The 120,639-nt window shown below is 32.6% G+C and overlaps 9 protein-coding genes and 4 long non-coding RNA genes across 17 annotated transcripts; 7 read left to right on the plus strand and 6 right to left on the minus strand.

Annotated features, from left to right (window-relative positions):
• Nucleotides 1-7,282: 7,282 nt before the first annotated feature.
• On the plus strand, nucleotides 7,283-11,750 carry LOC115716605 (myrcene synthase, chloroplastic). Of its 2 annotated transcripts, XM_030645439.2 has the most exons (7): nucleotides 7,283-7,595; nucleotides 7,851-8,106; nucleotides 8,965-9,373; nucleotides 9,462-9,680; nucleotides 9,818-9,959; nucleotides 10,586-10,855; nucleotides 11,261-11,750. In XM_030645439.2, the coding sequence occupies exons 1-7, from the start codon at nucleotides 7,323-7,325 to the stop codon at nucleotides 11,549-11,551; spliced, it is 1,860 nt and encodes a 619-aa protein (XP_030501299.2). In that variant the 5' UTR covers nucleotides 7,283-7,322; the 3' UTR covers nucleotides 11,552-11,750. The 2 variants fall into 2 exon arrangements, with proteins under 2 accessions (XP_030501299.2, XP_060971198.1); XM_061115215.1 differs by lacking the exon at nucleotides 10,586-10,855 and having other exon boundaries at nucleotides 7,289-7,595.
• Nucleotides 9,993-10,318, plus strand: LOC115716608 (uncharacterized). The gene is made up of 2 exons (XR_004011590.2): nucleotides 9,993-10,221; nucleotides 10,269-10,318. It is a non-coding gene; the product is annotated as an uncharacterized LOC115716608 (long non-coding RNA).
• Nucleotides 11,751-23,347: 11,597 nt separating the features above from the next.
• On the plus strand, nucleotides 23,348-28,609 carry LOC133037751 (uncharacterized). Of its 3 annotated transcripts, none has more exons than XM_061115216.1 (4): nucleotides 23,348-23,814; nucleotides 24,013-24,474; nucleotides 24,565-24,662; nucleotides 25,346-25,649. In XM_061115216.1, the coding sequence occupies exons 2-4, from the start codon at nucleotides 24,286-24,288 to the stop codon at nucleotides 25,515-25,517; spliced, it is 459 nt and encodes a 152-aa protein (XP_060971199.1). In that variant the 5' UTR covers nucleotides 23,348-23,814; nucleotides 24,013-24,285; the 3' UTR covers nucleotides 25,518-25,649. The 3 variants fall into 3 exon arrangements, with proteins under 3 accessions (XP_060971199.1, XP_060971200.1, XP_060971201.1); XM_061115217.1 differs by lacking the exon at nucleotides 25,346-25,649 and adding an exon at nucleotides 28,489-28,609 and having other exon boundaries at nucleotides 23,351-23,814; XM_061115218.1 differs by lacking the exon at nucleotides 25,346-25,649 and adding an exon at nucleotides 24,937-25,197 and having other exon boundaries at nucleotides 23,355-23,814.
• A 2,420-nt stretch (nucleotides 28,610-31,029) lies between these two features.
• On the minus strand, nucleotides 31,030-32,455 carry LOC133038052 (pentatricopeptide repeat-containing protein At5g64320, mitochondrial-like). The gene is made up of 2 exons (XM_061116036.1): nucleotides 32,419-32,455; nucleotides 31,030-31,850 (listed from the first exon to the last, which is right to left on the minus strand). The coding sequence occupies exons 1-2, from the start codon at nucleotides 32,453-32,455 to the stop codon at nucleotides 31,045-31,047; spliced, it is 843 nt and encodes a 280-aa protein (XP_060972019.1). The 3' UTR covers nucleotides 31,030-31,044.
• Nucleotides 32,456-33,244: 789 nt separating this feature from the next.
• Nucleotides 33,245-35,663, plus strand: LOC115717296 (protein VASCULATURE COMPLEXITY AND CONNECTIVITY). Its single transcript, XM_030646267.2, has 3 exons — nucleotides 33,245-33,496; nucleotides 34,916-35,118; nucleotides 35,184-35,663. Exons 1-3 carry the CDS (start codon nucleotides 33,401-33,403, stop codon nucleotides 35,524-35,526), a joined length of 642 nt encoding a protein of 213 aa, XP_030502127.2. The 5' UTR covers nucleotides 33,245-33,400; the 3' UTR covers nucleotides 35,527-35,663.
• Nucleotides 35,664-37,198: 1,535 nt separating this feature from the next.
• Nucleotides 37,199-38,276, minus strand: LOC115716572 (uncharacterized). The gene is made up of 2 exons (XM_061116037.1): nucleotides 38,106-38,276; nucleotides 37,199-38,024 (listed from the first exon to the last, which is right to left on the minus strand). The coding sequence occupies exons 1-2, from the start codon at nucleotides 38,274-38,276 to the stop codon at nucleotides 37,212-37,214; spliced, it is 984 nt and encodes a 327-aa protein (XP_060972020.1). The 3' UTR covers nucleotides 37,199-37,211.
• A 7,599-nt stretch (nucleotides 38,277-45,875) lies between these two features.
• On the minus strand, nucleotides 45,876-46,673 carry LOC115716577 (uncharacterized). The gene is made up of 2 exons (XR_009687763.1): nucleotides 46,544-46,673; nucleotides 45,876-46,416 (listed from the first exon to the last, which is right to left on the minus strand). It is a non-coding gene; the product is annotated as an uncharacterized LOC115716577 (long non-coding RNA).
• A 6,341-nt stretch (nucleotides 46,674-53,014) lies between these two features.
• On the minus strand, nucleotides 53,015-80,775 carry LOC115715996 (bifunctional pinoresinol-lariciresinol reductase 2-like). 2 transcript variants are annotated; one of them, XM_030644684.2, is made up of 4 exons: nucleotides 80,409-80,775; nucleotides 72,692-72,935; nucleotides 72,004-72,207; nucleotides 71,266-71,878 (listed from the first exon to the last, which is right to left on the minus strand). In XM_030644684.2, exons 1-4 carry the CDS (start codon nucleotides 80,736-80,738, stop codon nucleotides 71,715-71,717), a joined length of 942 nt encoding a protein of 313 aa, XP_030500544.2. In that variant the 5' UTR covers nucleotides 80,739-80,775; the 3' UTR covers nucleotides 71,266-71,714. The 2 variants fall into 2 exon arrangements, with proteins under 2 accessions (XP_060971202.1, XP_030500544.2); XM_061115219.1 differs by lacking the exons at nucleotides 71,266-71,878; nucleotides 72,004-72,207 and adding an exon at nucleotides 53,015-53,190 and having other exon boundaries at nucleotides 80,409-80,762.
• Nucleotides 53,357-57,209, plus strand: LOC115715997 (uncharacterized). The gene is made up of 2 exons (XR_004011504.2): nucleotides 53,357-56,287; nucleotides 56,667-57,209. It is a non-coding gene; the product is annotated as an uncharacterized LOC115715997 (long non-coding RNA).
• Nucleotides 59,940-60,559, minus strand: LOC133037752 (bifunctional pinoresinol-lariciresinol reductase 2-like). Its single transcript, XM_061115220.1, has one exon. The coding sequence runs from the start codon at nucleotides 60,413-60,415 to the stop codon at nucleotides 60,074-60,076; it is 342 nt and encodes a 113-aa protein (XP_060971203.1). The 5' UTR covers nucleotides 60,416-60,559; the 3' UTR covers nucleotides 59,940-60,073.
• On the plus strand, nucleotides 73,044-80,380 carry LOC133037753 (uncharacterized). Its single transcript, XR_009687764.1, has 2 exons — nucleotides 73,044-74,530; nucleotides 79,264-80,380. It is a non-coding gene; the product is annotated as an uncharacterized LOC133037753 (long non-coding RNA).
• An 11,971-nt stretch (nucleotides 80,776-92,746) lies between the features above and the next one.
• LOC115715995 (bifunctional pinoresinol-lariciresinol reductase 2) lies at nucleotides 92,747-97,121 on the minus strand. Its single transcript, XM_030644683.2, has 4 exons — nucleotides 96,699-97,121; nucleotides 94,022-94,265; nucleotides 93,270-93,473; nucleotides 92,747-93,149 (listed from the first exon to the last, which is right to left on the minus strand). Exons 1-4 carry the CDS (start codon nucleotides 97,026-97,028, stop codon nucleotides 92,986-92,988), a joined length of 942 nt encoding a protein of 313 aa, XP_030500543.2. The 5' UTR covers nucleotides 97,029-97,121; the 3' UTR covers nucleotides 92,747-92,985.
• Nucleotides 97,122-109,240: 12,119 nt separating this feature from the next.
• Nucleotides 109,241-111,257, plus strand: LOC133038053 (G-type lectin S-receptor-like serine/threonine-protein kinase At1g11280). The gene is made up of 2 exons (XM_061116038.1): nucleotides 109,241-109,415; nucleotides 110,806-111,257. Exons 1-2 carry the CDS (start codon nucleotides 109,241-109,243, stop codon nucleotides 111,255-111,257), a joined length of 627 nt encoding a protein of 208 aa, XP_060972021.1.
• The last annotated feature ends 9,382 nt before the right edge of the window (nucleotides 111,258-120,639 follow it).

Raw genomic sequence — 120,639 nt, forward strand, 5'->3', positions numbered from 1 at the left:
CCCGTTAAGAGTATACTCACATATATATGGGTGCACTCTTAATGGGTATTACCGGGTAAAATTAGAAAATATTGAGTTTTTATACTTAATTTTTTTGTCTAATTAATTTATTTTTTTTTTTATATATCATATAGGCTGAGATTGTTCCATCAGTAAAAAAAAAATTCAAAAAAAAGTTTTTTAGCAAGAAAAATAAGAAAAGAAAAAGTTAAGTTTGAGTTAAATATTTTTGTATGAACATATTTTTGATATAATGTAAAAAGAGATATTTTTTGATATTTTTTTTAATTAAGTAGTTAAATTGTTGCGAAAATTATTAATTACTACGCAAGTGCACGCAATCAAGTAGTATACTCACGCAAGTGAGGTCGAACCACAGGGAATTAGATTAATTACTACTAAACTATACTTATAATTCTATTTGGCAAATCAAAAGTATTTATGATTGAAAAAGGAAGAAAGAAATTCAAGAAACTTAAAGGAACAAGTGAATATTAATCAAGATGATAGAATAGGGAGACGAATCCTGTTGTTAAGTTACCAATGTTAATGTCTAATTGCTATCCTTCTCTTGAAGTGAATGACAGATTATAAATTAACCTAGCTCTTTTCAGATCTTCTAGGTTCTAAATCTCATGCTCTCTAATTAATCTCTTAATTAAACTAACATGAAATCAGCATTAAGCAATAATCTAAATGTCACAAAGGCTATGTAAATACTTTCGTTTCACATCAAAACCTAGACTATCCAATTTTAGCATTCTCAATTCTCACTTTTCAGATTTCGAATTGAGATCATAAAACATGTAAAAGGTGATCAATCTTGCACATGGAAATTAAACACAAATATGAATAGTGTTCACAATCAAGATGGAGGAATGACAATTATTCATTAACTAGGAAAAACTTAAACAACATTCATCATTCTCCCTAAATAGGAGTTTAGTTCAAAACATCCATAATCAAATCCATAATTAACATTGAAACAGAAAATAACATAGAAAAATTAAAGAGAAGAGAAAGAACTAGTTGAAGCAATTGATTCGGGTCGCCACAAGCCGCTCTTCTAGCCTCCTTCTTTGTTTCTAGGGTTCTAATTCTGAATAATCCCTAATTTTCACGAACTCTCACTATTTAAACCAAGTCTCAACTTAAAAATTCGTGAAATTACGAAACTGCCCAAAAATCCCGTCACTGGGGTCCCCGTCGCGACTGGCAAAGCCCCCGTCGCGACGGGGTTAAGCAGCGAATTATTGAAATTTCTCTGCCAGTTCCCGTCGCGACTGGCATGTTCCCAGTCGCGACTGGAACAGGCAGCGACACAATCTTTGGTTTTTCTTCTCGATTCTTTCACCGCTTGTCCTCAATTCTTGTAAATACTTTCTTTAAACACCTGGGGACCTGAAACAAAAGAATCAAGCGTAAAATAGCCCTAAAACTAAAAACAAAGAGTGAAAACTAACCGAAATATGACCAGAAACTTAGACTAATTTTAGCCTAACAAATTCCCCCAAACTAGATTCTTACTCGCCCCCGAGTAAGGTAAAAGAAAACTAACTACGCTATCAGATAATCACTACACTGCTGACTCATGCTCTGCTTTCTTCCTTGCATAAACTAGAATTTCGATCCTACTAACTCTAACAATTAACTCAGATGCTCAATTTATAACACTATGTACAACTGCAAGAATTTATTCAAATGTGAAACATTGTTATAAAAGTTTTACTCTTTCCAACAGTTCCACAGCCTGATAACTCATAAGTTTGCATGCTTACCTTTCTCCACTAATGTTGACAGTATTCTTTGGAATCGTTAGGTCTTTTCAAGGCTTTAGGTAATATGACTCAGATATTCAGGGATAGGCAAAAGACAATTTTGGCTAAAGATATCATAAGCACACAAACAGAACCCACAAGCTTCTTACTTTTCTTTTTCTAAAACCCCATAATGTTCCCAAATTTACCAAGATTGATAGAAGACATCTCTATTATTTTCCAACATCACTGAAATCATATTTATTTATTTATTTTTTTTGAACACATATTTTTACTTTTTTTTTTTTATATATATTTCATTTTTTTTAGTGACATTGAATTACACAATTTTTTTCTCTTCTCATTCTCACAAGTTTTTCTCCCTCTCACTATTTCCTCACACTCAATGTTTCTCCTCCCCCAAACTAATCATGTAGCTTATGATATCATGGATAACATGGTGAAGAAAAATTAATTGTGTGGTTACAATTTTTTTAAATCAATGGGTGAAAAACATAACGGCTTTAGGCTCAAAAGGTTAACTAGGGATACACATTATTACGGTAGGCTTGAAAGGCTCAAACTATCCAACAAATGCCTAAGTCATATTCCAATTGAACACTATCAAGGATTTCGTCTCAAAAGAATAAACATGCAAGTTCTAAGCTATCCTGTCAATCTTACCACAAACTATAGTAAAACAATTATAACAATTTTCACAGATTGAGTATTTGTAGATAAACACAGGTTTCTAAGCATCCAAACTAATCCAAAGAGTTAACAGAATCAAGCACACAGTTATTTTATAATTTCAGATCACGTCACACTAATCAGCAGCACACAATTATCTTTTAGCTTATTGTCATCCTTAACTAACACAGAAAATTAAAGTGCAGAAAATAAAATTTTTAAATCTCTCCCCCCAAACTAAATATGACATTGTCCTCAATGTGTTAAAATAAAATTTTGGTTGAGAGATACTTACCTGCGCGCCACATCAACAAGCGGTTGACGCCCGTAATAAGCGTCATGCAAGAGAACTTGAAAAGTATTGTTATACTTGCCTTCAAGCTTGGCAAGCGATGAGTTTGAACAAAAGTCAGCACCAACAACATAAGACTTTGGATGATGTGCTTGGGGAGAAGCCTTTGGTAACTCGAAGAGAATACAATATGGAGAATGCGACATTAATGGAAAATAAGGGTCCATTGGTGGTTCATAATATAGTGGTGTTGACAACCTCAAATCAACAACTACAAGTGATTCTTCTACCACCAATGGCACCTCTTTCTTGCTTTTCTCAAATAACCTCTCAATTGGTTGTTCAGTTTCCTCATGACCATCCACATCCTTGACTGTGATTTGATCTTCAATAATTTCATCATTGAGGATGGATGTTTCTTCATTCACCAAATTGAGTTCATCATTTGTTGAGCAAGCTTCCAATGTATCCAAATTTTCAACCACTTTAAAGGATTCTTTCTCTTCAATTCTAGGCTCAGTCTCTTCTATGTATTCATCTGATGGTGCTTCTATTATATTCAAACAACTCTCATAACTTTCGTTATTTGAGTTATTATCCTTAAAACTCTCTGAATCCTGCGCCATTAAATTATCACATAGAGCTTTTACCATGTCCGCCAATCGATTAATCTCTTTTGGAAGTGATAGTATATCCTCCTCTTCTTCAATTGGTTGGGGTGAGTTTGGAAAATAAGGAGGGTATTGATGACTCCAACCTTGAAGTGATGGATTCCAATGCCAATCATAATCAAAATCTGCCATATCATTCAACAGATTTATTGCTTCATGGCCTCTCCTTAACAAAGGCTCTCCAGTAACCTCTGCTCCATAATCCACCCAACTTCTTGTTTCATCATCAAGTCTATTATAAAAGAGCCACGTAAAACATCCACTTGAGAAAGTGGGATAACATCTCTCTCCAAGCTCTTTAAATCTCCTCCAAGCAGAATAGAATGATTCATTGTGTTGTTGGGCAAAATCCTCAAGATATAGCATTGGGATTTATCTTGCAGGTCAAACTCATAAGTACAACATTAGTAAAGTTAAAAAAAAAACTAAATTAGTAATTAAAAGATAAAAATTTGAAACAACAAAATTAATACTAAAACTAAAAAGAAAAACTAAATAGAACAAAATTTAATTTTTAATAATATTACAAAATTTAATCTAAAAGAAACAGATTAGAAATAAGCAAAAAAAAAAAAAATAAATAAAGAATTAACCAAAGTAGAAGTTAGTATAATTTTATGTGATATCAATCTTTATACAATTCCCCGGCAACGGCGCCAAAAACTTGTTGTGAAAATTATTAATTACTACGCAAGTGCACGCAATCAAGTAGTATACTCACGCAAGTGAGGTCGAACCACAAGAAATTAGATTAATTACTACTAAACTATACTTATAATTCTATTTGGCAAATCAAAAGTATTTATGATTGAAAAAGGAAGAAAGAAATTCAAGAAACTTAAAGGAACAAGTGAATATTAATCAAGATGAGAGAATAGGGAGACGAATCCTGTTGTTAAGTTACCAATGTTAATGTCTAATTGCTATCCTTCTCTTGAAGTGAATGACAGATTATAAATTAACCTAGCTCTTTTCAGATCTTCTAGGTTCTAAATCTCATGCTCTCTAATTAATCTCTTAATTAAACTAACATGAAATCAGCATTAAGCAATAATCTAAATGTCACAAAGGCTATGTAAATACTTTCGTTTCACATCAAAACCTAGACTATCCAATTTTAGCATTCTCAATTCTCATTTTTCAGATTTCGAATTGAGATCATAAAACATGTAAAAGGTGATCAATCTTGCACATGGAAATTAAACACAAATATGAATAGTGTTCACAATCAAGATGGAGGAATGACAATTATTCATTAACTAGGAAAAACTTAAACAACATTCATCATTCTCCCTAAATAGGAGTTTAGTTCAAAACATCCATAATCAAATCCATAATTAACATTGAAACAGAAAATAACATAGAAAAATTAAAGAGAAGAGAAAGAACTAGTTGAAGCAATTGATTCGGGTCGCCACAAGCCGCTCTTCTAGCCTCCTTCTTTGTTTCTAGGGTTCTAATTCTGAATAATCCCTAATTTTCACGAACTCTCACTATTTAAACCAAGTCTCAACTTAAAAATTCGTGAAATTACGAAACTGCCCAAAAATCCCGTCACTGGGGTCCCCGTCGCGACTGGCAAAGCCCCCGTCGCGACGGGGTTAAGCAGCGAATTATTGAAATTTCTCTGCCAGTTCCCGTCGCGACTGGCATGTTCCCAGTTGCGACTGGATCAGGCAGTGACACAATCTTTAGTTTTTCTTCTCGATTCTTTCACCGCTTGTCCTCAATTCTTGTAAATACTTTCTTTAAACACCTGGGGACCTGAAACAAAAGAATCAAGCGTAAAATAGCCCTAAAACTAAAAACAAAAAGTGAAAACTAACCGAAATATGACCGAAAACTTAGACTAATTTTAGCCTAACATAAATTAAGCATAAAAATTTAAATTTGTGATTTAATTATTCGTTATTAGATCAAAATTCGAAGGTTTGATATTTTTAAAATTAATATTTATAGTTAAATTTGTTTAGTAACCATTCATGGTAATATCCATTAAGAAGTGTTCCATATATATATATATACTAGGTGAATGTACGTGCCGAGCCACGTATTGCTAGTTTTATTTAAGATTTTGGTCTTTTTAAGATTTTGAATGTATTTTATTTTTAAAGATTGCAAATTTTTTGTTTGAAAAAATTAAATATTTATATTTGAAATATTATTTAATAATGTATTAAAAATAATATTAGTGTAATTATAAAATTGTAAATAAATTTATTATTGGAGTAGTAGATTATTCTATTTAGTTCTTTTTTTTAACATAGCATTGTAATGTAAGTTTATGTTTATAAATATTATGTAAAGTGTTAATATTATATGAACATCTCCATTTATAAAACTAAAAAGTGGGTCAATGACAGAAGTGGTATATCTGCAATCACACAAAGATAGAAGTGGTATTTCTGCTTCCTATGCTTATCCAGAGAAAACATTAGATAACGTGAGGTTAACTTTAATATATAAAGATTTTTCTTTTTTAAAAAATAAATAAAAAAAATTATTAATATTCTATAGGTTTGTTAGAGAGATATGTGGCTAAGATGATTTTTTTTTTAATTTAAAAAGAGATTATTAATATTTAAAAGATTGTTTAATTTTTTGGTTTAATTATTGGGTTTATTTGTTAACGGGAGATCAAACCTAATCGTTAAATTTAACAGAATATTCTTTTATTTTTAAGTATATTCTGTTAAACCAAGAAATGCCGTTAGATAGGCACTTTTAATATATAAAGATATAGATATGATTTTGTCCTGTTATTGTACTTTCACGAATTGTAATCCGTGATGTACGTCAGCCGTCAGATGAGGGAGTTATTTGATCTGGCGACTGAGATTGATCTAGGGGTAGTTAGGGTTAAAAAGTAGAATCGTACTCTGACACTCATTTAATGTACCCTGAGACTCATTTAATGTACGTACCACGGAATATATTCCGTGAAAGTACATTACGGGACAAAATCATATCTCAATATATATATATATATATATTTATATAGATTCAAGCCAATAAAATGTAAAAGATTTTGAGCAATACATTCATCAAAAAAAAATTGTAAAAGGATGGTGTAGCTAAGAGTGCTACACTTGCTAGCCAACCAGCTGGTTTATGTCAAGGGAACCCTCTCGAGTTGTTCTTTCAAAAAAGAAAAAATTATTTGACAACCTTCTTTTCGTACTTCATACAAAAGTGCATTGCACATTTTTTAATACCACTAACTTCCAAAATACAAATCACTTTTTTTTTTGTGGTTGAAAATAATCGTTTCATAGATGGAGATAATTAGATCATTACCTAAAATATTTTTTATATAAATTTTGTATGATTAAATCCTTTCAATTATCATTTTATTTGCACTTAACTCTTAAAGTTCAAATTTTAGTGGTAAAAAAACCCTCCAAACTATTCAACTATTAACAAATTTAAGATTTCATCTATTTTTCACAATAAATTACTAACATAAACTACTTACGTACATTCTTATACATGTGTCACATTTATATTGGTACACTTAATACAATTATTTAAAAATTATAAAAAAAATATTTCAAAATTTATAATATTTCTTATTTTATAATTTTATTTAATTTTAAAATAATAATATTAGGTGTATCAGTATAAATATGTTATGTGTATAAGAGTGTATATAAGCAATCTATGGTGAAAGTTAACAGGATGATACTTTAAATTTATTAACACTTCAACAGTTTAGAGAATTTTACCACCAAAATTTGAACTTAAAAAGTTAAGTGCAAGTAAAAAGACAGTTGAAAGAGTTTAGCCGCCAAAAACTCTTTTGATATTTATCACACTTCAATCATAGGAGGTAGGTTGTTGGAAACACTAACCATATATAAATACAAGGTCGAGCAAACCTAACATTCTCATCCCAAAAAAACACAAACAAAAATGCATTGCATAACCCTTAAACACCAAATTTCTCCATTACTCCCTAATATTTGCAGTACTACTAATTTTGGTGTATTTTTTAGACCAAAATTATATACTAATTATAATATTATTAATAATAATGCTACAAAATCAAGATTATCACGTGCATGCTACCCCATCCAATGTGCTGTGGTCAATAGTTCTAATGCAATTATTGATCGACGATCAGCCAACTTTGAGCCATCCATTTGGTCTTTCGATTATATTCAATCTCTTACAAGTCAATATAAGGTAATTAATTAATATTTCTTATTAATTAATATTATTGTTTTTTAAAATTAAATTAAGTTTTACAAAAATATTAGTAATTATTTGTATATCTAATAAAATAATCTTTTTTAAAGTGACATGTAGTAATGAAAAATCAATATTTTCACCAAAGAATTTTTTTTTTTTAATGTGTCATAAATAAAAATTTTCTTGAACTCCATGATGCTTTAGTTATTTATGTGTTAAACTTAATTATTTATTTATTTATATATGCAGGGAGAACCTTATACAAGTCGAGTGAAAAAACTTGAGAGAGATGTGAAAAAAATATTAGTTGAGATGGAAAACTCTTTAGCTCAACTTGAACTCATTGATACATTGCAAAGACTTGGAATATCTTACCGTTTTGAGAATGAAATAAATTCTATTTTGAACAAAAAATATGTCAATATTAATAATCCTAATTATAATTTATATGCCATTGCTCTTCAATTTAGGCTTCTACGTCAACATGGCTATGCAGTACCTCAAGGTATATATATACTTATTACATACATTATATAAACCAAATACATGATATTATATATATATATATATATTTTAGAATCTTTATTTAAGAATATTCAATATAAAAAGTTGATGGAAAGAAAAAAGAAAAAATTAAAGAATAAAAAAAGAAATAATTGTTTTTTGAAAGCCATAAATAAAGTTATTAATAAAATTTGCAAAATAAAAATTTGATAATGTAAAATAAAATAAAAATATTTATTTATTTATTTATTATTTTTAAATTATTTATAATATTAAAATTATTAAATTGATTTAAGCCAATAAAATTATATCATGAGTACACAGTGGCAGTTTTAGTTGATATTTAACAACCAAATTTAATAAGTGTATTAGATTTGCAAACAAAATAATACTAAAGAGAATTTTGTCATCAAAAACAAAAATTAAGAGATTAAGTCTGTAACAATCAAAACATGCTAGAGTTTGGCTGTAAATTTTTTTATTATAATAATATATATGTATATAAATAATAGGTATTAATTTTTTTTATTATTATTATTATTGTGTACATTTGATATTTGATACATTAATTTGGTATTTTATTAATTTCTTTCTCTTTTTTGTGTACTAATACCTCTATTTAGTTTAATTAGTATATAATTGACAAAAAGAAAAAAATGCAATGTACTTCAAATAATGAATTGGAATTTTCAAAGATTTGGGAATTAATCATTCATAGCTTTTATTGAGACTTATACATTTTTTCCAAAATAATTAAAAAATTATTTAATTAATCTAACTAATTAACCAAATTATTCCAAGCCGAGAATTAAACTTTTATAAAATAATTAATAATTGCTCAATCGTATGTTCTTTGCAGAGATTTTTAATCAGTTGAAGGACGAGATAGAAAACATCAAAAAACACATAAATGGTAATGATATCATGGGAGTATTAGCCTTATACGAAGCTTCTTTTTATGAGAAAAAAGGCGAAAGTATTTTAAAGGAAGCTAGAATTTTCACAACTAAATGTCTCAAAAACTACACTATCATGATATCAGAGCAAAAAAAGTTACTGATTGATAATGATTATGATTATGATATCGAAGTAGTGAATCATGCTTTAGAGCTCCCACTTCATCGGAGGACCACAAGAACAGAAGCAAAGTGGTTCATTGACGCATATGCGAAAAAACAAGACATGAATCCTATGTTGCTTGAGTTAGCCAAACTCGATTTCAACATAGTACAATCAACACATCATGAAGATCTAAAACATATATTCAGGTGATGATGATGATATCATAAGTTTTTTTTAATTAAATTTATTTATACTGATTAAATAATTTATATGTAAAAATATATAATTAATTAGGTGGTGGAGACATACTAAACTTGGAGAGAAATTGAATTTTGCAAGAGATCGATTGATGGAATGTTTCTTATGGAATATTGGAATAAGATTTGAGTCAAAATTCAGCTATTTTAGAACAAAAACTGCCAAATTATTTGAGCTAGTAACATTTATAGATGATATATATGATGTTTATGGAACATTGGATGAATTAGAGCTTTTCACCAAAGCTGTTGAGAGGTTAGTATATATATACATAATTTTGTTAATAAAATATTAAATATAAATGATTATATTTACATACACATAACTATGTAATATAATAAGTGTGTACAATTTGAGCTTGTATAATTTTAATTATTGGGACATACATGCAGATGGGATGTGAAAATGATAAATGAGTTACCAGAATACATGAAGATGCCTTATCTTGTTTTACACAATACCATAAATGATATGGTATTTGAGGTGTTAAGAGACCAAGAAATCTCCATCAACATTCAATATCTTAAGAAAACGGTACCGTTTATTATTTATATCTTATTATTATAAACGACACATAGAAAAACATTTTAATTAGGTACCATCCTATAATTAATCTAGCTATAATGTATGAGTGTTGTTGTTCAGCACCAGACATGCTGGATCGATCGACTCCTCAATAATGAGGTGCTCGATACTCATATCTTTAGTGTGATAGTTAGTAATCTCATGATCCGTAAGGAGAAATATTAAGTAAGTTGCATGTGCAATTAATTCCACATTGTTTGGGAAATGTCAAGTGTGATGATTCTGAGATTGTGTAGATATGGAACTACACAGTTGAAGATGACTTAAATATATTGATTGGTGTTACCTATATCAGCAAGGTACATGCATCTTGTTTTCTGACCTTCTGATAAGTTTTTCTAAAAAATATGCGAATGAAGACAAAACACATCGCTAGAAATACTTCAAGCGGGGATGTTACATTTAGTGTCGACCAACAACACTCATACAAAATATTACTAAATTATAATAATAACGATAGAACAACTTCAAATAATACGTACTATAATTATATTAATTAAATATATATGTACTAAAAAATTATAATACTAATTATGGATCGAATCTAATTACATATAATGATATTCATTGTGTAGTGGGTCGATATGTGTAAAAGTTTCTTGCAAGAGGCAAAATGGTACTATAGTGGATACACACCAACATTGGAAGAATATATTGAAAATGGTTGGATTTCAGTAGGAGCACCAGTTATTCTTGTGCATGCTTATTTTTTTCACGCAAATAATAATCGCACAATTACAAATACTAAAGAGATTTTCGAATGCTTGGAATATGGTTATTATCCTGCCATTATTCGTCACAGTGCCATAATATTACGATTTACAAATGACCTAACAACATTATCGGTAAGCTAATAATAACCAACTACGCATATGAATTTATATTTTATTTAGAGCATATATAATATATTATTACTTTAATATTTTATTACAATATTTATACTTTTTTGCACCTTGTATTTTACATATTATTACATGTTTGAACTCGTATGTAATTTTAATTAATTAGGCCGGTCTCTCTAGATTCTTAAACTTCTTTTTAAAGCGCTAATAGTAAAATTTTTAAAATTTATTTGTATTCAAATATGTTAATCGGGATCAAATAATCCTTTTTCAACTACAAGAGTTATGAAAAGAGTAAATTTTTGAAAATTATGGAACCTATTTTTCAATGATCGATGCAAAAACACAATCCTTCTTTAAACAAACAACTAAGTAATTCATTTTTTATGTATTGTTATACATGTATAGGAGGAATTGAAAAGAGGTGATGCTCCGACATCAATTCAATGTTACATGCAAGAAAAAAATGTATCTGAAGAGGAAGCTCGTGAACATATTAAGTTTTTAATAAATGAAGCATGGAAGGAGATGAATAATGATGTTGGATTATATCCAATCTCATTGACTGAAGATGCTACAAACTTTGCTAAGATGGGATTTTTCATATATCAACATGGTGATGGTCATAGTTCTCAAGATAATCAATCCAAACAAAAAATTTCATCCTTGATTATTGAACCTATTCCCCTATATACATAATAATAATAATTATTAGTTAATTAAAATTATCTTGTCTCCAAGAAAAAAAAACATATGATCTGAGATATATTATAGAAGTAATTATAAATATATATTTGTTGTAAGTTTACTTTTATTGAATAAGTATTTATTTTGAAATATCTTAAGTTTTTTATTTTCTCTCAATTCAATAAAAAATTTAAATTTGGTATTTCGATCACCAATTCTTCAATTCTTTGCTTTTTTTAGTTGTCGTGATATTAAGTATGGGGAACTGCATCAAATAAAAAGTGCAAATTAATTCGTTAACTTAATTAGCCATATACTTTGATAAACAAAATAATTAAGCTAATTAATGCTATATATTTAGATTGAAGATTTTCCCACTTGTATTCATCAAACCTTATATAATAGGCCTTTTTTGTGTAAATGAAAATTTTTGCATTTCAAAAATACATAAATAAATGTTAGATGTATGGTCGGTTATTCTGTTAAGTCTGACACTTGACAGTTAAGTTTGTTAACTGTCTGTTTTGACACCAAATGACAAAGCTATAAATAGCTTTGTCCAACTCAGTTGTAACCAGTTAATTGTTAGACACACATTGTAAATACAATAGAATTGATTCAATAAAAGGAGCATTACTGCTCACGGTTTTTTTTTCTAAGTGTTCAAACTGGTTTATGATTGTTCTTGGATCAGTGTGTTGGATTGCATAGGAATCGACTCATTCCTTACAAACTGGTATCAGAGCTGGACGGGTTCTTGAGTCTTGAAGAGACAAGCTCAGCGTGAAGAACATCCAGGGCAACAATGGGGAATGCAAAGTTCGATTTGGAGAAGTTTATAGCCAAGAATGATTTCGGATTATGGAGGGTGAAGATGAAAGCTTTGTTAGTGCAGCAAGGGATTCAGGAGGCTTTACTTGGTGAAGAAAATATCAAGGAAAGAACAGAGAAGGAGAAGACTGAGATTCTTGATAAGGCACACAGTGCCATTATACTCTGTTTGGGTGATAAAGTCCTGAGAGAAGTGTCGAAGGAGACAACCGCTGCTGGCCTATGGAACAAGCTGGAAAGTCTGTATATGACAAAGTCCCTAGCCAATCGACTGTTCTTGAAACAAAAGCTGTATGCATTTAAGATGCAATCTGGAAAATCAGTTGAAGATCATATGGATGATTTCAACAAGATAATCCTTGATCTTGAAAACATAGGCATCAAGATTGAAAATGAAGATCAGGCCATAATTGTCTTGAATTCTTTACCTTCAGATAATTATGAACATTTCGTTGATACGATGATGTTTGGGAGGGACTCTCTGACATTTGAAGAAGTGCAGAGTGCTTTAATGTCCAAGGAGTTGAAAAAGAAACAAGAACTGAAGGAAGAGAATTCTGCAGATGGCTTACTGGTATCTCGAGGAAGATTTGATCAAAGAGAGAACGAGAACCATGGGAACATGAACAAAGGAAAGACTCAGTCAAAATTCAAGAAAATATGTTACATATGCCACAAAACTTCTCATCTAAAGAAAGACTGCCCAGAATTGAAAAAGGGAGATCAAAGAAGGTATGGAAATGCAGATGTGGCTTCAGATGAAGGATATGAAAGTGCTGATGTAATGGTAGTAAGTAATGGCTTTGTGAAGTCAAATTGGGTGATCGATTATGGATGCTCTTTTCATATATGTCCAGATAAAGAACACTTCCTTAATTATAAGGAAATTGATGGTGGAACTGTAAGGCTTGGGGATAATAGATCATGCTCAATAGTTGGGATTGGATCTGTACAATTGCAATTATCAGGGGGAGCCACTATGAAAATTCATCAAGTTAGACATGTGCCAGACATTAAGAGAAATCTGATTTCTGTGGCAATGTTAGACAAAGAAGGGTGTTCTATAAGGGTTGAAGGTGGAATTCTCAAGGTACTAAGAGGATCAATGGTAATGATGAAGGGTTCAATGATCAATGGAGTTTATGTACTACAAGGAATCACCTCAAGCAACCTGGCTTCAGTTGCTTCAAAAGAAATAACCAATTCAATGTCTCTATGGCATAAAAGACTAGGACATGTCAGTTTAAAGGGATTGGAAGTGTTGAACAAGAAAGGACTGTTGGGAAAAGATGCCCTACAAGATCTGGATTTCTGTGAGCAGTGCATTTTGGGTAAGTCTACCAAGGTTAAGTTTGGGATAGGGAGACATATAACAAAGGGCACTCTGGACTATGTTCATTCAGATCTCTGGGGAGCTTACAGGATTGTGTCTCGAGGTGGAGCCAGGTACTTCCTAACCATAATTGATGACTATTCTAGATATGTCTGGGTATCAATTTTGAAACATAAGCATGAAGCCTTGAGTACATTTAAGGAATGGAAGACACTGGTAGAGACTCAAACAGAAAAAAAAGTTAAAAAGCTCAGGACTGATAATGGACTTGAATACTGTTCTGAGTTGTTTAACTCATTCTGCAAACAAAATGGGATTGCTATACACAAAACTGTGCCAAGAAATCCACAGCAGAATGGTCTAGCTGAAAGACTAAACAGGACCATCTTGGAAAGAGTAAGATGCATGATAATCTACTCTGGTGTGCCTAAAATTTTTTTGGGGCCGAAGTTTGTAATGACTGTTACTTGATTAACAGATGTCCTTCAGCTGCAATCCAAGCAAACACACCTATAGAATTATGGTCTGGACACCCTGCAAACTATGGGAACCTAAGGACATTTGGTTGCATAGCCTATGCACATGTCAAACAAGGAAAACTAGATCCCAGGGCAAAGAAATGTATCTTTTTGGGTTATCCTGAGGGTGTAAAAGGGTACAAACTGTGGTGTATTGAAGCTGGAAACTTGGATAGATACATCATAAGCAGGGATGTAGTGTTTGAGGAGGACAAGGTGTATAGAGATGTCATGAAAACCCAACCAAAACCTACCAGTGATGAATCTGAGAATGAATTGGAGTTTGAGATGGAGCCTGCTGGGGAAACTCACAGAGAGAATCAAACACCAGTGACTCAAGAGGGCATTTTTAATGAAGAAGATGAAGAAGAACAACAAGAATTGACTGAAGAAATAACTACAGAATCTCAGGGATATCAACTGACAAGAGATAGACAGAAAAGGCAAACTAAACCTCCTGTGAGATTTGGTTTTGCAGACATTATACACTATGCTCTTAACATTGAGCAGTGTAACAATGAACCAAGAACCTATGCTGAAGCAATGAAGTCAGTTGATAGAGAGAAGTGGAATGCTGAAATGGATGATGAGATTTTATCTCTTAAAAAGAATAAGACCTGGATTTTGATTAAGAAACTGCTAGGACAAAGAATAATCGGGTGCAAATGGGTATATAAACACAAAGATGGCAGATACAAGGCTAGGCTAGTGGCAAAGGGGTATACACAGAGAGAAGGGGTTGACTACACTGAAATATTCTCTCCTGTGGTAAAGCATACCTCTATTAGACTGATCTTGGCCATGACAGCAATGCTTGACCTAGAACTTGAACAGATGGATGTCAAGACTGCATTTTTGCATGGAGAATTAGAGGAACAAATTCTGATGCAACAACCAGAGGGATATGTCGAAGAAGGGATGGAAGACAGAGTGTGCTTGCTCAAGAGGTCACTCTATGGCCTCAAGCAATCACCTAGGCAATGGTACAAGCGTTTTGATGATTTCATACACAAAACAGGGTTCAAAAGGAGTGTGTATGATAGTTGTGTCTATGTAAGATCATCAAAAACCAAGGCTACTGCTTATCTACTTTTGTATGTAGATGATATGCTAATTGCTAGTAAAGATATTCAGGAGATTAGTCAGGTCAAGAGAATGCTTAGTGGGGAGTTTGAAATGAAGGATCTTGGACATGCTCGAAAGATTCTTGGCATGGAAATTCTCAGGGACAGGAAATCAAAGACATTGAAGCTATCTCAATCTGAATACATCCACAAAGTATTGAGCAACTTTGGTTTTTCTGATGCAAAACCAGTAAGCACACCCATTGCTCAACATTTTAAATTATCTAGCAATTTGTCTCCATCGAATGAACAAGAAGCCAAAGCAATGGAGAACATTCCCTACACAAACCTGGTTGGAAGCATTATGTACATTATGGTTTGCACCAGACTCGATTTAAGTCATGCAGTTAGTATTGTCAGCAGATACATGGGGAATCCAGGCATGGAGCATAGGAAGGCTGTTAAATGGTTAATGAGGTATCTAAGAGGCACTACTGATGTTGGGTTAATGTATAGCCTTGATGGAAATGAACTTACTGTGAATGGCTTTGTAGACTCTGACTATGCAGGTGACATCGATACAAGGAGATCTCAATCAGGCTGGGTTTTCAGAGTAAACAATTGCACTGTAAGCTGGAAAGCTAATCTCCAAACCATAGTGACACTCTCAACTACAGAAGCAGAGTATATCTCATGTAAAGAAGCTGTAAAAGAAGCCATTTGGCTTAAGGGAATCATTAGAGAACTGGGGATAAATCAAGGAGCCATCACTATACTGTGTGACAGTTAAAGTGCTCTGCACTTGAGCAAAAACCAGATGTATCACGAGAGGACTAAACACATTGACGTAAGATTACATTTCATCAGAGATGTTCTAGCTGAAGGAAAGGTTAAATTGGCAAAAGTGCCAACTGCAGAGAATGCCTCAGACATGTTAACCAAGGCTCTTCCAACTACAAAATTCAGACATTGTCTCAATCTTCTCAGGATTACAAACTAGAACAGTGATCCTTGTTAAGTGTCTGTAATCTAGTTTAGAGTTCTATTTTTGTGTCTATTATTTGTAATTAGAGTTAGTCTTACCAGAATTCCAATCAAGGTGGAGATTGTTAGATGTATGGTCAGTTATTCTGTTAAGTCTGACACTTGACAGATTAAGTTTGTTAACTGTCTGTTTTGACACCAAATGACAAAGCTATAAATAGCTTTGTCTAACTCAGTTGTAACTAGTTAATGGTTAGACACACATTGTAAATACAATAGTATTGATTCAATAAAAGGAGCATTTACTGCTCACGGTTTTTTTCTAAGTGTTCAAACTGGTTTATGATTGTTCTTGGATCAGTGTGTTGGATTGCATAGGAATCGACTCATTCCTTACAATAAATAATAAATAATCATGCCTAGATATACTTTTAATTTTTGTTATGTCTACATTTTGTCAAAGTTAATTAGTAATAATCAATTTATTTTCAAAATATATTATATTAGTAATCAAATTAATATTCAAGCCAATAAAATATAAAAGAATAATTATTGGCATGTTTTTGTTGTTTTTTATTTCAATTTTGAGATGTAAACAATTCAATTATTTTGACAACTTATAACTCTTCACATTTTAAGAATCTTATCATCAAAGACAAGTTATTGTAAATTAGACCTGTGCACGAGTTGGGTTGACCGGATTGAAAGCATTTTAATGAGTCAACCCAATTACGTCGGCCTAAAAATTTTTAACCCATTCAAAACTATTTCTGCACAACCCAACCCAGCAAACTATACATCGGGTTGGTTTGGGTTAGTTTGGGTTGGGTTAAACCCTTTTAAAATCTTGTCCTAAGTTTAATTTTTATATTACCGTTATTTATTCATATAAGAATCATCAGATTAAAATTTAATGCAAAAAAAATCTAAGTTGAGTATTTAAAATGTTAATAAAAAAAATATAAACTTAAAATTATTATACAATCATCCGATTCCAAAAAAAAAATTGTAGCGAATAAAACTTAAAAACAAAACTAAAATAATAGAATTCACCCAATAATCATCTTTTGAGTAGTTCTCCTTTGTTGTAGCCTTGGCTTCTTTGTTAGGTTAATTGTCTACAATTGAAAAGGCAACATATTATTATGAATAATATAGTATTAAATTATAAAAGAATTCTGAATATTCAATCAAATAAAATAATAATTACATATTTTTCATTTTTAATTATTATAGTTTCAAACCAAAACTGTTATACTACATGATTTCCCTAAAAAATGTAAAAACAATTAAACATTCTTATTTCAATAAGACATAACATAATACGTATTTCAATAAGAGATCTCTTTTTCACAATTCAAAGTTTTAAAATACTCAAATTTAATTTTTCTTAAAAAAAATAATCTTGGAGAGTTATATGATTTTCTAATATATATTCTTGCATAACACATATTAATATACATACAAGATATTTAACAGGGAAAAAAATACAAAAAATTATTATAGATTTAAAAGACCAAACTCAAGCAAACAAAATGACATGGAGAATACACTCATTTACGAAATCATAGAAAAGTAAAATCAATAAAATAAAATTAGCATAACGATACAATTAGATTTAAATCTAAAACTATAAAAAAACTAAATAAAATTATATAAAACATGACTGAGAAGAAAAAATAAATATAAAGTGACAAAACTATGAACTAGAAAAATCAAATCAAATAAATAAAATACCACAACTCTTAATGAAATTTTTAGCAAAAAGGAAAAAATCACAAACAAATACCTTTCTTGTCTTGCGAGAGCATGTTAGTGGCTTGTATTGCTCCTGGTGGTGCGACTAACAAAGGATTCGTGGAAAGAGGGAACTCCAGTTGGCGACACAACTTAGATATTTCTAACAAAAAAAAAAAATAGAGAAGAAACAAGTGAGACTGAGATTAAGAATGAGTCTCTTTCTAATAAAAAAAATAATAAAAAAGGTAGAAATGAGGAAAGATGAGTTATTACCTTCTTCACGCCCTTGTGTGAGTTTTCCCAGCCAAGAGGTGGTGACCTGGTTTGTCGTAGTGTGTGTCAATCGAGTCAAGAACGAGAGAGAGAGGCAGAGACTAGCAAAGGGGAGGCAGTATCATGTTAGGGTTAGGGCAACTGTTAGAGAGAGAGAGAGAGTTTATGATGTCATTCTCATTTGTATGTGTATATACTTTGTTGTGTTGGGTGTATTATGTTTGTTAGGGTTAGGGTAAAGGTAAGAGTGATAGTAGCAGCCCAATATTTAAGGCCCATACTATTTTTTTTTTTTGATGTTATAGGGTCGGCCCGGGTTCGGTTTAATATTGGATTGTAATTTGCCCAGGCCGATTCTGACCCATAACTCACAGGTTGTAATTTTTTTAAACCAAATAAACTTCGACCCATTTTCGATTTGGGTTGGTCGGGTTAGTCGGCCCAACAGGTGATCAACCCTATTGTAAATAATTGAATACAATGGATCTCTTTGAAATGAGTGAAGTTTAAAATAATTGAGTGAAGTTTTAAAATCTTAAGAATTATTGGTTTGATAGGATAATTAATATATAGAGAAATTCCTAGTATGGAACTCTTAGAAATGAGTGTTCACCTTTTCATGTTTTCAATATTCAGATTGTTTTAATTTTAATTCTTTTAGTGATATAGTATTGTAAAAAAAATATTAATTCTTTTACATATACATCGTTTATTTAAATTATTTTATAAATTTTTGAAAAATTCAAAATAATCAAAATAAAATTTAAACAATTATATGCACACTTTCATTTTATATATGTATACGATATCCTATTTAAATTTTATTTTTTGTATTGTAAATTATTTTGAATTTTTTAAAATTAAACAAAGTGCATGACGTCTTAATAAATAACTACAACGGATCACAAACGACTTATTAGACTGGTGATAATTTAGGCTCACAACAGATCACAAGTGGCTCTGATACCATGTTAGAATTTAAAAATAAGATGAATGAGGTTCCATCTCAAAATCAATTAGCTATGAGAGGAGTAGCCCATTCATCTTATATATCACAATTTATTTCTACACATTAGCAATGTAGGACAAATTCTAATAGTAACTATATATTTAAATTTTATTTAAAAAACTATTTAAAATTTCAAATCTACAAAACAATTTTTTAAAAATGGTGTACTATAGATTCTTTCCACATATACAATAATGCTAAAGATTTAAAGCTCTTGAATTAAGAATAGAACTAATTACTTCTTTTTTTTACTTTTTTTTAGTAGATAAATGTACTTATTTGATGAAAGTTTGAAATAAAAGATACAATATTATTATTATTATTATTATTATTATTATTATTATTATTATTATTATTATTATTATTAAGTCATATTTTATATCAATGCACACACAGGAATGCTAATTATAATTTTCTATTATAATCTCTATGTTCGAAATCACAATATGTTAAAAAAAAATTTTCAAATTTTTTGTCATATATATAGTAATATTTGTTTTAGGTACATACAATAGCATTCTTATAAATTTTTTAAATTTTTTTTTTGAATAGTTTACAATATTGAAAATAAATTTTTTAATATTTCAGTTTATCATGCTTATTTAAAAAAATTTAAACATATTTTCGGCACGGTAAATTATCTAAAAAATTTTAGAAATTTACTAGAATGATGTTGTAACTATAACTAATAACATAGTCATAATTTTTTTTTTTTTTAAAAAAAAATCATTATGTATTTTCAGGCATAAAAATTAGCTAAAAGATTACAATTGAAAGTTAACAGTAACATATCTCTATTAATAATATATAATAAGTCTCTTAATTAATAACAATGATGGAGATGATAATAAGTATTAAGTTTAGAAAATTTCTCTAGTACATTCTTAAAGGTTCGTTCTCATAGACTCTTTATCTGTTTTGACATTTATTTAAAAAAATTTAATCTAATTCTTTTTTCAGCATACGTTATAGCTATTTAAAATAACTTGTAAGTTTTTAGAAACTTCTGAATAGTTTAGAATGCCAAAAATAAGATTTAAATAATATTACTTAAACAATCAATAAAATATTTAAACTTTATTAATTATTAATTATTATAATGTATAGGATGAATAAAAAGTCTACCACAATACTCATGGTGTATTATAGAGCTACCTATAACTCATTTTCAACAAATAAAGGATTAAAAATGTCTACTAATAATGATAGTTTAAATTGAATATATGACATGATCATGATTCATGAGACAATACTTGAATTGAACTATCATATCATCAATAAATCTTAACTTTGTTTTTTCTTTTATATATAAATATAAATATAAGTATCAAACCTTCTTCAACCTTATAACAAAACCCTCTCTCTCTCTCTCTCTCTCTCTCTCTCTCTCTCTCTCTCTCTCTCTCTCTCTCTCTCTCTCTCTCTCTCTCTCTCTCTCTTTCTCCTACTTAAGTATGGAGCCCAAGCAGAAGAAGAAGAAGTGGGTTTTGCAATTCTCAAACAACACTCTCACCACTTTTTGCCATTGTAGTCAAAGAGCCTCTTCTTCTACAACATAAATTGGTATAGGTTTTTCATTTTTTTAATTAATAAATATTAATCTAGCTGTAATGTGTTCTTTGTATTTTTTTTGGTTGAAATTGTTATTAGAAGATCAAATGCATGTATTTTTTTTCAACTAATAAATATTAATCTAGCTCTAATTTCTCACTTTTTTTCTTTTAAAAAAAAATATATATAGATAATAATCTGTTTTTCATGCATGAAATATTAAAGATTTCATTTTTCTTGTTTTTTTGTTCTTTTTTACTATATTTATTTGATTGCATATTTATAATTATTGGATTATTCAGAAAATCCCAACAAAATGTGGAATAATATTTGTTGAGGAACTTAGTGAGACTTGGGTAATTATAATTTTACAAAATTATAATTTCTGACCTTTTATTTCAACTAATAAATATTAATCTAGCTATAATGTGTTCTATGTATTTTTTTTCTTCTTTTTTTGTTTAATTTGTTATTAGAAGTTGGAATGCATGTAAGCATGTCATTTTAAAGATTTCATTTTTTTTTTTATTATATTGTTATTTGATTATTGCATGTTTATAAATATTGATTTATATATACAGAAAATCCCAACAAAATGTGGAATGATATTTGGAGAGGAGCTTAGTGAATTGGGTACTCTCAAAGTTCCTAATAGCAACAAAGAATGGAAAATCAAAATAGTGAAAAATGAGAACAAAATTTGGTTGAAAAATGGTATTGAAGATTTCATGAATTGTTACTCTATTCACTTTCAATCCATTTTACTATTCACTTACCAAGGTAACTGTTCTTTCTTTGTTCGTATTTGTGATGCTCTTGGTTCTGAAATTGAATATATATCCACCACACGATCAAAATAATGATGATGATAATGATCATAAGGATGAAATTATTGAGCCTAGAAAAATAGGCAAAAGAAAAAGAAGAAGAAGTAATGTTGATTCCTATGAATGTAGAGAGTTTTATTGGTACAAAACAAGGAATGTAACCCGAATTAAAAAGGAAAAAGAAGAAGAAGAAAATGAAAAAGATCGAAATTTAATGAACGAAAAACATGTTGATGTTGATGAATTTCGGTACAAGAAAAGAAGTAATAAGGGTAGCAAAACAGAGAAAACAAAGGAAGAATTTGATCATGATGAACACGAAATGATTGTAACAAGAAGCTTTTTTTATGGTAAAAAAAAGAAGTCTAAACATCTCAAAGGCAACCGAGAAGGCGGTTAAAGTTGCCCTAGCATCGAAACCTCGAAACCCTTCTTTCTTGCTTTTAGTAAAATCGTATGCTCATAACATGGTAAGTAACTCGTAACTATGTGTGGTGTTTTAGTACATATTTTTAGGTCTTGTCTTTTATTATCGTCTAATTTCGGGTTTTTCGCTTGTTGTTATAGAATGTGCCTTCGAAATTTGTGAAAAAGTACATGAAGTTTTGTGGTGAGAAGATTGAAGTGTATGTTGGGAATGAGAAGAGAAAATGGGATGTTAGATGTTATTATGTGAATAAAGATAAAACAATGATGAAGAAACTTGGGTAAGGTTGGAAATCATTCTTATCTAATCAAAAATTGAAGAAAGGAGATGTTTGTGTGTTTGAGATGATTAGAAGAATTAATGGTGCTGTTTTTAGGGTTTGGATTTATCGTTCATCTCATTATAAGTAATTAATGATGATTATGGTAATTTGTGTGTTTTAAGCAACACCCTTTTGGATAAAATGTTTAATGTATTTGTTTTAATGTTTAGTCTTTGCTGTGTTTAGGTCATTTTGTGATTAGTTTAGTAGTTTATGATGACATTGTGAGGAACAATGTAATATGTGTGTTTAAAGTAATTTGCTAAGTCTATTTAAATCTAGCTATTTTTTTAAATTTTTTTTTTTTTTGAGAAATGAGTATTGTCTAATATTTTTATATAATATATTTATATGTAGTGAAAAAATGGTAATTTTGTAAGCTACTTCAACTCAACTTAACAGAAAAATATATCTTGGGCCCATTTATATTCAGGGCCGGCCCATTGTGTAAGCTGAATTTTTGCTTCTCTTGTATGAGGAAATGGAGTTGGGCTTGGGCTTGCTTAGTTCATACCTAGGATGGGCCAGACTTCAGAGAAATATTTGTTTTTAAGATTAATAATCTTTTTTTAATGTAAAATTGGTATCAATCATTGTCTAAAATTATATTATAATTCTATCAAAAATATAATTTTATGTAATATAAAATGTCACTTTACGAAGCTTAGATTGAGTGGTCCCCGTGTCAAGTTATAGATTTATTTTGTATCATAACTATACATATCTTTATATATTAAAAGTGCCTATCTAACGGCAATTCTTGATTTAACGGCAATTCTTAGTTTAACGTTTTTTTTTTAATTTTTTTAATTTTTTGATTCTTAACGTGAGTTTACTTACGTTTTTTTGGGTTTTTTTAATTTTTTGATTCCGTTAAAGTTAACGTGAGTTTACTTATCAACAATCAACAAAATAACAAATAAATATATTTAATCAAATTAAAATAAAGGAAGATTACCTATACAGTTACATATCCTTTAAAATCCCTTAAATCCCTCCTAAAAACTCTCTTCATAGAAACGAACCCCATTGGAAACGAACCCCAAACCCTTCTTATAGCTGAATATTTTCTAAAATTATATTTCCCTTTTAAAAAAAAATCCATCGCCTCCCTCTACCTGACGAACCAACAGATCCTCGGAGTATCCACCTCCAGTCGCAGATCGTTGAAACTAACAGCCCGACGAACCAAAGCTTCGTCTCACTTTCCCTCTCTCTCTCGTGTTATCTTCAGCAAAAATGCTCCGCTGTATGTGCGTGGATCAATCAACCATCTGGATGGCCAGCCTTTCGTGGTCGGTATTCGTTCTCTTCACGATTGTGGTTCCTGGCATTTCCCATTTTGTCCTCGCTTGTTCCACCTGTGATAGCAAGCACGATAGCCATACAGCTCAAGGTGAGTTTTTCTTTTTATCTTCATCTTTTTCTTTTCTTTTCTTTTCTTTTTTATCAAATTGATTTATATTTATTTATTTGTTTGTTTTCAAAACTACAATTGTTCTACCGAATTACCATATGTTTTTCTTTATTAGTACTGTTTTGGTTATAGTAACTAAGAATATTTACAAATTACATCATTCTTTACATTTGCCAGGTGGGAGAGTTGGTCCTACTTTCAATCAAAATATATCAACTTGTTTGATTTAGGCCAATTGCATTGCATCATCAACCATTAAGAGTCATTGCATTGTATTTCGAGCGGTCTCCAATTGATTCATTTTTAATCCGACGGCTGAGAATTGTTTGGTTTGGGGGTCTGTGTGGGCCCATTTGGACTGTTTAATTTTGTCTCTTTCTCCAAACTTACTCACTATTTATATTTGTATATATATCTCTGTTTCTAAGTCTCTCTGTTATATTTGCACATATGAGTGAGAATAATTCATTTCTTTTGTCTCCTAATTTATTAAGCTCAGAAATATTAGAAGAAGATGATGATGTTTTTTCAACTGGTTACTTAGAAGATGCCTTGTTTGAATTCACTAAAAAATCAAAGAGAAGACGTTTATTGGTTTATACTGATCATAATCATCATCATGAAAATCTTCTCTCTAAGGTACTAATTATAATTATACTTCATTTTTATTATTATTATTATATAATTAATCAATTAATCTCAACTTGAGTTTTTATTTATTTTTCACAGAGTTACTTGGACTCATCATCATCATCATCAATATTTAATTGGGAAATTATGTCATCTCATGATCACGAGAATAATTTCAATTTTATGACTAATAATTGGTGAGTTTATTATTTATACAATATGCATTATTATTTGGAGAATTATTTTATATATTATTTTTTTAATTTTTTTTTTCAAATTTAGTTGCTATATAGATCTTGGTATTTTGGTTGCAATTTAAGTTAATCTGTTGATTCTTATATATATTTTCGTAAAAATATATAAAAAAATTACTTTAAATATAAAAATAAAAAAACCTCCTATTATTATATATATATTTAATTTTGTATAATAACATATTAATTATGTTTCTAATTTTGGTAATCATCTCAGGTAAGATAATTTTAAACAGAGAGGAGATGAAAACAATATCATGAATATTAGAAGAAGAAAAATCATCACTTGATTCATCTTCATCTTATTATTCTTATAATAAATTATTAGAGGGTTGTAGAGGGCTGAAATGATCAAATAAAACTGATGCTTCTTTCAATTTGTATTGTCGATTTGATAACTTTATTATCTGTTGTTCTTACTAATTTAAGATCATAATTATAAACTTCAAATTATTATATATATTTATATTTCCTATAATTTTGTTTTTCCCTTTCATTTATTCTTTTGCAATTTACCAAGTAACCCTAATATGATAATAATAAGCACCCTTTTGTCTTAATTTTTTTGTTTATGTTTTGATTGGACATTGTATATTCTAAATTCCTGCATATTTTATAATTTTCAGCATTAAAATAGATATGGATGTTGATATAGATCACTATATTATTCTTGGCCTACCAGCTGAGGATGGTGCTAATAAGCTTACAGAGATATTAAAGGTGTATACCTGTAACCAGATAAATTACCTGATAAGTTTTGTATTAGTCATTGTTCTTATTGTCCATATTCTGATATAAAACTTTCATTACTTGCACTACATTATTAATTTTAATTAAAATTGGACTCTGCATTATGTTATCTTGTACAGTTCTATTCTTTCGTAAAACAGAGACTTCAAAGTCTAAAGGACCACATGAGTTAAATTTGCATTTGGCTTTGATTGTTAATTAAAGTATTAATATATATCTTTTATATTGTTGCATAGCACTTAAAGATTATTAAGAATTACACAAAATGCAAAACTAATGAGTAAAGAAACTAAATTATTCAAACTAATACGCTGAATGATTTTAATCAAAGATTCGACTGCAAAAAAAATATATATCATTAAAACTGTATATATATTTATGTAATAATGAATTTGTGAACCAAATTATCATAAAGTATTTCATGATTTCAATTTTAACATTATTTAATGATATTTATTTTATTTTATAAATAATCTTTTACTTTATTTTGGAATATGAACTGCATATATGACAAGACTCAATACTTTTATTTAAAAATTTTTGCTTAAAGTCTTTGAAATTAATAAGTTTTTCGAAATTTACAATTTTATTCTAATATTCAAAATTCTAAACTCAACCTAAAAGAAAAACTAAGTGTATAACTAGATATATACGTACATTGTACGTAACTTTATGCTAGTATAAATATATGTGCATTAAATTGAGTGGTCCCTCCAAATTATTGCTCCCTTAAATTGAAAAAATTACTAGTTTGCTCACTATATAATATTAATAATTATTTTGAATTTATCTCTTCATTAATATGTAGAGGACTTTCATTTATTTGTTATTTTTCATTGAAGAGATTAAATCTCAATCATACATTTTTTTTTAAAAAAAAGAAGATATATTAGATAAGAGTACTACAGTAGTGTCTAGCACTAGCTAGAAATAGAGGTAATATTTTATGATTAGTTAACGATATTCTCTAAATTATAATTTTAAATTATATGAGACCTAGTACTTAATTATATTTATAGTAATATAATATCGATAATGATACTAAGTATTATTAATATTTTTTAGCATTTTTTTTATTATACAATTTGTAAAAAGGTATTATAAGATATCAGTAGATATGTACATAAATGTGAGTCAAAGGGAAAAAGAGAAGGGAAATTTCAATTTTTGACCCTAATAATACAACCTATATCAAAATTTATACCCCTTTATAATTTGTACAAATTTAGTCCATTAATTACATGAACTTCCCATTTTACCCTTTTTTTTAAAAAAAAAAAAAAAAGCTAAAATCTGAAAGTGTATTTCTCTCTCTCTCTCTCTTCCCTCTTCCCTCTCTCTCTCGTGCACCACTCTCTCTCTCTAGGAAAAAATTGAAAAATTTATGAAAAACCGAAGCTGAAATCCGTCCCACACGTAATTATTTGCTGTTGCATGGTTGTTTTCTCGGTGGGTGTTGGTGGAAAACCGAAGCACAATACAACATCACTCAAGAATCTTACACCATTATAATGGGTAAGTTGCATTTTAAGCATTTTGTTTGACTTTATGTAGTTTAAAATTGTTATACGTGTGTTTATTGTTGGAACTGCTGTTTTTTGGTCTGAAATTGTTGAGATCCGCGGATACGGTTTTCGATCGATTTCGGGTTTTCCAAAGGTTATCGATGATATGTCGATGGTTTGTCGATGATTATAGAGGAAAGGTCAGTGACGACCATTATCGACGTTATGTCGACGTTATGTCGACATGTTGTCGACATCATACAACCAACTTTGGGATTAACTATTTGTCGACATTTTGTCGACATGTTTGTCGACAGAATGTCGACAACAAGCATTTTTGTTGTTTTTTTAGAAGTTGTCGATATTTTGTCGACATCATGTCGACAAAATATCGATGCAATGGAAAAATACCGTGGCTAAAACATAAACATAAACATAACATTGACAGAAAATAAAGTTCATTAAAAATAACAAAAAAAAAACATAAAAAAAAAACAGAAAATTAAAAGTTCATAAAAATTAAAAAAAAAACATTAAATAAAACCCACAAACCATAACATAAGAAATTATTTTTTTTAAATTCTTTGGCTTGTGGGTGAGCCTTGCAATACTTGCATAATGTTACCGGCTTCACGGGTTTACCGTTGAAGATGCCCGGTTGCAACGACGGCATCCTTCGGGGAACCCAGGTGGTGGAGCCGGCCATACACCAGTTTTTGCAAATTCTCTTTCAAGTTGCATGAACCTGAACTCGTTACCGTTTCGCTCTCTTTCGAAAGCTCGAGCGGCGTCCATAACTTTCTGCATTGCAGGAGTAACTATGCCAACATCAGGCTCCTGCTTCAGCTCCTCAGGAGTTAGGATGGGGAATTTGCCGTTCTTTCGTGGGGCCATATTTCAAACTTAAGAGAATAAGAGAAAATTTTTAAGAGTAAGAGATAGGTAGAATACAAGAGCACTTATGAATAAGATTTCCCTTTGCTTTTATAGAGCAGTAAAAATGTTGGGAATGTATGAAAATTTAATGGTCATTAAATGCGTAATCAGACAGTGAAAAACGCATGAAATGGCGTATTTATCGACAGAATGTCGATACTATGTCGACATCTTATCGACCACATGCCAATTTAGTGTCACTGCTAACACATTTGTCGACGACATGTCGACTTCATGTCGATATGTTGTCGATAGGACACGTGTCTGACATGCAACGTTTCAGTTGGGAAGGGTCGTTGGGAACGTATGTAAAATTTATTAACATTTAATGTGCAACCGTTTTTAATTGTCGATTGAATGTCGATGGTATGTCGATAGTATGTCGATGACGAGCATGGTTGTTGTTGTTGTCGATTGTATGTCGATAATATGTCGACGCAATGTCGATAATCAGTGCCCTAATTTCTGGTGTTGTGCTTCTCGACATTATGTCTATAGATATCGATGGGATGTCGATTTTTATTTTTTTTTGGTGTTTTTTCCTTTACTCACCTTGTTTTTTTGGTTTGCAATTGCAGGAGACAAAGTGTTCCTTGTTGTATCGTACGATGGTGTTTGGTTATGTGAGAATTATAATTGGATCTACAAAGCAAATAGCAGCTTGACGTTGACAGTTACAACCGAGACAACCCTACAAGAACTGCGACAAATTTTATATGAAGAGTTGGAAGTTGATCCGGTAGCGTATGATTTAAAGTTGGAGATTTGTTCCTTGTACATGAAGGGAAAAATGGTTGCGCCAGAGGTTATTAAGAGAGAACGCCAACTGAGAACGTTTTTAGAGATGAGGGCAACAATGTCAAATACAGAGTTTATGCCATTATTCGTGACCAAGGTGAGAAAAGTTGGGAATTCGGAGCCTACGCCGCCTACTAATCCTCTCCCTCGGAGTGTGGTAGGGTCTTGCGTTCCCGAAACAGATGTTGGGATTGGTGTGAATGAGGAGGTTCCGGCCAATTTAGAGGTTCCGACCAATTTTGATGTTCCGACCAATGTAGGGCAAGAACAAGAAGCGACAGGATTTCATCAGTTTGAAGAGTTCGATACACCCTTCTACAATAATGATCCTATTGTAGATTTGAATATGGACGATGACCATGATTTAGCAGTCGATGAACCCGTAGCGGGACCATTGTTGAGGTTAGAGTGTGTACCGAGTAACCAAGGTACACAGCGAGAACGACAACCTCGTAGTGAAAATCGCCGTGTTGTTAAGGTTGAACTCCTCAAACCGAGCTTTAATTTTTGCAAAAATTCCAGTGCCCCTATATGTGACGCGACCAGTGAAATGCTCGGGTGCTGGAATAATGAGTCTGGGAGCCATCTGAAAAAACAAAAAACAAATCAATATAACTGCCACAAAAATTAAAAAAATAGTCGACATAACATCGACATCATGTCGATATTCTGTCGACATTATCAAACAGTAAGTATACAAAAATTTGGTCGACAAACAGTCGACATACTGTCGACATGTTGTCGACATTATCACAGAAACAGTATAAAATAACATTGTGGACAACATACATAACAATAGTCGACAAGATATCGACATAAGGTAGATATCCTATCGATATTATAGACCTCCACTATTATTCCAAATAAGGTCGACATCCTATCAACATACCAATGATATCCTATCGACATACACTAACATATATCAACTACATAACAATAGTCGACAAGATATCGACATAAGGTAGATATCCTATCGATATTATAGACCTCCACTTTTATTCCAAATAAGGTCGACATCTTATCGACATACCAATGATATCCTATCGACATACACTAACATATATCAACTACATAACAATAGTCGACAAGATATCGACATAAGGTAGATATCCTATCGATATTATAGACCTCCACTTTTATTCCAAATAAGGTCGACATCCTATCGACATACCAATGATATCCTATCGACATACACTAACAACACAGACTCAAACACTTTCAATCTTGTCGACATTATATCGATAACCTATTGACAAGTCATCGACAACTTGTTTGAACAATAAAACACTACTGATTAACATGCAGAAAAACAAGCACAAGTTCGTATACACATCCTAAAACAATCTAATCAGAATAACATACACAAATTCCCATCCAATTCTATGAAAATTTTATTTTTTAATAAGAAAAAAACTTACCTTTGACTGTTCGTGGTTTTGGGGACGACCTCTGTTCTGGTTCGTGGCTACGACCTCTGAAAATTGGTTGGGTTCCAATGTCGGCCGTGGGTGTGGGTGGGTTGGGTTCCAATGTCGACAGCAATAGGCAGAGAAAGAGAGAAAGAGAGAACGAGAATAGTGTGAACTGCGTGAGGGTTGGGTCAGGGTCAGGGTCGTGGGTGGCCGGACTGGGGTCGTGGTCGTGGACTGCGTTGTTGGGTCGTTGGGTCGTTGGGTCGTCGTCGTGGAGTAACGTTCGAAAGATGTAAACGACAGAGAGGGAAAGAGAGGGAATAGCAAACGACAGAGAGAGAAAGAGAGAGTGAGAGGGAAAGACGGAAAGAGAGAGAAAGAATAGGAAAATTAAATTTGAGGGGTATTTTGGGTACAAATGAGTAATAGTGGAATTAATTTGTATAAATTAGTGGAGGGTATATATTTTGAAATGGGGTATTTTATTAGGGTCAATTAATGAAATTTCCCAAAGAGAATCGTGAAAATGAAAACTTTGAAGTTTGACCAAGACAATGTGCCAATACATATGTCGGCATCTGCATTTACCTTTATGGTTCTATGAAACGTAATATAAGTTTTAGCAAACAAATATTACAATATTCACATTTTATTAATCAACCCAATAAATAATCTAGGGTTATTTGTGCTATAACCTCCTTAAGTAGTCAGGTATTTACAACTAAAAATTTGGTGGTAAAACCTCCTAAACCCAGCTTCTGTTAGTCATTTTCGTTCATTTTTGGGTGTTAAGTGACAGTTTGGAATGTCTACGTGTACAAAAATGTACACGTGGCACAATTTAATTAGTCCACGTAATAAATACTTAAAATTAAAATATAAAAATTAATTATTTTAAAAATAAAAATAAAAAAATATTTCTATTTAAAAATAAAAAAATTTAAAATTAAATTTTTTTTTCTTTTTTTTTCTCTTTTCTTTATTCACGCTTCTTTCTTCTCTCTCTAACCCCAGCCAACTCCCCATCATCATCTTCTTTATCTTTAAAACCCTAGCCCCCAAAATCAGCCCCATCAAACCCCATCTTTCCCTAATCTTCGCTTCCCTCAGCAAACCTCTATAGACAACCTTCCTCAACTCGCCATGCGGACAAATATCAGCAGCCACCATGGCTCTCAAGACCTTCAAAGCCTTAAGAACCATCCCACTCCTGCAAAACCCATCAACCAAAATCCCACAAAACTTTTCCACAAGCTTGAATGGGGAACCCGACCTCACCATCCAATTAAAAACCTTGATGGCCTCTTTGGGCTTGCCCTTTCTGAAGTAGGCAGCGACGAGCGTGTTGTTGATGGGCGCCACATGGTGTTGGGACATTGGGCTGCGTCTACGACGGGTGAGGAGGGACATGGGCATGGTGATGTCCGACTGGGAGGCAAGGGAGTCGAGGAGGGCAGAAAGAGAGATGGCATCGAGAGGTGGATTTGTAAGGAGGGTGGTGATGGCGAGGTGGGTCGCAGTGTTGAGTTGGTTCGAGAGGCAGAGACGAGGGAGGAGGAGGTTGATCTCAGTGACTGGTTTTGAAGAAGAAGATGATGATGATGGGGAGTCGGCTGGGGTTAGAGAGAGAAGAAGAAGGAGGCGTGAGGCGTGAAGAAAGAAAAGAGAAAGAAAAGAAAAAAAAGTTTTAATTTTAAAATTTTTTATTTTTAAATAAAAATATTTTTTTATTTTTTATTTTTAAAATAATTAATTTTTATATTTTAATTTTAAGCATTTATTACGTGGACTAATTAAATTGTGCCACATGTACATTGTGTACACGTAGATATTCCAACCTGTCACTTAACACCCAAAAGTAGACGGAAAGGGCTAACTGCTAACAGAAGCTGGGTTTAGGAGGTTTTACCACCAAAATTTTAGAATTGAGGATTAGTTACAAATACCTGACCACTTAAGGGGGTTATGCCGCAAATAGCCCAATAATCTAATATATTGGGTAATATTAATATTAATACTAATATTATATTATTTATTTAGTTTAACTTGTAAGAATAGGTCTACTTGATTATTGATTATTTTTCAAATGAAGTCAATTTACAATTATTTAGTGTTAAAAAAAATTTATACAACATCATCATCACTAACTTTCTATTTAATTTTCAATTAAGTCTTATCAAGTTAGGTGTACATATATCCACAACTAAGGACCACAACACAATTTTCTTTATTCTAAAAACACATGACTCACTATAAAACATGGCACATTAGTATTTGTTCTATCTATCCTATTTTTGCCTAACTTTTCCTTTTCGGTGAAATCTATTGCTTTCATTACTAGGGCCGTTTTCTCAAGGGCTAAGTTGAAAAATGTCTCTTTTATTAATCAATTAACCAAATTTGCCTCTAATTTTATATTTATTTGAAACATACCTCTTTTTATATGTATTGTACCCAAAATACCCTGACGTAAGAGAGTCACATGAAGAATATCTTGAAGTGACAGGGACAAAATTGGTACAATGATTAAAAAAAGAGGTAAAAATGATAGACTTTAAAAAAGAAGATAAAAGTAAAAGAGGACAATATAAAAAAGGTATAGAGTGTAATTTCCTCTTTTCTCAATCTCTTTTTCTATGAGATTTTTTTTAACATTAGTCTATAAGATTCCAAACAAATATTTGGTACAAAAACATTTAAAAAATTATTTAAATTTAATTTCGGTTATAAATAAATACTTAATTTTAATTTTTATATGTTATATTTTTAGAATTTACCTGATCTATGTTAAGTGGCATGTAGTAATTCCTTATAGGTTCATATTATCTAATTTTTATTTTCTATTTAAAAATTAATTTAAATATATCAATAAAAAAAATAACTAATGTATAATAACACAAATACTTACAAAAACTTCACAAATATAACTTATATATTATTACTCTAAAAAATGAAAATTAAATATTTATTATTAGTTAAGATTTAAATTTAAATATTTATAGGTAAATTATTTTTTAAATTTTATTTATTTCTCAAATAATTTTTTTTTTTTTTAAAAAAAAATTTTGCAAGAGGTACGTGCTTGTTACTTTATCCTTCTCCAATCTTTATCTTTTGATATCATAATAATCACAAAAAAAATTAAAAAAAAAATCAGTAGAGAACAAAACTCACCACACAGAGTATCCCACCAACTTTACACTTCCTCAACAAACAAAAAAAAGTAAAGGTGAGAGCTTTAGGTTGAATCAGAGAGAGAGAGAGAGAGAGAGAGAGAGAGATGGAGAGAAGGGTTTTGGTGGTGAGTTGTGTGGTTGGAGTATTGGGGCTATTATCAGCTGCTACAGGGTTTGCAGCTGAAGCTACAAGGATTAAGGTAAAGTTTAGATCTTTTTTTCTTTCTCTCATATGGGTTTTTCTTTCTTAATCAATCTCTAACTGGGTTTTAATTTTTTTTAATATATATATATTTTTTAAAAAAATCTGATCTTTCTTCTTGGTTTGGTTTCTGGGTAAACTATAAAAACAGCTGAGATATGTTGTAATTTTGTGTTTCCTTTTTCTGTTCAAGCTGACTTTTTTTTTTTCTTATTTTAGTGTTTTTCAATAAATAAAAACATGTTCTTTTTTAATTTGGCTGATGAAGTTTTCTGTTGAAAGTTTGGATTTTTAGCTAGGTTTCTGACATGAACTAATACAGGTAATATGATATGTATAAAGGGTATTTGTATTTATTTGAAAGAAAGACAAAGATTCTTACTTTATGTGAGTTGGGATACAAAATCTATTTGTTTAGTTTCAAATTATTGGGATAATTTGACTTTGATGGTTGACCTTTTTTTGTAATCTTATAATGATTGTTTTTCTCACTAACATTATTGGTCCATTCCATTCCATTACTCTGTTCTGTTATGTTGTTTGTTTTGGTCAATTTTATAGTGTTGTCTGTTGTGTTCTAAGCAATTGATAGAATGTTCTTATCAAAATTATTTGACTTGTTTACTTTTATAGTGTTTGATTTAATAAATCTTTTTGTAGGATTAGATTTGTTCAATCTATTTTTCTATTGTATAAATCAAATGAGCTCAAAAACTGTTTGAGAAACCAAAATAGTCTAAAAAGTAGAAAGAAGAACACAACCGATTTGTTTCGGGTTTCAACCAAAGAGAAGCTTTGGCTTACATCCCCGCGAACTCCCTTTGAGTTCGGCATCTTTTCACTATCAATGGCGACGATTTCACATGTCTTTTATCTTTCAACACTCTCCTTACAACTCAATCAAATGTATTACAATCGAAAATGTGCTCGGGGAACTAAGTTCTTGACTCTTTAGTAATCCATGTGCCAACAATTAGAGCCTCCTATGATTAGTTTTAGATGAATTGGTTTAAATGTGATCTGATTTGCAACTAAAACACAATGCACTAAGAATCAAAATCCCCTTTCCTAGAAACCTTAATGTTCTCTTAGCGCCCTTTGAAACCCGATTATTCCAACTCAGATACAAGTGTTAAGTTAGTTCCTAACAACTTACTCTTAAAACCAACTCTCACACACTCTTTGTCTCTCACAATACTCGAATCTCGCTCTTCCCATTAGACTTCTCAGAGTTCTTTCTCGAAGTAGTCTTTAATGTATGTTATTATGTTATCTGTGTTTGGTAAAAGTGTTCGTGTTAATCATTGCCTTTTCGGGGTTAGAATCACAAAATTACTCTGTATGTACTAAAATCTGTTTTCAACATGGGGCAATGTGTAAAAGGCCTTTTTGTTTTTCCTTCATTAAATCATAACAGGGCTCTCAAGTTCAGTTCATCTCGAATACTCAATGTGCATATCCCCGAAGTCCAGCAATGGCTCTCGGTTTAACTGCAGCCGCAGCACTTATGATAGCTCAAGTGATCATAAACGGTTCAACGGGCTGTATTTGTTGCAAAAGGAGCACACAACCTCTCAACTCCAATTGGAAAATGGCACTCGTCTGCTTTGTCGTTTCATGGTAACTACGAAAAACTCTTAACTTCGAATTCATCATACAAAATTGGCTTACAATCTTTTTGGCAGGTTTACATTTGTGATAGCATTTCTGTTGCTACTCACCGGTGCAGCTCTAAACGATCAACATGGTTTAGAGAGCATGTATTTCGGAAACTATTATTGCTATGTTGTGAAACCCGGTGTGTTTGCTGGTGGAGCTGTTCTGTCTTTTATAAGCGTGACACTCGCTATACTCTATTATCTCACATTCAATTCAGCGAAAAGCGGGGCTAGCCCGTGGGGTAGCGCCTCGGGTCCAAATCAGGGCCCGTCGAGCATTGCTATGGGGCAGCCTCAATTCCCACCGCAGAATCCTCAAGACCCGGTTTTTGTACATGAAGACACATACATGAGAAGACAGTTCACTTGAGTTTTTGATCATGATAGTTTGGTATTTTGTTATTTAATTATCTTTCTTATAACTTAAATTAGTAACTAATTAGTGTATATTTATTTATTTTAAAATATTATTATGTTATTGTAATAATTATTTTATAATTATAACTCTCTCTCTCTCTCTCTTTTTTTTTTTTTTTTTTTTTTTTTAATTATGGTTAGTTCACTAAATTCACTAAATATTTAGTTGAATTGACGTAAACGACATGAAAGAAATTGTCGTTTTTTTCTTGAATTTTATGCGATTAGTATTAGATGACCAACAGTACATGAGAAATGTCGTTTTACTGGAAACGACATCGTACTTACATTAATGATTTAAGGTTTTTTTTTTTTTTTTTTTTTTTTTTTTTTTACCTAGAATTTAGTTGAATTATGGTCAATTAAACTTATATACTGTATATGGATAAATAACATTATAAACATTTAAAGTTTTAAGTTTTTAAGCGGTATGAATTTGATGTTTATTTTTAATGGCATAAATGCTTAATGTTTGTAGAATTGTAATTTTTTTTTTTTTAATTTTGTCAGTATAAAGTCTGTTATTTTTCTTAAACAAGGCACATATTAAACTCAAATTTTAGATTATTGGATCAAGACAGAAACATGTATCAGTGACAATTACTTTTAAACTTTTTTTAATAAATTTAAAATGAAAAACGAAGTATGTACTAAAGAAACTAAAAGAAAATTATAATTTTACAAACATTGAGTATTTATGTCATTAAAAATAAACATTAAATTTATGCCGCTTACAAACATAAGAATTTGGTATTTATATCGCTATATATAATATATAAAAATATGCATGAATTGATAATAGAGATTAAAACCAATCTTGAGAGATTAGTTTTGGCAAAATGGAGTTATATATACCAATCTTTTTTTTTTTTTTGAGAAAATATATATACCAATCTTAATTCTCTTGTTTTTATACTTATACCAATCTTAATTCTCTTGTTTTTATACTTTCTTGGTTTGTTGTGTGGTACTATTTAGTTACAAGTTACAAGTGACTCTTTAGACTTTGTGACTAAGTTAATTAGTTACTATATAAGAGTGACTTCTCTATTGTTAAGTTTCTAGTGTACTGAAAGGGTTTGATCACAATATTCTTGTCTCTATTGTGTGATTCAATCATTTTCTTGATGATCTTGCATTTGACATTGCTGTGATTAATTTGAAATTCTCACTATTGTGTTGAATGAGGACAGTTTGGTTTATAAGTAAAGAGTTACTTAATAATGAAAGTTATTATATTAAAATCAGTTTGTGATTTTTGTAAAATTAATGAGAAAAGTTAAGGGGCACCTTATGGTGCCAAACACCATAACATGTGCCATATTGTTATTATTAGTTTATTAGTATAAATTAATATTGGATCCCACACAATTTAATTTAATAAAAAATATAAAAAACTGCTAATCAATCGCAACGTGCCACATCAATATAGTGTTAGACACTATATGATAACTAATAGCAATGTTCTATCTCAGTTACATGTGACAATTATTAGTTTATCAAAAACATGACTATATCCCTTGTTCTACTACTGATCTTGATGGTGATGATATTGAGAAAGAGAAACACATTGTCTCTTCTTTCAATATCAAATTATTAGTTTATAAAAAAAAATGAAAAAAAAGCTTATTTCAAATTTTACCCTAAACCGCTAATGTTTGGTGGTAGGGGAATGCAAACCCCTTCTTTACGTGAAGAAGTTTCTCTTTTATAATCTCTCTCATTATCATCATCGAAATCTCGAGCATCAAATTTAAGGGGTTCTTGAGAAGTATTAGCTTGTCTAATATCGTTAAAGAATTTCGACACTCTTTCAAGAAGTTCTTCTTGTGTTATACATGATGGAGGTATGGCAGTTGGGATGTCCGAAGGACTCATGGAAGAGTAGGGCACTCCACTACCAATTTGTGTCTTTTTGACCATTCCCGGAATTAGACCAGGTGGGAATGAAGGATATGGTGACACTTTTTTAACGTCATTCATAGCTTGACATGGCAATAAAGGAACTGAATTTGGAAGAAATTGCTTAGATGCAACCGATGATGGCATGTTTTGGCAACTTAATGGTCCAACAAAAGAATTAGTCACCAAAGCTGTTCCTCTTGTCCATAGCCAAAGCTTATAACGATAGTAACCGTGGCCATCCCCACCAAACAAAAACGCGTAATCAAGATTAAATTGTTGCTTTTCTCGTATCATGTCTTCAAATGTAGGCCCATTTTTTACGACATACTCAACCAATTTATCAATTCGCTTGTGAAGCTCGGGGTTTGAAGGTGGATGAGGCGGAGCAACAAGTGGAAGACCTATGTGGGGATGTTGTGATGGTGTGTGGGGATGAACTTGGTAAGGGAATTGTTGCATTGGCCGGTGCGGGGGAATGAAAAGTGGTAGTTGTTGCTGCTGAGGAGGGTATTGAAACCGTTGTTGTTGTTGTTGTTGTTGTATTGGCTGCGGGGGAATGAGAAGTGGTAAATGTTGCTGCTGAGGAGGGTATTGAAACCGTTGTTGTTGTTGTTGTTGTTGTTGTTGTTGTTGTTGTTGTTGTTGTATTGGTGGGTGCGGGGGAATGAGAAGTGGTAAATGTTGCTGCTGAGGAGGGTATTGAAACCGTTGTTGTTGTTGTTGTTGTTGTTGTTGTTGTTGTTGCTGATATGTCATGGCATATGTCGCGGTGTAATAATCATGTGCTCGTTGATCCATCTTCAACGTTAGTGTTACTCAAATAAATTGATCTCCAAAAACTTTGGAGCTTGTTAAGTTCCTATGTCACCCAAATCTAGCTTTTATTAAAAAAAGGAAATCAAAATATAGCTTTTATATATATATTATAAACTGTAAAAATAAATTAAAAACTAAGCTATGGATAAATTTTTTCCAAATAAGAAAAAGAAGCTTAATATCGATGCCAGTTTTGTTTTTTCACTTTCAACTGTGGTATATAATTATATATATTAAGATTTTGATATTACTAAATATATATAGTTGTTGTAATTTTAGATTTATTAGGATTTTATTTATTTATTTTGAAAGGAATTAGGATTTTATTTTTAATCATTTAAAAAAATATATTTTTATTTAGTTTAAAAATTCAATGCAAAAAGATTTAATTGCTACGCAATAGAATTTTAGAAAAAGTCTTACTTGCTAAATTAATTATAATTTTATTAGATTTTTTAATTGATTTATTTTGAAAGGATTTTTTTTAATGTAATTGAATAACTGTTGAATACGTTAATTGATTTTTTTAAGCAGGTTAAATCGAAATTCAAATACCAACTTAAACTTTTTGCCTATATAAGTAAAGATTTTAATTTCTTTTTGAGATAAAAAGATTTTAAATTTGAAAGTTAGAAAATCATTTTCTTTTAATCACATTAATTTAAAATTCCCTAAAAAAAGATTATTTTAAAATATTATTAATAAAATTAATTTCAAAATGATAAAACTTAAAATCTGTTGTGTGAATTAATAAGGCCAATTTCAATTTGAATATTAGTAGGAATAGGAAAAAAAAAATATATCATGATGATATGATCTTGTTCCTCCACATTAGTAGTATTATTTCACAAGATTTCAAATTTGATAATCTTGTGAAATGTAGTATTGTAAAGTTTTTTACCATCATTTTTGGCATAATTTTTGCAGCAATATTGGTGATATGGGGCATTTACATGTTAACGTCGGCACAAAATATGGTATATTTGCCTACCGTCTCAGTCACAACATTAGTCACGACAATCAACGATGACACCGACATATCCATACTAGAGTCGAGACTAAAAACAGTACTACTGTTCTAGAATAAATATATAGTCACTAGGCAAATAATATAACGCTAGCTAGCTTGATGTTTTTACGGGTGATCATATATTGATACGAAGTTTAGAAAGTTAGGGTTTTTGTATGTTGACTTTGCGTTGACTTTGGTACTGAAACTACGTAAATATGAATGGTAACTGGTAACTGGGTTAAAGGAAGTGTAGTGATCATATGAATGGTAACTGGGTTTGCACTAGTACTCATGGCTCGTATATATGGATATTGGTATGAACAAGTTGGGATAGAAACAATCTATTATGGATTCAATTTTCTACTGATTATCATTTTCGTTGTTGTCGTGATTGTGGATCAAATTGCTAAAAGAATTTGTCAAAAATTACTTTATATGATTTTGAGTACTAGTTATTATTTAACACTTTTAAATAATATTAGATTGATAATATGTTTTAATGATGATAATTTTCTTATACAATATAATGTTTAATTTATTTTGAAAACAAGAACTTCTTTGCTAATAAAACAAAGTTGGCCGAAGATATTTTTTTTAATGTTTATTTATTTTTTATTATGTCATATTACCATATTGAAACAAACGTGAAATATAACAATTGTTCAGAGTAAAAATAATTATTAAATAAATTGTTTAAAAACTTATCAAACATATTATATATGATACGAAAATCAAATATATCACCTTAATTTATTATTTCATATTATTTTCGAGTTATGTTGTGTCAAGTTTTATTTTTTGTTAACATAAAATTAGTTTTAAAAGAAAGAAACTGATAGAAAAGCTCGTTCGAAACCTGGTACTGCTCTGCTAGGGCTCTGCGACTCCGATCTCAAATCGGTGGCTATGGCAGGTCGTGGGCGTCCGAGGAAGGTAGCGCAGGGGTCGAGCAAACCTAAAACTGCAATTAAGAAAACCAAGAAGAAAGAATCAAAATCAAAATCGGCTGTGGGTGTATTACGAACGGAACTTGAAGAAACTGAAATTGGGATTGACCCGTTGGAGCTTACAGAGGAGGAGGATGAGAACTTTGATGAATTGCAAGGGAGAAGGAGGCTGAGTTCGAATCATGATTTGCTCCAGCCACCACTGTCTCCCCGGTCGTCTTTGCAAGAGATTAAGCGAATGGAGGAGGTGTGCCAAGATTTCAGAAGCTTCCTACATGCTAATGAGAAATGTAACAGTACAGTTGCTCAAGGTAAGAACTCAATTCCTCCAATCCTTCATTCTGCACCTGTTGTTCGTAACCTGGAAAATGTTTTTAAGTCCCCTGTTAGTTCCAGCAAAGTTAAGATTGACTTTGAGGATATTGAAGATGAAGTTAATTTTTGGAAGTCTTCTATAGTGTGTTATGTGCTGGGTTCTAATCCTCCACTGCAGATTCTAGAGGGTTTTGCTAAAAGAATTTGGGCAGATATGGTTGATAGGGTATGTTTGCTTGCATATGGAATTTTCATAATTCGTTTTCACTCTATTGAAGACAGAGACAAAGTAGTGAATGGTGGGTACATTTTCTTTAATAGACGACCAGTTATCATGAAACCGTGGGATCCTAACACAAATTTTAGGAAGGAAGATGTGAAGAACATTCCCATTTGGATTCAATTAGAAGACTTAGACCTCAAGTACTGGGGCCAGAAATCACTATTCAAAATAGTTGGACAGATGGGAAATCCTATAATGGTTGACGAGGTAACAAAAAGCAGAGATCGATTGAATTATCCTCGTGTTTTAGTTGAAGTTAAGATGGACCAAGAACTCCCCACTATGCTGGAATTTGAGGATGAACATGGTATGAACACTTATGTGGGGGTTAAATATGAATGGAAACCTATAAAGTGCACACATTGCTATGGTATGGGTCATGGAGTGGATGATTGCAAGAAGAATTCGAAGCCTAAGCAAGAGTGGGTTGTGAAAGAAGATAAAAGGAAGAAGGCAGAGAAGAACATCATGGATGAAGAAGGTTTTCAACAAGTTACCAAAGGAAGGAAGCACACAGAGCAACAGAAAACAATTGCTGAAACCAAGAACTCTTTTAGTGTGCTAGCTGATAATACCACTATTAATGCAGAATTGTATTCTCTGCAGGGAAAGGAAGTGGGAAATAGGGAGAGTCATCTCGATGAAATTGGAAACACAAGAGAGGGGGGAGGACCCTCTCTTGTAAATGGATAAGTTCCTATCCTGGAATGTCCGAGGAGCCAACAACCAACAAAAGCAAAGGCTAATAAAGCAATTTATTAGTTCACAAGGGGTCGGTTTTGTTGGTCTCCTCGAGACAAGGGTAAAAGCTTCTAAATTAGGAGCTTTGTACCTAAATGTGTTTTCAGGTTGGTGTTTCTCCACCAACATTGCTTGGCATAGAGGGGGAAGAATAGTCATTGCTTGGAATCCTCTAAGATACAATGTAGACATAATTAAGTGCACCAGCCAACTTATGCACCTACATATTTCTACTACTGATTCACACTTCAGTAGCTTTGTTACTGTGGTATATGCATATAATGATCATGTTGGAAGAATGGAATTATGGCAAGATCTTAGGGGTTTGGCAACCAATGAGAGCTGGTTACTAATGGGGGACTTTAATGATATCATTGCAAAGGATGAGAGAATTGGGCACAAAGTTAAATTCCATGCCTCTACTGATTTCATTGACTGCATCTCGCACTGCCAACTGGAGGATGTTAAGGCAACAAGAAACTTTTTCACATGGACAAACAAACAACAGGGAGATGATCGTATCTACTCCAAGATTGATCGGATTATGGCCAATCAAACTTGGTTAGATAAGTATCCTACGGCTGAAGCTGGCTTTATGAATGAAGGACTCTTTGATCACACCCCAGCTATTCTGACCTTATATCCTCAGTGGCAAGGAGGGAAGAAACCATTCAGATACTTCAGAATGTGGAAGAATCACCCGGAGTATGAGGTGAAGCTTAGGGAAACATGGTCACAAAGTCTTCAGGGTTCAAAAATGTTTCAACTGGTAAGCAAGCTTAGAGCTCTCAAACCGGTTTTTAAAGACATTAACAGGAAGGGGTATAATGATCTGCATGCTGCAACTTTGAAAGCTAAACTGGAATTGGAAAATAGCCAGGAGGAGCTTCATAAAGACCCACTAAATACTGGTTTATTGAATGCTGAACAGAATGCTAGAGCTCATTTTATGCAGGTACAGAGAGATTATACTTCTTTCTTGCAGCAAAAAGCAAAAGTTGCGTGGATTCAAAATGGAGACTCAAATACAGCCCTTTTCCATGCAAGTATAAAGCAACGAATCAGGCAGAATCAAATATTCTCGATAGAACAACAAGATGGAACAAGAGCACATGAACCACAACAAGTGACAAATGCTTTTGTCTCTTATTATAAAGATCTGTTGGGGACACAACTAGAAGGAAGAAGGAAAGTCAGCACCAAAATAATAAACAGAGGAAACATCCTCTCCCAAAACCAGGCAGATATCCTCACACAGAAGTTCTCTATGGAGGAGGTGAAACAAGTTGTTTTTGGGATTCCAGGGAATAAAGCCCCAGGTCCAGATGGGTTCTCCAGTTTCTTTTTTCAGGATAATTGGGAGCTAGTGGGTGAAGAAGTGTATCAAGCAGTTACATCTTTCCTTGAATCGGGTAAGCTTCTTAAGGAGATAAACTCAACTATTCTTACTATAGTTCCTAAAATGAAATGCCCAAATACAGTGAAAGACTTTAGACCGATAGCTTGTTGCAATGTGATTTACAAAATTGCAACCAAGCTATTGTGTTCTAGATTGAAATTGATTCTCCCTGATTTAGTTTCTCAAAATCAGGGCGAATTTATCCAAGGAAGGTATATTGGGCACAACATAATGATATGTCAAGATCTTGTTAGGCACTATAGTAGGAAAACAAACAAGGCTAGTTGTCTCATTAAGCTTGATCTACAAAAAGCTTATGATACTATAGAGTGGAATTTTATTGAGGAAATGTTACATGGACTTGGATTTCCAAAGTCTTTCATTAATCTTGTGATGAATTGTGTTCGCACTCCCAAATTTTCACTCATGTTTAATGGGACTTTGCATGGATTTTTTGAATCCAAAAGAGGCCTTAGACAAGGTGACCCCATGTCCCCATTATTATTTGTTTTAGGTATGGAGTACCTATCTAGAATCATGGGGAAGATCGGAGAAATGCAGGATTTTAAATTCCACCATAGATGTGCAGGAATCAAGTTAAACCATCTTGCTTTTGCTGATGATGTTCTATTGTTTTGTCATGGTGACTCCAAAAGTGTATGTTATATGTTGCAAGGGCTGAAGCTATTCTCCTTAACATCAGGATTACAACCGAATGCTTCAAAATCTGCTATTTATAGCAGTAACATGCCAAAATCAGATCTGGAAAAGATTGTGAAAGCTTCGGGTTTTACTCTCCAACAGCTACCATTCACATACTTGGGAATCCCCATTTGCCCGAAGAGAATATCAGGTAAGGAGTGTGAGATTCTAACTGAAAAAATGACTGCTAGGATTAAAACATGGAGCTCGAGAAACCTATCTTTTGCAGGTAGAGTAACACTTATTAATTCTGTGCTTCTTACTATCCATACTTATTGGAGCCAACTTTTGCTACTGCCGAAGAAGGTGATCCAAAGAATAGAAGCTATATGCAGGAATTATCTATGGAAAGGCCATGCCATGTACCAAGGACCGGGCCTTGTGGCTTGGGAAGCTATTTGCCAACCTAAGTCTGCTGGTGGGTTGGGATTTAGGAATGTTTCAGCATGGAATAAAGCTGCAATGGGGAAGTATCTTTGGGCTATAGCCAATAAGGAGGATAGCCTATGGTTGAGATGGATAAATAGTGTATATTTGCATAATGGAGATTGGTGGGATCACATCCCACCAAGCAGTTCGAGTTGGTACTGGATTAGCTTGATGAGGCTTAAGGAGAAATTCAAGATTGCTCTAAATGGGAATTTAGTACTGCAAAAATACACTGTTGACTATGGTTACAAACTTCTGAACCCAGTTCAAGAGAAGGTGTTTTGGAACAAGCAAATATGGGGTAGGCTAAACACACCAAAACACAGTTTTGTTGCATGGTTAGCTATCCAACACAGACTCAAAACAAGGGATAGATTATGCAAGATGGGGATCTCTACTGATCATGGATGTTTGTTGTGTAAAGAACAGCCTGAAACATCAATGCATTTGTTTTTTGAGTGCGCTGTTTCCCGGAAGTGCCTGCAACAAGTAAAGGAGTGGCTGCAATGGAAGCCACAATCAGTTAGCCTCTCCGGTCTAATTCGATGGCTTGGTAGGTCGAAGTTGAGCAATTTCAGAAAGCTTGTAATAGCTGCTGCTGTTGCAAGCTTGATTTACCACATATGGAAGATGCGAAATTTGTCCTATTGGGATGATGAAACTCAAGATGACATGAGAATGTGTAAAGAGTTAAAGGCTGGTGTGACTCAAAGAGTGGAATTATTTTGGCCTAAAAAAGTTTCGAATGTAGACAAAGAATGGTTCAAGTCATTGTTATAGAACTGATTGTTTTTCGTTGTACAATTTGTATAGATACATAACTTAGGCCTGTTTTTTTTTCAGGTGCTATTAGGATGTAAAAAGTTTGTGAGCTAATACAATTTTCCTGATTCATCAAAAAAAAAAAAAAAAAAATTAAAAAAAAAAAAGATTAAAAAAAATTTATTTATTTTTTTATTAAATAAGTAATTTAAACTTTAGTATCATCCATATTCTCAAAGTTTAGTCCAATTTAATTATACCAAAGTACATTCTTATGATTGAAAATTTGCCTAACAATTATTAATAGGGTGTTTTATCACTTATTCATAGAAAATTTAATATTCTCCACACTTCTTTATACTTTAGAGGTTTATTAATTTTTTAGTTGATAATACTATTATAGTTTATTTTATCAATTTTTACACCATATACTTAAATTTTTAATTTTTGTTCCTTTTTATTGTAGAGTGGATTTTTTTTTTTCAAAAATATTGTGTAAATTTTATACAGAATATTTTTGTAAAAAATTCAAAATTCCGTTTAACAGTAAAATTATAAACTTTTATTCAAAATTCAATATTTTTTTGTAAAAATCTTTTTTTTTACTGTCATTGTAAATGACGTGATTTGTCTATCACTATTACGTTTAATGACAACTTTTTAGTCACAACATAGTTTTTTGTGACGAAATGTAACTTTTAGTCACAACAAAATATTACTTGTGAGTAGTATTTAAATACAAGTTGTTACTAATTATTTTTAGTCACAACAACTATTGATTTGCAATATATAATAATAATACAATATAAATATTACAATTCTTGATAATTTAGGGAACCCTTAAAATTTTATATATTTTTTATTAAGAAATTATATTAATACCAATCAATTAAAATAATAATCTGCAATCCAATCGTGATCTCCTCCGTTGAAAATATGATCAGGGTTATAGAACAAGTCAACCTATCGGCCATCTGATGATCAAATCATATTTTACAAAAGAAACTTAAATAAAATAAACTATTATGCAATACAAGGTACGTAACTGCACTATTAATAACTCATTAAACCGTAAAAAGCTTGTTGTTCTCAACCGCTAACAATGATTTGATAAAGAAAACGAACCAACAATGAAACAAAAATAAAACCATGTTACAGAGATAAGATTTATCACAGTAACCTAAATAAAAGACACACAAAACTATATCACAGTGACAAGACTAATTGCAGTAGTAAAACCACAGACCCTAACCAAGCCACGCCTGAGCTCAGGGAAGGTCTTTCGGAAGTTAAGGATTCAAGAATGAAAAACCCTAACAGACTTTATTATATACTTAAAATTATATTAAGGTCTATATGTGTCATTTATTAGAGATAGCGCTTCATGTAAACGTATACCGAAACATACTTGATTTCTGGATAAAGTTGAGTTGCCTCGACCCCTTCGTCGCCTATTTCAAAATTTGTTAGGCAACCTTCAAAAAACACATTGTAATAATGCCCCATTCCAACTTGCCAAGCATAATCTAAATCTTCATTTCCATACAAATTAAAATCAAACAAGTAATTACGTTAGGCCAACATGTGATTTTGATATAAGAACTAGTAATTAGGAAGAAAATAATCATAATAAATATATATTTTATATTAAGGTCTCACCTTTCAAATTAGCTAGAAACTCTTGCTTTGAGATTGATGACTTGTGCAACTCTTTGCCAATGAGGTTCTCCCAAACTTGAACAACTTCTCTTTGGGACAAAATATTCTTGGGTGGCCTAAGATACACAGTCTTTTTTTTTTTTTTTTTGAAATAAAAAGCGTTTATATCATAGATTAAATGGATTAGACCTCGTGGTCGTTACAAATTATATTGTCAGGTAGATAGGATATCGGGATGGACCCAAACACCTGATGAGCAAACGCCCATCTAGCCACATTATGGGCAGCGAAATTACAATTCCTACTAACATAAGAAAAATTACAACTAATAAAAGAGGGAGAAGACTTAGAACAAAATGAGACATAATTATCAAGGCTCCAACGAGATTCCACCCCATTGAGAGCATTGATAACCACCCTCGAGTCACTCTCCACTATTACAAACTTGGAACCGATTTCAACAGCTACAGAAACAGCTAAACAGCAGGCAGCCGCTTCTCCACAAAGAACCTCCGAGAAGTCTTCCCGAGCCGTCTGAACTCTAACAACTCTTCCTAAGTGATTTCTTGCAACAACAGCAATACACATACTATTAAATCCCACCTTGACATCACAATTCAGCTTAATCCAATCCGGAGGAGGAGGGGACCAAGCTTCCTTTAGATCTGGAGTGGGACTAGGTAGCAAAGTATCATGGCAATCTGCATAAGAAGTACAAATATTATCAATACATTTTTTTAAGTCAGGATTACAGTTATTATGGACCTTTTCATTGCGCACCATCCAAATAGTATCCACAACAATCGAGGCATATAAGAAAACATCATCAGCTCGGATCCCTCTGTTGTGAAGCTCCCATATGAACTTTACCCAATCCCAAACACGGATGCCAGTATCACACACAGGGAAAATGCCCCAAGGAGAGGAGCGCCATAGATGGAAAGCCACATCGCAGGCGAGAAACAGATGTTCAATGGATTCCTCACCCACACCACATAAGGGGCAACTAGTGTCCTCTATATGGAATCTCTTTCCAATCAACGCTCTCACAGGCAGAGCACTGGAAAGGATACACCACCACATTACCTTGTGTCGCTCCAAAATTTTGCTGTTCCAAAGCTTATTCCAGAGTTTCGGAGCAACCTCACAGTGAGGAGCTCTTTCCTTTGCTTGAACCAGATAAGCCGATTTAGACGAAAAGCAACCCTTGCTTTCTAACGTCCAAATCCATCTATCGGAGCCAATCCCGGAAGGATGGCCACCTTTTAGAATATCCGAGACCGTTTCACGATCAAAAGAATCTCGGAGTTTTTGGATGTCCCATTGCCCGTTACATGACATGAGGTCAGCCACATAGTTAAAATTGGAGGAGGCATCCCCCCTCGGTCTCGGACAAAAGCCTTTGCGATGAGGAATCCAGGGGTCCTCCCAAATCTTAGTATTCGAACCATTTGCCACCAATTTGCAGGCCCCTTTTTTCAAGATGTAATTCGCTTTCACGACATTCTTCCAGAACCAAGAGTCAGAATCTTTGTACCTGCAACTAAGAAAGTCCTTTCCTTTGAGATATTTGGCCATTAGAACTCTACAGCATAAAGATTGGCTTCCATTGAGGATATTCCATCCCCATTTAGCCAGAAAGGCCTGATTCATCTCTTTTGTTTTTCGAAAACCAAGCCCCCCCAGAGATTTAGGAAGACAAAGTTTGTCCCAAGCCTTTAAATGAATCCCATGGTTTCCTTTCTCAAACCCCCACCAGAAATCTCTTACCAAGCCATCAATCTTATTTACCATTCGGGTAGAGAGTTTCGTGGTTTGCATAGCATACATAGGCATAGCCAAACCTACAGATTTGATGAGAGTAGCTCGGCCCGCTTTAGATAAGGTTTTTGCTTTCCAACCCTGAAGTTTTGTCATGAGATTATCAAGAATGAAGTTAAAATCAGCATCTTTCTGCCTCGATCTAAAGAGGGGCAGCCCCAGATATTTAATGCATCCTTCAGGATAATCAATTCCCAACACTTCCTTGATTTCACCCCGTAAGCTTAACGGTGTGTTTTTACTAAAAAATATAGACGTTTTGAGCTTATTCACCTGTTGGCCAGACCACGAACAAAAACTCTCTAGACATCTCCAGAATCCATTCACCTCTGCTAAATTTGCTCGACCTACCAGAATAAGGTCGTCCGCAAAGAAAATATGAGAAAGCACCGGCCCACCCCTACTGAGTTGAATTCCTTTAATAGCCCCCTGGTCAAGGGCTTCATGAAATAATCTTGAAAGCACTTCTGCAGCCCAAATAAAAAGATAAGGGGAGAGAGGGTCGCCTTGCCGAAGCCCACAAGAAGGGTTAATTCTCCCAACCTGCCCCCCATTGAGACAGATGTTTAGGGTGGTGGTTGAGATACACTGCAAGATCCAAAGGCGGAATTTCTGGGGGGCTCCGGAGCATTCCAAAACATGATCAATGAACCTCCAGCTTAGCTTATCATAAGCTTTAACCAGGTCAATTTTTATCGCGAAAAAACCTTCCTTGCCTCTCTTTCTATTGAAGGAGTGGATAATTTCTTGAACAATAACATTATTATCATGGATATTCCTTCCAGGAACAAAGGCAGCTTGAGTTGGACATATGAGAGAAGGAAGTAAAGGCTTTATCCTGTTCGCGATAATCTTGGAAATCACTTTGTACACCACATTACACAGAGAGATGGGTCTAAAATGGTTGGTTCGAGTAGGATTTTGGACCTTAGGGATAAGAACAACATTCGTGGCATTAATGCCTCTATGCATATTCCCTGAAATAAAGAAGTCAGACACCGCATCACAGAAATCAGCTCCAACAGAATCCCAATAGTGTTTATAGAATAGCACAGACATTCCATCAGGGCCCGGGGCCTTATGGTTGGACATTGCAAAAAGAGCTCTTTTAATTTCCTCAGAGCTAGGCCAGCTCACAAGGGCTTCCGAATCTTCCAGGGAGATTTTCTGTTGAAACAAGTGATCACAGTTGAAATCCACATCAAAATCAGAGCCAGCGAAAATACCCTTAAAATATTCAGTGAATTCTTTGCCAATAGCCCCTCGTCCAGAGATCCAGATATTATCTTTATTCAGGATACTCTCTATGGCATTTCTTCTGCCTTTAATCGCCGCGGAGAGAAAGAAGAATTTAGAGCACTTATCCCCATCTTTGAGCCAAGACACTCTGGCTCTTTGCTTCCAGTAGATCGCTTTCCTTTCTCGAGATTCGTTCAGAGCACGCCGAATCTCACATTCATGGTTCCAATCCCGGGCACCAGCTGGGAGGCTCTGAATACTATTAAGTTTTTGCTCAAGCTCTTTTATGGCCACCTCCAACTTTCCGAATTGGGAGCGATTCCAGTTAATTAGAGCAACTCTGGTAGCACCAACCTTTTTGAAAACACGAGCAGGGGCCCAACCATGATTAACCGATTTCCAGGCATGGTCTACTACAAGCTTACTTCGAGCATCACGGGTCCAACCTTCTTCAAATTTAAAGCATCTCTTAAATTTGGGTTCGAAACCCCCTGAAAGGAGACAAAGCGGCCTATGGTCCGAGTTGCTGGTTTGGTCAGAACAGAGAATAGCCTGAGGAAATAGATTAATCCAAGCCCCATTAACTATGCCTTTATCCAGGGCAGATTTCACATGGTGCCTCCCCGGCCTATGGTTATCCCAAGTCAGTTTGTCCCCTTGTATAGGCATATTGAGAAGTCCTCTACTCTCAATAAGATTAGAAATGAACGGAATGAAAGGATCCCGGCCCGAAGAGCCCTCTCTTTCAGAGTCACTAAGAACGAAATTGGTGTCACCCAAAATAAGCCAGGGCCCGCCAAACCTATCTCCTATCTTCATAAATTCAGACCAGAACTTTTTCTTTGCGTGCAAGTAGGGGGGGCCATAAACACACGAGAGGAGCCACGGATAAGAGGGGGGATCCGAATAAACAATTCCCGAAATATGATTACCCGAGGAAGAAATACATTCAAAACTAAAACCCGATTTCCAAGCCAAAATAATACCTCCCGCAGTGCCAATAGAAGGAACACAAATGTTAAAGTAAAAGTGTAAGGATTTTAGTATACGTACCAGAGGATTAGCATCCACTTTGATCTCGGAAAGGAAGACAAAATCCGGAGAACGAGAGTGGATCAGGGACTTCAGCTCCCGAACTGTAGAGGTCTGCCCTAACCCTCTACAGTTCCAGGCAATACCTCTCATGACTCCTGTGGAGGAGATTCGACATTCTCCTCCACAGGGTTGTGGGAATCAGAAGACCCACTCGAAACAGTGTCATCGATCACAAAGGAACCAACCAGCGGGTTCTTCAGAATACCAGAACAACTCGGGGAACTAGAGCTATCCTCAGAAGGGTCATCAATTTCCAAATCCAAATCATCTTCTTTTTGCTTTGTATCCCATGGAAAATCCCTGACGACATCAGGGTACTTACGCGGAACTTTGTGGGGCCGAGAGCAAAGAGAGGCCGACGCTTCAAATTTTCGTTTCTTGAAAGGTGTCGTTCTCTCATTAACTTCGGATGAAGCCGGGACCCCAATATCGCCTCCTATATTCCGAATCTCATACAAATCAAGATTTCCAAAATGTTTGAGGTCATGCAATAAGCTTTCTTGAGCTTTGAAAAATTGGGCCAAGGCTTTGGCTTCATTATCATGCACCTCGGGATCATTAGTGTCTCTAGGCAATTTTGAGCTATCCCCCACGAGCCCAAGTATGTTGAGAGAGTGATGGTTCGGCCCAATATCATTAGAGCCCTTATCTAAATTAGACAGCCCCTCCAGATTTTTTGTATTATTATCAAAGCCCAAGGACTCCACTAACTCGGGCCCACACAGAATAGCTTCCTTAGAAGAAGGCGGAGGCCCATTTACATTAATAGTCTCATTTAAATTCTGGTAAAGTGGGCTCTTTCCTTTTCTCATTTGTTGATTATCCAGCCCAACATTCACACCACTCGGCCCATTAACAAAAAGCCCATCCTTCCTTTTATCCTCACCAACGGTCTTCAAATTGAAATTCCTTTGGTCCCTACTGTTCATCTCCAAAACAAGTAAGTCATCCTTTTCCTTTCCTGCTTGCAGAGACCCTGCCTCACCACCAAAGCCAGAAATGGCAATCGATCTCTCACCACCAGAAAGGCAATTTTTAGGGAACCACACCGCACGCTTCGTCTTCCCGAGGCCAGTGGCACCGTGAGATGTCCCCATCACTTGCCGTCTCGATCGAAGAGCTTGAGAAGTAGGGAAGCTCCTCCGTTCAGCATCTCCATCTTCCATGGATGCCGGCAACAATAAAACACTTCCAGCATTCTTCCCCGAGGCCAAAGAAGCTGGTAGTCGACGGAAGACAGATGACTTCGGCCCAGAAAAAACGCATTGGTATAATGATAATGTTGAAAGCCAAGGGCCGAACATGGGAAAAGGGATTCCCTCGCTATTAGAGACCGTCACCGGAGATGTCAGCTTGCATCCTCTGCGTTGGTGCCCAAGACACCCACAAAAATAACAGAAAATGCCTATCTTTTCATATTTCACTTGTATCCACTTCTTCACCCCTGAAGCAATATCAAAATAACACCCTGAGAATAATGGTTTTTCAGCATCAATATCAACCAGGACTTTGAGGAAACTGCACCAAGCAGCTGGCTTTCCTTCATCCAGTTCTACTCGCACCACTTTTCCAACCAATCCCCCTAGTAGATAACCATTTGCCTTAGAAAAATACTCATGAGGGAGGTTATGAATCTGAATCCATGTACGCAACAGATTGAAAGCCACCGGCCCTTCAACGGTAGGAGTCCAAGCTCGAAGGACCAACGAATAACCACGTACACACCATGGGCCATTCTCCATAGCCCAGTTCCTATGATCAGCACATTCAAAACCGAACTTGAAGACATTCGCACCCTTCACATCATCCATTACAGAAGCCACAGAAACTGGTATTTTCCAGGTTTTAGCCACGAAATCAGTCACGTTGATCTCCTCCACAATCATGGGAGCAATAACTTTCCCAAACAAGCAACATGAAGACAAGGCCTTTATAGAAGTATCACTGGGAACTAGGCTGACAGAGGTTTCAAGGCAAGAAAAGCATTTGCCTTTAAGAGAGGAGTTAGAATCATTGATTGCCTCCATTAATACCCGACAAAAGGAATAAAGAAATCTCCTGGAAGTAAAGACCTCACCAACCGAATCTAAACAACCCCACCCACTCAGAAATAGACAAAACTAAAGACAAACCAAAAGGAACTACACAGTGAAACAAACTCTCCACCCAAACAAAGCAGAAAAAACGAAGCACTCCTAACACCACACAGACCAACCCAATACAATCGACCCAAGCTCACAGGAGACACGGACACCACACACAGAGGACAAAAACGCACACACACACTCGGAAGGGACAGAAAGAACACACTAGAAATAAGGAGGAAGACGCTTACAGATGGAATACACGAAATGAAAGACAGACACCACTAGAGAGGAATAGTAGAAGACCATTCTCTCCTTTCTCACGATACACAGTCTTATTCATAGTCCGAGGATCATCTATGGTTTTGATTGTATACTTTGCTATGTCATCTTCATCCACATATATTGCTGCCATATATATATATATACATTAGGTATTAGTAACATGTAATACATATTTACTTAGAGTTGTATTAGAGTTATTTTTGTCTAATCATTAATTTAAATAATAATAATAAAATTAAATCCAATACAATTCAATTATGTTTTTTAAATATATGAAATTTAGTTTAGTTTCAAATTTATTTATAAAGAAATATATCTAACTAATTTTATTAAACAATAAAATAAGTAAATAATAAGTTTAGATATTTAATTAAAAAACACTGAAATTGCTCTGCTAGGGCATCGACCCAGTCTTGAACTGAAGCCATGGCAGGTCGAGGTCGCCCGCGCAAGCCAATTTTCCATGGATCTGGAGTTCGAACTGCTACTGATGGAGGAGTTGCTAGGAAACGGAAAGTGAAGGTGAAGAAGAAAGGACCGACGTCATCTGACTTGGTTCTCAAAACGAAGTCAATGGCAGAGGTTCATGGAGTGGAGGTGCTGGATTTTTTAGAGGAGGAAGACGAAATGGAGAAATAGAGGAGTTTGACTGAGCCAGCTAGAACGATTGAAGATGTTGCTAAGGTGGTTTCACCTAGATCGACTCTAACCCTGCTGCTACAGAAGCAATGAGTTCAGGAAGACTATGGGAGTTTTTTGGAAGCAACCAAACAATGTGAACTTCATGTGAGTACTAGTAAGAATCAATCTCCACCTTTCTTCATTCGAATCTAGTTCAGAATTTGAGTGGTAAGTTTGATGCTAGTAAAAGCCCTAAGAAAAATCCAGTAGTTAAGATTGATATGGTGGATGTGGAAGAAGAAATTTTGTACTGGATATCATGAATGGTATATGTTATGTGCTCGGGGCTAATCCCCCCTTGGTCCTTTTGAAGGCTTTGCAAGGAGGATTTGGAAAGACAAGGGGGTGGATAAGGTTGGTGTGCTTAAACCAGGGATGAAACCATGGGAGCCGTATCAGGACTATGACAAGGAAGATGTTAGCTCGTATCTGATTTGGATTCAGCTACATGGATTAGAATTAAGGTATTGGGGCGAAAGATCATTATTCAAAGTTGTTTGGACAATTAGGGTGCCCTCTGATGTTGGATGAAGTCAATAAGAATAAAGAGTGGCTTAACTTTCCAAGGGTGCTTATTCAAGTTCAAATATGCTACTGAAACTATCTCATGCACTAATGAGATATCACAAGATATTGAACTCAAGGTGAAATATGAATGGCTTCTCGTGGTGTGTGGTCATTTTTCATGAATGGGACATACTTCTAGGGTTTGTAGGAAGAAGGAAGTCAATAAAAAAGTAAAAACTAAGAAGATATGGGTTGCTAAAAAGACCACTAATGTGATTGGGAATGAGCAAAAAGGGAAGGAGATGATGAAGAAGGGTTTCAAAAGGTGATTAAAGGTGGCAAAATTATTACAACAATGTCTCTTATAATAGTAACATAAAATGCTTTCCAAGTTCTTGAAGAGCTAGCCAGGGGAGAAAGAGATAGATGGAGACAGCAAAATGCTTAAGGACAATACTGAGGAGGGGGGGGGGGGGGTTCCTCCTATTCCTCATGGATAGAATTCTCATTTGGAAAGTGAGAGGTCTTAACAACCAAAATAAACAATTTAAGGTCAAGAAATTGATCTCGAACTATCAAGTCGGACTGGTGGGGTTGCTTGAAATAAGAGTAAAGAATAAAAATATGGGTATGGTGTACAATAATATGTTCATGGGTTAGTGTTTCTCAACAAATGGGGCATGGTATATAGGTGAGAGGATAATAATTAGCTGGAACTCAGCTATGTTTACGGTCAATATCTTGCATTGCACAAGTCAATTGATGCATTTGCAAGTTTGGCCAACAAGACAACGAGAGTACTTTTTTGTTACTTATGTGTATGCTTTTAATGATGAAGTGGGTAGAGGAAGCTTATGGCAAGACCTTAAAGGAATTGGAGATAACATGAAAGAGTTGTGGGTGGTGTTGGGCGACTTTAATGATATTCTTCAACCGGAAGAGAGAGTTGGCAGGACAGTGAAGCGAAGCAAGTTGAAAGCGTTTAAAGAATGTGTTGAAAGTTGCAAATTGGAAGATGTTAAATTTGTGGGCTCTTTCTTCACTTGGACAAATAAGCAGGGAATTGCAACAAGAATTTATTCCAAGATTGATAGAGTCTTGGCAAACTAGGAATGGCTCTAGAGATTTGAAAATACAGAAGTAGTATTTATGGCAGAGGGGCAATTTGATCATTTCCCGACATTGCTAACTGTTCACCCTGAACTAAAGACTGGAGATAGGCCTTTCAAATATTTTTGAATGTGGCAGAGTCTTTTGGGTATAAAGAAGGTGTTGATCGCATTTGGAAAGAAGACATTATCGGGACACCAATGTTCAAAGTGGTAAGGAAGCTGAATTGAAAGAGGTGTTTCAAAGTCTCAACAAAGAACAAATGGGGTATATAAAAGCAGCTGATCTCAGAGCTCAACAGTTTATGACTAAATGTCAAGAGGAATTACAACAACAACCTTTGAATACTAAACTATGCCAGAAGGAAAGTGAGACGAGGGGGAAATACTTAGATATCATCGCTCCTATCTAACATTCCTTTCTCAAAAAGCCAAACTCCATTGGTTGAAAGAAGGAGATGATAACACTACTCTTTTTCATGCAAGTCTACGAGCTAGAAGGGTGAGTAATTGAATTTTTCAATCAAAACCATGATTGGAGAGAGGGTTTTTGATCCTAAGAAGGTTAGTGATTCTTTTCTTCATTTCTACAATGATTTATTGGGCTCTACTATACCTAATAGGAGGTTAGTGAACTTCAAGTTAGTGAGACATGGGCCAATCCTTTCGACTCAAAAACAAGTTTTTTTACTTTAGCATTTCACCCTTGCTGATGTTAAAAGTGCCTCGTTTAGTATTCTATATATGAGGGAAATCACCGGGACCGGATGGTTACAGCAAACATTTTTTTTAAAGATAATTGGGAATTGATCAAAGAAGAGGTGTGTGAAGCTATTCTATCATTCTTGCATTCAGGGAAGCTCCTTAAGGAATTGAATTTGACTACACTAACTTTGATACCGAAAGTCAAGTGCCCTGAGAGTGTAAGTGATTTTAGGCCTATAGCTTACTGCAATGTATTTTATAAAATTGCAACAAAGATGATTTGTGCGAGATTGAGAATGGTATTACCAGACTTGGTGGCTCAAAACCAGAGTGGGTTTGTTCAAGGTCGATTTATTTCCTATAACATAATGGTTTGTCAAGATCTTGTCAAACAATATGGTCAGAAATTGACGAGACCAAATTGTATGATCAAAATTGATTGAGGAAGCATATGATACATTAGAATGGGACTTATATCGAAGAGATGCTGATGGCTCTTAACTTCTCGGGAAGTTTTATTCAACTATTAATGACTTGCATCCGAACTCCTCGGTATAGTCTGCTATTTAACGGTTCAATGCATGTTTTTTTTTGCAGCTAAAAAGGGGCTGAGATAAGGAGATCCTATGTTGCCCTTGATTTTTGTACTATGTATGAAGTACCTTTCTCGGATTCTTGCAAAGGTGGGGCTCAAAAATGATTTTAAGTTTCGTGACAGGTGCTCGGAGCTAAAGCTTAATCACGTATGATTCCCTGACAATGTACTCTTATTCTGTCATGGTGACTTTAAGTCGATTGACTATCTTTTGCAAGGTCTAAAACTCTTCTCTATTTCATATGGTTTACAATCGAGTGATCAAAAATCTGCATTGTACTGTTGCGGGATGGGGGAGTTGGAGGTTCAAAGGGTTATAGATGTATCTGGTTTTACAAGAAGTGTGCTACCATTCAATTATGGTATCTCCAATTAGAGTCCCTCTAGGATGTTAAATATATCTTTTCTTACTACCCCCATACTGTATGAGACAAATGTATGCGGTCGTTTACCAATATCAGTACTTGGCGATTATACAATTCGAACAATTTTTAATTCCCCCCAAATTAAAAAAAGTAAATCCCTTGATTAATGATTAAAGAAAATTTTTGAAGTCCTAAATAATAATTTTTTATCAATTATCAATTTTTTTGTGGTCTGGTCTCAATAGGGTCAGATGGCTTATTTTGTGAAAGAATTTTTGGGCCTATAAAAAGTGGGATTTGTGCTTGTGAAAATTATCGAGTTATTGGAAATAACAAAGAAGACCCAAAATTTTGTGAACAATATTGCCGAGTCTACCTGAGTATACCTATATGTGCAAGAAGACTTATAACAGCTGAATGTGATGGAATTGTTAAGAAAACGATTCAAACAATCAGGGTCTGGGGCACAAGGAACATCTCCTTTGCAGGCCAAGCCACATTAATAAACTCTGTCCTAATCACCATCCATGCGTATTGGGCTCAAATCATGGTACTCCCAAAAGCAATTTTGAAGAAGGTATACTCAATATGCAGATCATTTCTTTAGAAATAGGAGTTGCTGACACTTCTTCTCCTGGTTATGTTGCATGGGATTCACTGTGTAAAAAGAAATTAGAAACACCATTATATGGAACTCGACTGCCTTAAAGAAATATGTTTGGGCCATTGCGTCAAAGCAAGACAACCTATGGGTTTGTTGGATTCGTAGTGTATATACTTAAAAGAGAAGAGTTGGTGGGACTCTATAATTCAGCTGCTTCGGGGAGTTGGTATTGGAAGTAGATTGTCAAGATCAAAGAAAAGCACAAAGGTAATTCTGCTTTTCTTCTACTAATGAGCTAGGGTTATAGTATTAAGAAAGGATATGAACTACTCATGAAAGAGGAAGACAAGGTTGGTTGGTGTAGGAAGTGTGGAGCAAGTACAATATTTCTAAACACAGCTTTATCACTTGGTTAGCTGTCCAAAACCTGCAAACAAGGAACATATTAGTTTCCTTCAATATATGTGGAGATGATACTTGTCTTCTCTGTGGTGATAAAGTGGAGACAATGGAGCATATATTTTTTGTATGTTTTTACAGTGGCAGGTGCCTTGGTTTGCTGAAATTGTGGCTGCAATGGAGGACTCCTAGTTGCTCCTTGGTTCAGCTGCTAAAGTGGATATAAAAAGCGAGAATATCTCGGTTCAAGAAGCAAGTTTTTGCTGCAATGGCAACATGTCTTGTGTACCAAATTTGGTGAAATAGAAATGATTGTTATTGGAACTATAGAGTACAAACTATTGATTCATGTATACAAACAATGAAACACAATGTCGAAAATAGAATCAACAGTGTTAGGAAAACAAAGGCTAAACAAAAAGACATGGTGTGGTTTGATTCATTGTAAATAATTAGAAGATTGGAACTCTTGATGGGTGCTGACTAGTTTGTAAATTGTATTGTTTTGGAAGTAATACAATTTTATCTGATTTATCAAAAACATATATAAATAATATAACTAATAAATTTACTATAAAGTATAATTAATTAGTTGAATGAACGTCTAATTCAAATTTTATTTTGTTAATAATTTTATATTAAGTTTAAATATTTAAAACTATTTTTTTTAAAAAAAGATAATTAGTTAATTGATTTAACGATGTTAGTTTAACGGTTAATTTTAAAAGATAAATAAAATAAAAAAACCGTTAAACCAACAATTTATATTAGATAGCCACATTTAATATAAGATAGGTATATACATTATTTGTACCTTTTTTGTTCCCATCTCCAAACAAAAGCACAGAATCGGTAGAAGGAAGATAGTGACCGGGTTGCCCCAAACCGCCGAGAAAGTAACCGGCACAACAATTAGCTGAAATATATGTAAAAGGAATGTTTGCTTCTTCAATGGCTTTTCTGACTTCCATTTTGTCATCAAATACTACTCTTTCTGCACCCATTGCATTATTCTTCATTCTTGCTGGGTCAGTTCCAAACTCGGATGGGAGAAACCTCTGCACTTAATTATATTTTCATTCATTTATTATTAATCTATTATTTTTTTTATTAATGGCAAAAAATAATAAATTCGATAAATATTTCAAAGTGAAAATGGTATGAAATAACTATTAGCAAATATATAGTTAAAAAAAAGTTCAATTGAAAAAAAATTGGTGTTTGAAGATGAAAAAAAAAAAATTTCATTAATGCTGAAACTAAAATAAATACATTATAAATATGTTTACATTTATAATAAGAAATATTATAAAGTCTATTTTTATATTTATTAGTAAATATGCTATATAATTTAGGAATAATTACATAAAATACTAATTTTTGTAAATTTATATTTTTACGTTTAAAGATTTTTTCTAATATTTTTACAGTATTTTATAAAAATACAAAAAAAAAAAAACAACATGAAATTAATAAAAAAAACAACAACAAAATAACGTTAAAACAACACAAAAAATATTATACAAATGACAAAAAAATAAACAACAAAATTATAAGAGTACAACATATAAAAATACCTAAAAGAGTGTATTTTATGTAAATAAAATCTAAAAACTGTAAAAATGTTGAAACTTCCGTACAAACCGTATTTTTATAATTTTTTTTTTGGGGATAAGTTGAGAACTACCTTTTTTATTATAAATATAACTACAAAATAATTTTAATTAATAAATACCCTCTTTGATTATCAAGGTACAAAATATAATCTCACATAACTTATAAAAAATTAGAGTCTTTAACGCACACAATGAGGATATATGACTTATAAAACTTGGTATAAATTAAAGAGTAAGAAAAGAAAGGTAAAAATTAAAATAGGATATGAAAAGTGGGTATGGAGTCTAATTTTCTCTTTTTTTTTGTTGTTTTTGTATTTTTTTTGAAATTATCCCTATAATTTATCAACCACTACAATTTTTATGGTTTTTTCTCACAACACAACTATAAATATGACCACTCTTGGTGAGGTAGTATGCAGTTACTAGCTACGTACCTTAACATTTCGAGCTTGTTTGATAGCATCCACAAGCTTGAGTTGAAGAAGAATATGGTGGCTTCGGACATGAACACCTGAAATGGCGCATATGACAACATCGACAAGTTTAACAGCGTTGACGAGGCTTTGATGGTCATTGAAAGAAGCAGAGACTAGGGTTGCTCCTTTCTCCTTGAACGACAAAAGCATTTGAACTCTCTCAATATCAACATTCGTCTCGGGTCTGTGAACCACATAGGTCTCGTGACCCTCTTCTAAACTTGCATTCACTAGCCTCTTCCCCAAGTAACCAGTTCCTCCAACTATCAACACTTTGCTTTTCCCCATCTCTTTGTCTACAAAATTTATATGTTGGTTTTCATGATGAAATGTTATATATCAATTGAATTGCTTTTATAAGGTCTTAAAATAGTAATGAGATGTCTCTTCTCTCTATCTAGCTAATTTATTAGGTGACTTGATCAATTATGAATTCACACTACACAATATTGATAATATGAGCTCGTCTGGTACGTTGTATTAGATCGCATTATTTATATTATATTATATTAAATTGGATTATATATCATATTTTTATATAATACTATGTTAAATTTTAATTTATATTAAAATATTATGTAGTTAGGACTCATAAAATTCAATATATATCACATATAGTTTTACATAAAAATATTACATATATAATACAATACGATGTAATACAACGTACCAAACGAGCTTTATAGGTACAAAATAATGACACAATTTACAAATTATTACTTCAATTATAAATTCAGATGTGGATGGTAGTGTGTGTCCAGATTTGATTCGTAATGGTTATGATGGGGCAGCTGTAATTGATTTACATGCTATTGTTTTATGCTCCATCACCATGGTTGTTCCTCGTATAGCTCCACTTTTTGCACAAGCCATATGTACTCCACTTAATTGGGTACAATAAGGTTTATAACTAAAACTATTAGTCACAAAAATCACAATTTTATACTTAATTTTTGAAAAATATAATTTTACTTTGTCTACTACTACCACATTTAGCTTTACTTAGTGATAAATTTCATTGTAATATTGATGATCTACATAAAAACTCTCCTTATTACATTTGTTCAATGGCAATAAAAGAAATTGCCATTTTCAAAGAAGAAACACTTTGATTTGATTTATTGTGATATTTGGGGGCCTTATCACATCCCAAATACTTTCTTACTTTGGTTGATGATAAATTTAGGTTCATTTGGATCTTGCAACATAAATATGATGTTAAACATATTATATATACCTCACTTTCTCTCATATATCCAAATGTAATTTAACTGTGTATTCAAATGTTCCAAATCAAATAATGTTCCAAAATTAGTATTCAAAGATTTATTTTCTAAATTTGGCATTTTGCATGAGTTTACATGTGTAAAATCTAGAACAAAGCACAGTAGCTAAAAGGAAACGCCAACGCCTTTTAAATGTTACTAGAGCTCTATATTTTCAAGCGAATTTGCCCATACATTTCTGGACAGACTGCATTATGACTTCAATATGTCTCATAAATCGTACTCACACTCCTAATTGGCAAATAAAACACTTTATGAATTTCTATTTGATAAAGTACCTGACTATGAGCATTTGAGTAACTTTGGATGCTTAGTTTTTGCATGAACCCTCATTGCCCATAGAACTAAATTTGCACAAAGAGCTCGAACTTGTATTTTTATGGGATATCCTCAAGGTATAAAAGGGTATATGTTGTATGACAATTAACACAAAACAATTTTTTGTATCTAGAAATGTTATTTTCCATGAACATATATACCCATTTCATAGACTAAATAGTACTAATGACTTTGTTGATCCTTTCTGAATATAGTTTTTCCTTCTCACTAAATTTCACTAACACTAGTTTGTGATTTTCCCTTGTCTGCTCCTATTGCCATCAACACTAATAATCGTTTACAGGCTGATTGTTCTTTATTAAGTACCGGTGATACAAGCACTTGTCCAAACAAGAACAAGCAGATGAAAATGATGATCCTTCGATCCAACAAAACAAGCCTCTAGCTGCTCTTAGACACACCAATAGAGTTCGAAGACAACCAACATATCTACGAGATTTTGAATGCCACTCCATTATTCAAGACAAATCTTCTACTCTTCCCTCAATTTCAAAATTTGTTTCTTATGATAATCTATATGCCTCTCACAAAGCTTTCATTCTTGCTATTACAGCCCCTTTTGAACCTACTACTCACAACCAAGCTGAACAACAGAGAGTTTGGAATCAAGCAATGTAGCAAGAACCGTTTGCCCTTCTAAAAAAAAGTTGGACTTATGTGCGACTTCCACCAAACAAGAAAGCAATAGGATGTAGATGGGTCTACAAAATTAAATATAACAGTGATGGGACTGTGAGAATATGCAAATCTCGTCTTGTTGCGCAAGTATGCACTACAAGAAGGATTAAATTTTTTTATACTTTCTCTCCCGTGGCCAAGATGGTCACTTTCAAACTTTTACATGCCATTTCCACTATAAAATAATGGCATACTCTCCAACTCGACATCAACAATACTTTCCTCAACCGAGATATGAAGATGTCTACATGACACTGCCAAGGACTCACATTATCCTCTACTCCTATAGATGCAGACATAGTTTGCAAACTATACAAATCGATCTATGTTCTTAAGAAATCCTCTAGACAATGGTACAACAACCTTTCTGATTCATTGCTCCAGCAAGGATTCTCTCAATCTCAGGCTAACTACACTCTTTTCACCAAAGGGAACAACGATTCTTTCATTGCTCTTCTCATGTATGTTGACGACATCATCATAATAAGTCCAAATTTATCCTTACTGCATCAACTCCAGGATACTCTCAATGGCAAGTTCTCACTCAAAGCTCTTGGCACACTCAAATACTTCTTAGGTTTCGAGATTGTTCGTGCTAAGGAAGGCCTCTTATTGTCTCAACAAAAGTATACACTTCAGCTGTTAGATGACAGTGGATACACAGGCAGTTGGCTCGCCAAAACACCAATGGCCCTAGAATTAAACTTAATGATCAACAAGCTTAAGGTGAACCTCTAGAAGACCCATCCTAATATCAACAAGTTATTGGGAAACTACTCTACCTCACCTTATCCAGACTTGATATTACTTAGGCCGTCAACAACCTTAGCCAATTCATGGCCTTTCCACGAAATCCTCACCTACAAGCTGCACATCATTCGCTACGATACTTAAAAGGTACTCTTGGACAAGGACTCCTGTATTCAACCACCTCTTCTTTGCACCGTCGTGGTTTCTCTAACTCAAATTAGGCTTCATGCCCCACCACAATACATTATATTACAAGATTTTATGTCTTTATTGGAGACTGCCTAATCTCTTGGCGAATGAAGAAACAACCAACTATATCATGAAGCTCTGATGAAGCAGAATATCGCGCCCTTGTAGCCACCAATAGCGAGATAACATGGCTACAATATCTTCTACAAGATTTTCACATTCCTCATACCACACCAACTTTCGTATACTGCGACAACCAGTCAGCTATACATATAGCTAACAATTCTACGTTTCACTAACGTACTAAACACATTAAACTAGACTGTCATTTTATAAGAGACAAAATCAAAAACTCCACCATCAGACTCATCCATGTCAACAGTACATAGCAGCTCGCGGATGCCTTCACCAAACCTAGGTAATAACCTATGTATTAATTCTTTTCTCTGTTTTGTACTTATTAGTCATGTTTAGTTTAAGTTTGTTAGTTGAGTTAATTAGTTTTGATTAGTTAGTTGACCGTTGGTTAGTTGGGTTTAATGTTGGTTAGTAGTATTAGTCGGTTCCTTACGTATATATACCTGGTTTCTCCTCTGTAATTCACTTAATTAATCATTTTTCAATAACATATTTACTTTTCATTCTTCCATTTCACAATAAACACATTTATAAGATAATTGATACATTAATTATAAGAGTATAATTATTAAATATTTGAAAACTCCTTATTCATATGAAAAGGGTATAATCTTGTAAGGATGTACATCTACAAGAGAACTAAGATTATATGATATGAATAAAATAAGTCGGTAGTGTATTAAAGTTTTAAGAATTTTTAATATGGAACTACTAAGTATGATTTACTATACACTATAGTTCTAGTGTGTGTGATTTTGATTCGGATCACATATGTGATGGACATGTAGTAAATGTACTGTGTTTAATTAGATTATGCATGACTGGACCGATATGTAATAAACATCTTTCATTAACTTGTCGTTTACCATGAAAAGAGTTATTCATATCATAACGATGATCATTAGTAGATGAATCCTAAGTATACATGAACTCATGTTTGTGTTCATTGAGTTCTTTGATTCACTTGTTAAATTTTCTCAGAGAAAATGATTCTTTCAACTTCTGTTTTGGGAGCTTAATAACATGAGTGGCTGGAAACATGTTAGATAATAGTGGAATCCAAGATTGAATATTAGTTCCCTTATAGTATATTAATTCTGGGACTACTAAAAGTTAGATCCAAATCTATAATAAGTTATAGATTAACTACTGTTCACATTGAATTAATGACACATAAAGAATCAAGATATAATTAGAAGGGTAAAACGATATTTTGACTAATTCTAATTATGAATTAATAATTAAAAGGCGAACTACTTATATTGATTATATCACAAATAAAATTTTTATAAATATAATTCTATATTGTCAAAGAGTGCAATTCTATATTTATAGTGGAGTAATAATAGAATTAATAAACCAGATTTTTTATTGATGAAATTGCTAATAATCTTGAATTTATTGGAGCTTTGAAATATAGTTCCATAGTCTCTGAATCATCTCTATACAGGAGAAGATTTTATTTGAGGAATGAATTTCAAATAAAAATTAATTTGTATGAAAAATAAATTTTTACTCAAAATTTACATATGACATAGTAAAATTAAATGCTTTTTGAATTAAATTATTTACCATGCCTACAAAGTAATCAAAATCACTTAGTTAAACTCAAAAAAAAATAAATAAATAAAAATCACAAGTGGACAAAATAACTTCATTAAACTCAAAGTCCCAACACATATATATTTTAATATATTGTATAGAACAAAAAAAATTATTACATCTGGACAAAATAACAACCAAACTCAAAAGTCACCCACTTTTTTATATATTGTATAGATGTATAGACATATATTGAATATTGAAATGATCACATGCTAAATTGCTAATAAACAAAGATTCGGTAAATGTTTTTACAATAGGAGATTTTACCATAAGTGTTACAAAATACGTATATTGTTATAAATATTATTAATTATGTGGATGTCCAAATCTTTTATTTATTGTCATTAATTGTAATCAACATTCCTCTTTTCCTTAGTTTCCCTTTTTCTTAGTTTCTTAATATCTCACTCTTGTATTTGTATAAATAGGGGTTCACCCCATTGGAATAAACAACTCAGAAATTCTCATTCACTTTCTCTTTCTCTCTTCATCTTCTTCTTCTTTCTTCTCATCTACTTTATATTATTTTATATTATTTTATATTATTTTTATAACACGTTATCAGCACGAGTCTCTGCCCAAGCTTCAAGCATGAGTCTATGCTATGTCCCAATGTAAGTATTTTGTTAAAGTTCTTGAATTGTTTCAAAGTCATGTACACTAAATATATATTTATATATATACTTATCTGACTGAAACAATTTCAAGAATCCTTTGTTTTCTTTTTTCTTTTTATCTATATATCCATATATTATATATGTATGTATATGTTTTTATATATTTATTATTAATTTCATATATATATATATATATATTATGTTCTTATCATTCATAATATTTACAATATATGTGCGCCTATGATATGATAGAGAAAATCTATATAAATTATACATATATCCAAAAGATTATGTATTATCGATAAAATATTGCATATATCCTAAAGATTATGCATCATCGATAAAATATTGCATATATCCTAAAGATTATGCATCATCGATAAAATATTGCATATATCCTGAAGATTATGCATCATCGATAAAATATTGCATATATCCTGAAGATTATGCATCATCGATAAAAAAAATTGTATATATCCCGAAGATTATGCATCCTCGATAAAATATTGCATATATCCTGATGATTATGCGTCCTCAATAAAATCTTGCATATATCCTGAAGATTATGCAAACGTAATATTCATTATATAATTGATGGATATATAATGAAAGAGATGAATACATATTTATATATATGTTCTTGTATTCTTTGAGGACAATGAAAAGTAATCTAATATCGATATAGATTTTGACAAACATTTCCTGAAGTAAATGTTTTATATTTGTCAAAAAAAAAAAAAATGATTGTATTTATGTGAATACAACTAAAGAATCATTAAAAATGATTATTATTGATGCAATTTTATAGTGGATTTTGAATACCTAAAAAGAATATTAAGAAAATTGCATTGAAACATCAAAGTATAAGAATAACAGTGAGCATGACTAATGTTATTTAAATACATGAGACATGTATTTATTGTTCATCATTCCCTGCAGAGAATGATACGAATTGAAGTCAACTACTTTTAAAGATTATTTGTATTAGTCATGTTATTATACACTGTTATTGCTTGCAATGTTGAAAATTATTGCATGTGACATATATTAAAGATCAAATTTTGCATACATCTTGGAGATTATGCAAAAATTGTATTCATATATTCTTTGAAATATTGTTAAAGAAATTGCTGAGTAATTTCTTTTTATATATGAACAAGTAATAAATTTTTAAGAAATTTATAATAATGTTCTACTTGTTCAACGTCATTCCCCGAAGTGAATGTAATGATTTTAAATAATCAATGGCATTGTTTGCTACTCAAATATTTCCAGAAGAAATTGGAAATAACCAAAAGATGAGATACCACACACAATCAAAGTGCATGAAATCTATATATCATGTGTGGAATTGAATAATAGTGGTCGCGTACCTGTAGTACGGACACACTTATAGTCAAGATAAAAGTATACTTGATTATTTAATAGAATGTGAATTGTACAAACTTATTGTACATTTAGAATATTTAAATATCATTACCTAAAGAGAATGAATAGACATGAAATTCTATTTCAAAGAATATAGATTTCACATATATTGGTAATGCCAGAAGCAAATTAATATATACATATTTTATTATTTCTTGAAATCAATAGTTTCAAACTATTGTTAGTACATGATATGTATATATATAGTTACTATATGATTCAGTTTGCATATTCCCAAAAGTGGATATATAATTTACTAATATTTGTTAGTGATCCAATATAATCAAAGTGATAAAGAATCACAAAATGATTATTTGAAAAGCTTCCTGAAGAAGTCTTACATACAATTGCTACTTGGAGTAGTAAAATATATTTGTATGTACCTGATGTATAACTTTTATCTAGTTATGAAAGTAATAAGAAATAGCTTATTGTATGTACTGGTTGTACATTTAAATATATAATATATCAAGTCATGATAATTAGACTGATGAATAGTCTATTAATAAATTAGACGACTTGTTAAAAAGATACCAGAAAAAATGAATGATATATTATGGTTATATCTATTTGACCATTACAATAACATAATGAAGTTGTCATGTATCTTTAAATTATACACATCATTAAATTGATGATAGTGATTCCTGAAGAAATATAAAGTTTGATAAACATAATAGTGACTCCTGAAGAGTGTATATGTTTTGGAGAATAATATAATTATATTATTCGTGTATATAAAAATGAAACTTTTTATGATTACTTATATGTTGTAGTGATTTTACATTACCTTGTGAAAGTTTCATTGAAATACAAATTATAGTGAACCTGAAGTTCATGAATTGAATTATTTTGACATGATCAATCATATGCAATAAATTGTCAAAGAATTTGACTAAATTTTGTTGAAGAACCAAAAGATTCTTCTCATTGTTATTTATAAGGCTCAAAAGAAGAATGTGCATATATTTGCACATAGAAAATATTTAAATTATATTTTCTTAACAATCTTGAGCCATTGTTAGATTTTTATTGCATAGTTTCTTATCGATGTGATAAGATTATATAATCATGCATTTACAAAATGTGTAAATTTATGTATTTCTAATTATACACGTATGACTCATTCTTATAAATGAATTAAGTTCATAAGGATTGAACTTGAAACTGAAGTTTATTGAACCTGAAGTTCAATGTCATATAGCATATATGAGTTTAAACAAATATTGATTCATTGTGATATACTGAAATCCCTACAGGTATATTAATATTATTAGATATCACAATTTTTAAAAATTCTCTCGATCAGGGGGAGAGAAGCAGTTGGGATCGATGATAATTTTTGAAAAATGATCCTTGCACAAAGTATATAAGAACAATATAGTTCAAAATGATATATACCAACTGCAAATCAATATTATTCAAAGTTGAGATAGAATGAGTTGAAAACGCCTGAAGCGTAAATGAACAATGTAGAAATTATTAATAAATGTTCATTTGATTTGCCCTGAAGTTGTTAAATCTAGAGGTACTCATGGAGATACCTTAATGTTATAAAGCATTAAAATGATAACCGTGATGAAAACGGTACTCGAAAAGACTCCCAAGAGAAGTTAGACATAACACATTTGATCATAATTGAATCCCTGAAGTGATTCTATATAGGTACCTATAAATGATAAACATATTTGAAAAATATGTAATTTAAAGAGATCTCTATAAGTTATGTCAATATGGGAGGAAATTATCATATAATGAAATTTTTGTCGACAATAGATGTTGAATGTTTGCATATGCAATAAACTAACATGAGATAGCAAGGATCATGGTATTAGATTTGTCGAGAATTATCGACATACATTTTGATTTTTGGCCAAAATATTATGACGCAGTCCAGGCAAATTTACTCACATATAGTGAAGTAAGACCTGTAGGGTGTGCAAATTAATATTTCTAATGAGAAATTTGCATATATGTATTTGTACATAATGAATTGTTGTACAAAGTTTGCATAGACATGAGATTGATTGAAGTAAGACTTAAATATTGAGAAAATATAATCATGATTTGATTATAGCCTGGAATATATTTTATGAGGATTTATAAGCGTCACATAAATGTTGCAACAAAAAGTTATTTATTTGGAGCTCCTAATATAGTGAGAATTTGAAATAAGCCTTATCTAAAAATTCTAGAAGAATTTAATACATGTCTTAAGTGATATAAATTCAAAGTCGCGCGCACTACATGACAAAGATCTTTGTATGAAATAAAGACATGTAAGTAAATTATTATTTGAAAAATACCTATGGTTGTCTATGCAATATAAATTCGTAAATTATACGTTGTGATAGACTCTTGAAGAGTTTTTGATTAATTGAAGAACAAACTTTTATTTCTTTTGTATTTCGAGAAATATTAATGTATAAAGTTTGTTCATTAGTATTGAAGTCCTGAAGTACTTCATATGTATCAAGAATTATATATATGTATATATGATCATTTGATATGGAAATTAAGATCATACAACAAGATGGAACAAATATATGGTCTTGGAGTACCATCATTGTCACAAATGAAAATTTATAGTACCATTAATGTCTTATGTTCATATCTACTTGAAATTTTAAATTTTCGTATGAACAAAGTTGTGTACACACATGAATGATACAATTAGTTGGATAAAGACTAATGTTCCACGAACCCCTCATCTATAATTTAGAAGTCCATACATACTCTGGAAGAGTTATAGAAAATATATGATCAAAGATTATATATGGTGATATTTTAAAAGTGATAACAATAATCTTATGAGATATATTATCACCAAAAGAATTATGGATCATATGTGCATGAGGGGGAGACATATTCATGTTGCACTCTTTTTCCCTTAGCTCAGGTTTTGTCCCAATGGGTTTTCCTGGCAAGGTTTTTAACGAGGCAACTTGCAAATAGTTATGAATATGAAATATATATTGTACTCTTTTTTCCTTAGCTCAGATTTTGTCCCACTGGGTTTTTCTGGCAAGGTTTTTAACGAGGCAACTATAAATCATGTTAACATACTTGCATTTTATGAAGCAAGTAGAGAATGTGTGTGAGTGAGATCATTGACATAGCATATTCGGGAAACATATGGATTGCACTCAATAAAGAAGTATCAACCCAAGCAATTCTCTATGGATAATACTGCTTGCATCGTTCAACTAAAAGGAGGTACATTGAAGGAGATAGAGTTAGAACACATTTCACGAAATTCTTCTTTATACGCTTCAAGAAAATGCATATTGGTGTTCAACATATTCAATCAAGTGTCAATCTTACAAACTTATTCACAAAGTTATTACCATCAACATTTGAGAAGACGGCAGACAAGATCGAAATTCGTCGATTAGAAGATCTCCACAAATGCCTAAATGAGGGGGAGGGAGTTAGTTTACACTATACTCTTTTTCCTTTGACCAAGTTTTCAGCAAGATTTTTAATAAGGCAGCTATTATGGACATCCAAGGGGGAGTGTTATAAATATTATTAATTATGTGGATGTCCAAATCTTTTATTTATTGTCATTAATTGTAATCAACATTCCTCTTTTCCTTAGTTTCCCTTTTTCTTAGTTTCTTAATATCTCACTCTTGTATTTGTATAAATAGGGGTTCACCCCATTGGAATAAACAACTCAGAAATTCTCATTCACTTTCTCTTTCTCTCTTCATCTTCTTCTTCTTTCTTCTCATCTACTTTATATTATTTTATATTATTTTATATTATTTTATAACATATATAACAAATTTATGATATGCAATACAGATATTATAATTATTGATAATTTTTAGTGCCCCTAATTTTTTTTTATATATTTTTCGTAAATATTATGTAATTTTATTAATAGTAATCAATTAAATAATAAAATTTGGAATTCAATTAGGACATTTCTCGTTAGGAATATGACAATGATTATAATAAGAAGAATGAGTCAACCAACCGGCTGCTTGATTTTCGGATCGTTTAACAAAAGAAACTGAAATAAAATCAGATAAAAAAGGTAACAACATCATAGTTAGATTCAAGAACACATATATTCAGTTTTTCCACCGCTCATAAGACATAATAGTAAAAACTGTTGCAACAGGTTCATTCAACTTCTTAGCTTGAACACTCAACTATTATAAAATATAATGTACGTAACTACACCACTAACAATTTCTTTAACCATAAAAATCTTGTTATTCTTAAACACTAACAACGATTTGATGGCATGCCATCAAAGAACAAAGAAGAGGAACCAACAATAAAATAAAAACAAAACCATATCACAGAGAACATTAATCACAATAACCTAAACAAAAGACACCCAAAATTATATCACAGTTATAAGACTAATCGTACTAGTAAAACCATAGACCCTGACCAAGCCACACCTAATCCCTAGGAGAGTTGACGGGCCTGGCTAAAAGAAAAGGCGACGTCCGACATCTAAAAATTTAAGAATGAGAAACCCCAGCAGACTTTATTATATACTTAAAATTATATTAAGGTCTATATATGTGTCATTTATTAGAGATAGCGCCTCATGTAGTCGTCTACGGAAACATATTTGATTTCTGGATAAAGTTGAGTCGCCTCTACACCTTCATCGCCTATTTCAAAATTTGTTAGACAACCTTCAAAAAACGCATTGTAGTAATGTCCCATTCCAACTTGCCAAGCATAATCTAGATCTTCATTTCCATACAAATTAAAATCCAACAAGAAATTAAGTTAGGTCAACATGTGGTTTTGATATAAGAACTAGTAATTAGGAAGAAAAATCATATTAAATATATATTTTATATTAAGGTCTCACCTTTCAAATTAGCTAGAAACTCTTGCTTTGAGATTGATGACTTGTGCAACTCTTTGCCAATGAGGTTCTCCCAAACTTGAACAACTTCTCTTTGGGACAAAATATTCTTGGGTGGCCTAAGATACACAGTCTTATTCATAGTTCGAGGATCATCTATGGTTTTGATTGTATACTTTGCTATGTCATCTTCATCAATATATATTGCTGCCATATATTTATATTAATTTTCTTTTAGGCTAATTTATTATTAACTTGTAGCTAATATATATATATAATTATTTGGGGGAGTTTTTAAAAATATATATATTTTTTTATGTTATATTTACAGTTTACGATCTAAAAATTTTATGAAAATACGCTTGTAAAATTTTAAAATTACAAAAATACACTTTGCTCAACAAAAAGTAAGAAAACTACTAAAAACTACGAGAAATCAACGTCACGATAACTATAAATCAACTATATAAATAAACTATAAAACAATTAGAAAAATAACATTATAATGACAACTATAAATAAACTATAAAATAACTAAAAAAAATGTTGATTTTATTGAAAGGGTATTTTTGTAAATAAAAAAAATTTAAAGCGTAAAAATAAAAATAAAAAAATTTCATATATTGAAGTATTTTTATATATATATATTTTCTTTAATTTTTGGTCATGTAAATTTTTCAATTATATGTACCTTTTTTGTTGCCATCTCCAAACAAAAGCACAGAGTCAGTAGAGGGAAGATAGCGACCGGGTTGCCCCAAACCGCCAAGGAAGTAACCAGCACAACAATTAGCTGAAATATATGTAAAAGGAATGTTTGCTTCTTCAATGGCTTTTCTCACTTCCATTTTGTCATCATACACTACTCTTTCTGCACCCATTGTAATATTCTTCATTCTTGCTACATCAAATCCAAACTCGGATGGCAAAAATCTCTGCACTTAATTATATTTTTATTTATTATTATATCATTGATTTATCAATTTTTTAATGGAAAAATAATAATAAATTTGATAAATATTTCAAAGTGGAAAAATTATGAATGAATTATTAATAAATATATAGTTTAAAAAAAGTTCAATTGAAAAAAAAAATTGGTGTTTGATAAGAAAGCAAAAAAACAATTTTATTAATGCTCAAACTAAAATAAATATTATAAATATGTTTACATTTATAATTATAATTTAAGATAAATAAATATTATGGTAAAAAGCGGCATAAGTATCTAAAGTTTTAAGCTTGTAAGTGACATAAACCTAATGTTTATTTTTAGCGGTATAAGTACGCAATGTTTATTATAAAACTGTAATTTTTGTCTAATTTTGTCAGTATAGACTATGTTATTGTTTTAAACAGGGGACATACAAGGCCTAATTTCTAGGTCATTTGATCTGAGAAAAACATGCAGTATCAATTACTTCTAAATATTCTTTTAATAAATTCAAAACGGGGTATGTGATGAAAAAATTGAAAGAAAATCACAATTTTACAAATATTTGGTACTTATACCGCTAAAAATAAACATCAATTTATGCCACTTACAAACTTAAAACGTTAGTTACTTATGCCGCTATTTATCTTAAATATTATAATAAAGTCTATTTTGGTCATTTTATATTTATTATTAAATAAGTTATATAATTTACAAAACTTTCAATAACTTTTCCTCACAACACTGCTGGAACTGTTTTCTCCCACAACACAGGTACAACTGTTTTTTTTTTTTTTCTCACAGTACAACTGTATATATGACCACTCTTGGCGGGATAGTATGTGTAGGAATATTTTATTCCTTCTTTACCCCTACACACAGCAAAAATCTAATCAAAAGCAAGGTCAATTAAGACCTTTCTCTCCCAGTCAAAAGCTCCTTTTGACTCTCTGATTTGAATCCTCAAAAATAGGGAAACGACAGCCCCTTTAATTTACTTTTGGTCATTTCAATTTTAAAGCAAAAGAAACCCTAGTCTATAACATATATATATATTATCTTTATCTCTTTTATTTCACTCAGCACACACACACGGCAGCCCTAAAATAAACCCTAGCAGAGAAACTAAATGCCTCCTTCTTCTTCAATGTTCTTCAATGAAGAACATGAAGAACAGCCACAAAACCCACTGCCCAGAAAATAGAAATAAACCCCTTCCTAAACCGATTATAACCCTATAAATCCCAAGCAGAAAAATAACAAACACAGTATAAAATTGCAGAAAGTTTAAAGGAAAGAATGCACCAGATTTATAGAGGTTCCCCAAAAATTCTGGGTACGTCCTCTTGAGCTCGCCTCTTCCAATATAGATCTTCAATGATCAAAGTTTACAAGGCTTGGATTCCAACTCACAACACTTTGAGAGGTAATCCGAATATATATGTATATATACAGTGTTTTATCTTCCTCTATTTTCTTCTCTGTTTCTCTCAAAAATTCAGAACTAACAATATTGTATTTTCCTTCTTTGCAACATGAACAACCCTTCCTGAGTTGTGGATCTCCAAACCCTAACTAGGGTTTCAAGGCAAACCCACTGTAAGCCTCAACCACAAACTCCCCTGCTTTGTTGTTCTATGTTTTTCTGAAGAAGAATTTGGATCTGTGTAAAATCTTCATTTTGTATCTGATCTGGTCTGTTGTATTGTTCTCTCTTAAAAATGTTGTTGATTTTTGCCTTTTATATATGTTGTAGAGGAATACAGGAAAAGAGTTAATAATAAAGTTTTAAACAAACTTTATTCATTAACTTATAAACCTGTCTAGGTAAATAGAGGCCAGAGGCCACCTAGTATTTTACTGCCTTGTAATACTTTGTGTAATATTCTGATTTTTACAGTGTGGTTAATATGGGGTTTACTTCAACAATTTCCACCTAAACCCCATATAAACAGCTCACTGTAATCTCTGTGTTGTTTGACTGTATTTGAGGGTCTTAGCTCGAACCCATTAAGGGTTTTACCAACCTGTGTCAATCCCCAATAAGCTTAAGCAAAGCTTAAACTTATTGAGGGACACAACCTTAGTGCCCATGTCTGCTGGATTCACTTCAGTAGGTACTTTGTCTATCCCGATCAGTCCTTGTGAAACTTTATCCCTGATAAAGTGATATTTGATCTCAATGTGTTTTGTCCTATCATGAAAAACTGGGTTTTTACATAAATAGATGCTGCTCTGACTATCAGAGTAGATTATAGGTTCCTTTTTCATTAACTTCAGCTCCTCCATAAGCCCTTTTAACCATAAAGCCTCTTTAATAGCTTCTGTAGTAGCTATATATTCAGATTCAGTAGTGGACAACGCCACTACTGGCTGTAATTGTACTTTCCAACTAGTACAATTTCCCCCCGTTAAGAAAAAGTAGGCCGAAGTAGATCTTCTAGTGTCCCTGTCCCCCGCATAATCTGCATCAGTGAACCCTTCGATGTTCTGATGTGTTTGGTGACCCTGATAGACCAATCCCAACTTAGATGTACCTTTTAAGTATCTCATAAGCCATTTCATGGCTTTCCAATGCTCCTTTCCAGGACTAGACATAAATCTGCTTAGCACACTGATTGCATAAGCAAGGTCAGGTCTAGTACTAACCATCAAGTACATTATGGACCCCACTGCATTAGAGTAGGGAACATTCGCCATCTCTTCTTGTTCTAACTTGGTCTTAGGGCACATAGATTTAGACATAAGGTATTGGTTGGTAATCGGTTGTGAAACAACCTTTGAATCTTTCATAGAAAACTTTTCTATGATCTTGTTGATATAGTCTTCCTGATGTAGCATGAGTTTCCCTTTGCCTCTATCCCTTTGAATGTTGATCCCCAAAATCTTAGTAGCCACACCTATGTCCTTCATTTCAAATTCCGACTTGAGCAAATCCTTGACCTTGTTGACATTTGACCTCTCTTTGCTAATTATTAGCATATCATCCACATAAAGTAGCAAGTAAGTGACTTTAGTAATTTCCGAACCTTTAAAATACAAACAGTGGTCATAGTAGCTTCTATTGAACCCTTGTTTGGTCATAAAGGTGTCAAACCGTTTGTTCCATTGTCTCGGGGATTGCTTCAATCCATAAAGAGACTTGTCAAGCTTGCAAACATGGTCTTCCTTGCCTTTAACCACAAACCCCTTTGGCTGCTCCATATAGATGTCTTCTTCTAGGTCCCCATGTAGAAAAGCCGTGGTCACATCCATTTGGTCAATCTCCATGTCAAACTGAGTAGCTAGTGCGAGCATCAACCTTATAGTCTTATATTTCACCACCGGTGAGAATATTTCTGTGAAGTCTATCCCTTCTTTCTGTGTGAACCCCTTTGCCACCAATCTCGCTTTGAACCTTACCGGTTCATCCTCGGTTCTCCCTTCCTTGACTTTGAAAAGCCATTTGCAAGATACCACACTCTTGCCATCGGGTCTAAGTACAACTCTCCAAGTCTTATTCTTTATGAGAGAGTACATTTCCTCCTTCATTGCTTTCAACCAAGCCTTGTAGTTTCGGTCTTTGAGTGCTTCTTCATAAGATTGTGGCTCATAGATCTCAGCTTTAAGCTTGCACATATAGGCATAGGCAATACTCTCATCCCACACATTGTAACTGTACTTCTGGTTCGGTTTAGGGACTCTTTTAGCTCTATCTCTTGTAAGCTGATATTCTGTGAGGTCTTCCTGATTCCCGTCTTCCTCATCTTGAACTTCATGTTCCACCTGAACTTGTTCCACCTGATTTGGTGCTTCTTGAGGTTCCATTTGAATTGGTTCCACCTGATCTGGATTCGGTTCCACTTCAGTTGGGCTGGTTTGAGAGACTCCAATAGATGTACCTGCAGGGTTAGTTTCTGTGGAACCTGCATCAAGCTCATTAGTATTTTTACAAGGAAAATCATTTTCTTGAAAAATCACATCTCTACTAATGAGAGTTTTGAAACCTCCTTTCCCTTTCACCCACAATCTATAGCCCTTTACACCCTCGGGGTAACCCAGAAACACGCATTTTAGAGCCCTTGGCTCTAACTTGCCTACACTTTGATGTGCATAAGCCGCACATCCAAAAACTTTCAAATTAGACAAGTCAGGTGGTTTACCAGTCCACCTTTCTTCAGGGGTTTTACCTTCAATTGCACTAGAGGGACTTCTGTTGATTAGGTATGTTGCAGTTACAACTGCTTCTCCCCAAAATCCATTTGCGAGCCCGGCATTGAAAAGCATGCACCTTGCTTTGTTCAATATGGTTCTATTCATCCTTTCAGCAACACCATTTTGTTGAGGAGTTTTTCTCACGGTCCTATGCCTTTGGATTCCATTGTCTTGACAATAACCTGTAAACTCATCATTACAAAATTCTAGGCCATTATCTGTTCTTAGGGTTTTCAATTTCCGGTTAGTTAGGTTTTCAACAAGTAATTTCCAATGTACAAATTTTTGAAAAGCCTCATTTTTATGCTTTAACAGATAAACCCAAACCTTCCTAGAATAATCATCAACAATAGACAAGAAATAGGCACTACCCCCAAAAGTTAGGGTTTTCTCAGGACCCCACAAATCTGAATGAACATAATCTAATATACCTTGTGATTTGTGTGTGCTAGTTTGAAATTTAAGTCTATGATGCTTTCCTAGTACACAAAATTCACAAAAATCTACCTTGGTTACCTTGTCCTTACCAAGTAGCTTTTGTTCACTCATAAGTTGTAGCCCTCTTTCACTAATGTGTCCCAACCTCCTATGCCATAGGATAGCCTTAGTGTCTTCCGTCACATGCTCCTTGGTGTTGTGGCAGCAAGCTACGGGGCTTCCTTGCAAGTAGTATAGACCACCATTTTTGTGTCCTTTGATGATAGTCATAGAACCTTTTGCCAACTTGATTGTACCTGCCTCAATTTTGCTAACAACACCAAGATCATCAAGTACACTAATAGAAATTAAGTTTCTAGATAAATCGGGAACATATCTAACATTGGTTAAGGTTCTAATAATGCCATCAAACATTTTAAAATTGATAGAACCTGAACCTTCAATGTTGCATGTTTGGTCATTCCCAAGAATGACTTTGCCCCCTCTAGATTCCCTGTAATCAAACAAATAAGACTTATTGTTAGTCATGTGAAAAGTACAACCCGAATCAATAATCCAATCATCTTTAAAAGATGATGCAGCCACATAGACATCTCCACTATCATAACCATCACTTAGGTTTGCATTTTGATAGTCATTTTTAGTCTTGTTTGATTTGTTTGATTCCTCTTGATGATCTGAATTTTGTTTCCCATTGCTTTTCTTGTAAAAGTAGCATTCTCTCTTGAAATGCCCTAACTTTCCACAATGGTAGCACCCATTTGGATCTTTAGGACCTTTTGAATTTGACCTCCCTTTGTGATGATGATTGCTGCCCTTGTGTGAACCCCTACTAGTGCTTGAACCTCTACTAGTGCTTCTACCCTTATTATGCCATGGTTTCTTTTGTCCAGGCCTTCCCCTACTTAGGTTAACATCCCCATTAGTATGCCCCGGTCTTTCAACCTTCATTTCCAAATCTTTTGATTTCAAAGCTGAGATTACTTCTTCAAGAGTGATCTCAGTTCTCCCATACTTAATGGCTGTCTTAACCTCCCTGTAGGATTCCGGTAGTGAATTGAGAATTATAATTGCTTGATTCTCATCACTTAAGGCCTCATTTTCCCCCGAGTTTGCTAACTCAATGTGTAATCTCAAGAACTCATCCAAGTTTTGTTCTAGAGATTTAGATGGACTCATTTTAAAACCAAAGATTCTCTCTTTCAAGTAAATCTTGTTGATCAAAGATTTCTTTTGAAATTGCTCTTCCAACTTGTTCCAAATCTTAGCGGGTGTATCTTCCTTGTCAACCAATCTGATTATAGCATCAGAGAGGTTGAAAATGATCAATCCGGTTGCTGTTTCTAGCAACTCTTCTTGCTGGTCTTTGGTTGTATCACTTGACCATTCCACCGGATCTTTAAGAACCTTCAACAGCTTGTGTTGAGCCAATAGAGCCCTAATCTTCTTCCTCCAAATACGATAATCACCTGAACCATCAAACTTATCTATATCAACCTTCATGGAACTCATAATTGTATATGTATAAAGTTATTTCAAAGAAATTATATAGATAATGAGTTTAGAAAAATCCTGGTGTTGTTCTTTGCAATCTTGATTTTGTGTGTTTGAATTCTTGCTGGTATGAATGTGAATCTTGATGCTTTCTTGATGATTTCTTTATGCTTTCTTTATGCTTTCTTGATTAATCTTTGCTGCAGATTGTGCCTTGTTTGGCTCTGATACCACTGTAGGAATATTTTATTCCTTCTTTACCCCTACACACAGCAAAAATCTAATCAAAAGCAAGGTCAATTAAGACCTTTCTCTCCCAGTCAAAAGCTCCTTTTGACTCTCTGATTTGAATCCTCAAAAATAGGGAAACGACAAAATTTCCTTTAATTTACTTTTGGTCATTTCAATTTTAAAGCAAAAGAAACCCTAGTCTATAACATATATATATATTATCTTTATCTCTTTTATTTCACTCAGCACACACACACGGCAGCCCTAAAATAAACCCTAGCAGAGAAACTAAATGCCTCCTTCTTCTTCAATGTTCTTCAATGAAGAACATGAAGAACAGCCACAAAACCCACTGCCCAGAAAATAGAAATAAACCCCTTCCTAAACCGATTATAACCCTATAAATCCCAAGCAGAAAAATAACAAACACAGTATAAAATTGCAGAAAGTTTAAAGGAAAGAATGCACCAGATTTATAGAGGTTCCCCAAAAATTCTGGGTACGTCCTCTTGAGCTCGCCTCTTCCAATATAGATCTTCAATGATCAAAGTTTACAAGGCTTGGATTCCAACTCACAACACTTTGAGAGGTAATCCGAATATATATGTATATATACAGTGTTTTATCTTCCTCTATTTTCTTCTCTGTTTCTCTCAAAAATTCAGAACTAACAATATTGTATTTTCCTTCTTTGCAACATGAACAACCCTTCCTGAGTTGTGGATCTCCAAACCCTAACTAGGGTTTCAAGGCAAACCCACTGTAAGCCTCAACCACAAACTCCCCTGCTTTGTTGTTCTATGTTTTTCTGAAGAAGAATTTGGATCTGTGTAAAATCTTCATTTTGTATCTGATCTGGTCTGTTGTATTGTTCTCTCTTAAAAATGTTGTTGATTTTTGCCTTTTATATATGTTGTAGAGGAATACAGGAAAAGAGTTAATAATAAAGTTTTAAACAAACTTTATTCATTAACTTATAAACCTGTCTAGGTAAATAGAGGCCAGAGGCCACCTAGTATTTTACTGCCTTGTAATACTTTGTGTAATATTCTGATTTTTACAGTGTGGTTAATATGGGGTTTACTTCAACAGTATGAAGTCACTAGCTACACCTACGTACCTTAACATTTCCAGCTTGTTTGATAGCATCTACAAGCTTGAGTTGAAGAAGAATATGGTGGCTTCGAACATGAACACCTGAAATGGCGCAGATGACAACATCAACAAGTTTAACAGCGTTAACAAGGCTTTGATGGTCATTGAAAGAAGCGGAGACTAGCATTGCTCCTTTCTCCTTGAACGACAAAAGCATTTGAACTCTCTCGATATCAACATTCGCCTCCGGCCTATGAACCACATTCGTCTCATGACCCTCTTCTAAACTTGCCTTCACTAGCCTCTTCCCCAAGTAACCAGTTCCTCCAACTATCAACACTTTGCTTTTCCCCATCTCTTTCTCTACAATTTTATATGTTGGTTTTCATGATGAAATGTTATAATATATTGAATTGTTTTTATAATGTCTTAAAATAATGAGATGTCTTTCTCTCTCTCTCTCTCTCTCTCTCTCTCGGCAATGAATTTCTCTCAAAGCTAGTTTATTAGGTGAATTATTACTTCAATTATGAATTCACACTACAATATGACAATATGTACAAAATAATGACACAATTTACAAATTATTACTTCAATTATGAATTTAGACAACAAGTCTACAATATGACAATATTATGTGCAAAAGAATGAGATAATTTACAAATTATTACTTCAATTATGATCAATGTATAATGCATGCATGTAGGGCGTAGGTATTATAAGAGTGTTTATTCGATCCAATCTGCACTATTTTGCTCATAGTGCAACTGATCCACATTAAATGTAGATTTAATATTTTAGATCCAATTCAATCCGTATAGTAACTCAAATCCAATCCAATTCAACTCGCAAAAGTGCGAATTGGAGACCTTAATATTCCACTGAAGGTAAAAGTGTTTAGGGGCTGCTCATAATTTTCTTCTACCATTGTTAATTTGAGCAGGCAAGGTGTTCCTTCCAATCTGATCTGTCCTAAGCTTAAGAGTATTCGTGCTAATTGGCCCTGCCCAAGAGATATACAAACTGGGTTGTAATGATTTTTATGAAGCTATGTTGGGTGGTATATATGAAGCATTTGACTAAGTTGGAAATAGAGAATCTGGTTTAGAAGGAAATAAGATGGTTCATGATAAGTTTCAGTGATGAGATGGTTTCTTTTAGGTCACTTGAATTCTGCATTCCATATGAGGAAGCTTAGATGAATTAAACACCCGACTGTTATGATGCAACCAGCTGCTGTTTAATAGAGGGGCCGACTCAAGCATTGGGCAGCTTGAATCAGTGTACAAATCCTCCTTTTCTTAAGGTCAAGTTTTTTTTTTTGAAAGAAAGGACTTTTTTTTTTTTAAGGAAATTACATTATATCCCCACTTTATTTTATATGTTTTAATTTTTACCTTTATTTTCATATTCTTTAAGATATACCCCTTTTTTATAGATGATGTCTCTATTATACTTCTTAAGTTAATATAATTTATGTGCTAGACTTAAGTGGAATGTGAAGGTATATTAGGCAACCCCCTCACAATAGTGGGTATATTTCAATGAAATATAATATAAGAGTATTTTTGATTAATAGATACAAAAAAGATGTATTCCTCAATTTATCCCTATTTGTTTCTATTATTTTATTATAATTGTATCTTTAAGAAGAAAAAAAAAACCTAGTAATGGAATTGTACATGATCTTTTTTTATTATTTCAAAAAAACACAAAAATAACAAAAAAAAAAAAATAATACAAAAATATGTTTGTACGGAATTTTAAAATTTTTTATGGTTTTTAAAATTTTATTTACATAAAATACGGTCTTTCAATGCATTTTTTATATTATACTCTTATTAGTTTTTTTTTTTTTGGTAATTAAGAGTGCTCTATTGAAAGGAAAACAAGAACTACATGAAACTAGTAGCCACAAAGGGGGCCACATCCCTTAAACATCCCAACGACCCTATCTTAGCACATCTAGACCAGCCAGCTAACGCATTGGCCACCACATTACCCGAACGAGGTATGTGAGCAAAAGACACCACCTCAAAGGTTTTACATAGTTTAATACAAGCATCAAAAGTAGGATAAGACCCCCACCCAAAAGGTAAAAAAACTCGTAAATAGAGCATGAACCACAGCCAGGGAATCCGAGAACACCACAATCTTCTAAAGATTTCGTTCATGAGCCTTGCTAAGAGCAAGGCGAATAGCAAGGAGCTCCCCTTCCAGAACGCTGCTAACAATGGAGAAATCAGTAGCACTCCAGCAAAGCCCAACTTCCTCCTTCAAATGTTCGACCACAGCCAAACTAGCAAAGTTTTTAACTATAGAGGCATCCGTTTTGAGATAGGTAACACCGTCTCCAAAATCCTCAGCCAGACTAGCAGAGTGATCCGATTTGAAGTAGGTGACACCCTCTCCACCAGGATTTCGAGGGACCTTCTCTTGCCACCTAGTCGCCATTTCCACCACACGCTACGAAATTTCCCTGGAGATTAGTTCCAAGTTACAACACTTTCCTTCAAACACAACTCTATTTCTCCATTGCCAGAGGACTTCCCAAAAGACAGGCAATGTGATGTTGTTGAGTTTTTGTTATTTGTACTTATTTTTGATGTTGTTCTCCTTACTTTCATGTGATTTTTTTTGTTATTTTCTTGTATTTTTATTGAACACAGATAGGAGGTGGTGGTGATCCGACCTATGAGACGGAGATGAGAGGGACATTGACGGGAAGGTGGTGGTGGTCCGACGTATGCAACGGAGAGTAGAGGGGGACCGACGGAAGGAGGGGTGGGTGGAGATCGATGGACGAGAGAGACGAGAAGAAAGGGAGATCGAGAGAGATGGAGGAAGACGGCGAGAGAGGATGGCGATGGTGCGAAGGCGTGGGTGGAGTTTTGGAGAGTTAAGATTTTTGTTTTAGGGTGTGGGAAATGAAGAAGAAATAGGTGGGCATGTGTTAAATTGAAAAAAAGTAGGTGGGCACGTGAGAAATGTGGCGAGAAGTAGGTGACGACTTTTTAATGGACCCTTATAGGCGACAGTTTAAACCGTCGCTTATAAGGGTCCATTAAAAATTTCTATTTTATTAAAAAACGTCGCCTATTTTGTTTACTACGATTTTAAACCGTCGGGAATACTAAATTTTTCCTGATAGTTTTAAATAGTTACTTAATTTTTTTAGCGACGGTTCTCGAAAAAAATCATTTTTAGGACCGTCACGAATTTTGATATTTGTAGTAGTGTCAGATCAAGACCCGGGCACGGACCTAGACTCGGACTCGGATCTGAATCCAAACTCAAACAAGGACCGGGACCCGGGACCTAGACCTGAGACCTGAGACCCGCGACCCTAACTTGGTACCCAAAACCCGACCTGTAGTTATTAGTGTTGGGGTCGAGTCTATTGAAAATATGTTATAACTTTATACAATCTATTACTACAAGCCAATACCAAACATAGTATTGTATTAAATAAACTAATACAATACAATCCAACACAATACAATACAATACTACCAAACGAGCCTTGAATGGTAGAAGTAGTTGAAATGTCCATATCAAATTATATATTTAATTTAAGAGTCATCCTTTGAAAATGTTGAAATAGAAATAGTGTGGCTGGTAAAACATGAAATTTCTACGTAACTTCATCTCCACCATTATCAAAACAAACTCAACTATAGGGAACTAATTATTATCCTTATATATATATACACACACATTGAACATTAATTTCTTGAGCTAGCTAGGTAGCTATAGCTTGTCTCTTTCAAATGACACCTTCTTTAACTATCTTCATCCACATATTGTTGCTCATCGATGTTGTGAAAGAAGAACAGAACTTAAACAAGATCATTTACAGAACTGTACAAACTAAACAAGAATTCAATAATCAATTTGAATGAATAAAAATAGTAGGGAAGAATGACCCCAGAATTTTAAGTAGATTGAGCTATCACTACAAAAATTTTTACTTTTAGTCACAATAAAATTTGTGACTAAAAGTAAAAAAGTTGTGAGTAATTATAAAATATCATTCTTATGTTGTAATTAAAAGGTCCGTGGCTAAAGACACTAGTTACAAAAATTACAATTTATTGTGACTAAATGTATTTTTAATCACAATACTTGTTGTGACTAAAACTAAATTAGTGACAACTTGTAACTATGCTATATTTTAGTCACAAAAAATTTATGTTGTGACTAAAAGGTTGTCACTAAAAATAATTATTTTTTGTAATGTAAAATCAATGTGATTCATACTCAATACTGCCATGAATCGTAAAGAAGCTTTATTGATAATCTTTGATAGAAAGATAGAGATTCAAGCCACTAAACAATGTAACAAGATTATACATCAATCTCACATGGGGGAAGCTATTTCAAGAATAGGGGAATCTCCTTTCACATCCCTCCATTCACTCAAAAATGGCTCAATCACTTCTCTCTGTGTAACAAAACAAGTCCCATCTTCAAATGGCAAGGGATAGAGTAAAATTAATAGAGGTTAGTTGAGGTTGTTACTTAACTAACACTGTTAGTTATATGTTCAGATGGTGATCATGTTGTAGAGTCAATGCCCTTTAGTGTCTTAATTACAATAATTTCTACCTTAATGTTAAGTAAGTTTAAACAATGTTTAAACATCTCTGAAGTAACACATTTTGTGAGCATAGATCTGTTAGGTTGTGGTCAGTGTTTATCTTCTTTACTTGGACTTTGTTGCTGGAGATGATATCTCTGATGAAGTGCACCTTATATCTATGTGGTTTGACCTCTCATGATGCATAGGTTTCTTCTTGAAATGAAGTTCACTTCGATTGTCACAGTATACAACTGTGTCTTCAGAGTTTAGCCCTAGTTCAGTAGTGAAACCTTTCAACGATATGACTTCTTTAATGGCTTCAATAGCGGCCATATATTCTGCTTTTATTGAAGACAGATCAACTACCTTTTGCAGTGTTGCTTTCCACTACCACAGCCACCAAGTACTCTGGAAAAAAAAACCAGTGAATGACCTCCTTGTGTCAAGACACCCAGTAGTCAGAGTCTACACAACCAGTGACTACTTCTTTTGTAAATGACTCATTCTAAACTTTATTCTCAAGTCTAGAGTTCCTTTTATCTACCATGAGTATCCATTTGAGTGTAGACCAATGTTGTTGTCTAGGATTTGCCAAGTACCTGCTTACCATGCTCATTGCATACCCAATATTAGATCTTGAGCAAATCATAGCATACATTAGGCTCCCTACCACCTTAGCATATGGTATGCTGCAAAATAATAATTTGGGTTAGGTTGATTATCCATTGGGACATCCCTTGTATCCCCATGTTGTTCTTCCTGAGTATTCAGGAATTCCCTTGGTTATTTTCATGTCTCCGGGTCCTGGAACCCCGAGGTCTTCCTCGCGGTCTCCTTACAGTTGGATCAAGTTGGTTTTGAGGAATGGTCCTCTGTGCAGCCCTGGCTGCTACAACTTCTCACTCCAACTCAACATTTTGTCGGTTTGATTCAGCCAAGCGTCGTCGAAGTTTCCTATTCTCTAATTCTACCAGTGGTACGTATCTGGTAGTGTCATAGGCATCCTCACTCCTTCTTTCTGGGATTTGATCACCAACAGCATTGAAATTACCATCATTCCTTCCTAAACGTGGTGTTTCAGATGTGTTGGTTCTCTGAGACCCATGGATTCTTTGCCAGGACAATGGGTTCTTTTCTCTGGATGATTACCGTCATGTGGGTTGTTATCAGCCATTTAATATGGGTTTGTATTTGTTTTATAAGGAAGGATTTTCCAAGTTTTTATCACCAAGACTCTCAATGAAAGCACTAAACTATTAACGCGAATTTTTGTTAACTAAATATATAGTCTTTTATGTAATAAATTTACTACAGAATTTGATAATTAAGATAATAAATACCAGATATTTTACGTGGTTTTGTAGTTAAAATCTATATACTCAACGAGTTTGTATTATCAGGGATATTTTTTGAATACAGAGTATAACTTTCAGAATAATAAATAGTAGAATTTTAACTTTATTTTTTGCTGTCCCTTTTTCTATAGATTCTGTCCCTATTTATAGGTATATAGGTTGACAATTATTTTCATTAGGATTGATTTATTTACAACTGTTGATGAAACGTGAACATTCCCCATGCGTTTCATTTATTTACACATGGGATAATATCTAATAACTACCTAACTGCTCCTTGTCTTTATCCTTTAGACGGTTATGCTGACTAAGAATGTTGCATCTCGTTGAATATGAGTTATCCTTCTTATCTGTCTTAATAGGAAAAAATGCTAAGTGTAAAAGTACTTCATTTTGCTATACCCCTTTATTTGTATTGATGATCGAGATGACTACTACGTTGTGTAAAATGCGAGGCGACTGAATGTTGTTATTTTCACATTGCTCGTGTAGGAGAGTCAACGATTCACGAGATCTTTTGATATCTCGTCTAGCTCGTATATTTTTACTACTCTGTTTATCCCAAGGCGGACATATGTCTTGTAAATAAATTTAATAGTTATTATTCTTATCTCGCATAAGACTTAAGAGTCAGCGAGGTTGAACATTTCTACCAAATTTGTAATTAATTGGAACGAGTTATTTTATTTGCATTTAAAGATGTCATTATTATATCCCTCTAGTTGATTCATATTCTTTCTGTAGGACAAACTTCTAGTACATAGCTAAATTTCGGGTATAATAATTATTCTCGTGAATTGTTATTTTGATAGTGTCACGCGAGGTAATTACATATCTTAACCATAGTTTATCTCGAGGCTGAACATTTATTTATTCCTCGCATTTATTATTCACTTCATTCTTTTAGACTTGTATGATAAGTGTCATGTCCATATTTTTATGCTCGAATCATGGGCATAACATGTACAATAGGCAACCTAATACCATATGTTAGAAAATCAAATAACTCAAGATACAAATTGGCATATAATTAATTTAGAAAAGTCCACACTTATGCTTTAATTAGACTTTACACACAAAGATGATAAGCCCATTACCTATTGATAACTAAGAATATGGATTAATCCGGTAAAGAACTATCTAATCAACCCAAATTTTATTAAAATCAACAAAAGTTAATGTAAGCCCAAAAAAGTCTAACAATAGAGAGTTCAAGAACTATTTGAAGCACAAGGAAAAGAAAATGAGTGTTGAAGATCTCATTCTCAAATTTCGTGTTGAAGAGGATAACCAAGGTAATGAGAAGCAAGCCTTGAATCCTAATGCTGCCAAGGCTAACTTGATGGAGAGCATGATAAAAGCTAAAAGGGGAAGAATCCTATATTAGAATATTTTCTTTCTATGGAATAAAATTAATGCTGCGAAGGCTAACTTGAGGTAAATAAATATTTTATATTCATTGAATTTAGAAACAATTAATTGGTTGTTATTTTATATATCGCTAGATTTTAATATTTATTACTCAATTTAATTTTCTAAATTAATTATTAAAATATTCTGACAATTAATGTGGCACAGATACTGATAGAGTATCTCACCGATAAATATAGAGTCTTGGTCCAAGAGCTCTTCACTTATTTTGTGAAAACTGCAAAATCCATCTAAAGAGAGTTGAGATAGTTTGGAAGCCCGATTTTCCATTCTGAAGCCATCATTGGAATTGAAGCTCAAAGATCAATGGCTGGAAGTATTTCCGTCCTTTCATCGGATATACGATTATGATATGTTTACAATTTATGTTGCTTTTCATATCATTCGTATCTGCACTTGTATAAATAACCAATCAAATCCAATCCGCACGATTCAATCCAATCCAATCCACAAAGTGAGGATATCTGCACTTGTGCGGATCAGATTGGATTGGAAAATCCAAAATCTGCACTTGTGCGGATTGGATGTTGATTGACATGTAAAAGTAACCAATCCAATCCAATTCACACATATTTATATATTTTTTAAAAAATATATATACAATTAATATTTTAATATAAAAACAATAGTAATTTAAAAATCTAATACTTACGGTACAAAATATATTTTAATAATAGATCAAATATATATATATTTCATTCTTATATATAAGAAAACTATTACTTAAAACAAAATTAAATATTTCTTTCTATATACATTTTTTTTCTTCTTTTGAATTATTATTTGTAATTTTATTTATTTTAATATGTTGTTGGAGCATAAAACAACAATAATTTGTGTTCTTTTATTGTTAATTATGTAAAAAAAAATATTTTTTAATAAACATTAAATAATTTAATATTAAAAAATAACAAATCCAAAATAACTGATCTAATACGTATTTTTATTGATTGAATTAGATTGGATTTGAGCTATGACGCGGATTGCATTGGATCTAAAATATGAAATTCGTTCTTAGCGCAGATCGAATGCACTATGCGCAAAATAATGCAGATTGGATTTGACAAACACTCCTATATGACATGGTAGAATTAGTTGGTCTTTCAAATTAAATTATTTATTATTTAATCAAACATTCATAATATAAGATAATGTAAATTTTAAATATGACATAGTGAAATTAAATGTCATTTTGAATTTAATTATTTACTATGCTGTAATAACCAAAATATTTGGTTATTATTTTCTATATTACATTAGTCTTAATATCTCGATGTGGAAATAGTGATTTCATAAAATGTGTTATTGACTATGGTATCTTTCAAGCTATAGGAATTATGTTGATATTATAGTTGGACTATAGATTAAGTCGGATATTAATTTTAATTTTTGGTTACTACTTTGACTATTAGAGATAACTATGGTGGATGCTACAAATTTAGTGATAAAATATTTTGCATAAATATATGCATGTGTGGCATGAGGAATTAAAGAAATAAATAGTTTGTATATGAAGCATTGAGGAAATAGTTAAGTTATAATTTTATAAGTCTTAAATAATAGGTCTTGATGAGTAGTTTTGAACTATTCATGGAATGAGGTGTCAAAATATAGTTACCCTAATGTTTATATATAAGAAACGTGTGGTACATTGGAGAAATATATGGAAAGCTTTCAAAATTTAAAATCAAGACATGATACATGTACAATACTTTTTGAAACAATTTAATTTAAATACTACTTAGTACACGTGACATCAAGGTTTAAGAAGCACTCAAACCACACAACAACTAGCGACCAATAATAATAACTACTCCTCTAGTCCAAGTGGACCGAGTATAATGAAGTGAGAGAGTGGAGTTCGAGTTCAAGTTTGAAGTATATATTATCACTATGTACATAGGAAATCGGAGTTATGGTTCCCTTTTGACCAAGTATGGGAGAAAAAGGTTTGAATTTAGGTATTTTATTTAGTATTTAATTAAGTTAACTATAGTAAGCTAAATGAGAGGCACGTAATTAGTGATTTTAGTTAAACTTTGAGGCTATAAATAGGAGCTATCATTCTCACATTTCTTCATTGACTAAAAGCCAAATAGCTATCCACTATACTCTCTCTTGCCCTTCTTCTATACTGAAGTTATTTTATTTTATCTTTTATAGCCAATCACTTGTTTTTGCAAGAGCCAAGATAGCCATACACACCATCATAATTACTACAATCTTTAAACACCAACGTCCTCTCTTAAACATCACCATCATTCTCCCATACGTATATACATCTCCTTCATCATATCGACATCACCATCACTACTATTTTTACATTCAAGTTTTAGTGCTCAACTAGATCTCATTGGAAGCTAATAAATGTATAACATTCTATGATTTGGGTTGTAGATTCAAGGTTAAGGTTTCGTATATATATATATTATGATAAATTCTAATTAATAAGTATGAAATTTAGGTTTTTTCGTAAGATAATTATTTCTCAAGGATCACTCCCATTGCAATCAAGGCTAGGACTCCACATTCGAGGTAAGGAAATTAAGTAGAAAAACATAAGTTTTCTATATGTAATAACATTCATAGAAAGAGTGTGAATAGTAAAAGAGAAGTTAACTAAGGTCTTCTGCCTGACTCTTTATTGTTTGTTATTTAATGTACTGTATAATATATATTTAAATAATATGTTTATAAGATTCATGTTATTTATGTATGTTTACAGTATTAGAGTATGACCATTGCTAAAGGTATATATATAAATAATATGTTTATAAGATTCATGTTATTTAAGTATGTATGTAAATAGTGTGTTTATAAGATTCACATTATTTAATTATGATTATTATGTTATTTAAATAATATATAGTTTGACATTATTTAAATTAGGTAGATTATAGTTTATGTGACATGGTTTGACCGAGAAGATAATAGTTAAATACTAGACTGTTGGGTCTATATGGTAGATAGGGGACCATTTAGTAGTGGGTACAATTTTACTGAACCCAGCCCTCCGCCATTTTGTCCAATAGCTCTGGTTTATTAGCCAAAGTCGGACTCGGGAGTAATCATTATTATGTGATTTAGCTTAGAAACTAGTTATTAGTTACTAGTGATAAGATTAAGATTATGTATTGCTATTTGTCTAAATATGTGCGTGTACATTTTAGTTAAGTTTTATTTGTATTTATGTGACTACCTGACACACATTTCCTTACTGAGTTTAGTAGCTCACCCTTATCAAATTACCATGTGCAGACTAAGGTAACTGAAAGTCTAAAAAACCGGTGGCGAGTGGAACTTTAGACGCTTGTATGTGTGAACTCGTTGAGGGCCATATAACTGCGGGCTGTCTAGGGCGCTCTGTTTATTTATTTACGCTATTAAATTTATGTCGCAATTATTTTAGTTATTATTCATTATGTCTTTTGTACGAAAACTGGTCAGTTGTGAACATTTTCAAGTATTAAATAAAAATGCGACATTATGATTTTCTGCGTTTAACGCTTGTAAATAAAACTAATATTTTTATAAAAGTACAGGCGTTACATATGCTTACCAAGAAGTCAATCAAATCACTTAATTAAACTCAATCAAACGAGAAGCTCGATTCTTCTCCTTTAAACCAACAATAATAGGATTCCCCTCGATTTTCTCTCCTTTAACGATTTTAGATTTCTTAGGAGGAGCCTTCCCCGATTTGGGTATGGGCTCAACAAAATGATCATAAGAAAACTATCATCTAACTTTGTTTCCCTTTCCCTTTTTTGGAGACAAATTTTAACCCTATTTCTGAAGCTTTAGGGCCTGTAATAGGAATTTTTCCACAAAGGGAGATGGAGAAGATGAATAACGAGTTATATATAAAAATGTGTAGAAAAAAATGCAGGCTGATTCTTCAATACCAGTTGATGATTGTGATATTTTAGTTTTTTTTTTTTTTGGAGATATTTCTTCTTTAAATCGTGTATGAAAGTTTAAATGTGTAGGTGAAAATGAAAAAAAAAAAGAAGAAGAAGAAGAAAAAATTGAAATGATATGCAGAAACTTTACAGAAAAGATAGGTTGGTTGAGTATGATAGAAGAACAATGACATCATCATTAAGCGAATTATGTGTACAAGTGGTATTTTGGTCAATAAAACAAAATAAGGGATATAAAAATTATCCTACTCTTGTGAAGGTAAAAGAGTAATAAAAGTTGAATTTTTGATTTTTCATATAAAAATTTCTAAATATATATCAACGTGGACTAAATAACTTAACCAAATTCAAGTCCCTACCTATATTTTATATATTGTATATGCAGGGACATGATTTTGTCACGTGATTGTACTTTCACAGAATGTATTTCGTGATGTACGACATCCGTTAGATGAGGGAGTTATTTGATCTAAGGGGTGAGATTGATCTAGGGGTAATTAGGGTTAAACATTAGTAACGTACCCATCTAATGTACCCTGAGATCCATCTAATGTATCACGGAATACATTCCGTGAAAGTACATCACGGGACAAAATCGTGTCCCTGGATATGTATATCACATGCTAATAAACCATATTCGATAAATGATTTTACAATAGGGAATTTTTACCATAAGTTTTACAAAATAGGTACATAACAAATTTATGATATGCAATATATAATAATACAATATAAATATTATAATTCTTGATAATTTAGAGAACCCTTAAAATTTTATATATTTTTTATTTAGAAATTATATTAATACCAATCAATTAAAACAATAGGATCTGCAATCCAATCGTGACATTTCCTCTCTTAGATATAAGATCAGAGTTATAAAACAAGTCAACCAATTGGTCATCTGATTCTTGGATCGTTTGACAAAAAAAACTTAAATATAATCAACTATTATGCAATGCAAGTAACTGTACTACTAACAACCCTTTAAATCGTAGAAAGCTTGTTGTTCTCAACCGCTAACAATAATTTGATAGCAAACCATCAAAGAAAAAAGAAAATGAACCAACAATGAAACACAAACAAAACCATATTACAGAGACAAGATTTATCACAGTAACCTAAACAAAAGACACACAAAACTATATCACAGTGAGAAAACAAATTACAGTAACAAAACCACAAACCCTAACCAAAAGCCAGGCCTGAGCTCAGGGAAGGTCTTTCGAAAGTTAAGGATTCAAGAATGAAAAATCCTAATAGACTTTATTATATATTTAAAATTATATTAAGGTCTATATGTGTCATTTATTAGAGATAGCGCCTCATGTAGTCGTCTACGGAAACATATTTGATTTCTGGATAAAGTTGAGTCGCCTCGACACCTTCATCGCCTATTTCAAAATTTGTTAGACAACCTTCAAAAAACGCGTTGTAGTAATGCCCCATTCCAACTTGCCAAGCATAATCTAGATCTTCATTTCCATACAAATTAAAATCCAACAAGGGATTAAGTTAGGCCATGGTTTTGATATAAGAACTAGTAATTAGGAAGAAAAATCATAATAAATATATATTTTATATTAAGGTCTCACTTTTCAAATTAGCTAGAAACTCTTGCTTTGAGATTGATGACTTGTGCAACTCTTTGCCAATGAGGTTCTCCCAAACTTGAACAATTTCTCTTTGGGACAAAATATTCTTGGGTGGCCTAAGATACACAGTCTTATTCATAGTTCGAGGGTCATCTATGGTTTTGATTGTATACTTTGCTATGTCATCTTCATCCACATATATTGTTGCCATATATATACATTAGGTATTAGGTATTAGTAACATGTAATACATATTTGCTTAGAGTTGTATTAGAGTTATTTTTTTTAATCATTAATTTAAATAATAATAATAATAAAATTAAATCCAATACAATTTAATTATATTTTTTTAAATATATAAAATTTTATTTAGTTTCAAATTTATTTATAAAGAAATATATCTAACTAATTTTATCAAACAATAAAGTAAGTAAATAATAAGTTTAAATATTTTAAATAATATAACTACTAAATTTACTATAAAGTATATATAATTAATTAGTTGATAAATTAACGTCTAATTCAAATATTTATATAAAAAATAATTATTTAATTTTATTAATACTTTTATATTAAATTTAAATATTTAACACCATTTTTTTTTTAAAAAAAAAGATAATTAGTTAATTGATTTTAACGATGTTAGTTTAACGGTTAATTTTAAAAGAAAATAAAATAAAAAAATCGTTAAACTCTCAATTTCTATTAGATAGCCACATTTAATATAAGAGAGGTATATACATTATTTGTACCTTTTTTGTTGCCATCTCCAAACAAAAGCACAGAATCGGTAGAAGGAAGATAGTGACCGGGTTGCCCCAAACCGCCGAGGAAGTAACCGGCACAACAATTAGCTGAAATATATGTAAAAGGAATGTTTGCTTGTTCAATGGCTTTTCTCACTTCCATTTTGTCATCAAATACTATTTTTTCTGCACCCATTGCATTAGTCTTCATTCTTGCTGGGTCTGTTCCAAACTCAGATGGCAAAAACCTCTGCACTTAATTATATTTTCATTCATTTATTATTACATTATTTATAAATTTTTTTATTAATGGCCAAAAAAGAAAATCGATAAATATTTTAAAGTGAAAATGGTATGAAATAAAACTATTAACAAATAAATAGTTAAAAAAGAAGTTCAATTGAAAAAAACAAAAAATTGGGTTTGAAGAAAACAAAGAAAAACAAATATTAATGCTCAAACTAAAATAAATATTATAAATATGTTTACGTTTATAATAAGAAATATTATAAAATCTATTTTGGTCATTTTATAGTAAATATGCTATATAATTTAGTGATAATTAATACATAAAATACAAATTTTTATAAATTTCTTATAATTTTACGTTTAATTTTTCCTCACATTTTACCGTATTCTATAATAATTAACACAAGAGAACTACAAAACAACCACAAAAAAGTAACAAGAAAACAACATCAAACAACAATAAAATAATATTAAAACAACATAAAAAATATTAATTATACAAATAACACAAAAAAGTCAACAACAAAATAACAAAAGTACAACATAAAATTACATAAAAGAACGTCTTTTATGTAAATAAAATCTAAAAGCCATAAAAAATTTATTAAAATCCGTAGACTTTATTTATGTAATTTTTTTTTTTGGATATATGCTAGGTTATTTTTAGTATTAAATTTAGATTTACTTTAGTATATTTTTGATTTAGTTTTAATCGTGTTTGGAGCATACTACATTTTATCTTTTATTTTTACAGATTTAAAATAGAAGAAGGTTAGAAAATATCAAAGGAATAAGATGGAAAAAAGATAAAAAAAAATCTCACAAAAAGATGAAATATAAAATAGAGAAAATTGTACAAGAAAATAAAGCTAAAACTTCAAGCCAGAATTCGACTATCTTTTGATTAGATTTTAAAAATAGTCAAAACATAAAAGTTCTAGGTTCCTCTTTTATCTTTTCGAAACATCTTGATACGTCCAATTCTGAGCAATATCAAGGGAGTTATGGCCAAAATACTATCAGTCGACGCAGTAGAAAAATCACCGTCGAAACGAAGCCATCTGGTAAAACTCCAACATGGGTCGCGGCCGGCCTCCCTAAACAACAAAAAAATCATCTTTTTCTCTCACGTGGGTTTCGGTGGTTTCTCAATTCGAGTAGGCATTTAACATGTGCGTTTTTATATCTTTTTAGTCCTTGGAAGCCTAGATAAAGGGTGAGCTAGAGTTGATTTTAGTCAAGCAATTTAGAGGGAAAAAGAAGTACGAATCTCAGAGACCAAAGTCAATACTGAAGGCATTCTACAAAGGGTTTTCAGCATTATTTTATTCTTTATCTTCTTCTCTTTCTTAAAGTTAATATATGTGATTTTGCTTCCATGAACATGTGTAGTTAAACACTTGATTAGGGTCTAGATGGATGTTGTTTGACATTATTTTATGGTTTTAATATGATTTATTTTCTCCCTAATTTCTATGTATTCTATTTCATTCGTGCTTAATTACTTTTAATTGTCTAATCACCAATTAACTGTTTTATGATTTCGATGCGAGATCTGAGAAGTGAGTGTCGATTATGCATGCTATACTGAAATAGAAGTGAATTTCGATATAGGACGAGAGTACCTATATGGTTTAGATAACTTATAGGGTTTCTGTATTTAATGCATGCTGCATATTAAATTTATCATGAGAGTATAAAGTTTGCATGTGATTGTGATTTTTATATCTGAGAAGACTATAAATTACCTTAGTAAACCTGCTATTGCATAGAAATTGATAAAAGGAAAATAATCTTATTAAGCCATATTCAATAGATACAATTAAAATCGAAGCCCTAGTTTTTATTAACTATTAATTTCCTTAAATTGTTTCTCCTTTCACTGTTTTTATTGTTTTCTAGTTTTAACCTATTCTTAATTTTTATTTAACCAAATAGAAGTAAAAGTTTAATTTTAACGTACTTAACTACAATCTTCGTGGGATATCGACCTCACTCTTGGTGAGTCTATTACTTGTAAATGATACGTGCACTTGCGTGTGCAAAATATCACAACAGGATAAGTTGAGAACTATCTTTTTTTTATTACACATTAACTAACTATAACTGTAAAATAATTTTACTTGGTAAATACCCTCTTTTATAATCAAAGTACCAAACATAAACTCACATAACTTATTAAAATAACGTTCCTAACGCGCATAATGAAATTATAAGCTATAAAATTGGGTATAAATTAACGAGTAATAAAATAAAGGTAAAAATTAAAATAGGAAAAAAACAGTGAGTATAAAGTTTATTTCTTTTTTATTGTTTTTGTATTTTTTTGAAATTATCCTTGTAGTTTTTCAACCACTACAATTTTTACAGTTTTTCTCTCACAACACAACTATATATTGGCGGGATAATACATACATAATCACTAGCTACGTACCTTAACATTTCCAGCTTGTTTGATAGCATCCACAAGCTTGAGTTGAAGAAGAATATGGTGGCTTCGAACATGAACACCCGAAATGGCGCAAATGACAACATCGACAAGTTTAACAGCGTTGACGAGGCTTTGATGGTCATTGAAAGAAGCGGAGACTAATGTTGCTCCTTTCTCCTTGAACGACAAAAGCATTTGAACTCTCTCAATATCAACATTCGTCTCCGGCCTGTGAACCACATAGGTCTCATGACCCTCTTCTAAACTTGCCTTCACTAGCCTCTTCCCCAAGTAACCAGTTCCTCCTACTATCAACACTTTGCTTTTCCCCATCTCTCTCTCTACAAATTTATATGTTGGTATTCACTATGAAATGTTATATATTGAATTGCTTTTATAATGTCTTAAAAAGTGAGATGTCTTTCTCTCTCTCGGCAATAAATTTCTCTCAATTTAATAGGTCAATTATTGCTTCAATTATGAATTCATAGTACTACAATACGATAATATGTACAAAATAATGACACAATTTACAAATTATTACTTCAATTATGAATTGAGACAACATAGTACTCTACAATATGACAATATTATGTGCAAAAGAATGAGATAATTTACAAATTATTACTTCAATTATGATCAATGTATAATGCATGGGCGTACTATAAGAGTGTTATTCAATCTGCACTATTACTACTACAAATATTAAAATTCGCGACCGTCTTAAAAATGTTTTTTTTCGGGGACCGTCGCTAAAAAAATTAACTATAGTATAGGAGACGGTATTAAACCGTCGCCTATAAGGGTGCATTAAAAATCGTCACGTACTTCTCGCCATTTTCCACGTGCCCACTACTTTTTTTTTTTTATTTCCCACATGTCTACCTATTTCTTCTCCATTAATTTCCTACACCCTAAAACGAAAATTTTCTCTCCAAAACCTCACCCACGCCTCCGCACCATCGCCCTCCTCTCTTGTCGTCTTCCTCCCTCTCTTGATCTTCCTTTCTTCTCGTCTCTCATCCATCAATCTCCACCCACCCCTCCTCCCGTCGGTCTCCCCTCTCCGTTGCATACGTCGGACCACCACCACCTTCCGTCCGGCTCCCTATCTCTCTTTCTTTCTTTCCGAGCTTGGTATAAATACATTTATTTATTTATTTATATACTTTTTTATTTATTAAATATATTTATTTTGTTATTGTATAAATTTAATATGTTTTAAAGTTAGTTGTATTGTAACAAAATTAATTAGTTGTTTTATTTTAATTTAGGTAAAATTATAAAACAAATAGAGGAAAAAAAAATGAGGAAAAATACAGATTTTTCTGCCATTAACATTCCCGACGGTTTAAAATTGTGACCTATAACTAGGTATAGGCGACATTTTATAACCGTGCCTTATACTATAGGCGACTGTTCATTTTACGACGGTCGTATAGGCCACGGTTATAGAAATCGACGGGAAAACTTTAAACGACTGTTTAAAAACGTCAAGAAAACCTATTTTTGTGGTAGTATATTTTGCTCATAGTGCATCCGATCCACATTAAATGTAAATTTAATATTTTAGATCCAATTTAATCTGCATAGTAACTCAAATCCAATCCAATTCAACTTGCAAAAGTGCGAATTGGAGACCTTAATATTCCACTGAGAGTTAAAGTGTTTAGTTGGAGGGCTGCTCATAATTTTGTTATACCTTTGTTAATTTGAGCAGGCAAGGTGTTCCTTCCAATCTGATCTGTCCTAAGCTTAAGAGTATTCGTGCTAATCGGCCCTGTCCAAGAGATATACAAACTGGGTTGTAATGATTTTTATGAAGCTATATATGTTGGGTGGTATATATATGAAGCATTTGACTAAGTTAGAAATAGAGAATCTGGTTTAGAAGGAAATAAGATGGTTCATGATAATCAGAGTCTCATCATGGTGTCTTTTAGATCACTTGATTTCTGCATTCGATATCATGAAGCTTAGATGAATTAAACACCCCGACTGTTCAGATGCAACCAGTTGCTATTCAACAGAGCCGTGGTATACCCAGGGCCGGCTCAAACATTGAGCAGATTGGACCATTACACAAGGTCCCCATTTTGTAAGACCGTTCTTTCTTTTTTTTTTTTTTTTTTTTTCATTTTTGAAACAAAAGGCCTAATTTTTTATTATTATTTTATTATAACCGTATCTCTAAAAAAAGGGTAATGGAATTGTAGATGATTTTTTTTGGGATTATTAAAAAAACACAAAAACTACCAAAAAAATTACAAAAATACCATTCTACGTAATTTTAAATATTTTTACGGTTTTTAAAATTTTATTTACATAAAATACCCTCTTTTGATGTATCTTTTATGTTGTACTCTTATTATTTTGTTGATGATTTTTTGTTATTTTATATTATTTTTTATGTTGTTTGGTCGTTATTTTTTTGTGATTTTCATGTTGTTTTCTTGTATTTATAGATTACAGTAAAAATGTAAAATAAAAAAGTTAAAAGTGTAAAAAAATTTACAAAAATATCAATTGTATGTAAATTTTTAAAAACTTTTGTACAAGGTCTCCAAAATATCAACTCCGGGGAAATGTTTTTGTATGTGGATGCTAGCGTGTGTCCAGACTTGATTAGTAATAATTTACATGGTATGTTTTATGCTGCATGGTTGTTCCTCATAAAGCTCATCCATCTCCCCTTCTGTCAGAAGCCATGGCTCTTATCCAAAGGTCTATTACTGATCTCTACTGACTTGGGTACAATAAGGTTTATGCCCTCTCTGATTGCCTCAAATTTTGTCAAGCGATCCCAATCAAACTATTTTCTATCATGATACTTTGGGATTGTTTGGCTTCATAACTTAAAAACTATTTTAAAAACAAATAGCTTTTAAAAACTAATAGGTATCGTTTGGCCAAACTTTTTAAAAACAGAGTTTCAAAAAACTAGTAAACAGAAAACATCAAAATGTAATTTTCAATTTTCAAAAAAAATAATTTTGCTTAATATATGATATTTTATATTTTTGCTCACATACCCTAACCCTAGACCCAGACCCAGACCTTGGACCCCAGACCCGAACTTTGGACCCCGAATCCCGGAACCCGACCCAGACCCGGACCCCAGACCCTAGACACGACCTCGGGCCCAGACTCGGACCTCGAACCCGGACCCCAACCCAGACTCGGACTCGGAGCCAGACTCAAACCCCGGACCCCGAACCCTAGACCTAGACCCCGGACACTGGATCTCGACTAGGGATGCACACGGGGCGGGAAATTGGAAGGTTGTGTTCCCCTCGTCCCCATCCCCGTTAAATATTTTAATCCTCATCCCCGTTTATTCTCCATCGGGGATAGGGTGGGGAATCTCCTAATGGGGGTGGGGAGGAGGCGGCAAACCACCTAATAGAAAAATAAAGCTTATAATAAAAATTTTAATATACAAAAATATTAAACTACATAAAAATTAAAATATTACACGTTAATTATTATTCATTAATCTAATTATTATCCAAAACACAACTTAAAATTCATAAAAAAAGATACTAATATACTAAATACAAACATAAATTATAAATTATAACATATATATTACTAAAAATATAAGATAAAATACTAAACGGGTCCTCGTCGGGGCGGGGAGTGTCAGCCCCATCCCCGCCCTGTTTAACATGCAGGAACAAAAGTAATCCTTGTCCCCGTCTCGTTCCCCATTTAGACAGGAAATTCCCGCCCCATTAGGGGCGGGTTCTCGCGGGTCCCCATCCCCATGGGGAAATGTGCATCCCTAATCCAGACCCTAAACCTATATTCAGACTTGAACCGAACTCCGGACCCGAACCCGGACCCGGACCTGGACCCCCGAACCCGGACCCGGACCCCGAACATAGGACCTCGACCCCAAACCCCAGCCTCACCCAGATCAGGTTCAGGTTCGGGCCTAGATTTGGGTTCAGGCCGGGGTCCGAGTTCGAGTCTAGGTTTGGGGGTTGGATCAATTCATGTCATGGTATGTTATAAGAATATTGATATTTTTTTTTAGTAAAAAAAATCTAAAAATAATTTAAAAAGTCTGAGCCAAGCACCATTAAATTTTTAATATGATAAAAAACTATTTTTTGTTCTCACTTTTGAAACTACAATTCTAAAAATTAAATACCGAAAACACAGCCAAATTAGTTTCTTTGGCAAAATCAAAAACTACACTCTCTCTTTAATTTCTTTCATCCAACTAATAGAAGATGAAATTGAAGAAACTTGTTGCATATCCAAAAAGCTAAGTTCTTGCTTTTCCAAACATGGTAGACACTTGCTTCAAGAGCCATAAAAAAGACTTGCTTATGAAAAGAGGATAGACGAGATCTAGAGATCCATCTCAATAATCTGTCAATGTTGGCAATTAAAAAATATGTGTTTCACATTTTCAACATCTAAACCACAAATCGGACAAGCAGTATCTTGACAGATGTTAAATTTATGAAATTTTTCTTTAGTCAATCTATCAAGCAATTCTAACCAAAAAATAACTGTGTTTAGAAATATTAAAATCTACCTTTTCACCTTCTCTCTTTCAGGATTAATAGTCTTATATCCATGACTAATGGAGTAGCTGCAACTCACCCAAGCTTTTGATTCTTTTAAAATTTCACACTGTTTTAAGAACTGAGAATGTAAGTGCTTGATGATATCCGATTGATATTTTCTCAAAAAAAAAAAAAATAGTGCAGAAAAGTTCTTAGCAAAAACAAAAATGTTATAATTAGGATTAATTTTGTACAAGCTTTAATTAAAATAGAGATATTAAACTCTTTAGTTTATTTACTATATATTTCTCAGTAATTTCAAAACCATTCTAGCTGTATAGAAAAATCCCTCTTATAGTTTATTTAATTTCCTATATGTTATAAAATAATATAAAATAATATAAAGTAGATGAGAAGAAAGAAGAAGAAGATGAAGAGAGAAAGAGAAAGTGAATGAGAATTTCTGAGTTGTTTATTCCAATGGGGTGAACCCCTATTTATACAAATACAAGAGTGAGATATTAAGAAACTAAGAAAAAGGGAAACTAAGGAAAAGAGGAATGTTGATTACAATTAATGACAATAAATAAAAGATTTGGACATCCACATAATTAATAATATTTATAACACTCCCCCTTGGATGTCCATAATAGCTGCCTTATTAAAAATCTTGCTGAAAACTTGGTCAAAGGAAAAAGAGTATAGTGTAAACTAACTCCCTCCCCCTCATTTAGGCATTTGTGGAGATCTTCTAATCGACGAATTTCGATCTTGTCTGCCGTCTTCTCAAATGTTGATGTTGGTAATAACTTTGTGAATAAGTTTGTAAGATTGACACTTGATTGAATATGTTGAACACCAATATGCATTTTCTTGAAGCGTATAAAGAAGAATTTCGTGAAATGTGTTCTAACTCTATCTCCTTCAATGTACCTCCTTTTAGTTGAACGATGCAAGCAGTATTATCCATAGAGAATTGCTTGGGTTGATACTTCTTTATTGAGTGCAATCCATATGTTTCCCGAATATGCTATGCCAATGATCTCACTCACACACATTCTCTACTTGCTTCATAAAATGCAAGTATGTTAACATGATTTATAGTTGCCTCGTTAAAAACCTTGCCAGAAAAACCCAGTGGGACAAAATCTGAGCTAAGGAAAAAAGAGTACAATATATATTTCATATTCATAACTATTTGCAAGTTGCCTCGTTAAAAACCTTGCCAGGAAAACCCAGTGGGACAAAACCTGAACTAAGGGAAAAAGAGTGCAACATAAATATGTCTCCCCCTCATGCACATATGATCCATAATTCTTTTGGTGATAATAGATCTCATAAGATTATTGTTATCACTTTTAAAATATCACCATATACAATTTTTGATCATATATTTTCTATAACTCTTCCAGAGTATGTATAGATTTCTAAATTATAGATGAGGGGTTCGTGGAACATTAGTCTTTATCCAACTAATTGTATCATTCATGTGTGTATACAACTTTGTTCATACTAAAATTTAAAATTTCAAGTAGATATGAACATAACACATTAATGGTACTACAAATTTTCATTTGTGACAATGATGGTACTCCAAGACCACATATTTGTTCCATCTTGTTGTATGATCTTAATTTCCATATCAAATGATCATATATCTATAATTCTTGATACATATGAAGTACTTCAGGACTTCAATACTAATGAACAAACTTTATACATTAATATTTCTCGAAATACAAAAGAAATAAAAGTTTGTTCTTCAATTAATCAAAAACTCTTCAAGAGTCTATCACAACGTATAATTTACGTATTTATATTGCATAGACAGATCATACGTATTTTTCAAACAATAATTTACTTACATGTCTTTATTTCATACAAAGATCTTTGTCATATAGTGCGCGCGACTTTGAATTTATATCACTTAAGACATGTATTAAATTCTTCTAGAATTTTTAGATAAGGCTTATTTCAAATTCTCACTACATTAGGAGCTCCAAATAAATAACCTTTTGTTGCAACATTTATGCGACGCTTATAAATCCTCATAAAATATATTCCAGGCTATAATCAAATCATGATTATATTTTCTCAATATTTAAGCCTTACTTCAATCAATCTCATGTCTATGCAAACTTTGTACAACAATTCATTATGTACAAATACATATATGCAAATTTCTCATTAGAAATATTTATTTGCACACCCTACAGGTCTTACTTCACTTTATGTGAGTAAATTTGCCTGGATTGCGTCATAATATTTTGGCCAAAAATCAAAATGTAAGTCGATGATTCTCGACAAATCTAATACCATGATCCTTGCTATCTCATGTTAGTTTATTGCATATGCAAACATTCAATATTTATTGTCGACAAAAATTTCAATAAATGATAATTTCCTCCCATATTGACATAACTTATAGAGATCTCTTTAAATTACATATTTTTCAAATATGTTTATCATTTATAGGTACCTATATAGAATCACTTCAGGGATTCAATTATGATCAAATGTGTTATGTCTAACTTCTCTTGGGAGTCTTTTCGAGTACCGTTTTCATCACGGTTATCATTTTAATACTTTATAACATTAAGGTATCTCCATGAGTACCTCTAGATTTAACAACTTCAGGGCAAATCAAATGAACATTTATTAATAATTTCTACATTGTTCATTTACGCTTCAGGCGTTTTCAACTCATTCTATCTCAACTTTGAGTAATATTGATTTGCAGTTGGTATATATCATTTTGAACTATATTGTTCTTATATACTTTGTGCAAGGATCATTTTTCAAAAATTATCATCATCCCAACTGCTTCTCCCCCCCTGATCGAGAGAATTTTTAAAAATTGTGATATCTAATAATATTAATATACCTGTAGGGATTTCAGTATATCACAATGAATCAATATTTGTTTAAACTCATATATACTATATGACATTGAGCTTTAGGTTCAATAAACTTCAGTTTCAAGTTCAATCCTTATGAACTTAATTCATTTATAAGAATGAGTCATACGTGTATAATTAGAAATACATAAATTTACACATTTTGTAAATGCATGATTATATAATCTTATCACATCGATAAGAAACTATGCAATAAAATCTAACAATGGCTCAAGATTGTTAAGAAAATATAATTTAAATATTTTCTATGTGCAAATATATGCACATTCTTCTTTTGAGCCTTATAAATAACAATGAGAAGAATCTTTTGGTTCTTCAACAAAATTTAGTCAAATTCTTTGACAATTTATTGCATATGATTGATCATGTCAAAATAATTCAATTCATGAACTTCAGGTTCACTATAATTTGTATTTCAATAAAACTTTCAAAATGTAATGTAAATTCATTACAACATAATCATTACAAGTTTCATTTTTATATACACGAATAATATAATTATATTATTCTCCAAAACATATACACTCTTCAGGAGTCACTATTATGTTTATCAAACTTTATATTTCTTCAAGAATCACTATCATCAACCAGTACATATAATAAGTTATTTCTTATCACTTTTATAACTATAAAAGTTATACATCTAGGTACATACAAATATATTTTACTACTCCAAGTAGCAATTGTATGTAAGACTTCTTCAGGAAGCTTTTCAAATAATCATTTTGTGATTCTTTATCACTTTGATCATATTGGATCACTAACAAATGTTAGTAAGTTATATATCCACTTTTGGGAATATGCAAACTGAATTATATGGTAACTATATATTTACATATCATGTACCAACAATAGTTTGAAACTATTGATTTCAAAAAATAATAAAATATGTATATATTAATTTGCTTCTGGCATTACCAATATATGTGAAATCTATATTCTTTGAAATAGAATTTCATGCCTATTCATTCTCTTTAGGTAATGATATTTAAATATTCTAAATGTACAATAAGTTTGTACAAATCACATTCTATTAAATAATCAAGTATACTTTTATCTTGATTATAAGTGTGTCCGTACTACAGGTACGCGACCACTATTATTCAATTCCACACATGATATATAGATTTCATGCACTTTGATTGTGTGTGGTATCTCATCTTTTGGTTGTTTCCACTTTTTTCTGGAAATATTTGAGTAGTAAATAATGTCATTGATTATTTAAAATCATTACATTCACTTCGGGGAATGACGTTGAACAAGTAGAACATTATTATAAATTTCTTAAAAATTTATTACTTGTTCATCCATAAAAATATAAGAAATTATTCAACAATTTCTTTTACGATATTTTCAAAGAATATATGAATGAAATTTCTGCATAGTCTCCAAGATGTATGCAAAATTTAATCTTTAATATATGTCAGATTCAATAATTTCCAACATTGCAAGTAATAACAATGTATAATAACATGACTAATACGAGGAATCTTTAAAAGTAATTGACTTCAATTTGTATCATTCTCTGCAGGGAATGATGAACAATAAATACATGCCTCATGTATTAAAATAACATTAGTCATGCTCATTGTTATTCTTATACTTTGATGTTTCAATGCAATTTTCTTAACATTCTTTTTGGGTATTCAAAACCCACTATAAAATTGCATCAATAATAATCATTTTCAATGATTCTTTAGTTGTATTCACATAAATACAATCATTTTTTTCTTCGATAAATATAAAACATTTACTTCAGGAAATGTTTGTCAAAATCTATATCGATATTAGATTACTTTTCATTGTCCTCAAAGAATACAAGAACATATATATAAATATGTATTCATCTCTTTCATTATATATCCATCAACTATATAATGAATATTACGTTTGCATAATCTTCAGGATATATGCAAGATTTTATTGAGGACGCATAATCATCAGGATATATGCAATATTTTATCGATGATGCATAATCTTCAGGATATATGCAATAGTTTATCGATGATGCATAATCTTCAGGATATATGCAATATTTTATCGATGATGCATAATCTTTAGGATATATGCAATATTTTATCGATAATACATAATCTTTTGGATATATGTATAATTTATATAGATTTTCTCTATCATATCATAGGCACACATATATTGTAAATATTATGAATGATAAGAACATAATATATATATATGAAATCAATAATAAATATATAAAAACATATACATACATATATAATATATAGATATATAGATAAAAAGAAAAAAGAAACCAAATGATTCTTGAAATTGTTTCAGTCAGATGAGTATATATATAAATATATATTTAGTGTATCGTGACTTTGAAACAATTCAAGAACTTTAACAAAATACTTACATTGGGTCTTAGGCAGAGATTCATGCTTGAAGCTTGGGCAGAGACTCGTGCTGATAACGTGTTATAAAATAATATAAAATAATATAAAGTAGATGAGAAGAAAGAAGAAGAAGATGAAGAAAGAAAGAGAAAGTGAATGAGAATTTCTGAGTTGTTTATTCCAATGGGGTGAACCCCTATTTATACAAATACAAGAGTGAGATATTAAGAAACTAAGAAAAAGGGAAACTAAGGAAAAGAGGAATGTTGATTACAATTAATGACAATAAATAAAAGATTTGGACATCCACATAATTAATAATATTTATAACACTATAAAGATTTTTGAATAAATTGTGGCTAAAATACACTCAATATATTTTTAGATGTTGTACTTTTATACCGACTTTTCTTTTCGTAAGTATATCTAATATTTTTAAAATGTTACACTTTTATAATATATCTTCTTTCTTTAACATGAAATTCACACATATATGTAGTCAATATTTTAGAAATATTACATTTTTATACCTAATCTTTGGAAAATATGATTTTACTTTACGTAAATAAATTTGTTTACTACTAGTCTACTACCACATGCATTTAGGGTAGACTCAAGTGTGGGGATGTAGGGGCCCACGCCCAAGGCCCATCACCCGGGCCCAATTTTTTTTAAAGAAATTACATTATATACTTACTTTATTTTATTTATTTTAATTTTTACTTTTATTTCCATATTCTTTAAGATATAATGATGTCTTCATCAATCTTTTAGATTAATGCAAATTATGTACTAGACTTAAGTAGAGAGTAAGAGTATATTGAGCAGTCTACTCACGAAATTGGGTACATTTTAATGAAATATAATATGAAGGCATTTTTGATTAATAGATACAAAAAATAGATATTTCTCAACTTACTTCCAAATTTTTTTACTAAAAGATCTCTAAATTTATTTTTAAAAAATACCATATTTTGTACTTTTACTATTAAAAAATATAATTATTTTATAAAAAAAATACCTAATTTATTTTATAAGATATTAAATTTATATTTTATTAAGAAAAAAAAAATACTCCATTACATTTTTAAAATACACTATATTTTAGATTTTTACCACTATTTATAAAAAAAAATATAAAAACTTTCATATAAAAAAGCCAATTAGATTTTTTGGCCCAAGACTACGCTACAAAAAATCTTATTTTTAGTCACAACAAAACTTGTGATTAAAAGTGAAAAAATTATGACTAATTATAAGGGCTATTTTTAAAAATATGGGAAAAGTTATTAAGGTTATGATAAATATGACATAAAAAGTAAATGACACTAAATATGGCATTATCTAACCAATCAAACTAAAAATATGGTTTTTTTTTAAAAAAAAACAATATAAAACATTAAAAAGAGAATCTGAATTTAAGATTCATAAAAAATTAAAATTTAATTGAATTACTATAAAAATATTAAAATTCCCTTCATATTTATTTCTTTTAAAAAAATAAAAAAATGAAACTAGTGATCGCTGGAATTGTCACTCGTGCCGAAAAAGTCACTGGAGTTTGCTGCCACCACCGGCAAAGTCGTCGGAGTAGCTTCTGGTGCCGGAAAAGTCGCCGAAGTTGCCACTGGCGCCCAAAAACTCATCAGAATTAGAATTGTCGCCAAAAAAATCACAGGAAAAATCACCCAGAAAATTGGTTTACTGATGAAGAAACCGATCAAGAAACCAGTTCTCTTGGTGATTTTTCCGGTGACAATACCAATTCTGACGACTATCCTGGAGTTTGCTATCGGTGTTGGAAAAGTCGCCGGAGTTACTGGCGGCGTCAAAAAAATCGTCAAAATTGGCATTGTCGCCAGCAAAATCACCGAAAAAATACCAAGAAAGTGGTTTCTTCATCAAGAAACCGTTTTCTTCACCAAGAAAGTGGTTTCTTCATCAAGGAACTAGTTTCGTCACACAACAATTACAAAGATTATGAAAACAAAATAAAAATGATATACAATGAAAATAGCTGAAACCAGTTTCATCAATCAACCAAATGGAAAAAAAACACAAAAAAATACTCATAAATATAAACAAAACAACACACAATGCACAACAATAATCTGAAACAAAATATAAGTGTGAAAACCAATTTCAAACCTAGAAACAAAATAATAAAAAGAAACTCATAATAAAAAAATACAATAACATCATAAAATAGAGCAACCTCATTATAGATTCCTGAAAACCTGTAAAACCAGTTTTGAACTTATAAACCTTGTGAAACCAGATTCGACACTATGAAAAATCATACCGAGATATTAATGTTAAACAATAAAGTTAACTGAAATAAGTCATCGAAATTGGCATAGTCGCCGGAGTTGCTGTCGGCACCGGGAAACTCACCGGAGTTGCTGTCAGCGACAAAAAAGTCATTAGAATTGGCATTATCGCTGACAAATTCACAAAAAAATTACCAAGAAACGGGTTTCTTCATCAAGTAACTGGTTTCTTCATCAAGAAACTAGTTTCTTGGTAATTTTTCTGGCGACTATGCCAATTTTGATGACTTTTCCAAAGTTTGCTGTCGGTGCTAGAAAAGTCACCGGAGTAGCTGCCAGTGTCAGAAAAGTCGTCAGAATTGGCATGGTCACCAGAAAAATTACCAAGAAAGTGGTTTCTTCATCAAGAAACCTGTTTCTTGTTGATTTTTTCAGTAATTTTTCAGCGACAATGCCCATTCTTATGATAAATATGACAGAATGGGCATTGTCGCTGAAAAATTACAGAAAAAATCAACAATTGTTGATTTTTTCTGTAATTTTTCGGCGACAATGCCAATTCCGACGAATTTTTTGGCATCTGTAGTAACTCCGACAACTTTTCCGGCAACGACCGCTACTTTGGTGATTTTTCCAGCACCGGTAGCAAACTCTGGTGACTTTTTCAGCATTAGTGACAAATATAACTACCTAAACAAATAAAAATATTAAATATGAAATTTGAAAACCTAATTTACATATATATGGCATATCAAATACCATAAAAAGTCCTAAAAAAAATACCATATAAATTGGTCAAATTTAAATGTGTCATATTTATCATAAGAACTTCTAAAATCCGATAATAAGTGTAATTTCCTCTAATTATAAATTATCATTCTTATGTCGTGACTAAAAGATCCGCGGTTAAAAATATATTAGTCACAAAAATTACAATTTGTTGTGACTAAATGCGTTTTTAATCATAATATTTGTTATGACTAAAATTAAATTAGTGACAATTTATATCTAAAATATTTATGTTGTGACTAAAAGTAACTTTTTTGTATTATTTTTGTACGGCGATATGTGTATATATTAATATTATATATTTGAAATGAATAAATATATAAAAAAAAAAATAGAGTTTTGTTTATGTATTTTAAATAAGTTGGCATATGGTATAAAATAAAAAAAAATAGAATTTTAATAATGTATTTTAAAAATAAAGCTAAAAAATTATTGGAAATACTCTTACACAAGACATTTAATTGTATTTCCGTACCATGAATAATTGTTATACCATGAATAATTGTTTGACCTTAAATTTCATGACACAAATTTCTCATATCTTCATCAAAGAGACGTTTAGAAAATAAACTTAATTCATTAGATTAGACTCACAAAATGGTAAAAGTAGTTGTCCTATCAAATTATATCTAATTTAAGAGTCATCCTCTTTGAAAATGTTGAAATAGAAATAGTGTGGTTGGTAAAACAAGAAATTTCAATCTTACTTCATCTCTAACATTATCAAAACAAACTCAACTAGGGAACTAATTATCCTTATATATTTATACACACACTTTGAACATTAATTTCTTGAGCTAGCTAGCTAGCTTGTCTCTTTAAAATGACACCTCCTTTATATGTACACTATTGTTGATCGTTGTAATTTTGTTATCTTCATCCACATATTGTTGCTCATCGATATTCATTTCTAATCTAACATCTTCAAAATCACTTTCTTTAAACCAAACTCTTGTTTCTTCCAACCAAGTTTTTGAATTAGGCTTCTTCACTCCCAATAAAACTTCAACAAATCAATATTTGGGTATTTGGTATAAGGATGATTCTCCTCGTTCAGTTGTATGGGTTGCCAACCAAGAGCATCCACTTTCTCTTACAAGCTCTACTTCATCAGCAGTTCTTCAAATCAACACCAATGGAAATCTAGAACTTATTCAACGCGAAAAACTACAAAATTCTTCCTCGACAATTTGGTCAACCAACGTTGACCTTCCATCAAATAGAACTAGTAGTAGTACGATTTGGTGTACTTTTAGACAATGGAAACTTCGTCCTTAGAGATGTTACTTCAGGTGAAAATTTGTGGCAGAGTTTCGAAAATCCATGTGATACATTCTTATCTGGCTCCATTTTGGGTTTCAATCTCAAAACAAGAGAAGATTACAAGCTAACTTCATGGGAAAGTGAAAATGATTCGTCACCTGGAAATTTTACTTTGGGAATCAGAAAGAAAACACCTCCTGAAATTGGGATTTGGATTAATAATGGATCTAAATCTACGATTTACTCGAAAAATGGACCTTGGAATAAATTGAGGTTCACTAGTAATGGCAACCCAAAGATATATTCTTTGTATAAGACTCCATTCAACTTAGTCGAAAATGTAGACCAAGGAACAACATATTTCAACAACTCGATTTTATATCTTTCACTAAATGGAATAGTGATGGTTCTGATGAAAGATAAAGGTGATTATGGGAATGTATAGCTATTTGGGGCATGCAAAAGCAGAGAGTTTCCTTTGTGTAAGTGCTTAAGAGGGTTTAAGCCAAAATCGCAAAAAGATTGGAGCAAAAAAAATTGGAGTGGAGGATGTGTTAGAGAAACTCAATTACCTTGCTCGAAAAATAATGTTACTCGAAAAGATGACTATTTTGAAAAGATGTCTATGGTTCGTATTCCTGATTTCTATGAATTTGTGCAAGTTGCCTCAAATGATGTCGATACATGTGGTAAATGGTGTATGAATAATTGTTCTTGCATAGCTTATTCTTACATTAGCTTGGTAGGGTGTTTTGTTTGGTCAAAAACCCTTATTGATATTAGAATATATGAAGATAATAATGGAGATGATTTGTATTTTCGCAAGTACTCACCAGAATTACAAGGTAATAAAATATAATTAATTAAGTTTATATTATTCCTAAAAATTTGTGTATAATTAATTGTTACTATTATTCAAGTAATATTGTCTAGTGGTGAAATGTTAAAATAATTATCTTATTATATTTGTTTTAGGTGATCATGGAAGACAGAAAATAATCATTATTGGATGTGCTGTAGGTCTATATTGTTAGGTATCATAGCATTTGTTGTACATATATAAAAGAAAAGCTAAAAGAAAAGGTAAGAAAATCTCATAGCATCTTTTCTTAACCTTAAAAAATCTTATTTATTTATTTATTGAAAGAGAAAGAAATTTATCTTGGATCTTTTGCTTTTGGCAGATATTTTATTATTTAATAATTGCTCCTCTTTTTTAATTAGAATTTCATCTCATAATTCCAAGTTATTGTCGAGTCTACTATTTCCCTGTTGAAAAAGTCAACTTTATGCTAAAGTACTACTATAAAAATTATTTTAAGTAAAAGAATTATGACTAAAGAAAATATCATAAGTCATCACTAAAAAAAATTGTGGCTAAAAGTATGAGTAACAAAAATTGTAATTTGTTATTAAATTAATGAGGATTTATATATGTAAATATTAGTAATTTTTTATTGTAACTAAAATGATATTAACTCACAAAAATTCTATATGAATGTTTTGATTAAAATGTACTAAAAAAAAATTCACTTTTAAATGTTACAATAAAACTTGTGATTAAAAGTAAAAAAATTGTGACTAATTATAAATAATAATTCTTATATTGTGATTAAAAAATTTGTGACTAAAGATATTATAGTCACAAAAATCACAATTTGTTGTAATTAACTAAATGTGTTTTAGTCACAATACTTGTTGTGGCTAAAATTAAATTAGTGACAACTTGTATCTAAATAAAATTTTAGTCACATAAGTAACATTTTATTGTTACTAAAAACCATGTTTAGTCACAAAAAATGTATATTGTGACTAAAATATTGTCACTAAAGATATATCCCACTTACTAGGGAGCAAGACCAGAGTTGTCTTCATGGTATTCTGCTAGAGGAGCACCATCTATATCCCACTTGATGTTCGCTGATGATATTATTCTCTTCCTTAGAGCTAATGGTACGGAGGCGCGCTGCGAACATTGAAAAGATGTATCAGAACCTTTGATTTGTTAGACTAAGTGTTGACTTTGTAATATGCCACATAAGCAACTGTCTTAACTAACTCTTTCAGTTAGTTAAAACCGTTACTTTAGTCGGTTTCCCTAGCACCAAATGTTAGATATAAATACCATGTAATTGTAATGTAGAATCTGATCCTTTACTTGTAATTCAGATACATAATCAATAAAGATAGAAAGACTATTATTCAATCCTAGTTCTAATTTTCTGGTTTAACAATTGCTTTGCCTACTGGTTTCGAGTTTGAGTGTTTTGTGGGATGTTCTTAGTTGTGTACTGAACTCTCTTGGTGTGAGAGATTGCAATTGAATACTCCAACAAGTGGTATCAGAGCCAGGTTGATCGAAGATGGATCTTGAAGCTGTTTGAAGTCAATTCTTGATTGATCAAGAAAGGTGATTTGCTTTGTCGGTTCAAGCTTCAGAACCAGGTGATCAATCGAGCAAGAAGATGGGGAATGTCAAATTCGATCTTGAAAAGTTTACAGGGAAGAATGACTTTGGGTTGTGGCGTGTCAAGATGAGAGCACTTCTGGTTCAACACGGTCTGCAGGAAGCTCTATTGGGGGAGAAGAACTTACCTGGTGATCTGACAGAAAAGGAGAAAACAGAGCTTCTCGATAAGGCACACAGTGCCATTATTTTAAGTCTAGGTGACAAGGTTCTCAGGGAAATCTCAAAAGAAGAATCAGCAGCTGGTGTTTGGAAGAAATTGGAGAGCTTGTACATGACAAAATCGTTGGCAAACAGGTTATTTCTTAAACAGAAACTGTATTCTTTTAAGATGACACCAGGAAAAGAAATTGAAGATCATTTGGATGATTTCAATAAAGTGATCCTTGATTTAGAGAATATTGGAATCAAGGTGGAGGATGAAGACCAGGCCATCATTGTTTTAAATTCTCTTCCAACAGAAAGCTATGAGCATTTTGTTGACACCATGATGTATGGTAGAGAGTCTTTGACACTAGAGGAGGTTCAGAGTGCTCTAATGTCAAAAGAAATGAAGAGAAAGGCAGATAAACAAGAAGACAATAATGGTGAAGGGCTCTTTGTCAGAGGAAAAGGTTCAAAGAAGGAGAACAGGGATCAAAGCAGTGGAAACAAAGGCAAGGCTAATACCAAGTTCAAAAGAAGATGTTTTCTATGTAACAAGACAAGTCATTTAAAGAAAGATTGTCCAATTCTAAAAGATTACAACTCCAAGAAGAATGGTACTGCAGATGTAGTTTCTGATGGAGATGATAGTGATGGTTATGATAGTGCAAGTGTGTTGGTAATCTCTAAAGACAAGTCAGATACTGGTTGGATCATAGACTCTGGGTGTTCTTTCCATATCTGTCCTGACAAGAAGCAATTCATGAATTACAAGATTATCAACAGTGGCTCTGTGAAGTTAGGTGATAACCATTCATGTCCAATTGTGGGAATTGGATCAGTGAAGCTTCAAATGACTGGTGGTGGAGTTACAGTTCTTGAACATGTGAGACATGTTCCTGAAATTAAAAGAAATCTGATCTCTATGGCAATGCTTGATCATGATGGTTACTCAGTAAAGGTGGAGAATGGCTCATTGAAGGTAACAAAGGGATCTATGGTAGTGATGAGGGCTACTGTGATGAATGGCATCTATGTATTACAGGGAAACACATTCAATAATCAGGCAAATACAGTGGCTCAAAGGAGTGAAGAACCAACTCTAATTTGGCACAGAAGACTGGGTCATATTAGCTATGGTGGCTTGAAAATTCTGAGTAAACTTGGAGTATTTGGCAAGGATCAGATACAACCTATGGAGTTGTGTGAACAATGCATTCTTGGAAAAGCTACAAAGGTCAAGTTTGGCACTGGGAGACACACAACAGAAGGAATTGTTGACTACCTACATTCAGATTTGTGGGGGCCATCAAGAACAAAATCCAGAGGAGGGGCCAGGTATTTCTTGATTTTCATTGATGATTTTTCAAGGTTTGTTTGGATTTTCATATTGAAAAATAAAAATGAGTCATTAAGTAAGTTTAAAGAGCTGAGAACCATGTTGGAAACACAAACTGGAAAGAAGGTAAAGAAGTTAAGAACAGATAATGGGCTTGAGTTTTGTGCAGATGAGTTTAAAGAATATTGCAAGCAAGTGGGAATTGGCAAGCATCTAACAGTACCTAGAAACCCTCAGCAAAATGGACTTGCTGAGAGAATGAACAGAACTATACTTGAAAGAGTTAGATGCATGCTTATTCATGCTGGTTTGCCAAAGTCATTCTGGGCAGAAGCAGCTGTTACAGCTTGCTATTTGATTAACAGATGTCCTTCATCTGCAATCGAATTCAAAACACCTATTGAGGTGTGGAAAGGCAAGCCTGCAAGGTATGATCACCTAAGGATATTTGGTTGTCTTGTGTATGCCCATGTCAAGGAAGGAAAGTTAGATCCAAGGGCAAGAAAATGCATTTTTCTGGGTTATCCAGAAGGTGTTAAGGGGTACAAAGTATGGAGCATTGAAGAAGGCAATCACCAAAAGAACTTTGTGAGTAGAGATGTGATCTTTGATGAGAAGACCATGTACAAAGATCTTGCAAATATCCAAAGGAATGACATACCAGAGAACAATTCTAACAGCCCTATACAGTTTGAGGTGGAGTCCAACAGAAGAGAACATGTTATGGACAGAACTACAGAACCAGAGAAAGAAGAAGGAGAAGAGGATGAAATAGTTGAGTCTGAGGGTGAACCAGATGCAGATGAAGACACTCAAGATTATCAATTAACAAGAGATAGAAAAAGAAGAGCTACTAGACCCCCTGACAGGTTTGGTTTTGCTGATGTGATTAATTATGCTCTTAGCATTGATGCAATGGGGAATGAAGAACCAGCTACCTATGAGGAAGCAATGCAATCTGATGATAAGATTGAGTGGAATAATGCTATGGATGGTGAAATGACTTCACTAACCAAGAACAAGACCTGGTATTTGATTAGAAGACCTAAAGGGCAAAGGGTTATAGGCTGCAAGTGGGTATATAGGCACAAGGATGAGATTCCTGGAGTAGAAAAGGCTAGATTCAAGGCCAGATTGGTTGCAAAGGGTTTTTCACAAAGAGAAGGGATAGACTACAATGAGATCTTCTCTCCTGTGGTGAAACATACATCAATAAGATTGTTGTTGAGTATTGTTGCAATCAATGATCTGGAATTGGAACAGCTAGATGTGAAGACAGCCTTTCTACATGGTGATTTGGAGGAGAATATACTAATGAAGCAGCCTAAGGGATATGAAGTAAAGGGAAAGGAAGATTATGTTTGTCAGCTAAAGAGATCCTTGTATGGATTGAAGCAATCACCAAGGCAGTGGTACAAAAGGTTTGATGAGTTTGTACTTAGAAATGGTTTCAAAAGGAGCTCTTATGACAGCTGTGTTTATGTCAGAAGCAACAAATTTACTGCTTATCTCTTACTGTATGTGGATGACATGCTTATTGCATGTAAAGACATACAAGAGATAAACAAAATTAAAGCTATGCTGAACAAGGAATTCGAAATGAAAGACCTTGGTTCAGCTAAGAGAATCTTAGGTATTGACATCATTAGAGACAGACAAAAGAGAATTCTTAAGTTGTCTCAACATGGTTACATATCTAAAATTCTCAACAGGTTTGGCTTTGATCAAGTCAAACCTGTCAAGACTCCCTACACACCACTGTTCAAAATGTCAAAATCACAGGCACCTAAGGATGATGAAGAAACTGAGTATATGAACAGGGTGCCTTACTCAAGTGTGGTGGGCAGTCTCATGTACCTGATGATCTGCACCAGACCAGATATCAGCTATGGTGTGAGCATGGTAAGCAGATTCATGGGACAACCTGGGAAGGAACATTGGAATGTGGTAAAATGGATTATGAGGTATTTACAAGGTACTAGACAACTGGGATTGGTCTATGGAGCAAATTCAGAATCTGTCAACATAGCAGGCTTTGTTGATTCTGATTATGCAGGTGATCTAGACACCAGAAGATCACAATCTGGGTTCATTTTTCAGTCAAGTGGATGCTCTATTTGCTGGAAATCTAACCTACAATCCATTGTTGCTCTATCTACAACAGAAGCAGAGTACATTGCATGTACTGAAGCAGTAAAAGAAGCCCTGTGGCTCAAAGGAATCTCCATGGAATTTGGTCTAGATCAGAGGTGCATAACTGTCCAATGTGACAGTCAAAGTGCTTTGCACTTGAGCAAGAACCAAGTCTTCCATGAGAGAACTAAACACATAGATGTAAGGTTGCATTTTATCAGAGATGTGCTAATTGGAGGGAAAGTCAAATTGGAGAAGGTATCTACTGAGAACAATGCAGCTGATGTTCTAACTAAGGCACTTCCTACATCTAAGTTCATTCACTGCTTGAAGCTCCTGAATGTGTTGGATGTCCAACAAAGTTGATTTACAACATTGTTTGGATGCTATTTTGTGGATATTACTTGTCAAGGTGGAGATTTGTTAGACTAAGTGTTGACTTTGTAATATGCCACATAAGCAACTGTCTTAACTAACTCTTTCAGTTAGTTAAAACCGTTACTTTAGTCGGTTTCCCTAGCACCAAATGTTAGATATAAATACCATGTAATTGTAATGTAGAATCTGATCCTTTACTTGTAATTCAGATACATAATCAATAAAGATAGAAAGACTATTATTCAATCCTAGTTCTAATTTTCTGGTTTAACAATTGCTTTGCCTACTGGTTTCGAGTTTGAGTGTTTTGTGGGATGTTCTTAGTTGTGTACTGAACTCTCTTGGTGTGAGAGATTGCAATTGAATACTCCAACAAGATTAATGTCGGTCTAGATTAAAATGTAGTAAACAAAAGTCAAGTATCTTCTTCTCAAGTTATTGTTCTCAATCCTTAAAAATTGATATTGAGAAGAAGTTGGGTATTGGCTCTATTTCGGGGGATGAGAATTATCGTGGTAATCCCATTTCTTTTTACTATAGGAAAAGGAAAAAAAAAAACTTTGATTTTTTGAAATCTAAACTCTACCATCGTCTAGAGGGGTGGAGAATGAAGACTCTATCTATTAGGAAGAATGGTGACTATCTAATGGACAAGATACTGATTTATGGTGGCAACCTTAAAATCCTTGGTTGAATATTATGGGGAGTTCAGAGAGACTATGGAATCCATTCGATATAAAGCTCCTTCTTTGAGAAGTGCGGCTGATCTTATGTATAGAAGGTCGAGATCTTGGAACCATGTATGGTCTCCTTGTTTTTCTATCCGAAAAGGATTTGGGCTATAAAATTAGTGCTATTCGAATTGGCACTCATCTTGATACTTATTTGGTAATCTGGAAAGGCTCTTCCAAGGGCATTTTTTCTAGGAAGAATGGCGGGCGTAGCCCCCCGTTATTGTTCTATCTCGGCGGGCACAAACTGCTGTGCATTTTGAATGCCGACATTACAGAAATCAAAATTCACTTGTTATTGCCAATATTGTACATCTATATTTTTACAAAAATTTTAGACCACAATAACAATTGATACAAAGAAGAAAAAAAATACAATACTAACAAAGATAAATATCATATTCATCAATAAATTCTTATTAATCATAAATAATAAAAAAAAAATTAGTCTAAACAACCCAATTTAAAAAATAAAATCAATAAAAACACCTTACAATGACATTGAGAGTTCTTGCCTTTAATATGGAAAATGACCATCCTAGAAGAGAAAAAAAATAATAAAAAAAAGAGACAAAATAAGAAAACTAAAGAGAAAAAGAACTTTTATACCTCGCAAACAAAGAAAAGAGGACTAACCTATAATTTATATGGGGCAATATTTCTTAACCTCCGACGTCCAAAGCTCGGCGTCATCCCTAGCTCCGGCGTCATCCTAGGAGCAGCTTCTTCCCCAATAACAGCGTACGTCGTCGATCTGAATAAAAAAATCAAAAGAAAAAGAAGAAAATAAGGAAACGATACACAGAGAGAAAGAGGGGGACTAATGGTGCCGCCACCGCACATGAAAAACAAAAAGAAGAACAAGATGGAGGACTCCATATGAGACCCACTGTCTGCTGGTGCGAGAGAGAAGATGAGAGAGAGAGAGAGAGAGAGAGAGAGAGAGAGAGAGAGAGAGAGAGAGAGAGAGAGAGAGAGAGAGAGAGAGAGAGAGAGAGAGAGAGAGAGAGAGAGAGAGAGTGAATGAAAAAGTGCGGCTGAAAAGTTAGAGTTAATTAGGGTTTCTCTTTTTTTTTAGTCAGTCTTTAGGCCTATCTCGACGGGCCCAGCTTGGACCGCCAAGATTGGTACCAATCTCGGGAGTCCAAGCTGGGCCCGTCGAGATAGGTTTCAAAATTCATAATTTTTTTAAAAAAAAAATACATTCTTGTGATCAATTATGGCGGTTCTTTAAGAGCCCGCCGAGATAGAGACCAACTCGGCACACACACGCGGGCCCGTCGAGATTGGTGTGTCGAAATTGCCTATTTTTCTTGTAGTGCATGCATATGGGACAAGAAGATTCATCCTAGACAAGTCATGATGCTCTAGAGGGCAACTTCTCATGTTCTTCCTACTATTGACGAATTTTATTTTGTTGGCAAGGAAAACAATCCTTTTCGTAATTTTGCTACTGAAAGTTTGTTTTGCCTTTTTGTTAGATGTCCCTTGGTTTGGAGGGGATTTTCCTATTCGCATTGATCATATCTTGGAGATAATTTAATGGATTTTATCATTAATGTGTTCCTCTGGGATGAACGAAAACGCTAGGTTTGATTTTCTTATTTTGCTGGCCTTTACTATAAAAATTATTTGGATTTGGAGAAATATGGTCCTTCTGGTTTGCCAGATGTTGCTATTCTTTTGCAGGAGATTACGAAGAGATTCTCTGAGATGAAAAACATCTGAAAACTTTTTAACAATTATGACACTCCTCAGGTTAGGATTGGTTCTAAGGCATCTCCCTTTGTCTCGAAAGTGATTCTTGGAGATGGTTCTTTCAAAGACAATTGATTTGGTGGAGCTATTTTGGTGATTGATTTTGACAAGGGGATCTAGCTAGTTTGTGTGTATGGTCCATGGCCTTCAAACCAGTGCGACTTCTCCTGAGCTTGAAGCAGTTATTTTGGCTCTTCAATGGGTGTTTGAAAACTAGTGGGATGGCTTTTCTATTCTCTCGAATGCGCAACATGTTATTTACGCCTTATGTGTTGAAAGACCCCCTGATTGGAGACTATGACCTCTATTTTCCTCTATTTGGCACCTGGAGAAAAAAGTTAGCTGATGTTTCCTTTAATTATGTTAAGCATGATGTTTTGTTGTTTGTTGATAAGTTGTTCAAAGATGCCAGGGCGTCTACCCATGGCTCTTTGAACTTTCAAGGAGAGGGATCTCCCCAGTGGACTCCAGTTTGGTTGGTGATCCGAGTTCGAGTTCGGGTCCATGTCCAAGTTTGGGATTTGGGGTCTTGTTCAAGGTTCTGGTCCAGTTCTGAGGTTCATGTTCGGGGTTTGTGGTTCGGGTCTGGGTCCAGGTTATGGTATGGGTTCAAGTTTGGGGTCTGGGGTCCAAGTTCGGGTTCGAGGTCCAGGTTAGGTCAAGGTCTAGTGGTGCAGGTCTGGGTCTGGGGTTCAGGGTCAAATCTAGGGTTCGGGTCTGGGATCTAGGGTTCGGGGTCTAGGGTTCAAGTTCGGGTCTGGGGTCCAGGTTAGCCTAGGTCCGAGTTCAGTTTCGTGGTCCGAGTTCGGGTCTGGGGTCCAAGGCTAGGGTCGGAGCCGAGATGGACTTCGAGATCGTTTGTAAATATTATATTACA

Source organism: Cannabis sativa, chromosome 5 (assembly GCF_029168945.1).
Source record: "Cannabis sativa cultivar Pink pepper isolate KNU-18-1 chromosome 5, ASM2916894v1, whole genome shotgun sequence".
Taxonomy (NCBI): Eukaryota; Viridiplantae; Streptophyta; class Magnoliopsida; order Rosales; family Cannabaceae; genus Cannabis; species Cannabis sativa.

What these genes read in the sequence shown, in the direction of transcription:
- LOC115716605 (XM_030645439.2), top strand. Translation starts at nt 7,323, where the DNA reads ATGCATTGCATAACCCTTAAACACCAAATTTCTCCATTACTCCCTAAT. An exon ending in TTCAATATCTTAAGAAAACG is followed by an intron (nt 9,960 to 10,585) that starts GTACCGTTTATT and finishes TTCATTGTGTAG; the next exon opens with TGGGTCGATATGTGTAAAAG. An exon ending in ATGACCTAACAACATTATCG is followed by an intron (nt 10,856 to 11,260) that starts GTAAGCTAATAA and finishes ATACATGTATAG; the next exon opens with GAGGAATTGAAAAGAGGTGA.
- LOC133037751 (XM_061115216.1), top strand. Translation starts at nt 24,286, where the DNA reads ATGAGTGAGAATAATTCATTTCTTTTGTCTCCTAATTTATTAAGCTCA. An exon ending in ATGAAAATCTTCTCTCTAAG is followed by an intron (nt 24,475 to 24,564) that starts GTACTAATTATA and finishes TATTTTTCACAG; the next exon opens with AGTTACTTGGACTCATCATC. An exon ending in AATTTTATGACTAATAATTG is followed by an intron (nt 24,663 to 25,345) that starts GTGAGTTTATTA and finishes TATAATTTTCAG; the next exon opens with CATTAAAATAGATATGGATG.
- LOC133038052 (XM_061116036.1), bottom strand. Translation starts at nt 32,455, where the DNA reads ATGAAAGCAATAGATTTCACCGAAAAGGAAAAGTTAG. An exon ending in CACCGAAAAGGAAAAGTTAG is followed by an intron (nt 31,851 to 32,418) that starts GCAAAAATAGGA and finishes AAAAATAAAAAA; the next exon opens with TAAAAAAATATTTTTATTTA.
- LOC115717296 (XM_030646267.2), top strand. Translation starts at nt 33,401, where the DNA reads ATGGAGAGAAGGGTTTTGGTGGTGAGTTGTGTGGTTGGAGTATTGGGG. An exon ending in CTGAAGCTACAAGGATTAAG is followed by an intron (nt 33,497 to 34,915) that starts GTAAAGTTTAGA and finishes AAATCATAACAG; the next exon opens with GGCTCTCAAGTTCAGTTCAT. An exon ending in GTCTGCTTTGTCGTTTCATG is followed by an intron (nt 35,119 to 35,183) that starts GTAACTACGAAA and finishes TCTTTTTGGCAG; the next exon opens with GTTTACATTTGTGATAGCAT.
- LOC115716572 (XM_061116037.1), bottom strand. Translation starts at nt 38,276, where the DNA reads ATGGATCAACGAGCACATGATTATTACACCGCGACATATGCCATGACA. An exon ending in TACAACAACAACAACAACAA is followed by an intron (nt 38,025 to 38,105) that starts CAACAACAACAA and finishes ATTCCCCCGCAG; the next exon opens with CCAATACAACAACAACAACA.
- LOC133037752 (XM_061115220.1), bottom strand. Translation starts at nt 60,415, where the DNA reads ATGGGGAAAAGCAAAGTGTTGATAGTTGGAGGAACTGGTTACTTGGGG.
- LOC115715996 (XM_030644684.2), bottom strand. Translation starts at nt 80,738, where the DNA reads ATGGGGAAAAGCAAAGTGTTGATAGTTGGAGGAACTGGTTACTTGGGG. An exon ending in AACAAGCTGGAAATGTTAAG is followed by an intron (nt 72,936 to 80,408) that starts GTACGTAGGTGT and finishes AATTAAGTGCAG; the next exon opens with AGATTTTTGCCATCCGAGTT. An exon ending in GTTTCTAGCTAATTTGAAAG is followed by an intron (nt 71,879 to 72,003) that starts GTGAGACCTTAA and finishes ATGGAAATGAAG; the next exon opens with ATCTAGATTATGCTTGGCAA.
- LOC115715995 (XM_030644683.2), bottom strand. Translation starts at nt 97,028, where the DNA reads ATGGGGAAAAGCAAAGTGTTGATAGTAGGAGGAACTGGTTACTTGGGG. An exon ending in TGGAGATGGCAACAAAAAAG is followed by an intron (nt 93,474 to 94,021) that starts GTACAAATAATG and finishes TATATATGGCAA; the next exon opens with CAATATATGTGGATGAAGAT. An exon ending in GTTTCTAGCTAATTTGAAAA is followed by an intron (nt 93,150 to 93,269) that starts GTGAGACCTTAA and finishes ATGGAAATGAAG; the next exon opens with ATCTAGATTATGCTTGGCAA.
- LOC133038053 (XM_061116038.1), top strand. Translation starts at nt 109,241, where the DNA reads ATGGGCATTGTCGCTGAAAAATTACAGAAAAAATCAACAATTGTTGAT. An exon ending in AGCACCGGTAGCAAACTCTG is followed by an intron (nt 109,416 to 110,805) that starts GTGACTTTTTCA and finishes GTGTACTTTTAG; the next exon opens with ACAATGGAAACTTCGTCCTT.